This window comes from Mauremys mutica, chromosome 7 (genome assembly GCF_020497125.1).
Source record: "Mauremys mutica isolate MM-2020 ecotype Southern chromosome 7, ASM2049712v1, whole genome shotgun sequence".
Lineage (NCBI taxonomy): Eukaryota > Metazoa > Chordata > Testudines > Geoemydidae > Mauremys > Mauremys mutica.
This window is the reverse complement of record NC_059078.1, coordinates 81494345-81638523: the sequence shown is the minus strand read 5'-3', so window position 1 is coordinate 81638523 and position 144179 is coordinate 81494345. Positions and strand designations below refer to the sequence as shown.

Sequence of the window (144179 nt, the reverse complement as noted above, 5' to 3'; positions counted from 1 at the left end):
AAAGCATAATGTCTGTGTTATAACCTGTAAAGTCTGAAAAAAGGGAATTATAGTAGTTCTTTGAATGGTTGCATATAGTTGTTACACTGGGCGTGTGTGTGACTTGTGCACTGGTGCCAGAGAGTCACAGTTCTCGTAGGGGTGGCCACAGCTGTGCCCTGACATGCCTGGTGCTCAGAGCTGAGGATATAAATGTGCAAAGTCTCCCTGCCCATCTTTCAGTTCCTTCTTATGAAGGTGGTCATAGTATGCTGTCAGCATGTTCCTTCTGTGAACAGGCCACTATAGTTAGTAGTTAATAATAGTTAGTGGTACTAACTATTGTTTTTGGGTCCCTTGGACCTCTCTCCTTTCTTTTCTGTCTTTCTTCTACTATTTGTTCTGCTGTTAATAACACAGTTGCCAACTTTCATGTGGTAAATAAGCACCACAATTTTCATAATAAGCCAAAAATCAAGCTAATTCCATTTCAAAACAAGGCCAATCCCTAAGAACACTCTATGTGACTAGATCCCCCCGGCGTGCAGTCTGGGACTGTGGTGGGCCCGCTGTGCACCCCCAACTCTCTCCCTCTTTGCTCCCCTTGCCCCTGCTTGCCCCCCCTTACCCCAGTTTGCCAAGATCCAATCAAAAAAAGAAGCAACAAGCTACAACAAGCAACAAGCCAAAAACTAGCCAACAAGCAACTCACAAGCCAATTAAGCCATTGCTGCTCCAGTATCACAAGCTGTTGCCTGTGAGCAGCCCTCATTCTCACTGTCTCAAGGGCTTGGGTGAGGGTCACATCAGGGACAGGCAGTCCGATTTGCTGGGGCTCCAAGATGAGAATTAAGACACAAATTGAGCAGCAGCTCAGGTACATCTTCATGCAGGCCACCCATTGCTGCTTTCCTTTGTAAGTGGAAGTGTTTCTATGTCTGGATGGCTAGCCACAGTGTGTCTCCTACACAATCCATGATTCAAAAGATTTTGGACTATTTGGACTACTGAGTCTGTTTTTTTGGCAGTCAGCTCCATTAAAGTGCACCTGGCTACAATCTGAGCATTTTACCCCCATATTACAGGTGGGGCTGTATTCTCTAATCCTATCACTACTAGGTTCCTAAAAGGCTTATGTGGGAACAATCTTTCTATCAGAAACCCTACTCCACAGTAGGATTTAAATTTAGGGCTTGTCTATACTTAAAATGCTGCAGTGGCACCCCTGTAGTTCTTCAGTGTAGAAGCTACCTATGCCAATGGGAGGGCTTCTCCCTTCAGTATAGGTACTCCACCTCCCTGAGAGGACATGCTATGTCAATGGGAGAAGCCCCGCCATCAACATGGGGCTGTCTACACTAGGAATCAGGCAGGCATAACTGTGTTGCTCAGGAGTGTGGATTTTCCACACCCTTCAATAACATAGCTATACTAACATAAGTTGTTAGTGTAGAACAAGCCTCAGTGTTATCAGTCCTTATGTGTCCCCCTTTCAAAGTGAAAGCCTCTGTTCATTATTATACATCTCAGCAAAGGTGCCCTTTCTAACAACCATCACCTCAGTGAGGAAAATAGGAGAGTTATGTGCCCTGTAAACCAGTGTTTTTCAAACTGGGGTCGCCGCTTGTGTAGGGAAAGCCCCTGGCGGGCCGGGCCAGTTTGTTTACCTGCCCCATCCGCAAGTCCGGCCGATCGCGGCTCCCACTGGCCGCGGTTCGCTGTTCCGGGCCAATGGGAGCTGCTGGAAGCGGCGTGGGCTGAGAGACATACTGGCCACCGCTTCCAGCAGCTCCCATTTGGCCTGCAGCGGTGAACCGCGGCCAGTGGGAGCCGCGATCGGCCAGACCTGTGGATGGGGCAGGTAAACGAACCGGCCCGGCCCGGCCCACCAGGGGCTTTCCCTACACAAGCGGCGACCCCAGTTTGAGAAACACTGCTGTAAACAGATCCTCCATACATTGTGTTTTTTACAAGGCAAGGTACAGGAAAGCCCACACCCAAGTTTCTCTCTAAAGTAGTGTCTGATTTCCACCTCAACAAATCAATATATTTATCAGCCTTCTTCCAAAGCCACATGCTCCTGAAGATGAACAAAAGCTCCACACTTTGGATAGTCACCAAGAACTGGCCTTTTATCTGGATAAAACAGACGCCTTTCTGGTCTCGTCACAGCTGTTCATCTCTTGTGCAGAAAGAATGAGAGGGCATCCTATAACAGAGCAACAACCGCCCAAGTGAATCACCAGCTGTATTGTCATGTGCTACAAGATCAAAGGCATCATGCCTCCTGAAAAGCTGTCCTCACATTCAGTCAGAGCACGCTCAGTCTCCAGGGCAATTATGGAAAATGTCCCTATCGTGGACATCTGCAGAGCAGCAACGTGGTCTTTAGCTGAAACCTTTGCTAGACATTATGCAATTTCTACCACAGCAAGGGAATGATATGAGTATGGGGAAGTCAGTCCTGTAGCCCAGTGCTTCTCAAACTATCTGATGTGGCAGACCGGCAGTTTTTTTCCCTCAATGTGCCAGGGACCAGTACCATATTTGCCAGGGACTGGTACCATATTTGTGCCATATTATTATCATTTTCACATAGGCACGTAGCACATCAGATCAGAAAAACTAACATTCTTCACTCTATTAATTGGAATGAGAGTGTGGCGTACATGCGGAGATGTTCCCATTATATTATTCAAAATATTATTTGAACATTCGTAGTAATATTAATTTATATCGGAAACAATATAATGAATAAAATAAAAGTTGACAGACATTTTTTATTTTGTGTTTATTTTGTAAACAAATAATACAATATTACAATAAAAATAACAAATATTAAAAAAACAAACCAGCAAAGTCTCCTAACAAAGATATTATAAAAAAATTAGTAAGACACTAATAGGCATGTTAAGACCTTACCCTTTCCTAATGTGAAAGGTGAGCCTGCTGCTTCTTTATCAGCTTATCCAGTTGTGGTTCAATTGAGGACAGTGCCACATGCAATGGAGAATGACTATCGATACTGTTCCTGTACTTTGTCTTAATGACACTCATGGTTGAGAAGCCAGTCTCACAGAGGTATGTTGAAGGAAATGGGAGATGAGTTTTCAGAGCAATTTCAGTAAGCTCAGGATAGTCTGCTTTCACTTTTATCCAAAAGGAAGCAAGTGATGTTGTAGTTTTGAAACTCATCTTCAATCTTTCGTCAGCAGCCAGCTCCAACAACTTATCCTCCATAGTGACAGTTAAGTCATCTTTCAATGGAATAAATGGATTTCGGATCCATCCAGTCCCTTTCCGTGGATCTTCTTCTGCTGGAAAGTAAAACTCAAAACGTTCTGCCAAATTTGTCAAGTGTTCACTGATGATGTTTCGTAGAGATGTAACATCAGGGTCTTTGCCTGCATTGGCGATGATTGTCGCTAAGTTGTGAAACATGTCATAGCAATCTCTTGACACTCGACTCCGTAGTAAGAGGAGGCCCTGAGATATAAACCTTGGTATCAAGGCCCTGTATGAGGCCTAAGGCCTGAACTAAAGTAATGGTCAAGACTTTGCTAACATAAAGCAAAGTTAAGCTGTGAGCCAGAGGCAGGCCCTGCTCACAGAAGCTGGCATGGAAAGGGCTGATGCTTCAAGAAGATACATACCTAAAAGGCACTGAACACTAGATATCAGAACATTCACATACTTGTACATTCCACACAAATAACAAGGAACAGGCTGACCCATCCCAATGACAGGGCCAAAAGGGTAATATGATGGAGTTGTTTTGTTCGAACCAACATGTACAAGGTGAGAGGCGGCACCTTACTACGTAGAGGGGTTGTACCTTGCTACGTGGAAGGGTTGCACCTCAATACGTCAGGATTGATGTGTAACTTGTTTGTACTTGTGTATAAGAATGCATCCCTGGGGCGGTGTCTTTGTCCGGCCGAGGGGGCAGTGGAAAGTCCCGCCACTAACTGAGCCGAGTCCATTGACCGTGGGCACATATTAGTAGTATGCCCGGTAGACTAAGTAATCTACGGGGAACTATCGTTGTGTCCAATATGGCAATAAACCTGGCCAACGTGCCTTCGTACCTTACTAGACTCTGTGGTCATTGGGGGTTCTCATCGGGTCTGCTGTGTCAGCTATCTGCGCAGAGCTGGGACAGCACACAGAGGGAACACACGCACGCAGCTGAGTGATATCAACATTGGAGAAAGCAGAGCACCATACCGGTAGCACTCTGACAACAGACTCTTCCATGCTTTTAGCTTTCGTTTCTGTCCGTCGATCTTGTCTGCCATTGTAAGACGTGAAGCCATCCTTCCCTGCATGGAGGTATTGAGATAATTAAAGATGGCAAAGATATCAGCCAAATAAGCCAGTGTGGCTATCCAATCCACATCTTGGAACAATTGTGACCAGTTTGGTTTTTTGTCCTGAAGAAACTTGGCAAGCTCGTTTCGGAGCTCAAATACTCTTGACAGGACTTTTCCCCTTGATAACCAACGTACATCGGCATGCAATAGGAGCTGTTTATGATCAGCTCCCATATCATCACATAATGCAACGAATAGTCTCGAATTTAAAGCATTCACCTTTACATGGTTCACAATTTTTATGACCTCGCTGAGCACACTGTTTAGTTCTGTTGACATTTTTTTGTTGCAAGACTTTCTCAGTGAAGGAAGCAGTGCGGCAACTTGCATTCGGGTGCAAGCACCTTAATCTGGGTAACCACTCCAGAATGCTGTCCTGTCATTGTAGCAGCGCCATCAGAACATACACCTACACAAAACTTGAAATCCAACCCACATTTGTTAATGATGTAGTCGCTCACAGTCTTGAATAGTTCACAACTAGTTGTTTTTGTTGGTAGTGAAGCAGAAAACAAAAACTCTTCCTTCAAATCACCCTCATGTTCAAAGTGCGTATACACCATCAGAATTGCTGTATTAGCAACACCTGTACATTCATCAAGCTGCAAAGAAAAGTACTTTGCTAATTTAATCTGTCCTATGAGCTGATCTTCCATATCTTGAGCCAGATCGTGAATTTGTCGAGCTATAGAGTCATTTGCAAGTGACACCTGAGCCACTTTCTTTGCCACCGGCTCGCCCAGCATTTCCATGGAGATATCTTTAATACAGCCTATCACTAGTGTCTCACCGATTGTGTATGGCTTTTTAGCCCTAGCAACACGAAGCGCTACTTTATAAGAAGCTCACAAAGCACAAGTATTTATGTGTGACACTTCAAAGATCTGTTTCTGATGGCCTTTTAAATCAACATGCTTTCTTTCAAAGAACTCTTTCAGCTTTGAACTAATTTCATTATGTTTTGTATTTAAATGCCTCTTGAGCTTTGACGGCTTCATTGAGTCATTAGCCAACACATCGCCACAAATAACGCACTGCGGTTTTGGCACTCCACCATCATTCGTGGCTACAAAACTGAACTGAATGTATGAGGAGTCATATTTCCAAGTAAAGCTAGTACAAATTCTTTTTGTTGACAATACTTCAGTTTCATTTACATTGCCGTCATCTGATTCAGAATTATTTGCGTGTTCAGCAACTGGATGTCTCTGCTTGATAAATATGTCGATTGGGCCTTGCTTTGCCATCTGTAAATTAGGCATAAAAATAATTAATATAAATTCCATTACCCTGGGTATATACTTAATTTATGATATTAGGATGAAAGCCGAATAAATGCAGTGGGAATACTTTTATTGAGAAATATGTGCGGGAGAACATTGATTAATAGGGTAAGTAATGTTAGGATAAGAAGATAATATAAATTTTAAAATTAAATTGCAAACAGGATAATAATTGGAAAGTTAAGATGGTTCGAACATATGGAAAGAATGAATAATGAACGTCAAAAATAAGATTTACCTGTGTGAAAGATATGGAGTGAGAAAGCGAGGAATTTCAAACTTCCTGGCAGAAACGCGTAGGTTTGATTCTAGAAGAGGGGAAGTCTATAAGTAAGAACAATGAGCGCGTGTATGAAAGGATATATGGATATGGAGGAAGCGAGGATGTTATACTCATACAAAGCACACAGGATCTTTTCAGGGGGAACAGTTACACACACACACACACACACACACACACACACACACACACACACACACACACACACACACACACACACACACACACACACACACACACACACACACACACACACACACACACACACACACAGTCCTGCCAGTTCATGTTTATAGTTACCAGTCTGTTGTAGCTCGAGTCAACCTAATGGCCAGTTAGATTGAGCATGAGTGAGGAGCTGGGCTCTCTCGGTTGCAATCTGATGCTCTGAGGCTTTGCAGGACTGAACCCAGAGTTCCATGGCAAAACACTCCAGCTTTATAGTTGTAAATTCCCATTCATTAATCATTAATCAATGTTCTCCCTTTCACACCTTATCTTTTCCTGATGCATTCATTCCTCATTCACACAAACAGTCTCTCACAGAAACCTTCAATGGTTTATACAGACAGCAGTATTTTATATTAAGCAGAATACATTGTAAATCAAGCCTTGCTAAATCTTATAACTAAAACAATTCACATTGGGGCTTCAGGCCCTCAACATTTCTCTAATCTATTTATCATAGACACAATACAAAATCCTTTCTCTTACTAACTAAACTTTATAACAGGTCCTAGTTGTAATACATATGGGAAACAGGATCCCAGTCTCAGACGGTCATTCCTTTCTGTTATTCAAAAAGGGTGGCTGGCAGAATGAAATCAAAGTTTACATCAATTCTTATAGTACAATTAGTACAATTATAAAATCCTGCTCCTACAAGGACTGTCTGTTTGGCTATAGGTGTGTGGTGCTCAATTGTCTCTATCTACTTCATAAGGGATACGGCGGGATAGGATAGAAAAGAATTATTAAAATTTATAATATTATTAGTACTTACATTCTCAGATCAGTGGGTTCGGATGGGGTGCCAAATGAGAAACACGCAGAGATCCGTATGATGCTATCTATTCGACTTCTCGATGGTAACTGTCGGTGGGGCGGGGTCTTTATATGCGAAGGAGTGAGGTAAGCATGTGTTCGCACATCTCATGCAAAACATGCTGTAGCGCTATGGCATAATTATCAATATTATAATATGTGCTTCTGAAAACATATTATTATTTAGTATTGTTGACTTTTATCGACTGATCATTATTCTTGGTGGAATTCTGGTGCGATTTTTAAATTATACTATTATTTCTCTCTTTCCTGGAAACTCGCCACGGACCAGCAGCCAATGGCTCGCGGACCGGCACCGGTCCACGGACCACCACTTTGAGTAGCACTGCTGTAGCCCCTCTTCCAGTGAGACTCCCCACCTCCATTGGAAACTGCTTGGGAATCACCTAGTGTAGTGGATATATGCAAGCACTCGAAGAAGGAACCTCTTGTAACTGTTGTACTTCATGATATGTTACATATATCCATTATGTGACCCACACTCCTTCCCTAATCCCTCAGGGCAAGACTGCTCCTATTGGTACCACTAGGGAAAACTCTCCAGCACTGGTGGACGAGACACACACCTAGTGTAATGGACATATATAATATATCTTGAAGGACAACAGGGGCAAGAGTGACCATTTCTTTTTCTCCTAATGATATAAAATGTGTATCTATCTTTTTATATATATTTATATCTTTATATATTTGTAGCAATTTATTTCTTAGAGTAAGGCCCTGATTCTGCACCTTCACTTATACATACACTTAGCTTTAATCATGTAAGCAATCTCTTGGGATCTCATGCATAAGTGTCTGTAGAATCAAGGCCTTAATGTTGTAATCCAATTTCTAAGAATATGAATCCACTAGTATTTGTGGATCATGTACAAACTAAACTTGAATCTAAATAGCCTCACGTATCTTCCTGATATGAAATTCTCAAGACTGTCTTAAGGACCCACACATAACTATATGTATAGAGGAGGGAAAATCAGTCTTTTGACTGTTAAAGAAGCTTTTTAGCTGTTTAGTTGGATAAGCTACACGTGTGGGTTATCCACAGTCCCTACGGACTAGACATATTCATTCATTCCTGGCCTGATCCAAGGCCCACTGAAGTCAAAGGCAAGCCTCTCAAAGACTTCACTGGGTTTTGGATCAAGTCTACAAATAGTGTTTACCATGATTTTGAAGGTTTGTCTTCATGTTTCTGTTTTTAAATTACTGCACTCACCTGTAATGTTATACAATATACTGTTGTACTACAGACTTGCTTTTATTTTTAATTTTCAGAAGTTATTTATTAATGGTAACTCCTCAGGGAAAGCATTTCATATGAGTTCAATCATATTGTATTTCTCCTCTTTAAATACTTCCAGGGCTGTTATTTTGATAAGCTGTATGTTATGATTGTTGGAAGCCCAAAAAAGATAGTGAAATATCTATATTTTATATTTCCAATGTAATATGTAGAATTCTATTTACTTTGTGTATCTTAAATTAGAAGGTGATGGGAAAGTTTTCAGCGTAGCTGTGTTTAGGCAAAAGTCTCTCAAATTGTTGGTCAGTTAAGGAAGACTATTTGTAACTTTATCTGAATAATATAGTATATGGCATTAGCAGGCTGAGGAAGAATAAATTTGTTTTCAGTAGAAGGAAATGTTTTGTACATATTGAGAGGAAGAGAACTTTTGGGGGTGGGGGCATTTTAAGGAAATGAATCCATTGGTTTATCTGTATATGTTTTATAAAATATGTAGTATTGCCGGCAGGTTTGCACAAATGCTTGATAAATTTACATAAATAAATTGGTGTCATCTGGGAGATATCTCCCCTGAAAGTGCAGACTCAAAGGGCTAAATTCTGGTTTCATGTACCCACGTGCAGTGCCCACTGAAGTCAATATGAATTGCACTTGTCTATCTGAGGGCAGGATTTGGCCCTAAAACAGTATATAGTCATTTATTTATTTAGCTGTTGTTGGAAGCATTAGAGAGACAAGGTGGGTGAGGTAACATCTTTTATTGGACTAACTTCTGTTGGTGAGAGACAAGCTTTCAAGCTATACAGAGCTCTTCATCAGGTCTGGGAAAGGTACTCTGAGCATCACGTTGTCCCTTCTCTCCCCCTTTTTTTCCTATGTCTGCAGAGATGTTAACAGGCCAATGCACTTTGAATGGCCCCTTAGAATATGTGGTATCTATTCTAAACAATCTGTTCCATCTTGTATGTAGCTGTGACCCTTTGAATACTTTCCCCAGACCTGAAGAAGAGCTCTGTGTAGCTTGAAAGCGTGTCTCTCTCACCAACAGAAGTTGGACTAATAAAAGTTATTACCTCCCCTACCTTGTCTCTCTAATATCCTGGACCAACGTGGCTACAATAACACTACATACAATATTGGAAGCATTGACAGTCTCCTCCAAAACAGACATCATGTCGCTCTCTTTGCCTTGACTAGCCAGGATGGACATAGCTCCAGTTCACAGCTTGTAGCCTGAAGCAGAGAAGATCTTGCATTTATTCCTTTAGGATATTGATCTGAAATTATGAAGCAGAAAGTGTTGTCTGCAAAGTAACATGAAAAATCCTCAAAGTGAGGAAAAGCTTGACTGTAAATGAGTGGAGGTACCACAGATTAGCCAGGCTACATGCCACTCAGAACAGTTCTGCATTGTGTGAAAAGCTATAACAGAGCAAATCCAGAACATAAGCTATTTATTTATTTTAAAAGCTATTTATTGGTCCGACCCAAAGCCCATTGAAGACTATGGCGATGTTCTAAAAACACAATTGTCCATTAGACTCAGAGGACTTCTTTAAAAATTTGGACCTAAAATCTACTTTTGTGAAATTAATTCTTAGCCTCTTTTCTGTCTTTTCAAACAGTGATTTAGGGTATTAGCATGACAGGTTGGCTACCATTTAGAGTTATATTTTGGGACCTAGGCAACAAGTAGCATCAGAGAGGGCTAAGAAACACGTAGTATGCAATGAAATTGTAATGCACTGCTTTTGGGAATATGCAACAGAAATAAACACCTGAAGTTCCTTCTGCCATTGCTGCTTAAAATGAGAACTTAATTCATCAACAAAAGTGCCGTGATAGTCTGGAATTTGTTTGAGGGCCTGTTACATTCGCTTTTTGAAAGTTACTCTTAACACAAGTCGAATATTGATTTACATTTGTTAGTTCTGTACAGCCCTTTCTACCTTTACATTCTAGTTTTACTGAAACAATATAAAGTATATGTTTTTACTAATTATTTTATACATCATTTAAGCCAATGTTAAAACTATGCCTGCTTCATGTAGGTAACATCAAGAAAGATAAAATGACTTTGCCAAACCACCAAATGCATTTAAAGATAATTGTTTGTTTATATCTCCCATCCTGAGGGAAGAACCAGACTGAAAAACATTGAAGCTAAATAGAATGTGGCATTAGCAATGAAATGAGAATGGACATTTTGTTCACAACACCAGGTTCTATTTATAAGAGTCTATTGAATGTTTCATCCAGTAAAATCACTTCTGGAATAAAAAGAACTACTGCTTGTACACAAAACACTAAAATAGTCTACTCCAAACACTTCAGCCAGGATCTCTGGAAATAATCAACATTAGGATGATGCAAGAAGAAACAGCAGCAACCATTTGGTGATGCAGAATAAAGGGACAGGATTTTGCTCAAGTAGACTCAAGGATTTGACTACCATTGTAGTGCATTATTAGGGACAGCAGAAGTGGTAATTTGGTAGACATAGTTGATGTTATTATTGATGCCCATTCCCTTGAATATGAATATTTGAATATTTCCAGTAACTCTTCTGGAAACAAAAGACATGTATTTAGAGTGCCTCAAATAGCCTGAAATTCCCTGTATTGTTGAGATACTGAGGGGTCAAATGCCTTCAAGTGCTTTAAAACAGGCTATTTCTTCAACTGGCAGGCGTACATCAAAATCGTAGCAGTGCTTCTCTGCACTACTATAATTAAGGCTCTGTCAGGATTTCCATTAGAGTCTCCTATTTTCCTGCACTGAAATGTTACAAGGCTGTTAGAACATTTTGTTTTAAGATAAAAGCTGACCCATAAGGTCTAAATGAATGCACGCTGCTTTGAGATTTCAACAGCCATTGAATCATTTTAAAGTGATAGAAGATGTAGAACTTCAAGCGGCAATTTTCAAAAGGATCGAAAAGGAACTAGGCACCCAACTCTTATTCGCTTTCCATTGGATTCAGCTGCCTAACTTGCTTAGGCCCATTTGAAGATACTAGCCTGATAGTACTTGGCTTCAGATATTTGTATTTCTATTTTAATTTTAAAAATAAAAAGCTTTTTAATTTTAAATGAACATTTTTACATTCCAAATTGTAGAATAGCAAAAAAAAACAAAAAAAACACCTAAACAAAAAAAGTTACATTAAATGTACTGCATATATAGATTTTTCCCCCTATTTTTAAAATGTACCTATCATTATTAATATTATCTGTGCCATAAAATAATGGACATGATTGATGCTTTGTAGCGTTGGTGGAGCAATTATGTTCAGCTGAAGATCAGACATTCACTTAAAAACATGCCTACAGAATTGCAAGATATTTCCATGCAGGAGCCATTTTGGCCTACAGAGTAACGAATTAATAATATTCAGACTTGAAGATATCCTTTAGAGGTTTTTCATCTCCTTTTACAATGTCTTAATACCACTTCTTCCCACAGCTTTTGTTTCTACAGAAGTTTTCTTCCTCAAAAAGAAAATAAATCTTTTCAGAAAAAGGCATTTTATTTTCATGTCGTTTGTTTCAAAATTCATTTGTACATCTTTGCAGGATTTGGGCCCAATTAACTTACACTTACGTAAACTGCCACTTAATGTAATGTGGTGGTGTAGCTGTGCTGGTCCCAGGATATGACAGAGACAAGGCAAATGAGGCAAGAGCTTTTATTGGACCAACTTCTGTTGCTGATAGAAGCTTTTGAGCTCCACAGAGGTCTTTGTTGTGTATTTGGTTGTCATGGGTTTTGTTACTATGGCAACTGAGTTAGACTATTAAGGGATAGCTCAGCCGGTTTCAACCGGCTGAGTGAGATCTCTGTTTCTGTAAATAAAATGGAGGTTTTGGTTAGTTGTCTGCTCTCTGGCCTCAAGTGATTGCTTCCTAAACCGGCTGCCCCTAGGACATAACACTGGCGACGAGGGTGGGATCCTGGTGCTGCTCCAGTAACAGAAGGAAGTAGAAGTCAAGGTAAAGACCAAACAAAGAAAAAAAGCTGCTTGTTTGCACTGACTGTGAAAGTGAAACTAAAAATCATGGCTACTCTGACCAGGCCCCTGGAGCCTTTTGATGAGAATACAGAGCAGTGGCATGTGTATACTGAGTGTTTTGAGCTTTTTGGTATTGCAAATGACATTACAGAAGCGAAGAAGGTGCCAATATTCTTAACTGTTGTAGGGGCTAAAACCTACTCTCTGCTACGCAGCTTACTACACCCTGTTAAGCCTGAGACTAAATCTTACAGTGACATTGTGGAAATCCTGGGGTCTCATTTCTCTCCAAAACCACTGGTAATTGTTGAAAGATATAGGTTCCACAAAAGAGACCAAAAGGAAGATGAAACAGTTGTACAATTTGTAGCCATTTTAAAAAAGCTAGCAGAACACTGTGAATTTAAAGAGATGTTAAATGATGCCCTGCGTGACAGGTTAGTGTGTGGCCTCTGCAGTGAAGCTATACGGAAGCGCCTACTGACAGAGGCTCAGCTTACATTACAGAAGGCTGTTGATATTGCTGTCTCCATGGAACTGGCTACAAGGGAGGCACAATACATCGGTGCACCCCCTAGGGTGCAAAAAGTGTCACAAGAACTGACCCACAAAACGGTGCAGAGTCAAGAATGTTACCGCTGTGGTAAGCTGGGTCACCAGGCATCAGAATGCTGGTGTAAGGACCTGGTGTGTCGACACTGTGGCAAAAAGGGACACATTGAGTATGCCTGTAAACAAAAGAAAAAGAGGCCTGTGGTCTGGCCAACAAAAAGAGGAACCTTGCATACCCTAGAGCAGACCCAGGATGATCAAGGTGACACCTCCTCACAAGAGGAAGTGCCACTGCATGTTTTGTCTTTGGCAGCGGGCTCACATGAATACTGGGTAACCCCCTTATTGGAGGGCAAACCTATACGCATGGAACTAGACACCGGTGCAGCTGTCTCGCTGGTTCCTGAGACTGTGTATAAGGAAAAGCTACAGCATCTTCCGCTTAAGGCAACAAAAACTGTTCTGAAGACGTATACAGGTGAAGCTGTGCCCATGTTGGGCACTATTGATGTTAAGGTGGAGCTCAATGGACAGGCGGCTAAATTGCCACTGTTTGTGGTGAGAGGTGACTACCCAGCCTTAATGGGTAGGTCTTGGCTTGGGAAGATTCAGCTGAACTGGGCAGAAGTGCACCGGATGACTAAAGAAGAAACCAGTCTAACCCCTATACTAAGGAAACATGCTGCTGTTTTTGGAGATGATTTGGGAAGTATGAAGGGAATCACTGTGACATTGAACATTAAACCTGGCAGTCCACCAAAATATCTGAAAGCCCGAACTGTGCCATATGCCATCAGGCCAAAAGTTGAAGCAGACCTGGAGCGCCTGGTCACCAATGGAGTCCTAATACCAGTTACCCATAGCTCATGGGCCACTCCTATCGTTCCAATAGTGAAGAAAGATGGCTCTCTCCGGATCTGCGGTGATTTTAAAGTCACTGTCAACCCAGTGTTGTGTGCAGAGCAATACCCGCTTCCCCGCATCGATGACCTCTTCGCAGGCCTGGCTGGGGGACAAAAGTTCAGTAAGATTGATCTGAGTCAAGCATATTTACAGATGCACGTCGATGAAAAGTCCCAAGAGCTGTTGACTATTGTGACTCATAAGGGGCTTTATCGATACTGTCGCCTACCCTTCGGAATCACATTGGCTCCCGCCCTGTTCCAGAGGGCTATGGACCAGATCTTGTTGTCAGGAGTTCAGTGCTATCTGGATGATATCCTGGTCACTGGAAGAAATGAAGAGGATCACTTAAAGAATTTAGAGGCTACCCTACAAAGACTGGAAGAGTATGGCCTACGAGTTCGCAAAGACAAGTGCGAATTCTTCAAGCCCTCTGTTGAATATTTGGGACACATCATCGATTCTGCAGGTCTTCATAAGGCCCCTGCAAAAGTTAAAGCTATTGTGGAGGCTCCCCCACCTCGAAATGTAAGCCAGCTACGCTCATTTCTAGGACTACTGAACTATTATGGAAAGTTCATCTCACAGTTAGCCACACTGCTAAAACCACTTCATGAGCTCCTTGGGCAGAACAAGGCCTGGAAGTGGACTGAAGCCTGTGATGTTGCATTTAACAAAGCTAAGGATGCATTGTTAAATTCTGAAGTTCAAACGCACTTTGATCCATCCTTACCCCTGCAATTGGCCTGCGATGCTTCCCCTTATGGAGTGGGAGCGGTCGTGTCACACATTATGCCTTCGGGAGAAGAAAGACCTATTGCTTTTGCTTAACGCACTCTAAGCAAAGCAGAAACTAACTACGCCCAAATCGAACGTGAGGCATTAGGAATTGTTTTTGGAATTAGGAAGTTTCATCAGTACCTGTTTGGGCGAAAGTTTACTCTTCTTACAGACCATCGACCTCTGACATCAATTTTTGGACCCTACACAGGCATTCCCCCATTAGCTGCTAGTCATATGCAACGTTGGGCATTGATACTTTCTGCGCACACATATGAAATCAAATATCGGAAATCCACTCTGCACGGCAATGCAGATGGCCTCTCAAGGTTGCCTTTACCGATCAAACATCAAGATAGTGCCCAAAAGGAAATCTTCTACTTTGAACAGGTAGAGAATACTCCCATCACTGCTACTAAGATAAAGAAGGCAACCCGCGTTGACCCAGTATTATCCCAAGTTATGGACCTGGTGATGCATGGAAAATCTCGACAAACCTCTCCGGTCTCACCTGACCTTGTTCCCTACATGTCCAGGCGGACGGAGTTATCGGTCCAATCTGGTTGTTTGTTGTGGGGGAGGCGTGTCATTATTCCACCACCCCTGAGATCACAGATGTTAGAACAGCTACATTCCGGTCACTGTGGAATAGTGCGCATGAAGGAAATTGCATGAAGCTATTTTTGGTGGCCTAGATTGGACAGTGCTATTGAAGAGAAGGCAAAAGCTTGTATGTCATGTCAGAGTGTAAGAAATGCACCCCAGTGGGCACCCCTACACCCATGGGACTGGCCTGAAAACCCGTGGCAACGTATTCACGTTGACTTTGCTGGCCCCCTTGAAGGAAGCATGTTCTTGGTGGCAGTAGATGCCCATTCTAAATGGCCAGAAGTCTCTATAATGCAGTCCACTACTGCAGAGAGTACTATCCAAAAACTACGAGGACTCTTTAGTCGTTTTGGTCTGCCAGAACAACTTGTGAGCGACAACGGACCGCAGTTCGTCTCTCAGGAGTTTCAAAATTTTATGAAGGCAAATGGGATACACCACATCACGTCAGCACCATATCATCCGTCCACCAACGGATTAGCTGAAAGATTTGTGCAGACAATGAAAAACGCTTTGAAATCAGCAAAGGGACAACACTCCATTCAAAAGCGTCTGGATACCTTCTTACTTTCCTATAGAAACACACCTCATGCTACGACCCAGGCTTCCCCAGCCTTTCTAATGATGGGACGACAGCTGCGCACTTGCTTTGATCTGCTGAAACCTTCTGAACCCAGACAAACTGTGCAACATCAGCAGCAATATCAAGTAATCAGACGGGCACCCAGAGCAAAAGACCGAACCTTTAGCCCAGGGCAGCCAGTTTTGGCTCGGAATTATACTTCCAGAGCTAAATGGGTCCCGGCCACAGTCATCACTCAAACAGGACCTGTTTCCTATACAGTCCGGACTGCAGAGAATCTTACCTGGCGGTGACATGTAGATCAGCTGTTGCCAGGTCATGCCAGTCTTCAGGACGCATCTGCAGTTGAGGGGTCTGACTTCACCCCTCCTGGTGAGACACCGAATAATGAGTCACCTGTTCCTGACTGTTCTCCTCCATTACTGCCGGCAGCTGAGATACCCCTTTGCCCACCACGAGCTGATACCACCTCCTCACCTATTCGTGCTGCGGACCCTGAGCCCCTAGTACTTTCGGGTGCAACAACACCAGAAGTTCGCCGTAATCCACCTAGAGACAGAAGGCCTCCTCATCGGCTGGATCTTTAGTTAGGGCGAACCCACGGTTATGGGGCAAAATAATCCCCAGGGTTTAGCCGGGAATGGAGGCAGTCTACCCTCCTTCTCTAGTTTAGTGTGTGTTTTATTTAGGGGATGTTCTTATTAGGGGGGGAGGAATATGTTGTGTATTTGGTTGTCATGGGTTTTGTTACTATGGCAACTGAGTTAGACTATTAAGGGATAGCTCAGCCGGTTTCAACCGGCTGAGTGAGCTCTCTGTTTCTGTAAATAAAATGGAGGTTTTGGTTAGCTGTCTGCTCTCTGGCCTCAAGTGATTGCTTCCTACACCGGCTGCCCCTAGGACATAACAGTCTTCTTCAGAGTTCTTCTCAAAAGCTTGTCTTTCTCACGCACAGAGTTGGTCCAGTAAAAGATATTACCTTATCCACCTTGTTTCACTTTATGTAACAAGCAACTAACTAATGAACAGTGCCATCGGGGGGATATTTTTCTTTTGTATTCATGCCCCTGTCTGACATCATTGCACAAACATGCACTGTACTATTACATAGTTCATAAACACAATAACTGAGAAATATAGCTTTATTTTAAAATTTTTATATTCTAAATTCTTTTTCTGTGGGTTACAGTATATCTCAACTTCTTTGCAAATGACTAGTTTGGCATTGATTCAGCAAATGGTGTCTTTAACAGTTTAGGATTTAGGAAGTTAAAGAACATGCAACTTTTTTTTTAAAGGACAACTTATAGTAGAGATTTCAAGTGATGATAAATAATAAAATAAGCCTCTCATGCATGAAATATGAATAGTTGTGCTTAACTTTGGTAACTTATCATCCAAAAAAAGTAGACAAGGTACTGAAAAATAAAAAGACTACTTTTACTCTTGACTAATAAAGAATGGGCTAATGGGTTTTACTGAAGTTCTTTCTAAACATCCTCCTTTACTATCTGCATTAAGAGATCTGCAATTTTTTTCAAAGAAAGCTGATAATGTGGGAAGCAGTAGAAAAGTTTAAAGAATTTTTGGCTGCATGGATTGCAAAAGATGGTTCTCATCAGATACTACCTGACAAAAAACAGCATGCAATACAATTTACAGATTTTTTTTTTACCAGCACATGACATCTAACATGACATAACGTTAAATTTGCAATGAGATATCTAAACATATATTAAAATGTCAACAATTTAAATACCTGATTTTTTTTTACCCTGTGACTTTCAGTTGAAACAGTGTTGTGAAAGTTTAAACACACACGTGATAGTCCCATATACATTATCTTAAATAAAAGTGAGAACTCAATCATTTCATTCTTCACTAATACATTCTGGGAAATGAAAAATGTGTGACATTTGTTGTTTCCTGCATTTTAGCATATTAGTTATCGTCTATATCAAATATATTGCAAATCTAGAGTTTATTGCAGCAATAGTCATGGTGATATGTTTTCTTCTGTTTCTTGTCACTCAGTTATGCTTACAGTCATAATTATAAAAAACAAGTCACATTTTCTGCACATCTTTATATTTATACTTTAAAATCCAGCTTCCACAAAGACAATTTACTTCTGTTAAGAGCATTTAAAAAATAAATTAAACAGAGACTTGACTCGGCTATTTATTCTCTTCTCAAGAAAACAATTCTTGCCAGTAATCTCAACAGGATGCTAATATTTATAAACTTGGCATAAGGATTAATTCTACTAAAAATATACACACAAAATTAATTCTGAAGAACATTATGATCAAGTAGAATCCTTTTAATTGGCACAAACCAGTGGCAGCAGAGACATTCCAGTTAAGGTTCCAATCCTGCGATCATTTCTAACATCCGTACTCATATGTGTTTATTTGAAATCCATGGGAGTATTAGTGTGTGAAAGGAGTATTCATACAGATAAAAATTAGCAGGTTTGGGTCCTAAATTATCATCCCAATTAAGAGAGGATCATGTAATACACTGTGCTGGTAAATATTCATTAATTGCCTAAAAACACATATTACAGTGGAACATGCTGGCACATAGCGTAACTCATCTTTCCCTCTAGCTGCTGAGCCACGGAGGGAAAGAAACTACTACTGCTAGTTGGTAATGGAGTTATTCCGTTAGCTCAAAGAGTATGTCTACTCTGCAGTTAGAACACCTGAGGCTGGCCTGTGCCAGCTGACTTGGGCTCAAGCTAAGGAGCTATTTAATTGTGGTGTAGACGTTTAGACTTGGGCTGAAGTCTGAGCTCTAAGACCCTACGAAGTGCGAGGGTCCCAGAGCTCGGGTTGTAGTCTGAGTCCAAACATTTACACTGCAATTGAACAGCCCCTCAGCCTGAGCCCTGGCGTTAGCCCGCATCAGCTGACATGGACCAGCTGCAGATGTCTAACTGCAGTGCAGACATGGACAAAGTAGTTTCTGATTCTAGGCCCCAGTTCAATTCCATCTGATCAACAATGGCAGGAGTTGTAACGGTACTGAAAATACAAAGCATACAGCATTTTCAAAGCAAACACTGAAGTTAATTGAGCTGTGTCAATTTACACCAGCTTGGAATTTGGCCCTAGGTAAAATCAATTTGTTTAGCAGCTATAGTAAAGCATGAAAGGAGCATGAAATGAACATGCAGGGCTGCACAGAGAAAATTCAGGATGGCAAATACCAATCTGCTGCTATGAACAACTTTGAAGACAGCACTGTAGGATTGCACTAAAATGCACTTCTCACAACTAAGTGTGCTGGTATATGTAGTGATTTGTCACTGAACATATTTCCTGGCAATCACACCAATTAAGTGCAAAGACTGAGTATCAGGATGCCAATTAAATGGATTCTTCTGAACTAATGCAATGACATAGATGGAAATTAGATTAGTAAACCACATACTGCCACTAAAATCTCTGGTTATAAAACATATAGCCACAAGAGTATACAGCAAGATACTGGGATCATTTTCAATACGCTCTAGCATTAAATAAATAGAAAAATCAAATGCAAACTGTCATAAATAAATGTTATTTCACTTATAGACCTCCCCAATGGAAACAAAATTACTAAATAATATAAATATTCTTTCAAACTGTATATATTATATATATTTATATTTAATATTTTATGGCATGAACAAATGAATAGGAAAAAGTACAATGCTTAGATAGCAGACATGATTCAATATCTGTTTTGTTGAAGCCTTGTGCCAGTAGCTCCTGCATGTTGTTTATATAATATAATCTGTTACTGTAGCTATTTGCTTTTTTTACCCTGCTTGGATTTTGAATTCACCTTTCGGGCAGCACTCACTGGTTCACCCTTTTTCTGTGGCCTCCATAGCTCTCTTGAGCAGTCGACAGGCTCATAGAAGAATATAACTGGCTGGATGCTGTTCTTCTCATCCTTGGTTTTCTTTAGGAACATTCTACCTTTCTGAAGGGAATGAGGTTTTGCATCAGGTATATTATATGAACCATGCTGATTTCCTCGGCTTCTGAAATAAAAAAAAATTCAGTCAGATTTTGCAAAGGTGGCAAATGGTCTGATTTTTAAAGGTTCTGAGCACTTGCAGCTACCAGAGGTACTGCATGGTAAAAATAGCATTTTTAGAATGACTACTGTAAATTGTTCTTTTGCTTTGGAGAGTGTTGGGTAAGAGTTGAGACTAGCATGTAGTAGTTTCCCTTTACTCCAAGGAAATATAGACATTCACATTTCTTACTTGAACATGCTATGTGCATCATCGGATGCACTTTCAGTGCATGTTCATTTAGAGCAGGGGTTGGCAACCTCTGGCACACGGCTCGCCAGGGTAAGCACCCTGGTGGGCCGAGCCACTTTGTTTACCTGCTGCGTTGGCAGGTTCAGCTGATTGCAGCTCCCACTGGCCGCGATTCGCCATTCCAGGCCAATGCGGGAGGCAGGAAGCCGCGGCCAGCACATCCCTCGGCCCGCGGTGCTTCCCGCCGCCCCCATTGGCCTGGGATGGCGAACCACAGCCAGTGGGAGCCGTGGTCCACCGAACCTGCCAACGCGGCAGGTAAACAAACTGGCCCAGCCCACCAGGGTGCTTATCCTGGCGAGCCACGTGCCAGAGGTTGCCGACCCCTGCACTACACCGAAACTCCTCTGGGTTGCTATTAAGCATTAGCAAATGTCTTTGTACCTTTAATAGACCATTAAAGCAGTGAGCCAATCCCCACTGTGAGAGTAGGTACTGAAGAAACCTGGTTTGGAAAGCAGGGCACTGGGCTTGGATCAAAGGTGGTATGTCTGGGATACAAACATTCAGATGGAGAGCTTGATAAGAGAGAAATTTCTCTTCACAGTGGAGAGTATCTAATCAGCAAGGAAAGCTGACAAAAATAGTTAAAGGGAGGAGATTGCTTTCAAGTTGTAAACTATTTATTTTTCTGCTTTCTCTGTAACTATACTGAAAATGCCTTAGCTAGTTTAAAGAGACCACGTGGGTGAGGTAATATCTTTTATTGGAGCAACTTCTGTTGGTGAGAGAGATAAGCTTTAGAGTCACACAGAGCTCTTCTTCAGGACTGGGAAAGATACTCCCAGCTTCACAGCAAAATATAAGGTGGAAGAGGGCATAAGTAGTTAGTACATATCCTAAGGCAGTGTTTCCCAAACTTGGGACGCCGCTTGTGTAGGGAAAGCCTCTGGCAGGCTGGGCCGGTTTGTTTACCTGCCGCGTCCGCAGGTCTGGCCAATCGTAGCTTCCACTGGCTGCAGTTTGCCACTCCAGGCCAAAGGGAGCTGCTGTAAGCGGCACGGGCCGAAGGACGTACTGGCTGCTGCTTCCAGCAGCTCCCATTGGCCTGGAGCAGCGAACCGCGGCCACTGGGAGCCGCGATTGGCCGGACCTGCGGACGGGGCAGGTAAACAAACAGGCCCGGCCCACCAAGGGCTTTCCCTACACAAGCGGCATCCCAAGTTTGGGAAACACTGTCCTAAGGGATCATGGAGGACCCCAGTATGTGCTAACTACTTATGCTAAACAATCTGTTCCACCTTGCATTTTGCTGTGACACTAGGAATACATTTTCCAGACCTGAAGAAGAGCTCTGTATGGCTCAAAAGCTTATCTCTCTCACCAGCATAAGTTGGTTCAATAAAAGATATTACTTCATCCACCTTGTCTCTCTAATATTCTGGGACCGACATGGCTACAACAACACTGCATTAGCTAGTTTAAGTTATAAGAAGTGCAAATTTAGATAAGTTAGCAAACAATTTTTATTTTAATTCCATTTTCTCTCCTTTAATATACATTTGTTTTTGTTAAGATTACTACTTTAGAGGTAATTTCATGAAGATAACCTCACAGAGAAAAGAACCCCATAATCTCAAAGGAGAGGTAGTGAAAGGTAAAGAGTTTCTGGAATGTAGATTCCCCCACCAACCCTAATCTCAAGCAGCATGGACATGAGAGGTTGCTGCCCCCAGCAAGTTGAGTTGCTATCAGATTTTGGCAGGCAAACAGTGGAGAAATTGAGGAGACCAATGAGGAGAGCAGGGACAGATCCTCAGCTGTGTAAATTAGTATAGTTCCACTAATGTCAATGGAGTTATGACAACAGACACCAGCTGAGGCTCTGCTCCTGGAGTTAGTGGTGGTGCTGGTCACAGGGCATTTGGGTACTTAATTCTCTTGGGCTACTTTGAAAATTGCAGCCAACATTAATATGACACTGTGATGGGGTGGATTAGGCCCAGAGGCCCCCTGCTGGAGGCCTCAGGGTCCTGCCATACTCATCCCAGGAAAGGAGCAATGGAGCTAAATCCTCCAAGCAGCCAATCGGGGGGGAGGCTGTAAGGAGCAACCAATCAGGGCCCAGGAGGGCCATATAAAAAAAAGCTGCAGTGCACACCACAGTCAGTTCCTTGTAGGAACTAGAGAAGTGCACATGGTGCTGCTGGCTGTCCAAAAGAAACTGTAGTATGATAGACTGCTCAGTGTGGGCAGGGACTGGGGGAGTGAGAAAGAGCACTTGGCTGGCTGCTGGGCCTGAATGCAGAAAAACCCTGAGCTAAGGGTGAAACATTGGTGAAAGCTGAGACCGTGGGGAAGTGGTCTGGGGAACTGAAGGCAGTTTCATTAAAAGGACATGTGGCTGCTATTTTAGGGTCCCTGGGCTGGGATCAGATATAGTGGGTGGGCCTGGGTCCCCCCACTGGGGAAGTGGCCTACAATTGGACAGCGATAAACCCCCAGAAGGGTATCTGAACTGTTAAGAGGCCCATCTGGAAAGCTTGGGGCCAGAAGAGACCAGAGATGGTAAAACCAGGGAGGAAGCCCTGGGGGCATGCCTCAATACCAGGGCCAGGACTGGCTAATGACTGAAGACACATTGGACCAGAAGGGACTCTCATGAGAGGTGGGTGCTACACTGTTACAGACACAAATGATTTATAGCCCTTATGGCTATAGACTTCAGTGCATGTGGAAGGCAAATTAACTTAAAAAAACCTCAGTGTATTTAAAAATACTTTTTATCTTATTAAAACAGATCATAATGGTAAAAGATCACACCAACCAGTTATGAACTAGTCTATGTTGCTAGATGCTGAGATAGTGTACAGTGAGAGTTACTGAGTTATTACAGAAAAGATGCATTTGACATCTTTTGACAGTTTACTCTGACAACTGTCCTGTCCTCTGTTTCACCTCTAATTATTAGTACATTCTGACATAAGGCGGTAGGACACTGATGTAAAATGTTATAGGCCCAGTGGGGCTATAACTACTTACACCAAATGAGGATTCTCCTTCCAGAGTGTTGGTGGGACTCAAACCTGGTTCTCTTGCTTGAACAACCAGTGACCCACGATACAACTTTTTAAAAATAAAAATATTGTAGGAAAAATCTCTTGTAGTTGAAGCTTCATCAGATTGCCAATATATTTGTTTTACGGAGAATAAAGTATAGAAGTACAATATGTCAAATCAGCTGATGCATATAATGCTTAACTCTTTTACCTTTAACTTAATTTGTAATGTGATCTCAAAAACAGCTGGCTTGACAGTTATGGAAACTGAAGTTATTGCTTCATCCACAGAACAGGCATAGCAGCAATAAAAGCTTCCCCAAACTGCCTCAGCTCTGTTTGTGGTAACCATCTCTATAAAAAGCAGGTAACTTCAGTCCATCTGCTGATTCAGTCCTTGGTGTATCTGCTGAGATTGCTGGGGTGCTAATCAGTGTGCATTCTAATGGTGTTTTTCATAAGGACAACTGTTTATCAGTGGCTGGATGGAGAACTTCATGTTATTTCATATAGGCCACTGAAATCCCAGCAGATGGTGGCAACTACTGGATTCTGCTAAACTGTGCTGCTTTAAACCAGTGGCTTATATATGCTGTTACCAATCCCCTCAATTATCCATGTCATATCACTTACCCACATCTGATTTCAATACATAAGTTTGATTGAACTTGGCCTGATGTGTCTTATTTCTACAATGCTGACATAAGTGGGTGCAACTCCATCGACTCCAGTGGAGTTATACCCACTTAGGTGAATGTGTCACGTCATGTTTCATTTCACACATTCTCCCACTTCTTCCAATGATATAAACAGTGACGGGGTCTGAAATTTAGAGACACTGTCAGCTCAAGTATAGGCCAAAGTTTAGGTTTTTGGAAAAAAGTTTGTTTTTACTAATCTAAAACCAGTAGAGAAATGTTTCATGATTTAAAAAAAACAAAACTTCAAATGGAATAAATTGTTAAAGCCAAACACAAAAATCACCAGCTCCTGCACTGTTAATTAATAATCCCCATGCTATCAGCAAAAGCGAAACTGATTCCAATAATTTTCATTGTTTATTTTTTAATTTTTTAGTGTGGACAAAGTGAAAAGTAAGTTGCATTTTTTAATTTGATTTAAAAAATTGAAGCTCTTTTAGTCACATACTGTAGGTCAGGACATTTGTTTGTTCATAATATGGTATTTTTGAGTTGTGCCCCCTTTAAAAAAAATCTGACATAAATGGCAAGTATAAATCTCCCGCATATGGTACTCAAGAATGGCCCTGACAGAATGTTAAAGACATTTTCATCTGAAACTTAGTATGTGTTCATTTAGTAGATTCAAACTTTGCAAAAACCTCATAGGTCAAAGAGGAAGCAGTAATTTATTGACACAAAAGGATTCTATTTTTCTCTTGAATAAAATATTTTATTTTTAATTTAGCAAAACACCTGGTTTTCCTTTATTATGCAAAATGCATATATATCATCAAATATAGGACCTGCTCCAAAGCCCATGGAAGTCAGTGTAATGGACTTAGGATCAGGGTTATACAGCATATGCAGAAATGTAAGCATGTTAAAATGCAAGCATGTTTAAATGATAGAAGAATGAAATGACATACATACAGGCATCTGGATTTCTTATTTGATGAGAGGTCTGTAAACTGGAAAAAACAGAAAAATGTTCATATGAGCAAATATCACAGTGGCATGAGTGGCGCGTATAAGAGGCTTGGGGAGGCTAAGCCTCCCTAAAATAAAAAAGACTGGCCGTGTAGGGGGCAAATGATGGAGGTGAGTCACCTCCCTTTGGAGGCGCGCCTGCCTGCCGCCTTTGTGCCTTGGGAGCAGGAGCACTGGAAGCTCCCTAGAAGCGGTGGTGGCGGGCGGGGGGGGGGGAGGGGCACCACCATTCCGTGCCACTCCTCCCCTTCCCACCCCAGCTCCCCCTCTTCTCCTGAGGCCCTGCCTGCTGCTCGCTCCTTTCCACCCCCTCCAGTCCGTCGTTCGCCTTTAAGGCAGGGAAAAATGGAGAGGGAATATAGATAAATGAAGATAATAGCAAAATGAAATGACATACAAAAGCCTTCCCACTTTTTTTGTGCCTTAAGGGCAATTGATGGGTGGTGGTGGGGAGCTTAGAGGAGCGAGCAGCAGGGGTGGGGCCTCAGGGAGAGGGCCAGAGCGGGGAAGCAGGGGGCACTGTCTGGGCGCCTGTGGCCCCCCCACTTCTAGGGAGCTTCTGGCACTGCTGGGTGTAGCCTCCCCAAACGAAAAACTCGCATGCCACCTATGCACAGTGGTCTTTGGTCATTTAAATCACTTTATATTTGCAAAAAAAATGTATCTAAGGCCCTGATCCTGCAAAGATCTACACGTGTTTAACTTTAACCTCAGTCAGGGGCACCCCTAGATCTACATAGATTTCAGGACATCCTGCTCTAGGGGTTGAGGGGAAAGAAGAGAGATTTATTTTGTCCTCCTCAAAGTTAGGAAATTCAACAGGTGGAAACTTGTAGTGCTTCCTAACCCCTGTGCACTAAATTCTACATATTGTTAGCATATAGCCCAGTATTTGTAGTGGAAGAAAAGTAGTAGTCATTGGACGTTTGTCATAGCTTAGCAACAGTTTGTTTGGAAACAAATAAAGGGATTCCTTTTTAAATGCAAAGCCCATATTTTGGGTCATCTGGTCACTTTTAGCTATGTGTTCACTGCAACTATAGGTTTAATTTGCAAACCTGAAGCAGAGCTCTGTGTGGCTTGAAAGCTTCTCTCTCACCAACAGAAGTTGGTTCGATAAAAGATCTTACCTCACCCTTATCTCTTTAGTTAAGCCACTGTTATTCTTTCATTTTGGGGCCATGCAATCAAAAGCTATGAAATTATCTTCCAGCTCTTTATTTTAGTCCAGTTGCTCATATTTTTAATTCAATTAAAATTTAAAGCCAAATTTAAAATGACTGAAGTGCAATAGTGGAATTTTTTAAACTATTCTAGTTACAGAAACAATTCTGTATATTCAGTATGCAGAATCCTATTTTCAGCTTTCCCTTCTTTCACTACTAGGAACATTTAAACAAAAAATTCTTTGTTTCTTTTCCTACTAACAACTCTTCCAACTTAATACATAATCTTAAATCTTGTAATTATGCATGCGTTGTTAGTTCATTTACCAGCAGGTATTTACAATTTTTTTTATTGTAACTATAATCAAAGTAAATTGCTAAAGATGAATAGCAAGGGCTGACTGTAGGTACTTCACATTTGATTATACAGTCTAGATACAATGAGAAGTAATTATTGTGCTCAAGATAATTAATAAGCCATTGTTCCCCATTAAACTGGATTAAATAAATTTTCCCTCACAACCTTTAATTTTGCCAAAATATATTTATTCTACAAGAACAACTAAAAATCTCTAAGCTACATTCTCAGCTATGCCAAGAGCAGCATTCACTGGAGGGGCACAGCAGTGGCTTTATACCCCTTTTCCTCTCCCCACCCCCAATCCCAGGACCAACTAATGCCTGTCAACTTCTGGCACAGTAAGAGCTGCCTCCAGCGTGCTCCAAACTGCTGGGCTGGAACTCCCCAAGGAGTCCATCTATAGCAGGGTCTATCTAGAGCACAGTGACACTCCAGACACTAAGGGCCAGGACAGGTGGTGTGGAACTGGGGTGGACAGAGCTAGATCCACCCGGAATTTACCTACATCAGGAAAAACTCCAGGTAGATGGTTAAGTCCACTTTAAGGCTGTATTTTGCCACCAGAGTGGCACCAGTAACTTTAGTGGGGCAAGGATCTGGCCCTGTGCAGGGGTAATGACTTTCAGTGAAATCTAACAGTGAACCACATTTGTCCATTAATGGGGGTTTCCGGTCTCAGAATTGTTATGTTTTTCTGCATGGGATTATCATACATAGTCTGAGCCATTCTTACAGTCCTTACTCAGACAAGACTGTCAAAGGGAGTTTTGCTTGAATAAGGACTGCATCATCGGCCCATATGGTAAGATGAAAGGATTGACACATTTGACTCAAGCAATAAGTCTTCCTGACCAGTGTCTTCAAATACTGACTTACTTTATCTCCCCAAATAGCAGGCCAAAGAGCCATGCCAAAATCCCAACTTTTGCATTGCAAGAGTTTTGTGGCAAAACCCGAGTTAACTAATATTAGCAAAGAATAACAAAGATCCACAATTTTTGCTTTTCTCTCCCTTACCTTCAAACCTACCTGCAGCACAATGCTCTGAAGTTTGAGCACTGTATAGGAATGGGGCCTAAAGAAAACTGGAGGAGAAAACATTCTCTGCTGGGGAATGGTTTTATGCATCTGGGTAGCATTGCACCAGCTTCCTGGATCACATTTTGTCCATTTTGCAATTCCTCAATTCACAGGAGGTCTACTGTGATCTCTCATGCCCTTCCAATCAATGATCTATCTATGACTGAATTCAAGTACAATACACTGTTACAACTCCCAATATCTACCAACATTGCCTGCCTGCAGCCCCAAATTAAACACTTTCCTTTCCAAATATTAATGTGTATTTTAGTGCTTCTGAAAGGTGCCAAATTGACAGCTCTGGAGATCTTTAACAATAGACAGCAATGACAGGCCATGTCTCCCTGCTACTATCCAACCAATGTTCTTAAATCTCATTTATGTCCTGCAGAGTTCCATTTCCATGTTCATTCATTCTTTGATCTTGCTACTGAAATTGCTAATGTGGAGCCAATTAGTACCAAAGGTTGGGGTGGTATTTGTGTTGCTCACTAATCACTAAAAACAATGAGGAGTCCTTGTGGCACCTTAGAGGCTAACAAATTTATTTGGGCATAAGCTTTCGTGGGATATAACCCACTTCATGACATGCATGGAGTGGAAAATACAGTAAGCAGGTATCCATATACAGCACATGAAAGATGGGAATTGCTTTACCAAGTGTGTTTGTGTGTGTGGGTGGGCGGGCGGGGTGTCAGTGCTAACTAGGCCATTTCATTTAGGATGGATGTGGCCCATTCCCAGCAGTTGACAAGAAGGTGTGAGTATCAACAGTGGGAAAATTATTTTTGTAGTGACCCAGTCCACTCTAGGCAGAGACCAGTCCACACAAGAGATCCATTTCCTGGACACTACAGTACAAATAAGCAATGGTCACATAAACACCACTCTGTACCGAAAACCTACTGACCGCTATACCTACCTACATGCCTCCAGCTTCCATCCAGAACAGATCACATGATCCATTGTCTACAGCCAAGCCCTCAGATACAAGCACATTTGCTCCAATCCCTCAGACAGAGACAAATACGTACAGGATCTCTATCTTAAAACTACACAACCCACCTGGAGAAGTGAAGAAACAGATTGACAGAGCCAGAAGGGTACCCAGAAGTCACCTACTACAGGCCCAACAAAGAAAGTAACAGCAAGCCACTAGCCGTCACCTACAGCCCCCAACTAAAACCTCTCCAGAGCATCGTCAAGGATCTACAACCTATCCTGAAAGATGATTCTTCACTTTCACAGACCTTGGGAGACAGGCTAGTCCTCGCTTACCGACAGTCCCCCAACCTGAAGCAAATACTCACCAGCAACTACACACCAGGCAACAGAAACACCAAACCAGGAACCAACCCCTGCAACTAACCCCATTGCCAACTCTATCTGCATATCTATTCAACAGACACCATCATAGGACCCAACCACATCAGTAACACCATCAGGGGCTCGTTTACCTGCACATCTACCAATGTGATATATGCCGCCATGTGCCAGCAATGCCCCTCTGCCATGTACATTGGCCAACCTGGACAGTCTCTACGCAAAAGAATAAATGGACACAAATCAGACATCAAGAATTGTAACATTCAAAAACCAGTAGGAGAGCACTTCAATGGACACTCAATAACAGACTTAAAAGTCACCATTCTTCAACAAGAAACTGCAGAACTGGAATTAATTTGCAAACTTGACACCATCAAATTAGGCCTGAATAAAGACTGGGAGTGGCTGGGTTACAAAAAACAATTTTCCCACTGTTGATATTCACCCTTTCTTGTCAACTGTTGAGAAGGGCCACATACACCCTAATTGAATTGGCCTCGTTAGCACTGAACCCCCCACTTGGTAAGGCAACTTCTATCTTTTCATGTGCTGTATATTTATACCTGCCTACTGTATTTTCCAATCCCTGCATCTGATGAAGTGGGTTACATCCCATGAAAACTTATGCCCAAATAAATTTGTTAGTCTCTAATGTGCCACAAGGACTCCTCATTGTTTTTACTGATACAGACTAACACAGCTACCACTCTGAAACCTGTCACTAATCACTGTTGTTCACTGAGAAGGTACAGTTTGTCCTCTGTATCCATTTAAGTGTTGAAAGGCCTTTGGAATTCTTGTAGATGAAGCTTGCCACACAAATCTAATATATATACTGACTCAAAGTAATAGTAGTGGTTATTAATTGAAAAAATTATATCGGCTATTTGTCCCAAAGGCAAGACCTTTCAGCAAAAGGGCAGATGGACATTTAGTTATTCCTCACTTTCTCCTTCCCATTTTTGGCTACTGCTGTCCTTTTCCTCTCTTCTCTAAGATTGCCATCATTTACTGAAAAGAAAATGCAGTTTGGCTGAGTGGTAGGGAAAGAATGGGGTTGGGATGAACTGAGCTTCTGTATGTGTTGCTCCCCCAGCCACACCACTGGAGGGTATTGAAATCTTAAAAAAAAAAAAAAAAAGTGGAATTCTTAATTCTCTGCATAAATATGTACAGTGCAGCTACATTTATGGATACATCAGCCAAAGTCATAGGTGAGTTTTTCACTGCTAGGTAGAGATAAGTGACATTTTTCAGCAAATAGTAAATTTGCCCAAAAATGCATTGACCCATAGTGTCATCCAAAAAATTTGAAATTATTTTTTTAAAAGTCATAAGGTTTAATTTGGACCATTTTGAAATAAGACATTGTTTCAAAATGTTTCATTTAAAATTTGAACTGCATTTTAAACAAAAGGGGTGACATGCCCAAAAACACAACATTTTTTCCAGTTATGTTTCATAATAATTTTGGATCAAATACTTTTTTTTTTTCATTTTGGGAAGAAAAACTGAAAAAAATCAGGCTTTTTGGTTTTAAATTAACTGAAATTTTTTGGGAGGGGGAGATTTTTTTTGGTTCAGTTCCTGAACCAATAAATCAGCTACTCATTCAACTCTATTGCTAGGTTAAACTTTTGTACACAACCCATGTTGGTAGGGGTTACCATCTATTGACCGTTCAGTAACCTGTACTACATTTCTTTGCTAATGCCCAAGGACTGTGGCCCAGATCCTCAAAGGGCGTTGCCTAATTCCCATTAATTTAAATGTGGCTGGTATCCACATCACTAATGATACCTTTGTAATCAGTCCCGGCGAGAGATCGAGGAATGATGGACCTTGAGCATTGCTTGTCCATTACTAGTAATGTTTAGAGTGGTGTGTAATGCTTTTGTTTCCAGCAGTAGCTATTTAGCTGTCATTTGTGGCAGTTGTGAATTTACAAAACAAAACACACTCTTCCTTCTGCCTCTCTTAATTATCACATCTAAATCATTACTTTAGGTTTGTGTTTAAATTTGTTATCATTACAATTAAAATGGAATTTTAAAGCTTCAAATAAAATTCAGATGCGACTCAGAACCTCTCAGGTTTCTAGAACATTCACAAGTGCTTGACCTGCACCTATTATTAGTTACCACGCAGCATATGCAGTTTGTTGCCCATGTAGAGCAACAGCTTAACAACATAAATAAAACAAAAGTTCACAGACATACAGACATTTTACAAGTACAGATCTGATTGGTTTCTAAATGATTCAGTCTTGTTGAGTCTATTCACATTGAAATTCAGGTACTTTCCCTGAAGCAGTGAACTACAGTATAATTCATTAGATTAGTGGTTTTCAAACTTCATTGCACCATGACCCCCTTCTGACACCAAAAATTACTACACGACCCCAGGAGGCAGGACTGAAGCCTCAGCCCATCTGAGCACTGTCACCTGGGTGTGTAGCGGGGGAGGGGTGCAAAGCTCACGCCTCACTAACCCATGCGGGGCAGGGGGGGCGCAAAGCCCAAGCCCAGGGCTTCAGCCCCAAGCGATGGGGCTTGAGCTTTTGCCCCGGGCTCCACAAGTCTAACACCAGCCCTGGTGACCCCATTAAACAGGGTCATGACCTACTTTGGGGTCCCGACCCTGACCCACGGTTTGAGAACACCCACATTAGATGACAGTTTTGTGTGCTTACCATGTGTTCATTGAGATCATTGTAATTGCACATTATCTGCTGATTTTGATAATATTCTAGTTGTCGTTCTGCCAGATCAACCCGCTGCAACAAATTCTCAATGAAGTGTTGGAGCTTGGCTTTCCCACGGACCTCTTTCTCAGCTGCCTCTTCCAGGAAGTGGTTAAAAGTAACAACCTCTCTGTAAGACAAAAGTGATTGAAATATAGCAACATCAAAGTATTGGAAAGAGTCCTGGCTTTGTAGTTGTTGTAATTGTTGCTAAGAAACAGCAGTGGAAAGGGGATTCTCACCTGTATTGTCGAAATCTCGTACCAATGCCTTTGTGTTTATTGCCATATTTCTCTTTTTTTCTGGTTATGTAAATGACAGGAAATAAGAAAAATAGACAGACTTGGAAAATCTGTAGGATTAGGAAAGCCTCTCCAAGAAATTCCTTGTTTTCCTGCTAGCAGTCCTGGAGGTGCAGGCCACCCCACAAAGGGTAGGAAGGTTGCCCTGCTATGCCACATACCCCTGTGCACTGCTTAAGGGGTGCCACAGCTGCTGTGCTTCCCAAGAACTTACTAAAACACAGTGGCCTCCTGGAGCTTCTTCTGGGCCAGGATGGTGCACAGAATATCCCCTGCTCAGAGCTGTGCCTTAAAATAAAAACATGCAAATATGGGATAGATTTAGTAAAATGTGATTCAGACAACTTCCTTCCTTAAATGGAAATTCCACCTCAGAAGCTCTTGACAAATTCATCTCGTAAGCTCCTTGGCAGCAGCACTAAAATCACTCATATGTCTGTTGCATCCAGGGAAGAAACTTGCACTCATACTGAGCAATATGAAAGGCCAACACATGGTAGATGAGGATCTCCCATATAACCTCAGAAATAACCTTCATCGCCAGCTGTGGTGGCTGGAGATATTTTGTAAAAGCAACATTTAATACATTCCAAAATTGACACTTCCTTAATGTTTAATTGCAAGCATGGTGCCCTTTTCCCTGTTTACATACACACTAGTTTGACACTTAACCCTGAAATATGACTAGAAATGAAAAGAAACCTATAACTTCTCATCCTATCCTGTAAATTAAATTAAAGAAACAATTTTATGATTCCCAAATACCTTTATTTTAAAACATCAGCTCTTCACTAATCAACAGAGCCGCTGTTGGCAGGCGCCTTAAATTGTATTTTGGCTTGATCATTACAAAAGGCACAATAGGGCAGAATAAGACTGTTGTGCTCCAGACAAAGTGTGAGCAAGGCTAAGTAAAACAGCCCAAGGCATTATCCCTCTACGCTGCCATGCTAAGGAAAGGGGCAGGGTGAAGAGTGAGCTGGTTAAGTGCAATTCTGAGCATGTCAGATTTGCCCCTAATCATGAAGTGCTAGATAAACTGAGGTTACTGGTATGCAAATACAACCATGTTTTAGTTTCATTCAAAACACAGAATATGGGAGGGGGAAATCAGTGCTTAGTAAATTAAAAAAGGACAAAACTGGCCAGGGAAAAATGTAGTCTGAGATGAGAACGCTATAAACAGTGGCTAAAAAGAAAAACATTATAGTGGTGATGACCTTCTAAAGCCCTGTTCTTCATCAGCACTCAGAAGTTTCTCTTCACATTTCATCTAAATTTATCTAAACTGTTTTAATACCACATAGTTGTATGTAGATAATAATAGTGTCCTTACAGTTTTTCTGCCCAACAAACCATGAACTGAATCTGTCTCATGAGTAGTTTCAGGCACAAGCAAACGACTATGGAATCTTTACATGCAGAATTTGATTTTCCTCTGGATTTTGCTGTAAACAATACCAGAATGCACTAAAAAACTCTCTAATCTAGCAGGAGTGGAAGGTGCTCCAAGAATGGTTATTTAAAGGCACACACAAAGGCTTTGTCTTTCATCCCAGCTCCTTTTAGGGTATTTACTTACACATAGTCCAGATTTTGCTAGAGACAAGCAAGAATGAGATAATGGAAACCTTATTTCTTAAACTGTCTACTGGGTAATACCAGCTTTATGGCTATATATGGTTTCTGTCACTATCAGCTTGCTCCAGAATAACATGAGGTTTTCTACAAACAGGTAAAAGGCACAGATCAGAGTTTAGGAGAATGCTGACACTAAAACCAAGATGAATTTTAGCGCTTGACTCTCCTCTCACTAACTCACTTACATCATTGTAACTCCTTTGACTTCCATGAAATTACTCTGGATTTATACTGATGCAAGAGCAAATAGAGGCCCTTGGAATCTTACACTTATACAGGGACTTTTGATTTGCTGTCCAGGTGTGTCAGAGGAAATGTTTTACTTTTTTTACAAACAAACAAAAAAATCTGTCTTACAATGTTACTCTTCCCAGAAATGATCTAATGAATGTCTGCCCACATGTTATTGCATAGATTACAGGATGCAATGTTTTGCAACAAACTTTACGAAAATAATAATGAATTTGCATTAACAAACAAAGTGCCTTGTCATTTCCTACATGCCCTACTATTTAATAGGGGACAGGAAACTCAGACGGAAACTTGCAGTTTGTTATACCGTAGGCCTGAGATTTAACTCACCCCATACTAAACCAACCTTGGGTGAAACTCTGGGATTTCACCATTAAAATTAAGGGGGGGAAATGCTCCACTGCTGCTAAGGTGCCCCCACCTCAAGAATGCCCCTAACAAGAGTTATAACACCAAGGGTTGTAAAGTAGAGATACCCAGGTGCTGGGAAGTTTAGGGAGGAAACAGAAAGAATTGGTAAAATAGATATGATAAGCTCTGACCAGTGAATTTATGCTGACCATCTGCACAGACAAAGAAGGTCATAAGTTACAATTTGGCATGAGAGAGAAAATATAAAAAGAGTTGATCAGGGAGGAGAAAACATAGATGCCAGTGTGTGATTGGTTAAATTTGGTTACCTAGGGGTACTGACTAATGTGATAGGTTTAGTAAAGTTAAAGGAGGTAGCTAGTTTTACCTATATGATGTAACCAAAACAACAAAAAAGCTCTTTGGGAACCATCTCTGGATTGGTATTTAACATCAAGCTGCTAGAACTCTGACCCCTCTGCATGACCATGATGTGCAGAGGCATCGCCGGAACCCCGGATGAGAGGATCCTGACTAGCCATCAGGTGAATTTTGTCTGTATATTGGGAGTAGTGAGCATAAGAGATTTGCTTGGTATGTGTATTCTATGTGTGTTGCTAATGAATAGATGTTTAGAGCACAGCTGTGTAAGGCTCTCTCACTGGGAAAAGGGCCTGTAAAGCCCCAAGCCCCGAGGAAAAGGGCAGGTACTTAAATTGACCAGGTTTCTTCCTGAGCCCCAGGGGTAAGGATAGGTGCCTTACACCCTGAGCTCTTGAAAGGGAAAGGGTGTGGGGGGCCTAAAGTGATCGGGTCACACCTTGAGCGTATATAGGGTATCGGTGGGCTGCCTTGGATTTCTTTGTGGGTAACAATTCATTACTCTTTGCTGAGGAGAGAAGCAGATAGTTGGTTTCCCTTCCCCCAGAAACAGCAGGAGGATCAGCTACTGAACCAGCCAATTTAGAACAATAAGAAGCTACTACTTTCTGAAGTACATAGTCATCCTGGTGGGATTCAATGCGACACCATGTCAAGGGTTGAATAATTGGCAGTTTGGGCTGGATAATGTAATGAATACTAATGATATTTGTACCTATTCCAGGAAAGATCATTAAAAGGAAACAATCTCCTTTTCTAGGGTGTGAATGGATCACCTGCAGAGGGCAGAAAGTGATTTCCCCTTCCTTCACATCCATAGTTGGCTAGATATATTATGTAAGGGATTGATTTTCTTTGGAAGATTGAGATCACTGTCAAAGACAGGACACCAGGCTAGATGGTCTGATTGAGGATGGTAAATCCTGTTCTTTTTAGTGTAGATTCATCCAAGCAGTTTATTAATGTGCCTTTAATGACTGTACTATCAACTAATTTTCTCCCTACAGAAGTGAGCCTCCCCCCTCTATAGCTCCCAGGGTAGGTTTTACTCTTTTTAAAGATAGGCACCACAGTAGCAATTCTCTGATCCTCAGGCACTGCTCCTGTTCTGTTCAGGTACATTACATACTTGTTAGTAGCTCTGCTATCTTATAATTATTATATTTTGTACTTCCTTTAAAAACAACATCAAGCCCTGAGGATCTGCTGCTATTAAGTTTCTTTAGTTGTTCCAACCCTCTTCCTTAGAGACATCTTTCTTTCTGCCATTGCTATGCCTTGATTACTGAGTTGTTCACTGGGGAATTTTTTCCCTCATCATCCATACTAGAGAAGACTGATTCAACAAACTATTTAACTTCACCACAGCTACATTGTCTTTTTAATTGTCTCCTTCACTCCAGGCAGTTTGCATGGTCTTACTCACAGGCATATATATATATGACCTTCTTGCTTCCGATCTATTTTTTTATAATATATAGGCATATATACAGGCATATATATATAGCTATGTGCTCTTTATTTTTTCTCTCTTTAGTTCCCATTCACACCTTGCCTATGCTAGCTAATTTGGATTTTGTTAATATTACCTACACTGAATGTCCCCATTTTGCTATTTTTCACTTCTTTGCTTCACAGAAAAACCGACGCTCACTATGGTATGGTCAGATGCTGCTCCTAATGAAGTCAGTGGCATCCTCCCCATTTTGGGGCCCTCTGTTTAGAGGGACAGAATGGAGAATACACACAATATACCAAGGCAAGACAGTTGGGACCAATGTCCTCACAAACTAGCCTCTTCAGCAGACTCACGGTGAAGTGGGAAACATTTGATAAGGGCTGCCTCAAAACTGGGGCACTGTACCTTCAAAAGAGAACTCCTTTAGGTCATGCTAGCTATGCTACACCCTGTGTACTCTCCTAATATTTCTAAACAGACTCTCTAGGGTTATTAAACCCAACTGAACCCCATCATTTTCAACATTAACCCCTTCCTCACCTCCTCCAAATGTAATCTGTTGGCTCTCCTTTCCATAGTCATTCAGCCTAAGGATTTCTACCTTTTGTTTCTTCAAAAATACCTCATTTATCTGCTATCATTTAAAATAATGCCTTAAAATATATAGAGCATAAGATCCTGAGCCCTGTTTGGACACCTTCCAAGCAGTGATGGCTTTATTCAGTGGAGCTCAGAATCTCTATGGACTTATTCACAGAGGCTGGTCCCTCCAAACCAGCATAAGGCCTGGTAAGCAAGGAGTCACAAAACATAGCCGGGAATAGGTGAGATTCACTCTTTTGACCTTTGTTTAGCCTATGGATTTCACGCTGGTCCTGCAAGATCATTTGAACCAACACTTTGGTTTCTTGTTTCCTTGAGCCCTCTTGGTGTTAAGATTGTGGACGTTTGTAGATATCTTGAGTATCTAAAATATTTTCAATTTGTAACTAATTATATGCTTTTATAGAGACAGAGGTAGGGTTTGGGTGTAACTCTAAGGGTGAAGATATCTCTCATTACTTAAACTATGCACAGGAAGGGATAATAGATTCTGTCAGCCATCTGGATTCAACCTTCCAACAGATTCTGAGAATATGGTGTATTATTTACAGGCAATTGCAACAGTATCCTCTCCTCCAGTAAACTTTTTAAATGGAGAAAAATACTAAGATAGTTACTAAGATTTGGAGTCAAAACCCTAAATAATTACAGTTTTGAACAATTTTGTCCAAACCTCCCCCGTCAAGCTGTTTTAAGACATGGAATGTTGCTAATTTATGATACAGCAAGCTTTATTTTTTAGTTCTTTGGTTGGTAAAGTACCACATAAATATTGAGGCCTGGTTAGAAATTAAAGTTGCTATCTTGATGGTATTTCATCAGCCCAGTAAGTATTATCACCTTAAGGCTGGTTGGCCCTACTAATTACTATACTTACAGGCAATCCAAAGACTGTTTGTCTTTGATGAAAATAATCAGAAGCACATTCCACTGTGTACTTTAAAAAAGCATGAGTTGCGCTGGTCTCTGTCTGATTGTGAACCTCATATTCCCATTGAGTAGTTATTTGCATCAGTAGTTCCATTGACTCACCAGCGTGAGTCAGGAGGGTCTCAATTTGGCCCTAAGGTGTCACCCATTGACAAAAAAACCTCTTCTGTGACCCTAAATGATTGATTGGCGATCCCTCGATTCAAGGATGATCTCCACCATGGATTTACATATGGGTCCTGAGATGACTCAGGGGTCCGACCCTGGAACCGCAAATCTGCTCGCAGTAGATAGACATTTTGTGGCAGGTCAGCAGCCTGCTGGGAGAAAGTTATTTCTTTTTCCTTCCGCCTCTCTCTTTTTTCAGCTTTGAGGGCAAAGCACTTCTCCTTGAAGTGGGCCACTGCCTCCTGGAGATATGATGCCATTGGGGTCGGTTGGTAGCTTGCTCTTCCCAGCCTGCGTGAGCTGACAGTAGAGGACTTGTTTTGGGGGCTAAGAGTCTGGCATCTGCACGTAATGTCCAGCCCAGCGTAGTTGGTGCATGAGGATCATTGCTTCAATGCTGGTGACATTTGCTTAAACAAGGATGCTGGCGCTATTGCAGTGATCTTGCCACTTGACATGAAGGATCTTCCAGAGGCATTGTTTGTGGTGCCTCTCCAGACTCTTGAGGTGCTGTCGATAGGTCACCCAGGTTTCGCATCCATAGAGGAGTGTAGGAACAACAATTGTCTTATAGACCTGGATCTTGGTATCCTGCCATAGGTCACGGTCCGTGAAAATGCGTCCGAGCAATTTTCCAAAGGAAGCACTTACACACTGGATCCTGTGCTGGATCTCACTGTCGATTTTTGCGTTTTGAGAAAGTTTGCTACTGAGCTAGCAAAAGTGCTCAACTGTCTCCAAAGTCTGACCCTCAACGGCAAGATTTGTGGTGGGTCATGTGCAAGGCCTGAAGCAGGTTGATAGAGCACTTTAGTCTTCTCAATATTGAGTGAGAGTCCTTGGCTTTGGTAAGCGTGTGCATGAAAATCCAGTATGGGCTGAAGGTCATTCTCAGTGTGTGCAAGGATGACACAATCATCAGCATACTGAATATCAGTAACGGACCCACTGAAGACTTCAGACGTCGAGCGGAGATGTCAAAGATTAAAGAGCTGCCCATCCATTCTATATTGAATGTCAACTCCACTGGGGAGTTGGTGAGCTTTAACAAGGGCCAAAATGACTGCTAAGTAGTCGGAAAACAGGGCTGGGGCAACAACGCGTCTTTGCCTAACCCCAGTTTTGATAACAAAAGGTTCCATCTCAGGGCCATTACAGAGAACTGTGGCAGTCATCTGATTATGGAGAAGCCTTAGGACCTTAATAAATTTTGGAGGGCAGCCAGATCTGGCCAGCACCTTCCACAGGGCTTTGCAATTGACAGAGTCAAAGGCCTTTGTCAAATCGATGAAAGTCATGTACAGGTCCTGATTTTGCTCCCAAGATTTTTCCTGGATTTGGCAGGCAACAAAGATCATGTCAGTTGTCCCATGGGATGGTCTAAAACTGCACTGAGATTTGGCCAATATTTCCTCAACAAAAGGAAGTAATCAGTTTAAGAGGATACGGGCCAAAATTTTCCCTCCTGTAGATAGCAAGGCAATGCCTCGATAGTTTCCACATCCTAAGTGGCCCTAAATGTACACCAATGATAAGCATTAACTAACTGAAGGAAATTTTTCAAAGGTACCAAGGAGGTAGGCACTCAATTCCCATTGACTTTCAATGTGGTGCCCAACTCCCCCTTCAAGTTTCTGTGAAATTTTGACACAAATGGCTTGAGTCGAAGACCTCCCGTATTCTGAATCCCCTTTCTGTTCTCTGTGCAAGTGGATGTGACCATGGCTCTGCTCCTTCCCTTTGCCCTCCGGGCATCCCAAGAGGTGCACAGAAGGAATAGGATATGTACTCCAGAGAGCCACTCACCACAGCTGTGTCAGTTTGCTACTTAGGGGCATAAGGGAACAGCTTTGTGAACTGCTGTGGAAAAACAAGTCACAATCTGGCCCCAAGGCCTACTCTTCATGGGAAAGTGGAATAAGCTGTTCCACAATAGCTCCCTATGTGGACACACTCTTCCAGAGTTAAAGTGACTTTTATTCCAGAATAAGGACTCTGCATTGAGAGTAAGAAACTAACAATATGGAAGGTAGGTGATAGAGGGAAGCCAATGGAAGTTTTGTCTAAGTACTGGAAGTTTGGCCTTTAATAAGTGTCCTTATATCTTGCTCTTATACTAAAGCCAGAGAACATAGAAAGACCAAATAGACAAAACAAAAAGAAAATGCCAGTAGAAATTCCAGATTTTGGATTAAAATCAGCACTTTTTTCTCTGTAAAGGGAGAGTTCCTCCCAATTACTTATTGTCCTTAGTCATAACAATGATCAAGGCAGAGAGAACTGCTTAGGCCCAGGTCTCTAATCTCTTAAATATTTCTCACATACTAAAATTTAGGGGTGCACAAATGTCCCCTGGCCTTGCATGCTTACTCTGTTTAGGTTTATTAAAATCAAACCCCTTTTGCTTGATTTTTTTTTCTCACCATACCAATAAATCCCCTTATTTTCCAGAAACAAGCCTTTAGATGCCCTCTTGAACTCATAATTGCTCTTAGCTGCAGTGATCTAACTGGTAGTTTAAAATGTATTCCCTTTGTGCAGGTTTCCGTGGTATTCTGAAGCTCACAGTATTCACACGGACTCTCGCTCTCCTTCATCAAACATTGAGTATTTCCTTTCTGCCCACATTTTCCAATTAACTCTGAAATCTGCTCAAGGGCTCCACTCACAGCTTAATCCCACAACCTTTACTCATCTGCGTGGTCTCAGTCATGGGTCAGATTGAGGTGGCTCAGTAACCTGAGTTATCTTTGACTGTATCTAGTGTTCTAGAGTATTAAACTTTCTTTTGCAAAATAGAAACAGAAATTTCTGGCCTTTCTTCTTTGAGTGATGTCCCTGGGGGTGTTGCTCTTCAGGTGTCTGCCTGAGGGCTCATATACACACACCAGTTGTGCCACTTTAAGTATATTGGTATAGGTAAGCAGTCCAGCCCCCCTAATCTAGACACAGTTATAGTAGTACAAGGATGCTTTATACTGATATGGTTATTCCAGTAAGGCAGTGGCACCAATTTAAATATATTTGGGTGTGGGTGAGCAAATTCCAGTCCTTGACCCTTAGGGTTGCTAGCCTTCCAGGATTCTCCTGGAGTCTCCAGGAATTAAAGATTAATCTTTAAAGATTGTCATGCAATGAAACCTCCAGGAATACATCTAACCAAAATTGGCATCACTACTGTCCCTCCCTAGCAAGGACCACGTTCTGGTTCCTGCTTTCCCCTCACCCGCTGCAGGGCCCCTAGGTTTCCTAGGCTGAGGAGCCTCCCCTCGCTCTTATTCACATGAGCATGAGCAGGTGCTGTCAGGAGTCAAGTTCTTGGTGGACTCCCATTCACTGTGCCATACAGGAACAGATGCCCAGTGTGACAGGTCACAATACCATTTGTCTGGCTGCTCCTCTCTCTGGACAGAGAGGGGCCAGGCTAAAGTTCAGTGCTGTTGCAATCCCATGTGCCAGGTTGCAATCCCACTCACTGAGACTTGTCTGAGTCAAATTTCAGTGCGAACACACATTTGAGTTATGCTCCGGCAGCAGCTGCTACTGAGTTAATACAGGACCGCTGTTAAAAATTGGTCAGGCCATGTGCCCTATGCAGGGGCGGGTCTAGGATTTGCGCCGCCCCAAGCAGGGCGGCACGCTGCGGGGGGGGGCGCTCTGGCGGTCGCCGGTCCTGCGGCTCCGGTGGACCTCCTGCAGACGTGCCTGCGGAGGGTCCACTGGTCCCACGGCTCCGGTGGACCTCCCGCAGGCACGCCTGCGGATGCTCCACCTGAGCCGTGGGACCAGCGGACCCTCCGCAGGCACGCCTGAGGGAGGTCCACCGGAGCCATGGGACCAGCGGACCCTCAGCAGGTATGCCTGCGGGAGGTCCACCGGAGCCGCCTGCCGCCCTCCCGCGGCACGCCGCCCCAAGCGCGTGCTTGGCGCTCTGGGGTCTGGAGGCGGCCCTGGCCCTACGGCTCTGCAGCCTATGGCTCTTTAAGCAAATGCAAAACCTTGATGTGTGTGGGTGGGTGGGGGGGGGCATTCACTATCAAACCTCTAAACTAAATAGTTATACCAGCACAACATCTGTGTGTAGACCAGGCCTGAATCTGCCAGCAGCCTAAAAGAATATTTCTGAGAGGTGTAAACTGCTCCCATGGAGCACAGTGGGATGTTAACTCTGAGGCTTAACCATGTCGGCATTTAAAGTATCAGAGGGGTAGCCGTGTTAGTCTGAATCTGTGAAAACCCGACAGAGTCCTGGGGCACCTTCTAGACTAACAGACGTATTGGAGCATAAGCTTTCGTGGGTGAATACCCACTTCGTCAGAATGTCAACATGCATTTGACGAAGTGGGTATTCACCCACAAATGCTTATGCTCCAATACGTCTGTTAGTCTAGAAGGTGCCACAGGACTCTTTGTCGCTTGTCATTTAAAGTGTCTGTTGATCGAAGCATTCACACAAAAGGGAAAAGTGTGATCTTATTACAAAGATTTGCACAATCTACTTAATGCATCTCACTTTGACCACACAGCTGGGCACAGCTTTGGAGAGTACCACTACTTATGTTTTTTTCCCTGTCTGACCACTGCTCTGATTGCCATTAGAAAGACTTCTCAGGTAATTGAAAGAATGCAAAATGCTGGCCCCACTGAAGTCCCTGGCAATACCCGCTTTGACTTCAGTGGGAGCTGGATCTGGCCCACATGAAAAAGCGCTGCAGGATTAGATCTATTATTTTGGAAACTTACGTCTGTTTAAAATCACTGTCATATCTACTAGTGTTCCTCATAGTTCTTTTTGGTAACTAATGAACCAGTTTAGAAGCATCACATTTTAAAGAACATGCATTTTACTAAAAATAAGTTGTTGCAAACTGTCTGAAAAGGTTTCTGAGTGCTAAATACTGTAAGCAGTTCATCCATAAATAACGTAACAAACATTGCTACATTTTTAATGGGTGCATCATGAACATTTTTAGATGGACTAGGCTTGCCAAATGAGTCTGGAATCTGCTTGTGGAACCCCAAGCAGATTCCAGACTCATTTGGCAAGCCTAGTCCATCTAAAAACCCCTTCCCAGGTTTTTCTGGAAGTGTGCTCTTGAGCACATGCTTGCAGCCATGCCTTGCTGCTCCATAGGGGAGAAGAAACTCCTTTTACCACTTCCTCATGCTGCATCCATACAACACAGGGCAGGAGTTGGCCCTCTGCTAGAGCCAGATCGTGATACCCTTACTCACTGAGACTATCTTCTTCCACGAGTAGCAACACTCTGATAGGACTGCTCAGGGTAAGCTACTAGTCTGAGTGACAAGGGCACCACAATCTGGCCCTTATTAAACCTCACTTTTAAAAAATGATATGCAGCATGCATGTCAATTCATTTATTAAGTTGAAGTTTAGTCTCAGTGACACCTGTGCCACTCCATTGAAGTCAGGGGAATTACACTCGCATAACGGAGAGTAAAATTTGGTGTAGTGCTGCCTAAGCTGCAATTGCATTGGGTAGTGGTGACCTAGGGGTTCTTGTGACATGAAACCCATAGTAAGATTTTGGTGGCAACTGCAAATAGATAATGCCAGTGTGGTGGGGGTTACTACTCTGGAAATAAAATATAGAAGCTAAAGAACACCAGACACACCGCCTATATGCCCTCATGTTCAGTTAACAATAGTACCCATGATAGAGTAGATTTATCTATATAAACTAATATTGCACATGTTCTCCAAGCACATGCAAAGCCATCAACACCGTGCTTCTATTGCCCTCCACTTACTCTTCTTTCCTGTGAAGTTCTTCCTCAGACTCTGTAAGACGTTGCTTCAGTACAGCAATCATCTCAACTGCAACATCCACCTGTCTGTTCAGGTCCCTCTCTCGCCTCTGAACTTCCTGTTTCTTCTGAGACAGCTGCGCAAAAGCCGCCCGAACTTCCAACAGCTCAGCAGTTTTTTGGGCCAAGTCTTTGGTAAGCTTGTCAATTCTCTTCTCTATTGTTTTATCTACAGCTTCTACCATCCTATTAAACTTTTCTCGTACGTGTGCCTCAAAAGAGGCTTTGGAGTCTGTTGTTGGAACCCCAGGTTTAGAAATCTGATTATCTGTGAAGTCAGCTGACCCGTAATTTGCCACAAAAGAGACAGGCCTTTCAGCTTCCACCTCCAGTGATTTTCTGTTCTTTGGGTTCTCATGTGATGTGTCATCAAAATTTATGTATAATGGTTTTTGTTTTATTGCATTGCTGGTGTTCCCCAGTTTTCCTTGAGTCATGGTCTCTGAGGAAGAGAGCAAGTCTGCATCTTTGAGGGAAGAAAATAGGTTGCATTTTGTCAGAAGGCTTCTTTCTTCATACCTATGATTATACTCCAGATGTGCCCTCAGAGAAGAAAGGCTTCTGAATCTAGTGTGGTCACCACATCGTGGGCAACGAAATGGCATGCAGATACTGACATTTTCAAATGATTCCTGCCAGGGGTGTCTGCTTTCTTCAAAAGTGTTCTGTTGCATTACTCTCTGAATCCTGGAAGGAAAGAAAAGACCAACTAATTTTCAGGTTTGTTCAGAAAGATGCTCTTATCGCATACTGAGGAAAGTGGTGCATATTTTGCTAATACAAACCAAGAAGTAAGAACAAACTTTCAGGCTGATTTTTTTCAAACCGGTTCTTGGGAAAGTAAATTCAACCATCTCATTCGAATGGCAGCACATCACACCGCAGAATAAAGTCAACAAATTAATTTGTAACTTTTTTTAGCAGCCTCAAAGCCCTCATTAGGCTTTCATTTAAGCTGAAACATCATGATATTGAGAGCAACTGACCCTGAAGCACTTGTTTAACAGTCAGACTACATATATGTGAAAAGCGAGCCTGTTGTACGATGTTAGTCTGTAGTGTAGCATGCTCAGAAACTAAATAGCTTACTATGCTTTTTCATACATTCATTATTATTCCTCACTCACAGATAAAGGCCAATAACAAGGTTTTTGTATTCATTATTTTGACTAGTAAGCAATAAGACCTGATAACTGTTTCCATCGATATGACAAATCTAAAATTGTACCTGTGCGCATATATGCATATAGGTGTGCATGCAGCTAGGTGACAGTACTGGCGGTGACATGAACTCAGCAGATGGGGACAAATGGGGGCTGGGTAGCTTACACACAGAAAAGCTGAAGGTGGGGTGGCAGAGGGATGCAGGAGGAGGACTTCAAGCAGAAAGGGGCAAGGAAAGGCTACTTACATGGAAAAGAGGGGGGCTGTGCAGTGTGCATGCAGAGGGCACAAAGATGTTTAAGGTACAGTAGATTAAATAAGACAAGGTCACTATTTCTGCATGGGCTGGGGAAGATTAGGCAGAGCTCCAACCTCCCTCTACTGCGTGTGTGTGTGTGTGTGTGTGTGTGTGTGTGTGTGTGTGTGTGTGTGTGTGTGTGTGTGTGTGTGTGTGTGTGTGTGTGTGAGGTGACCCATCTCCTCCAGTGTGTACGGTGCCTGGTGCTGTCTTCCTGGATTCCCTAGACCCAGTTCTCCGAGGGCTCTGAGCTCAGTCCAGTTCCCTCAGGCACACCCCTAAAGCCCATTCCTCCCTGCACTGACAAACACATGCACTGATTGCAGCAAGCACATCTTTTCTCTTTCTCCCCCCCGCCTCCAGGCTCTATGGTGCAGAGAGCAGCACTTACCTGACTTGTTGCTGCTGCTGCTGCTGGTGGTGCTGAAGCTGCAGGGAAAGCAGTTTTCAGCAGAGCCGTAAATCACGCTGAGCCCAGCACAGTCACACTTATTCACACCCCCCTCTCTCATTCATTCACACCAACACATATAGCTGAGCAGTGAGCGGGGAGGAGCATCTGGAGGAAGGAGGGGGCTGGGCTAAAGCTGAGAGCTCAGGCAGAGCACAAAGCAAAATCCACTTCAGGCCAGCATAGGAGCAGAAAAACAGCCTGCGTAAAGGCAACTGGAAACAGAGAAGATGAGAGAGGGAAAAGAGGGAAAGCAAGAGAAATCAGCCTCTAAATCTATACACATCATCTGATCATTTAATATAGAAGCAAACAAGTGCAAACCAGACACAAACAATTTAATGACAAGTAATGATAGGGAGGAGGGAACGAAGCATTTTGCAAGGCAAGAACAATACTGAGCCATTAGGACATATTGGATAAAATCCTGGTCCTGCTGCAGTTGATGGGACTTTTGCCATTGTAGACCCATCTTACTGTCACTGACGTGTTGATTATATGGCAGCGTAAGCTGATGTAAATGTAGTAGGGTTTGCAAGTTTGTATTTTGAATTATAGTAAGGGTATGTCTGTGCTACAAGCACTCCAGCAGCACAGCTGCAGCGCTGCAGTAAGTGTAATGTAGCCACTTGCTACAGAAGGGGTTTTCCCCCTGCTACAGTAACTCCACCTTCTCAAGAGGTGGTAGCTAGCTTGAGGGAAGAATTCTCCCATTGACCTAGCTACATCTACAGTGGGAGGGAGGGTAGGCTGACCTCACTATATTGCACAGGGATGTGACAGAGGTAGGGGCTTTTATAGTGACTAACGCCCCAATCCATGCAGGTAGACACCTGTTTGGCTGCCATTTGCAGGAATGGGGTATGGCTACACTAGAGAGTTTAGTGCATCACTGTAAGCTCTCTAATGTAGCTGCTGTAAGCTGATAGGAGAGCTTTCTCCTATCAGCTTTCTTCCAGCCCCCGTAAGTGGCGGTAACTACTTCACCCCCTGAGCAACATAATTTATGCCAACATAAACTATAGTGCAGACATAGCCTAACAGATTCCACTGAAGGATGTGATTGTATTGTTTGTACCTTATAGATCTCCTTTAGCTCCTCCAGTCCTTTCTTTTCTTTTTCTAATTTGTGGATCATGATCTTTAAGTCCTTTATTTGCTGATTCAAACTCCAATTCCCAATATTAAGCCTTGTAACAACATTGCTTTTTGCTTGTGCTTTTTGCATTTCTTACCCAGCATTATCTGTTGGAGTTCCTTTTCCAGTCTGTCCCACTCTCCCCCAAATACATCTGTGAGGAGTCCATGGTTTTACAAAACATGATTTTACGAAAGGTAGATCGTGCCAAACCAACCTGATCTCCTTCTTTGAGAAAGTAACAGATTTTTTTAGACAAGGGAAATGCAGTGGATCTAATATATCTTGATTTCAATAAGGCGTTTGATACGGTACCGCATGAAGAATTACTGGTTAAATTGGAAAAGATGGGGATCGAAATGAAAATCCAGAGGTGGATAAGGAACTGGTTAAAGGGGAGACTGCAGTGGGTCGTATTGAAAGGTGATCTGTCGAGTTGGAGGGAGGTTACCAGTGCAGTTCCTCAAGGTTCGGTTTTGGGTCCGATCTTATTCAATCTATTTATCACTGACCTTGGAACCAAAAGTAGGAGTGGGCTGATAAAGTTTGCGGATGACACGAAGTTGGGAGGTATTGCCAATTCGGAGAAGGATCGGGATATTCTCCAGGGAGATTTGGATGACCTTGTAAACTGGAGTATTAGTAATAGGATGAAATTCAATAGTGAGAAGTGTAAGGTTATGCATTTAGGGATGACTAACAGGAATTTTAGTTATAAGCTGGGGACGCACCAGTTGGAAGTAACGGAAGAGGAGAAGGACCTCGGAGTCCTGGTTGATTGCAGGATGACTATGAGTCGGCAATGTGATGTGGCCGTTAAAAAAGCTAATGTGGTCTTGGGATGCATTAGGCAAGGTATTTCTAGGAGAGATAAGGAAGTGCTAGTCCCGTTATACAAGGCGTTGGTGAGACCTCATTTGGAGTACTGTGTGCAGTTTTGGTCTCCCATGTTTAAGAAGGATGAATTCAAACTGGAACGGGTACAAAGAAGGGCCACTAGAATGATCCGAGGAATGGAAAGCCTGTCGTATGAAAGGAGACTTGAGGAGCTCGGTTTGTTTTCCTTAACCAAAAGAAGGTTGAGAGGAGATATGATTGCTCTCTTTAAGTATATCAGAGGGATAAATACCAGGGAGGGAGAGGAATTATTTCAGCTCAGTACTAATGTGGACACGAGAACAAATGGATATAAATTGGCAGTCGGGAAGTTTAGGCTTGAAATTAGATGAAGGTTTCTAACCATCAGGGGAGTGAAATTCTGGAGCAGCCTACCGAGGGAAACAGTGGGGGCGAAGGACCTCTCTGGCTTTAAGATTAAGCTTGATAAGTTTATGGAGGGAATGGTTTGATAGGATAACGTGATTTAGTCAATAGGTCAATAACGTGCGACCACTGGTAATTAGTACCGAGGGTCAATGTTGGGATATTGAAAGTCTTTTTCCTGAGTGTCTGGCTGGAGAGTCTTGCCCGCATGCTCGGGGTACAGCTGATCGCCATATTTGGGGTCGGGAAGGAATTTTCCTCCAGGGTAGATTGGCAGTGGCCCTGGAGGTTTTTCGCCTTCCTCCGCAGCATGGGGCAGGGGTCGCTTGCTGGAGGATTATCTGCTACTTGAAGTCTTTAAATCAGGATTTGGGGACTTCAACAGCTGAGTCAAGGGAGAGAATTATTTCAGGAGTGGGTGGGTCAGCTTTTGTGGCCTGCATCTTGCGGGAGGTCAGACTAGATGATCATAATGGTCCCTTCTGATCTTAAGTTCTATGATTCTATGATTCTATGAACACATCCCTCCAGTGCCCTGTAAACATCTTAAAATTTGAACACTTCTAATGACATTGCTAAGCTGCTGGGTTGTGAACCTTGACAGAAAAGCTACACATATAATAAACTACACGTTACCTGTTCCAGATGAATGGATCCTGATCGATTCACAGCACCACTAATGGTGGGATCACCTCTGAGACCGCTTTCCACTCAGCTTCCCAGTAACTCAGTTCCAGCTTTCATCACTTGGGTATCTTTATTCATTATACAGCAGTGTTCTGCTGATTAGATTCAAATGCGGGTAGAATGCAGGGTACATTACATCTCCAAAGTTACACAGTAACCCTCTCCCTTTAAATACATTACATATCTCATTGCATTCACTATACATTGCATACTTTTTGGATTGGATTGGTTACTTCACAGGAACCAATCCCTGTGCAGCATGTGCTGTCCATGCACTGCCCATACTTCAACTTCCTCTTTACCTGATGTCTACATTCCTAACTTATTATGTCCCTCGTTATCTAGCTCATAGTAAATAGTTCCCTGGGTGTTCTCCCTCTTCTCTTAACTGGCTCAGACATTCTGTCTTTTTAGCCTACTGACATATTTACTTATCGTATTTAGCACAAACATTCTGTTTTCAACCTGATGATTCACTTATATCCCTAATTCTATCTTCCAAAAAATGAGGCCTCCCTCCATGTCTTAATTACTCATGTCGGGCCAGACCTCAGCTACAATAATAGATTAGACATTGATCCCTTGACTAGAAAATGAGATTTGTAATCATTTTATAATCTTGACCATTGAAAATATTTTTACAAATTTTGGGAGACTATATTAAGGCTGAATATGAAGTGTAAGTCTCTTGGAATGATAGTGAAGTATTTTTGTTCTAAAATGTAGTGTTTGAGACAGGGGCGGCCCTAGACTAGCTGCCAGCAACTGGCACCCTAGGTGCACCATGCAATCGGTGCCCCCAAACCCCAAGGGCAGATCTAGGCTAGGTTTTTAGTAAACGGGAACATTTTGCCCCTTTTTTCCTTTTAATGTTTTTTAAGCTTTTTTTTTTCTTTTTTTTTTTTAACAGGGGCTTAATTATTCGGTTTGTCCATGCATCTGTCCAACCAATGTTTCTGAGATCAGATAAAATAGAGACACGAAATTTTCAGAATAGATTTGTACACAACAGCTAGATGATATTTCAGTCCAATTTCAAATAAAAATGCATTAAAATGTTAATTATAATTTTTATTACAAATCCAAAATTATCCATTACGCTATCCTGCTTTAAGTGCCATTACCACCACATCCAATATAGAAAGAAATAAGAAAACTCTTCATCGAACTTTAACCTGTATTTACAAAACACTCCGAATAAAAAACACGCTGTGCTCTTAAAACATGACTTTTCTTGCTTTAAGTTTTGAAAATTCAGTCACTAGTTCTTTTAGATCCAGTTTTCCAGCTATTTCATGCTCCATTGACATTGTGGAAGTCCAATAAGTCTCTCTTGCACCATTGTTGAACGCAAATATGTTTTTATCAATTTTAACTTTGAGAAGCTACGTTCCCCATTAGCTACGGAAACTGGCAAAGTTAAAAGAATGTGTAGAGCTATAAAAATGTTTGGAAAATTGTCTAAGTTTATTTTCACAAACAAACTTCAGTACTTCTTCAGGAGTGGAATGTTTCTTAAGTTGTCTTGAAAAAGCCTAAAGCTCACTACACAAATCTGTAGCATCAATGTCTTTTGAATTTTCATGAGTCAATGCCGACTCCAGTTTTATACAAAATTCTCTTATCTGTTTTGCTGTTTTCTTTAGCAAGCTGTGGATATCATATAGAAAGCCAAATACTGACTCTAGTTGCTGCATCTGTTGAAATCTTTCGTCAACTGAGTGAATAGCAGTATCAAGGACTATGAAGTAATAATTCACTTTGAACCTTGGTTTTGGGTTCTGAATGGGTGTGTCTTGTCCTTCATACGAAAACTGCTGTTTCTTTTGCCGAATGCAAACTGGCTCTGGTTCAAATTCTGTTGGAAAATCTATTTCTTCAGGAAGCTCGAGAGAATGTACCAGTGTTCTTTTGAACTCTCCATCACTTCTGAATTCCTCCAGAATATTTTTAGTTTGCTGAAGTTTTTGAATAGCAGAATGTATGTTCAAGTTCTTTTCCTGAAGCTGCTTACTAGTGAGGTTAATCACGAAAAGGATAGTATACCACAAAATAATGAAGTCACAAATTTGAACTTGGAAAGGCCATTTGCAAGAGCTTCTGCATCTGAATGTGCTGTATTGCCAGATGATCCAGTAAAGGTAGTATCAGAAATTTCAATTAGGGCATCATAAATGTTTCCAAGTTCATAGCAAAGAGGCTTTAAAGCATCAATGCGACTCTCCGATCTTGTCTAAGTGGTTTCACAGTTAGAGAATTCACATGGCGAGTCAGAATCTCCCAACGGCGTGTTGAGCCTGAGAAAAACACACAAACATGTTGCATCAGGTCAAAGAAACTGCTTGCCTCCAAATAGCATTTAGCAGCATCATTGACAACCAAATTCAGAGAATGCGCCCTGCAAGGAACAAAAAAAGCCCTAGGATTGATTTCCATCATTCTCCTTTGCACACCATTGTCTTTATCCTTCATATTATTCCCATTATCATAGCCTTGGCCACATAAGTTTTCAACAGATAATGACATTGTTTCAAGCTCTTGAAGAATAACTTCAGTCATAAATGCTCAAGTCATCTCCTTCAGGGGTATGAAACCCAAAAAATGTTCCTTTATGAGCACTTCAACATTATCTTCATCTGCAGATTTTTCCATATCCACAAAACAAGTGATCGTCATCATTTGTTCAACATGACTCACATCTGGCGTAGAGTCCAGTATTATTGAAAAGTATTTTGCAGAATGGGCAGCTTCTACAATTTTCTTTTCAATGGCATTTGCTAGGATTTGAATCAGTTCATTCTGCATATTTTTTCCTAAGTAATGAACCTGTGTTTCATGATCAGTTATTTTACGTAGATGCTCCTTCATGATTGGATCAAACAAAAGCTAGGTATTCAACAAATTTTAAAAAGTTTCTATAACCTGGCGTGTATAATTTTTCATTTCTACCACAGCCGTGGAATGCTAAATTTTGCCCACTGAGAACTCTCACTAAAGCAATCAGATGCTCTAATATTTGTTGCCAATATTTTTCTTTTTCCTTGATTACATATAAACTTTCTTCATCGTTTAGTTTTTTCTTTTTTTCAATCGTAATTCAAGTTTTCCAATTTTGAAAACATTCCAAATGTTCTGTACTTCTTTCATGTGAAGAGAGAATTGAAGATATGTTTTTTCAGTTCTTCGAACCATTTTCAGTAAGTAATGTACCAGCTGCTTGATTTCTAAACAACTTGCAGCAAAAGCGAAACACAGAGTCCTTTGACACTGAATATTGTAACCAGTTTCGATTAATTTCTTCCCCATTAATGAGTTTCCTATTGTAATGCTGAGCAGAGAATTTTCTTTTATTTCCATCCTTAGGGAAGGGAAATTCATGAACTTGTTCAGGTCCATGTTCCACGATAATTTGCCGCACATTGTCATCACATCTGGGCCATGAAGCTGGGTCCCCAAACTGTAACTTGTTTGTAACTTCCTCATCCTTTCTTCCTTCTACTTCATTTACTTAAATTTCTGCATGTGTCTGTGAAGGTGAATAAATTTTCTCCACTTCCATATCAGTCTGATGCTGTGAGTTGCCTTCATCTAGAAGTAAGTTTCCATCATCTTGAGTTTCCAAACTACTTTTTTGTGGATGTGAGCTACCCTCATCTCAAAGTAATATACCTTCATCTTGATGTTCCAAACTGCTTCCATATGGATGTGAGCTAACCTCCTCTCCAAGTATAATTCCTTCATCTGGATGCTGTGAACTGTTTCTTTATTTGGATTAAAGGGAAGATATTTCAGGAAGGATCCCTGCTGTTTTGCTTGGTCCTTCTTCTCAGCCTGTCGTTTACGATACTCAGCTCCTGAGGGTTTTCTTTTTCCTCTTTCTGCCCTGGGGCATTTGAATATTGCTATGTACTGTGCTCCCGACTGCAAGCATTACAGCGTTAAGGATGGCTGACACATCACATGGTTGGCAATTTAAACCACATTGAAGCCATCCCAACATGTCTTTTCACTGTTTAAAGGTTCAGTGATTAGTAACATACATTCACTTACCTATTAAAACAGTTAGTTACAGCATTTACACGGAAACAAAATGACCTTTTTTGAGGTTACAACCCAACACTGGTTGTTTGGAAAGTAATCCCCTTCCTCATGGTTACCTGCTTGGAGTGTGATGTCATCACTTTTGTAGTCTATTAAGTGTTAATGCTGTTACTTTTCTTTTATGGACATTTATTTATTACATGTGAACCAGTTATAATAAAGAAAAGTTCATAATTATACAGCCCGATAATAACGCTAAGGTTTAATAACGCTTAAAGATATTCACATTTTGGATTTATAATGCTGAAAGATGTTATTCTTTATTCTTTGGCACTAAGAAACACAATTTTCCACAGTATTCACTCGGTTCTTAACCATCTATCTGCGACATGTGTTAAAATGACCATTTAACATGTATCAATTCGCGATATCTCTGCTCTACATGAATTTCCGGCTATGCGACCTTGATGTATATTTGAGTTAGGTGTCACTAGCATTGCAGCTCTTGCTGCTGGCAGATGTGTTTCATTGTGGCTGAGTTATTGCTTATCAAAATTGCAGAGTGAGTCATCTTGACCCTACATTGCAAATTGAAAAAAAAATTGCTAAAATTTATTTTTGTAATAAATAAAAGATTTGACATTAATAAATTCTCAGAAATGTAGAGAAATTAATTATAATTCATATTCCCTACATATGTGCACGGGAATTGAAATAATGACATCTTTGTTATTTTACTTGTATTTTTTTGATGTTTTCATTTTTTTCCTCTAATTTGGCGCCCCATTTAACTTGGCACCCTAGGCGACTGCCAAGTTTGCCTATATGGACAGGCCACCTTGGTTTGAGACCATTATTGTCAAATGTTATTGGTTGGTGAGAATATCTTTTATTGGACCAACTTCTGTTAGTGAAAGAGACAAGATTTTGAGCTTACACAGAGCTCTTTGTCACAGCTAAATACAAGATGTAACAGATTGGTTAGCATAAGAAGTTAACACATATTCCAAGGACTGATCTACACTGGGGGGATCGACCTAAGGTACGTCGACTTCAGCTACACTATTCTCGTAGCTGAAGTTGCGTATCTTAGGTCGACTTGCCTTGTGTCCTCACGGCGCAGGGTTGACTGTCGCCGCTCCCCCGTCGACTCCACTTCTGCCTCTCACCGTGGTGGAATACAGGAGTCGATGGCAGAGCAATCGGGGATCGATTTATCACATCTACACTAGATCTGGCAGGTAGTGTAGACGTACCCTTAGAGACTGGTCAAGGTGAAGTGGCCTGTTAGCAGCTTTGCAGTCAGAGGACAAAAAATGGGGGTTAGTGGATTACAGATTGTTGTAGTAAATCATAAATCCACATGTTGTGATAGGCATGTGTAGGACCCATGGATCTTGAATGGTGTATTGTGGGGGTACTGATCCTGGTAGCAGTGGAGCTGTGTCTGCTGGTTTTACATCTGTTGTTGTTGCAGAGTCTGGTGCTGCTTTGAGTTGGTGGATCCTGGTCTGTGGGGAGCTTGCTTCTGATGATGAGCTTGGTGAGGTTGGGGGGTTGTTTGAAGGCCAGAAGAGGGCATTCGGGAAAGATTTCTTTCAGGATGAGTATGCGTTTTAGTTGTTACCCCGTGTCACGTGTTATGGGTTGTTGTTTTTAATGTGGGAGAGAGAAATGTTTAGCATTGGTATAGTGCATTTATTTAATAAGTGAAGTATATTGACATAGCTCTAGACATTGGAAAATAGGGGTACACTAAATAATGCCTTTGATCTGATTAAGGCTAAATGATTCACCAGAACAGTACCTCAGAGTAAGTTATTCCTGTTGAAACTCACAGCATCATCTTCTAATCCCTAAAGTGTGTGTACTAGCCAGGATGAAATTTTTTGTAGGAGCTATTTGTCCTCCATTATGTTGTTAAAAAAGTGGCAATCTGACCTTCTGCTCTGACCAAGCATTACCAACAAAAGGAAGGGGACAAGAGAATGCTGAACCATGAAAAGCTCCAAAGCCATGGATGACAACCTTAACCTTTTTGGTTTTTGTGGGAGGCTAACTTTGGAAGTATTAGTGACCTGATACTGTCCTTACTCTCTCTCGTGTTCCCTTTTACTGCTCTGTTACTTGTTCCCCCTCCCCGCCCACACACACATACTGCTCCACATTGGGAGGCAGGAGCATTCAATGGTGCCACTCAGAGGCTGGACTGAGTGTCACAGGTGTACCAGGCTTTAACTTGGGCTGTCAGGGTGCTACATGAGCCTCCATCTGTGTACCTGCAACATCAAGGTTAGATCTAGGCTCCTGTAGCTCTCCAACTCCTCTTACTCCTTTTCTCTTCCCTGACTTCACAGGGGCCACTGGCATGCTTAGAGTGAAGTATGTGTAGAAGTGTTTGCATCTGTTTACTTTTCTATTCCTAAAGTTAACAGTCTTGGCGAGTAGACTCCCCTTCATATGCCAATAGGAGTTGTGTGCATTTTTGCAGAGAATATACTTCATTCTCTTCATCTGAGTTTAATCTACTATAATTTAAATCTGAAATTGGCAGAATCTAGCACTATCACCAAACCCCAAATTCACACAGCTACAGCATATGACTCATGTTTGAAATCTTGCCAAGAGATGGGAGGGTATTTTTCAGGTTGTTTGTATGCACAGCTTTTAGTCAAGATCTTTCCAAGCACTTTAAGATTTCCAAAAAGGTGGAAGTCACACAATGGTGTAGCATGCCAACACATGGGGAGATGCATGTGAGGGGAAGAAATAGAAGTTAAGGGTGCTCAGCATTTACTGCAGATTATCAAAACAGGTAAATTAGACTTGTAAAATTATTTATCTCTGTTTATGCTGTTTGTTTCCTTTTTAAATTGCTTTCAGTCTGGACAGGTCAGTTTCACTTTTGTTTATAGTCAGTTCTGCTGTCAGGTTCCAAGTGCTGCAGTGTTTGAGCTGTAAGGTGAAATTTTGCTGTTTTTTTTTTGTTTTTTTTTAAATGTCTAGTGGTAGATTCAGCTTCATTATGCTCTCTTTGGCTTGCGTTCACTGACATCGCCCTTCCTGTTTTGTTTTGTTGTTGTTAAAGGGGTCAGAAGATGGGGCTGAGTGACAGAATTTTCAGATTTTTACCAAGGTCTTCACTGTGCTGCTCAGGGCCCCAGTTATTTTCTAGGTACAGTCAGGTAAACTTGAGTTTGCTGTGATTTTTAAAATATTATGCTACAGTATTGATTTTTTTTTTAAACTGAGCAATAGATTTTCACTGTAAGCTCAAATACTGGTCAATGGACCTGTCATAGGTTTATTCCCCACTTTGAACTTTAGCGTTCACAAGATGGGGACCTGCATAGGCTCCTCTAAACTAAAATCCTAGTTTAGATCTGGTACGCTGCCACCAACTAGAAATTCCAGTGTCTAGTACACTCCCTGTTCCCCCAAACTTTCCCTGGGGAACACAGATCCCAACTTCCTTGGATCTTAACACAAAGGGAAATAATCCATTCCCCCCACCTTCTTCTCCCTCTCCTTGTCCTTGGGAGAGATACCTTGGATTCAAACTCCTTGAATCAAACAAAGAGGGATTCACTTTTCCCCCTCCCCTTCCCCTGAAAATCCAAACAAGGGAATAAATCAATCAAGTTCTAAAAAGAAAAGATTTTATTAAAGAAAGAAAAAAGTACACTATCTCTGTATTACCAGGATGAAAAAATACAGGGTCTAACTTACAAGCCTGGAGAGGCTTTTCCTCCCCTCCTCCTTCCTCAGAATAATCAAAGTAACAGCAAACAGAAATAAAGATATTTCTTCAGCAAACACACAATTGCAAATGTAGAAATCAATTATAAGACTAAACCGCCTTCTAATACTCACTATACTGAACAGAAGAAAATACTTCAGGAAACCTTGGAGAACTTGAAGAATATGTCTGGCCTCTCTTAAATCCAAAGAGAACGGCAATCCAAACAAAGGACACAGACAAAGCCTTCCCTCCACAGAGATTTGAAATTATCTTGTCCCTTGATTGGTCCTCTGGTCAGGTGTTCATCAGGTTACTGAGCTTGTTAACCCTTTACAGGTAAAAGAGACTTTAACCCTTAACTATCTGTTTATGACAGGACCCAACACTGATTTCATGCCAGTTTTATACTAGTGTAGCTACACTGAATCCAGTAGTTATTCCTGATTAATACCAGAATAAGTGAACTACGAATCTGGCCCAGTATTTACTGCATATCATTTATATATAGGTGTATGGCAGGTATTGGTCAGCAATGGTGTATTTTTTTCAACTGTAGTATGAACAGGAAAGTGCAGTATTTTTCTTTGTAGTATTAATGAGAAGTAATCACTGTCACAAATACACATGATAATTTGTAATACTGATCCCTATCTGTCACTGATACTGGGCCAAATCCTGAGTTCATGACTGAGTACATGCTTAGTGTGTGGAATGGGCATTTGCCAGAGTACTGATGAACTAAAATCCAAGTAAAGTCTTAAGGGTTTTGCCCATGGAATTTTTAGCAATTATTAATTACTTGTATTACAGTAGCACCTAGGATCAGTTCCCCATGCTAGCTTTGTGTGCATATACACTGTATTACGCATAAATAAAATGAACTGTTATGCATTTTGTTACATGAAATATACCGACTTGAAAGGATAAAGAATTTTTCCAGTGTCTTTCTGCCACAATAGTTGAGGAAAAGGTTGCCTTGTATCTGGAGAATTGAAGATGAGAAAATATTATTGTACGTACTGGCTCCATGTTGCTGTTTAGCCAAGTGCACGCTGTTTTTTAGGGGAGGTATAAGTTGTGCATTTAAGTTAATTATTAAAAAGCTGAGTTTTGGTCATTTAAAGCCAATTTACTAAAAATAAAAGAAATCTCTTTCTATTTCAAATGAGATTTGTTGTCAAGACAACAAAGGGGCTGCAGATAGCAAGAATACTATGAATCCTGTAGCATTTTGTCAGGCCAAGTACGTCAGCAGCGTCCAACCCTTCTGTGGATTCTGAGAAGTGATTACTACTCTCACAGGTAGTCTCTTTGTGGAGCTGACTGTGACTAGCTTTCCTCTTCTGAGCAATTATTGTTTCATGCTTTTCTGAATAAGAAAAGGAATGAGCCATTTTCTTACTAGATGTTATGAGCAGTGTGTCCCATAGTGGATGATTTTCAAGAAGCCTCAATGTTAGTGGCTCTAATGTGGAGAGAAGGCTGTGGAATTACTTACAAGAATAAAATAGGAACAAAAAGGAGAAAAGAGGTGTCAGTAATGACTGGGATTTGCATTTTGAGGTTCTTGATTTTTCTCAAATGAACTAGTGCTGCAGCAAAATAGTCAAATATGGCAGGGGGGAAAAATCCCTCCCATGGAACACCTTTCATCCAGGTCACAGAAAATCCCTGGGAGAGAACCTTCTCACGAAGAGCCAGAGAGATACTTCCCTTTATCTTGCTCAGGAATTAAAAGTAAAAGTAGGGAGGGTGCAATTTTGTTATTTTACACTGTGCTCAGTCTAAGGGGAAAAGTGAGTGCAAGTGCCTTAAGCATGGTGCAAACACCTGTAGCCTAGTGGACTGAGTACAGTATTAGGAGACCAGGATTCCATTCCAGACTATCTGACTGATTCCCTCCCTGACCTTGAGCAAGTTACTTAAATTCTTTGTGCCTCAGTTTCCCCTGTAAAATGGGGACGATAATACCTAGCTCTTTTCATCATTAGAGCTTAAAGTGCTTTACAAAGGTGATTAGTAGCATTCTTCCCATTTTACAGATGGGGAAACTGAGTCATGGGGAAGAAAATGACTTGCCCAAGCTCACCTAGCAGGCTAGGGGAAGACCCAGGACGTGAACCCAGGTTCTCTAACATCTTGTCTAGTGACTTATCTACTACGCTACAGCAGCTATACATAAACTACTATTTGAAATGCTTTAGGGCAGGGGTTCTCAACATTTTTCTCTCTGAGCCTCTCCCCTCCCCCAACATGCTATAAAAACTCCATGGCCCAGCTGTGCCACAACTGATTTTGTGCATATCAAAGCCAGGGCCAGCATTAGGGGGCACAAGCAGGGCAATTGCCTAGGACCCCATGCCACAAGGGGAACTATGAAGCTAGGTTGCTCAGGCTTTGGCTTCAGCACTGGGTGGCAGGGCTCAGGGCTCCAGGCTTCAGCCCCATGCGGTGGGGCTTTGGCTTTCTGCCCCAGGCCCCAGTGAGTCTAACACTGGCCCTGCCAAGAGGACCCCCTGAAACCTGCTTGTGGCCCTCCAGGTGGCCCCAGACCCCTGGCTCAGAACCATTGCTTTAGCATACTCCCTGAAGTGCTTCTCATCCACATACAAAAATATGTAGAACTAAACCAGTTACAGAACTGTTTGGAATAGATAGTGCATTTAACAGGCCTGGGACTGGTTCAGTCTAAACCATTTCAGTGCCAGTGTGGACATGAAAAAGCCAAAACAGTTCACCTTGTTCTCCCACTGCTGTCCTCCAGTGTGCTGATGGCCTTTTGAAATCTCCCAGAACACACTGCGTTTGGGAACTGTAGGACATTCTGACAGAATACACTCCTGTATTCACACCCTACACACTATTGTAGTAATCTTTGTACAAGGAATGCCTTGTAAGGTATCATTTTAAAATGCATAATTTGCTGGTCAGTATTGTCCTGATAAAATATATGTGGCAACATTGCTTGTGAAGTTATACGATTTTCCTGTATGATATTAACACGTTTGAAACCCCAAACCCCTGCCCAGGCAGAAGTCAGGTCTGTCCTAAACACAGGAAGGAATGTGTGCTTGCCTTAATTTGCATTTAAGCAGTAAACAGAGTCATCAAGCAGGAAGGTAAAACAAAGAACGCTCAAACCAGGTGAAAAAAGCCAGCAGGGAACATCCTTCCACATAGACTCTTTGTCTCCTAGTTCCCAGCTGGAAATACTTTTCAAAGAGGAAGAGGAGACTATAAAAAGGAGCAAACACCCCAAGACACCCCACCTCTCTCCCTGCCCATTGCATTCTCTGCGCCTGAGAAAATAAAAGGAAAAAGCTATTGGAGTTTGGGGGAGGAGTTCAGACCTGAATAATTAGGTCAGTAACCTTGCTGGAAGCATATGGTGAGGAATTTTGCTTGAATCTAATAAGTTTAAGTTAGGCACTTGTAAGCATTGTGTCTTTATTTTTCTTGTAACCATTTCTAACTTTTATGCCTCATTACTTGTACTCACTTAACATTTCTCTTTGTAGTTAATAAACTTGTTTTATTGTTTTATCTAATCCAATGTGTTCAAGTTGAAGTGTCTGGGTAACTCTATTTAAGATAATAAGATGGTATATTATTCCTTTAAAGGAATAATGGACTTAAAATATTTCTACAGTCCAGGAGAGAGCAGTACAGAACATACATTTCTGGGGTTAAATCTGGGAGTGGAGGTTTGTTGGGGTCACCCTGCAGTATAACCAAGTATAACCAAGGCTGGTGAGGGCCAGGGTGTAACTGGCAGGCTGCAGTTACACACAAACACTCAGAGTGTGACTTGCATGCTGGAAGGCTGTTTGTTAGCGGCCAAGGTGGGAGCTACTTAAGCAAGGCATTGTAAGGCACCCAAGGTTGCAGGGCAGAGGTGACACAGCCCCCCACTGGTCTGAATTGTACCCTGGTATGTAACAGACACATACCTACAGGGCATTGTAACTTGAAAAGGTTTAGAATAGCTGTAGTATGGATGCAGGACAAACCTGTAATTGTTCTTAAACTACAGCAGTATGGCTAGAGTGGATGCAATGAATAGTTTTTGCTTAAATCAGTCCTGCAAGTTGAATTACAAACAGTTCAGTTACCTATTGTACAATTAGCTAAAGATATGTGCCCCAAAAGATGAAAGAGCAAAGCAGAGGAATATAATTCACCATAAAGAATGGCCATTGCTGCCAGAGTTCTTTCAAAATGAGATGAGATCTGCTTAACAGAATAGGATCTTGTTTTTGAAGAAAGGAGAAAAAAAGCTGCCCCACACAGAAAAGGAAAAAAAGAGAATGAAAGAAAGCAATAAGGCATAATGTCACAATATCTTTAAAGAAAGATTTCTCCCTACAGCAAAGCGTTTTCCTCATTGGGACTTATTAAAATATAGACACTTTCTGCAAAAGAAAAAGAAATGAACAAAGCACACCATCAAAGCAGAATCTTGAGCAGTTTCATTCAGATAGTGCTCCTCTCTAATTGAGATTGCATGGTGAGGAACATATCCCCTTAAAGGTTTCATACCAAATGTCTTCTGCATATGCAGGAACTAAATGTTAAATAAATCACACTGATTTCCCTAGTGAAAGAAATCTGGCTTTCTTATTTTGAAGAAGGCTGTGTAAAAAGGAACTGAGAGTTACCATCTGCAACTAATTAGTTTGTGTTAGTATCTAAATCACAGAAGCCAAGTTTCTAAAATTAGAAATGCAATAGAATAATTTAAAAAGAGCAAGTCTACCCCCCCTTACCCCAAACCTGTGGTGACTGTCCACCTCCATATCAGGGAATGTGGTGTGCCACCTCCACCAAGCATAATGTAAACTGTATGAGTCTGTTTTCCCCATTCCCCTCCCCCCCACCCATCACATCTCCCTGAGATCTGATTTGTATGCAGAGGAGACCCTCCTCTTTGTGTTAATCTCTTCTTAGAGGGAAGGGGGAGCCAGATGCCTCCACAGCATCATTGCTCCCTTCTCTGGATGTTGTACATGTCTGTCTGTAGGTCTAGACAGGAAGGAAGAGGGAGTAAGCAATGGGTAGGATCTAGGGAGAACATAGGGTGACTAGATGTCCCGATTTTATAGGGCCATTCCCGATATTTGGGGCTTTGTCTTATATAGGCTCCTATTACCCTCCACCCTGTCCCAATTTTTCACAGTTGCTCTCTGGTCACCCTAGATGAACACACTTTGTACCCCCCACCAACAGAAATTCATGGCTTTTGGAGAAGTTGCTGCAGAAGATGGGAGTATTTGACAGGATATAAGGGAACATGGAGAGGCCTCTTCTTGACAACAAAAAGGGCCAGAGTCTCAACCAGGTTTATATGGCACTCAGCAGCCACTGTTGGAAGGGAATTCCCTACCGGCACATCTGCACCAAAGCCAGGCCCTGCCCCTCTTCCTCAACATGCCCCTGAAACCAGGAAGATAAGGAAGAGAGAGGGCATGTCAGGGATAGGGTACAAGAGAGCACTGCTGTACTGACATAAGGTCCATTAAGGACCCTGCATGAGTGATGCACATCAGAGCTGGCTGGAAGTAGCTCTGAGTAGGAATGGCCCTTGGACTAAGGGAGCTATATGGCACTGCCCCCTGCCCACTACCTGTGCCAACCAGAGGTCTGGCACTGGAGACAATCAATCCCTGTGTCTTCAAACCCATCTAAAATAATAGTGGTTTTACAGGATGCTTGGGGAAAATGAGCAATAAGATGTTTCCAAACCTCCCCTCCTTCAGAGCCTCTCTCCCCACCTTTCCTTCCTTGCTTCCTTCTCTTCTGTGTTGCTGGTATTTATAGTTTCTATTTTGCATCTGGTGTGAAGGACTGTAGGCCCAATCATTGCTCCACCGGAAAAAAGGCTTTCAGGATCAAAGCCCCTGCACCTGAAAGGTGCACTAAACAAATGGCATTAATGAACCTTTTAAACTACAAGTTAACTAGAGGAAGGCCATTTCTTTACAATAACATCTTCAAAAAGGCTCAGTCAAACCAATGAGCTTCCTAAAGGATGAAGAAAAGGAAGGCAATAAAAGGGTGGATTTAAAAGGAAAGTATAGAGTGCTTATTAGCTCCTAAACATCCATGAGATGAAAGTGCTTGGTGCTCTCAGGTATTAGAGCCTGGACTGACATTAGTGTTCAATATTCATGCTGTAGCCAAGTAACAAGTCAAGCCAAGAAGGAAAAAAGCACAGCAGTACAGCCAGTTAGAAGTTATTTTCCTCTTCCATAAAAGGTTGCTTATATTAATGATGGAGACATCATGATGCGAAGAATAAGAACAATTTGATAGGCACTTAGGGTGAAATTCACCCTGGTGCAGAGGGCCAGCACGAGGACTGTACATCATTTAAGCCCTATTTTGATCTTAGTACTGCATAGGGCTTGTGTTGACCTTCTGCACTTGAGTAAATTTCAGCCTGTTATCTATTTAAAACATTGCCGTTTCTAGCGCTTGTCCCTGTAACCTTTTCCCATGCAAACAATTCTTAGGGAAACATCCCCAATCCTGCAGTGAGACCTATCTGAGTGACATGGTATGCCTGCACAGAATTTATTGCAGGACTGGGCCTTGGGTTACCCTTTGGCTTTTGCCTCAAAATAATTCCCCATAGTACAACGTTACACACAAGAGTGATGAGGTTAACATTGCAATTTAAATGTATTGGTTTTAATTAATTTTACCCATTCGAATTCTTAGATCTGTTTTGGTCAAAACAAGCTGGTGGTATTATCTTATTTCATACTTACTATTTATAAGACTCGTACCAGAAAAATGTCAGCAATTTAAGTCACTGACATGAGCAAGTGATTTTATGCACAAAGAAGTTTCAGGAATTGGAGATGTTCTCATGTAGTTGGACTAAAATGAAATACTGAAGACTTCAAATAACAGATAACATCCAAGACCTTTTCAAACAACTGTATGCTAAGCACTATTGCAGACAGTTATAAAAGACATCAATCAATGGACATTACTAAACAAACCCTCAACGAAAGCTGAAGGTGTTCATGGGCTTGATTTTTTCAAAATGATGTTCAGCAAGATTCTTCACAAGCAAAATAAACATTTTCAGGTCAAATTCCTTCTTCCATGCAATATGCTGGATATAGTCTTGAAGGCATGTGTGATTAACCACATCTGACTACGTTTCGGATTGAAAATTGGAAGAATGTGGCTTACCCAAAGGAAAATGCTGATGCCTTTCTTTCATATTTTGTTGCAGGAAGATGCCTGTTAGCTCAATATAATTTAGACCTACAGAACAAGAAAAAATTGTCCACATCAAAATAAGCTTTGCTCCCATATCCATCCCCAAATTAAGTGACTAATTGTTTTGTTGAACATATATTACCTGTTTTGGAAAAAAAGTAATTAGGAGTGTGAAATATTCCCCCACTTTTTAAATTTTAAAAAAACATTATACAGTTATTTAAGAGAGGATGAAAAAGAACCTAAAACATTTCTTAATTTGTTAAATGACTTTTTTTTTCCAGGTTGAAATAGTGGCTGGGAAGAATAGAGACAGTGCTCTAGAATTCTAGTTTGTTTTTAAAATAACTTTATTTACATAATTATGATGACTATACTCAAATTCTAGAAAATCTGTGCAACCAAATATGGATAGACTTGTGTGTGTGTGTGTGTGTGTGTGTGTGTGTGTGTGTCTGTCTCTCTCTCTCTCTCTCTCTCTCACACACACACACACACACACACACACACACACAAACGCACATACCTGGTTCTTTTTTATTCTTCAGGATGAAATGGGCTATAAAAATGTAAGGTACTATTTATTATTGCTATTATTTATAACTGAAAACAATAAAAATGAAATAGGATGTTGTCTCTGCTCATATAGCAGATCATGAAACAGTTAGAAGGACCATAGAAATATCTGACAATCCAACCACAGTTAAAATGTGCTCACTATTAAATCTGAGCTTTATAATAACTGTGAATAAAACAGTTCTTCCTCAGAGGCAAAAATAATATAATTAGCACCTTGCACTAAGCAGAGCATATGCACATCTTGGATAGAGTGGAAACTTATCCTCTTCCTGGGGTTTGACCTTAATGTTAAATTAAATAACAGCAAAAAATAGCTTGGTTGTGCCTAGCGTGAAATCCTGGCTCTATTGACTTATTATTATTATTATTTATTATTTATTATTTTATTTGTATTACAGTAGTACTTAGGAGCCCTAGTCATGGAGCAGGACCCCTCTGTGCTAGGTGCTGTACAAACACAGAACAAAAAAAGATGGGTCCTGCCCTGAAGAGCTTACAATCTCTGTGTAAAACAAGGTGACTACAGACATACGGGAGACTACAAGGAAACAATGAGACAATTTTGGTCAGCATGATAGGCAGAGGTCGCAGCACAGCAACAGTCTAACTGTTGTTGAGCCAGGATTTCATCATAGAATTTTCTTGGCTTCTCTCTTCCTCTATATCCATCTGCCTGAGAAAGACAGTCTAACCCCTCTTCTACCAGAGCAGACAAAATTGATCTAACCTCAGACTGACTCAGCAAAAATACTACTTCATCTCTAGAGCATGCTCAAGCATTTGATAGCAATATGACTAGGCTTGGCAGAATGCAATTTTTTTATTTATATTTTCAACAGATATCTGTTTATTTTTAAGCATTTATTTTTATCTATTTAAATTTTCAAAGTTGGGAGAAATGGGAGGGTGGGGCAGACAATTATTTAATGACAGTAGACGTTGAGATTCGAAAAATTAAAACTATTGCCATTAGCTGCAAGTTAACAACATCATATGTCAAAATATACAAAGTCAATAGTCTTAAATCAAACCCTAATAAATTCTCTAGCATTGCTTATTATTGCTTATTCTCAAAGGAATTTGTTTTGTCTGTTAGTGCATGTGCAGTGAAATCAACAGTTACTGACATTTGTCCATAAAAATCTAATACTTCCAAGCCTAAGGATGACTCACCAGATGGTTCTTATTTCAGATTAGAAATATTTCACAGGGACAAAGTCTTTCACATGTATCTTTCACTCTAAATCAATACTGTATATATTCGTTCATAAGCTGAATTTTTTTAGTAAAAAAGGGAAGCACCAGAGAAGGGGGTTGGCTTATGAAGGGGTATAAAGCGGGAGAGGTGGGTCACAGCCCATCCCCCCAACAGAGGGAGCAAGGAGAGGCAGCAGAGCCAGAAGGGAAGAGGCGGAGCCAGAGTCTCTCCACTTCTGGCCATGCTACTCTCTCCCCAGCCTCCAAAGCAGCTGCAGCACTGGGGCTGGCAAGCTGCAGCCATGCCACTCAGACCCGCCCCCCCCCCCCCCCCCGAGCAGGCTATGGCTGTGGCTGTGACGCCCAGCCCGCTGGAACATGCTGCTGCCGCACCACCCGGTCTGGCCCATCAGAGCAGGCTGCGGCCGTGCTGCCCAGCCTGCCGAGCAACTTAGCCAGGCTAGAGAAATCCTCCTCAGATAAGGGATGGTGAGAGTGTGGGGGTCCTGGGCTAGGGGTAGGGTCATGTGGGGGGTGGTCACGGGTTATTCCCTTGACTCCCAGCTTTTCTCCCCCCAGAAATTTCCCCACCGGTTGCTGTCCCAGCCCGTCAGGGTAAGCAGCTGGCACACCGGGACTCCTAAGTATAACTAAGATAGCCAATGAAGCAAACTAATTGCTTACTGAGTAGAAACAACATTTCTGCAGGCAGAGTGATGCTTTTGCACATGATTAAATATTCCTACACCAGTGCCCCTCTAATATCCTGCCACTCATTCACAAACGATATCACAACAATCTAGAAGACTTTAAATGATGAGGTGAACAAATAGTATTTGCTCCTGTTCATTTTTTCACTACACATACCAAACAGATGCTGTTTCTTCCATCTGTTATCTGAATTAATAATGGAACTCTTAACTCAGAAAGTGCTTTCTCAGGTGCAGTGAGTGGTGCTGTGATCCTACATGGGCCAAGTTGCAACACCTAGAGCAGAAAGCCGGTCCCAGCCCTGTGGGACAGGAGCTGCTGCTGTGAGGGAGTCATGAGTGTGGGTCAGGCTCTGTCTCCAACCCCCTCCCTAGTGCTTCCCTCCACAGTGGGCCATGATTAGGATTGCAGTGCCAGGGTAGATATTTAATTGTGGGTAGAAAAAAAGAGAAAATGAAGTTGGTGGGTCACTTTAGTGAAAAGTTTGGCAACCACAGCTCTAACAGACCTGAACAGGCTTCATCCCTGAGCGCTCCTGTGAGTGTGAGCTGTGGTTTAACTCCGAGCTCCTGGGCTCATTCACCAAAGAAGGCATCGTCTATTGAGACTGGTATAGCAGCTAAGTCCTCCTCCAGCTGTCATATGAAAAGGGGGAGAAAGGAAAACTGATTTGTCACCCTCTCCAGGACCTAGTAAAAATAAAAGGCATACATCACTTCAGGCTGCTTGAAGGGTTCACTGCCAAAATTGGGTTCCTCTGACACCCTGAACAAGCCCAGTCTCCAAACAATACCATCTTGAGTGGACCTCCGTACTTCACCTGGTACCAATTGCTCGGAACCTACATCAGCACACCTAGTGCTGACAGCTCCGGCACCTACAACCAAGGTGCTAGCCATCACAAAACAGTTGCTTTCACCACTGAGAGTACCAAAGTATTTCTCAGATCACTCTGTACCAAAAGGGACTGCATAGCCTGAGTCACCATTATTGTCTGTGACTCTGAGAGTGCCTTACACAGTACTGACTAATGACACCATGATGGTGCTAAACACTTCTTCAGTGCCAACAAAAGGCAGATAGCTAGATTCTTAAAGGGCCTCATTCATGTGTTCTCCCTAGGCTGGGAGCTCCCTCCTACGTGGGATCTTAATATAGTTTGATCTGGGTTAATGGGTCCTCCCTTTGAGGCCCTGGAAGTATTCTGTAAATAGACTCTGAACATCCACTGTCTATGAGGTCACTGCTTCTGAATCACTAGATGTGGAATAGCAGCAAAGAATCCTGTGGCACCTTATAGACTAACAGACGTTTTGCAGCATGAGCTTTCGTGGGTGAATATCCACTTCTTCGGATGCAAGAATGACACAAAAGCTCATGCTGCAAAACGTCTGTTAGTCTATAAGGTGCCACAGGATTCTTTGCTGCTTTTACAGATCCAGACTAACACGGCTATCCCTCTGATAGATGTGGAATATATATTGACAGTCACTTGAAAAAGAGTAAAATGTTATGTACCCCACGGTAACTGGTTCTTTGAGAGGTGTTAGACACATTAATTTCATGACCCTCTTCCGACTACTACGGCGCCATATACATCTAGATTCTGTATTGGCAAAGAACTGAGGGACAGTTGGATCTGCTTTGCCCTTTATATCCTCAGATGGGGGCGGGGAGGCAGGGCATGAGAGCATCCAGTAGACACTGCTGGCCAAAAGAATTTGATCTCATGTGCATGGGGCGCGTGTGCAACAGAAGTGGAATTTGTGTACAACACTTCTCAAAAAAAACCCAACACAGTGACAATGGGGTAAGAAACTTTGCATGAGCAATTTTAATATCTAAAGCGATGTCAAATTGAAGTTCAAGATTAGAGATGTAGTTGCCTTAATTATTAATGTAATTGTTTGACCAACTCAAAACTGCTTTCCAAATTTACATGGGAAGATTTTTTGTAACTGTATATTTCTATTACAAAATATATTCTGACTGCATTTATCCAAAATAAAGCCATTTGCAAGAGGCTGAGCTATCTAGTCCTAGTCTAGCAAAGCATGTAAGCATTATTCTTAATATTAAGCATGCTGAGTAGTCCCAATTTCTGGATTCTATATGATAGGAGAAAAGCACATGCTAATAATTATTAGCCTTATACTGTTTGGTCTTTTAAGATTTCTGCTAGAAATATTACAAACTACAGATACTACCGACATATTTTATTGATCTGGTAAATCTCTGATGTTGCTGTGAATACTGTAGAAAAGCACTTTCTTAATTTAATTTAATTTCCATTGCCATCTGGAATTGCAGAAGCAACTAGCAGAGCACTCCAAAATTGTAAAACTCTTGAATAAACGATGGGCAAACTATTACCCATCAAACCCTCAATGTCCTTTCTTCATCCATTATTTCCATCTTGTTTGAATTAGGTTTTAGCCAGCTGTCTCTCATCCAAAGGATGACGTTCACCCTCATAAAGGATATCCATCCAGGTCAAGACTGAGGCACACACATGGAAGGAAGCTTTCTGTATTCAGCACGTTTTATGGACAAAAAGCTTGATCCACCGAACATTTAGGTCAATGGAAGGACTCTCATTGACTTCAACTGTTCTTGGATCAGGCTCAGATAAAAGATGTTTGTTGCTAGGGCTAACATCTGCCTCTTTAAATTAGCACTAACTTTAATAAGAAGCAGAAGAAGATCAAAGTTGAACTAAATTCCTTTGGTGATAAACCTGTGCCATTAGCTGTATCTAAAATGGTGGTATGTGATGGTAATCCATAGTAATGCTTCCTTTTTCAGTTTAAAATTAAACTCTGAGAAATCAAATGCTATAAAGCCTTGCAAATACTTGCCTATACAAAGATTTATATCTGACGTATTTTCACTTAGGAGAATATCTAAATAGAGTACAGTATGCGTTGAACACATTTCTGCCAGAAATCTTTGATATTCAAAGAGTAGGTGTAACAAGCTGTGGGAACCAAGAAAAATATTGCAATGCTGTCAAGAGTAAGTGTAGACATTTTATACATGCTAAACTAAAAAGAAAGGCCTTACATTTAGAATAATGTGCTGATGCAACCCTCAAGCAGAGCAGTAATTTAGATAGATAGTGATGTTTCCTCTACTACCCAACTTCTCTTCTGCTAAAAGAAAGCTAAACCTTTTAATCATTTAACTGCTGTGATGTACAACAGGTGATAAATAAAAGGATGGTTTGAGGTGCTGATTTTTGTGAAAAAATCTTCTGCCTGTGCACCGCCAAAGCCAGGATATGGATCCTGGGCCTAATTCTGGCCTCCTTCTGCTGTTTTATGCTGCTCCATCTCCAGCAGAATAAAGGAGCCAGAGGCTGGTTTTACTGACTATCTAGGAACTCCACTTGTGGCGTAGGGCCAGCACAGCAGCATTATGCAACTCGACTGAAAAGGTGGCATAAAGCCCCCCTCATCCCCAGTTCAGAACATCTGCCAGTATCTCCACAGCAGGTCAACCTAGTCAGAGAGTTAATCAAGCCTGGCCTGCAAAAACAAAAACAACTCATTCCTTGTAAAAATGCAACGTAAAAATATCAATCCCACATTTATTTAAGAGAAAAGGAATAACACTTTTGTTGGGAACCCTCTTTTGACATGTTTTATTTTTTAACATAAACATCTTTCAGCTCAAATGAATAATAAACCCTGATTTTATAGCAAAACTAGGGGCTTAGTAAATAAACACAAATTACAACCAAAACAAATAGAGATGGAACTGAATGAAAGACTACATTTTGAATTAAAATGTTTCTAGTATAAAATAAAATGATGCTTGAACCAGGTAGGAAAAAAATTGACTCAAGGAGAGTAATAAATATTCACATTCATTGGGACCCAGTCACACTGTGATTATACACACACAAATTTCATTGATTTCTTCCTGGTTCCAATTCAAGTCAATGTCTGTTAAATATATAAGGACTGCAGGCATGACCCCCTTTATGCTATTAATAGAATCACACTGTGGGGTCCATTAAGACAGATTTGACAAAGTGTGCCTCACAAGCATTCTAATTAGCAATGTAAAATTCTAGCAAGGCTCTCACAGAATCCCATTGGTTGTCTTCACTACAGGGGGAAAAAAACCCTCTTTCAGAGATGTTAAAAGAGTAGTTAATGGAGACTGGCCTCACTTGTCCTTGCAATGATTTATCACAGCCACACAACCACATTGTTTTTGGCAGAACCATTTTGGTGCGCTTTTGAGACATGTATCCTGTTAAACTCTGTAGTATTTCTGGAAGCGAGTGCTCCTGGGAAACTTGAATATAGGTTGATTTGTTCTGGGGTGATCAATTGGAAGAACTGGCTAAGTTGTGAAACACGTGGAGCAACTATTGAGTTGCAGATGCATGGTGTTGTATCTGCATTGCAAGTACCTAGTGTAACCCCGACAGACCCTGATCGAACCTGGGGCCTCTGGAGCTTAAAGCATGAGCCAAAAGCCAACTGGTTGTTAGCTAAGGCTGTAGAATAGACTCAATCTCTCTCTCTAATTGGTCTTGGTGCCACTAGATGGGACAGAACATCACACCCAGGAGTGTGTGGGTTACATACTTCCTCTAGCTAGGACTGCCCAGAGGATTCAGGGGTCCTGGGGTAAAGTGGGGGAGCTGCGGCGCTTGTACTCACCCAGCGGCCGTCCGGGTCTTCGACGGCATTTCAGTGGCGGGGGGCCCTTCAGTCGCTCCGTGTCTTCAGCAGCACTGAAGGGCCCCCCGCTGCTGAAATGCCGGCCGAAGAGCCAGACTGCCGCCAGGCCAGGGCTCGCGGGGCCCCTGCGGGGCCCGGGGCAAATTGCCCCACTTGCCCCCCCCCCCGGGTGGCCTTGCCTCTAACTAAGGAAGCTCATCCTGAGCTTTAGAGACTTCTCAATTGAAATCCCGGACGAGCCCCCACTTGCAACGCTGACAGACCCCGGTCATCGGCAGGCAGGATCAAGCTTGAGGCCTCTGGAGCTTAAAGCATGAGCCTCTACCGCATGAGCTAAAAGCCAACTGGCTCTTAGTTATGGCTGTAGAGCAGATTCAATCTCTCTAGTTGGTCTTGGTGCCACTAGATGGGAGAGAACACCACGCCCAGGAGGTGTGTGGGTAACACTAGCACAATGGGGTCATGGCCTTTAGGTGCTAGCAAAAGACAAGTAAGTAATAATTAGCATGTTCTATTCATTGGAATCATGTTTCGGGTTATGCAATATCATAACATGCTCTGTCTGTTTAACAGTTTGGGACAGGGCTAAGAACTGCTAACTTTGTGAATCAATTTTCAAAGCAATTCTTAGAAATCATTCATACTTATGGAAATGTCCCCCAAAATATTCTGGCAAGTCTGTGGCTTAGTATTAAAATATGTAGGGGATGCAAGTTTAGTACATGGATCTTTTTTGCCTAGGCCAGTAGAGCCCTGACACATTGCAGTAAAGATGATTTTAAATTTTGGGAAGTGGGGGCCTCTCACAGTGGATGAAATTCAATCCAGCATAAGGCCCTCTGCACTACATAAACTCTGCAGTTGGGCTGTATAAATGGGCTAGGCTGTGGCCTAACAGACAGCCTTCTGCATCTGAGTGGTTTTCTCCAATTAATTCAAATATGCCAGCAGTGAGGCTAGTTCCAAATGGTTCAGCACAAATGGGATTGTTGGGGCTCAAGCCATGCCACCTGTGGCTATATAATCTAGGGTTGTCAATCCACCCAGTCCATACACTGGGATATCAGCAATGGAGGAACTATGTTGTAGCCTGGAGCCCACTGCATGTTGGGGACCAAACACCATACTTTCTGCTCCCACTTAGTTCCCCAAACAGTTACACAGACTTCTTGTGGGGAGGTGTGACTTCCATCTCATATAGGCTCTTCATGCCAGTCGATTCAGAGTTGTGTTACCTGCTGTGCAGAAAGCAAGCACTGTACCCTTCTGCTTAGACTGTAAATGCCATGGGACAAATTTTACTCTCAAACACGTATGTGTAACCCTGAAGAAGCAATGGGGTTTTAGAGTCTCTAAATCACATTTTTGTACTTTATATTAACATATTGTCCCATCCATTAGAGTTCTGTCTTCTCCATAAAGCCAAGCCTTTTGCTATCCCAATCCAGCCAACAGCATTCAATTGTGTCACAAATGCTAACCTGTATTTTCTGAAGAAATGTGGTTTCATAAGAGTAAATGGGAATTATTATCTAAGGAAAGGCTTAAAGGGAAAAGCCAAGGTCTAACAAATGAGAGGAAGAGGTAGTACTTAGAAGCCCAACCAAACACACTTTTGAGCAAGGTTAACTCTTTGGTAAAGGAAACCCACCTTTGCAAAACCGCAGAAGACAGAGATGGTTTCCATTCTTATGATGTTAAATGTGATGAATAATTACATGTATAATTTTTCACAACACACATAACTAGCAGAACTAACACAATTACTGAAGTACATCACATTAATATTGCAGAATTAAAAAGGAAAATTGACATCCCAAATATACAGTTAAAAATTGATGTATTACTTCAGTTTGAACTCTGACTACATATGGCGCTCCTACTGTTAAAAGTTCAGGAACAGTTGTCTGTTTTCAGTCTGTTTAAAGAATATTAATCTGAAAGAACTGGCATTGACCTATTTTAGAAAAAATAAGATAATGAATAGTAAAGAAAATGAATGTCAATAAAATTAATCTCTTGAAACAGGTCATTATTCAGCTTTGATTGATTTTCCCGGTTAGACATTATGAAATTAATAAATGTTTCAATAATGTTATCCAAGTATTCAAAATAATGTATTTTAATGATGCATGATTTTATTCTTGATGAATATCCTTGTTAATACTATGAAAATGCAGAACTTTATTACAAACACCACAAATATTAACTGTAGCAAAGTATACATTTTATCATTTATAAATTGTTGTAATTGATAAATGATGCAAAATATTGACATCCTTTCAATTTCTATACCTCCACCCCTTCACATAACTTTATTAGCATTTCATTTAAGACTCAGTGGCCAAGGATTTGTAATTCACCTACAAAAATTCATTCTGAAGTGAAGCTTCAGATTCACTGTTACTGTTCAGAAGAGACTGAACCCTCAACAACCACTGGATTCTGCACTCTACATTTTTCAAGAGGTGCCTAGAACAGATAACTGTAAAAAAAAAAAAAAGAAGAAGAATTTGTATTATTTTAGTTTTCCTGACAGTGTTTTAGCAGAGTCCAGGCACACATTCATAAAGGACCTTAGGACATGTAGACCAGCATTGAGAAACAAAAAGATCTTTAACTTTTTCTTGTAGCCCCTAATCATGTTTACACTGTTCCATCACCGCGTTTTTTTAAATCCTTGTTGTTTATGAGCCATAACCATAACCAAAGGAATAAAAGCCAAAGTCCTTGCTTTGATGAGTTTATGTACCACGGACCCAATCCTGCTCGCACTGAAATCACTGTCAAAACTCCCATTATCTTCAGCGGGAGCAAGAGCCAGCCTAATTTTGCAAACTGCCACCGTCACAAATTGCAGTTACCGACAACGGTGGGTGGGCGGTTTTGCCGCCTCTGCCTTTGACCATCCTCTAGTGCAGCAGGGGCAGCACGTTGTGACAGGGGGTGGGGGACACTTCCAAGTCTCGTTCAGCAGCGCCACACCTCAGCCCAGAAGGGAAGCGCCGCTGTGTCTAGGCACTGGGAGGCGCCACGCCTCTAAGAACACCGCCCTGGGAAGCGGGAGCTGAGCGGCACCGTCTTGCCAGGGGGCGGGGGGGAGCCCTATTGCCCCTCGCCCCCCCAATTCTGCAGCTCACCCTGCCCGGGTCACTGTCACCCGAGTCCCTAGCCCTCGCCCGGGCAGAGGCGTCACTGGATATTACTGAGCATGCTCAGTTCCAGCCAAGCCGCAAGTTCTGAGGGGCGTGACAGCAAGAGATACGGGCCTGCGGCGGGTCCCACTGAGCGCTGCTCGCCGGCCGGGCTAGGCTGGGAAGTCGCCGTGGGGGCGGGGCCCGCTGAAGAGCTCTGCGTGGGGGCGGGGGCGTGCTCTCCCTTTAGGGGCGGGGCCGCTGAAGAGCTCTGCGTGGGGGCGGGGCCGCGGCTGCCGTTGGGCCGGACCGGAGGCTGGGAGCGGGAGTTTTGAACGTTGGTGCGGGCGGCTCGAGATGCAGCGCTGCCGGGGACCCTGGGCCACCTGCCCGGAGCAGGAGGAGCCGGTGAGCAGCTCCCCGCGCGTTGTTCCGTGAGGCTGCCCCGTGCTTGGAGCCTGCCGAGCCGGGTCCCGGCCCGCTTCCCTCCGGCAAGTGCGTGAGGAGCGAGCCGGCACCCCCAGGCCAGCGCCCGGCGGGGGAGTGAGGCAGGGCCGCAGCTGGTACCGAGCGTGCGCTTACGAACTGAGCATGCTCAGTAACGTCAGCTGAAGCCGCCGCCTGGCCGTGCCCTCCCTGGGGATTGCAGCTGCTCCCTGCTGCTCAGAGGGGAACAGTCTGTGCGGGGCAGCAGGCTGCGGGGGGGGGCACAGTCAGGGCCGGCCCGGGGGTAGGGGCGCTGCCAGATGGAGTCCGAGGGGAGCCCCGCCGGGCAAGGGAGGGTCCCGGGGGAGTTACCCGGCCGGGCTGAGCCTTCTGCAGAGGCTGCAAAAAATAGTGTGTGGGGGGCACGGCCCCCCCCCCTCCCCAGGGCAGGACGGTACCGCTCAGCTCCCGCTTCCCAGGGGTGTGTTCTTAGAGGCGTGGTGCCTCCCAGTGCCTAGACACAGCAGCGCTTCCCTTCTGGTATGATGCATTGAGCTGCTAAAACAGACTTGATTCAGTGGAATATTTCACATGCACCCCCCGCCCTTCCAAAATTATAATTATCTTACTTAATTCCTTATCCACTTATATGTCTGCATAAAGCCTTATAGCCGTTTATATACAAATCTGTCTCAGCTGCTCTTTTTGCTGCCTGAATTGGACTGCCTTTTTCTTGTAATCCACTGTAAATCTAGTTTTGCTGCTTTAAATTATTTACTTTAAAAATGCTGTCTTGCTTACTCTTAGCGCTTAGAATGATAGCAAAATTCTGACAAGCGTACACCCAACCATCACAATTTATAACCCCTCAGCCAGATTAAAGCATAAAATAACCAAACTACAGTTTGAGGCCTCTAAAAAAGAAAAAACTGACTCCATTTCAAATTTTACCAAAATCGGATGATAAATAAAGGAGACGGGGGAAAAAAGAAGTCTCTCTAAAGATAGACATTTTTGTTCAAATATGATAATAATATACAGATCTGGCTACACAAATACTCTTATATGCATCTGATGAAGTGGGTATTTGCCCACGAAAGCTCATGCTCCAATACGTTTGTTAGTCTATAAGGTGCCACAGAATTCTTTTCCGCTTTTCCCCTACTCTTACCCTTCACTAATTATTCATTATTGATAGCTGAGAGGCCAGGGCTGAGAAAACATAATTGCACTTGTAAAAATAGTATTCCTACAATTAAGTCTATCAGTCTTCTAAGGCAGCTGCTACTGGTAAAATTCTGACTGTGCTTTCATAACTTTATTTAAATAAATAATCTCACTGCCGATAGAATAGGGGGGAAAATGTGAGGTCGGAGACAGCAGCGTCATGAAGCAATCCTGCCAAACTCATACTTGTATGGGACTTGTCCTAGGAGTGGGTTCTAGGCCATGAAAGCTTATGCCCAAATAAATTTGTTAGTCTCTAAGGTGCCACGAAGGACTGCTCGTTGTTTTTGCTGACTAACACGGCTACCACTCAGAAACCTGTCATGTATAATGTCCCCCTTGGCTGGTAATAGCCGGAAGGAGGCTATTTTGTTTACGGTCCAGCATGCTCAGTCGAATAGTGCCTTTGCTCCTGTTTTTCTTCGTTTTCTTAAGTATTAGTGTGTTCTTTTTTCTTTTAATCTGTACATACGTACCATTGTGTATTTTAGTACGCATGCCGCTTTCTGCTTCATGCGCTATCCATGCTTCTCGTGATTGAGTTTACTAGCCTATAAATCATATATGCACATAGTTTGAAATAACTTGCTCACCATGTGCATATATGATTTATAGGCTAGTAAAGCCTATAATATTCATTATATTTTCTTGAATATAGGCTAGTTTTGAAATAACTTGCTCACCAAGTTCTCAGAATATTTTGATATATATGTATATCTTCCTTCACTTCTCTCAAAACCCTCAAAACTTTCTCGATGCCATTTCTAGAGATTACCAGTCTTTTTTTTCTGATAAATTCTTTTTCTCTTTCGTGCATATAGCTTGTTGTCACTCTGTGTGTCCGAGGTATTTACTCAAGATTAATTAAGTGGTCCTGGGGGAGACTGAGGATAGAAAAGCGAATGTGAAGAGAGAGATCTGCTTAGAAAATGCTGCGAGAAAATCTATCTGCCCTAAGCATTCTGTGCATTGAAACTTCGTAGGTTATCATCGATGACTTTGCTCTCCAAAAATCATAAAAGAAAATGTTTTAAATTTCAGTGTTTAAAATTAATGTGATGTGCAGACGGACATACTGCAGGTTGTACTAGTTCTATTAAGAAAGCTCGTCTGTGTAACTAACTGCTTTTGTGTTGCTGTAGATATAAAGTTTTCATATCTACTAATTAAGAAATCATAGACAAAAATGTGTGTGTTTGAAACAATTTTATAATGCAAACAGGCACATTGCAAGATGTTTTAGATTTTTATTCTATTTTTACAACTTTGCTGTTGTATATATGCAAATATAAAGCTTTCATGTTTATATATTCAATTTCCTTTCTGTGAAAATAATTAATTTTTTTTTAATGGTATGAGGCCTCTTACACTTGACATAGCTTAGGCCTCAGAATGTCATAATCCAGCCCTGCCTGGACCAGAGGACAGGAAAGGTGAGAGGTAGCACATTATGACAGGGCTGCAAAAAAGAACACAATCAATGTCAGTAACTGGTGCTGGTAGCAAATTGTGATGGTAGCAGTTTGTAACAACTCCTGGGCTGCCTGCTGAACAGGGTTGGTCTGATCATAGGCTCCTACCCTGGTCCTATCCCCTTTCTGCCCATGTAACTTGCTTGTTTGGTGGGAGGCCGCAGTCCTGGAGTTGTCTTGCACTCAGTCTGCTGCCTGGGAGGTGGCTGGGGTCATTCAGTCCTCGGCAGAATGGATGGGGGTGTGGTTTCTGGCTTTTTCCCCTTTTCAGCCCAAGCAAGCCACTCTGCAGTGCTGGGCTGTTAATACCCTCACTGTGGTCACAGTCTGGGTATGACCACCTACTCAAGCAGGTGTCTTCTCAGTACCCAGCTGGGCACCTTGGCCTTCCTAGCTCTACAAAGGTGGCCACTTTAAAATACTGCAACTGCCAGAAATTCCAAACTAGGAGTAATTCTCCCAAGATCTTCAGGACAGAGATTGTCTGCTGGTCTGTACAGCACCTACCACAATGGGGCCCTGACCTTGGGTTGACCCTACGTAATACTGAAATAAACACAGAGGTGAAAGTAAGCCAGTATGGTCTGTTACGGCATACTGGCAAGAGCTGGTACACCGTGCCGAACTTGACTGGCTTCCCCGGCGGTGATTTAAAGGGCCCAGGGCTCTGGCAGCTCCAGCGGTGATTTAAAGGCTCGGGTGGGGATTTAAAGGGCCCGGAGCTCCAGCTGCTGCGGGAAGCCTCGGGCCCTTTAAAGCGCTGCTGCCGGAGCTCTGGCAGCTGGGCTTGGGTGGTGCTTTAAAGTGCCCAGGGCTCCCCACAGCGGCTGGAGCCTCTGGCCCTTTAAATCGCCACAGGAGCCCAGCTGCCAGGTTTGGGCGGGAATGTAAAAGGCCTGGTGCTCCTGCCGCTGCGGGGAGCCCCAGGCCCTTTAAATCACCGCCAGTGCTCCAGCAGCAGGGCTCAGGCGGCGCTTTAAAGCTTCCAGTCACAGATGGAGCCCCAGGCCCTTTAAATCTTTAAAGGCCCCACCTCTTCTGGTTGAGGCCATGCCTCTTCCAGTTGAGGCCACGCCGCCACTCAGGACTCCAGCATACCGGTAAGTCCTTTCAGTTACTTTCGCCCCTGAATAAATATGATTAATAATATGAGAAAGAACTGTCACTGGCTTAACTCTTTCCATCTGAGAACTATGGCCCTGTCTCATTAAAAATAAAATGTGTGGGTCTTGTAACATAGACCTTATCCCCAACGATCTACAACATACTGTTAACCAAACATGAGTGAATGTTAGCCAGCTTACTGTCTCCTGAACCATCTAGCCCAGGGGTCAGCAACCATTCAGAAGCGGTGTGCCGAGTCTTCATTTATTCACTCTAATTTAAGGTTTTGTGTGCCGGTAATACACTTTAATGTTTTTAGAAGGTCTCTTTCTATAAGTCTATAATATATAATTAAACTATTGTTGTATGTAAAGTAAATAAGGTTTTTAAAATGTTTAAGAAGCTTCATTTAAAATTAAATTAAAATGCAGAGCCCCCTGGACCGGTGGCCAGGACCTGGGCAGTGTGAGTGCCACTGAAAATCAGCTCGCGTGCCGCCTTCGGCACCTGTGCCATAGGTTGCCTACCCCTGATCTAACCCCATACCAAGCTATAATAGTTGCCCTTGTTGACAGTCTCCATAGTGAGACTAATGTTTGCGCATTGAGACAGGACAACATTTAGGCCACTTGTGTGCTAAGACCACAGCCTATCATGCTGACCAATGTTGTCTCGTTGTTCCTTGTGGCCCCTCTTAGTCTATCTGTATCCATCTGTTGTCTATTGTATAATACTTAGCTTGTAGTTTGCAGTTTTGTAGATGTATTGGTCCCAGGATTACCCACTTCATTTGAAATGGTTTCTTGCAACATGTGTTAATCCCTTATGCTTAACAATTTGTCCTGCTTTGTATTTAGCTATGGTGCTCTGGTTACCTTTCCCAGCCCTCAAGAAGAGATCTGTGAAGCTCAAAAGCTTGTCTCTTCCTCCAACAGAAGAAGCTTAGATTGTAAGCTCTTTGGGACAGAGGATTCCTTGTCTGATGTTCAGCAGTTAGTGCACTGGGGTCCTGGTCCATGACTAGAGCTCCTAAATAATAATAGTAGTAACAAACACCTTCATTCTCAGATGTTTTCATTCCATGACAAGGATGAAACATACTGATGGAATGATGCAGGGCCCTTTTCTCATGTAGGGACTTTTGTGCTTTACCTGTGTTGATGGATGCGTATGTGACTTTGGTTTCCCATGCTGTAAGTCTGCCATGCTAAAATTTAAGTCCACTTAAAATCAAGATAACTTCAAATTTAGCAATGTTTTATAAGGAATTAATTGATACTTATGACAAAAAAAACTTATTCATGACAATTTACTTAATCTATTCAGCCATAGTTGAATTGCCTGAAGTCAAATTCAGTTGCTTAATATTTACTTGGGTAGGAAGGTGCAGGTGTTCCTATTTGTTGTCCTATGCATTAATTCATAATCTTAAAATCGTTCTCATCAGGATTCAGAATTTAACACTTAAACACATGGTCAATGTCATTGAAATCAGCGGGGGCAACTGTGGGGACACTAGTGGATATAAGGCTCAGCAACTGATGACATTTTTAAGTACTGTCCCAATGAAATCAATGGGATTACTCATGCTATTAATATTAGTGTAAGTATAAGTGTTTGCAGAATTGGGACCTTGGATTACACACTAGTTGGGTCTGGGACCACCTTTTTATTAAACACACACACATAGTACCCAGCAGAATCAAGTCCTGAGGGGGTACTACAGCAATATTACTACAATAACAAAAATTCTATTGCATTGGCTAGAGCAGTATCAGTTTTATAACTCTGTAAATGGATATACTTTGCCTTTCAGAGCACACTGCAAGATGCACGCTATTTGTGTGAGTTGCCACTGCGGGTGGATTTTGATAAGGGTTGAGCATGTGGAGATGGAGAGCAGTTTAATTTGATTTTTGTAAATTATGGCAGGGGGTGTGTATAGAGTGTTGGATAGGTGTCCCTTATTTTTTAACATAAATCTAAATACAGTAAAGATCAATTGCTGTTGGAGCTAAACACCAGTACTTTTATGAGTTGCAAACAGGAAGGAATCTCATTTTTCCAATACTATGTACTTTAAGAATTCTCCCAGATAGGGAGGCAGTCTGATCTAATGGTTAGGTCACAGGACTTGGCATCAAGAGGCTTGGGTTTTATTGTCAGTTGTGCCCTTGATTTGATTTGCACTTACTCACTCTCATTTTCCCCTTCTGTAAAATGGGGCCCATACTTGTACTCACTTCTAAAGTGCTTTGTGAGATACAGATGAAAAACACTATGTAGGTGCAAGGTACTATTATTGGACCACTAAGATTCTGTTCATGGAGGAAGCAAAAGGGTAATCAGAACACGGTAATGCATTTTGTAATGATAAAAACATTTAGCACATCAGTACAAAAGTTTAACAGCAAGAAACTAGTTGTCGGAAAGAAATTATTGCAGTGCTATCATCTAGATTAAACATGTTTTATTATTTATTGCAAAATTCTGTATAAGAGATACTCAGCTGTATGAAAAGCCATTGCAATGAACTGCATGCATTTTTGAAAATTATTTGCTTCTAAATTGTGGAACATATGAATTGTTAATAAATGATTTACTGATGTAAACAGCACTGGTACTCTGGCTTAGACCAAAAGTTGAAATACCGAGAACCCATCTATTTACAGTATACGATATATAGTAGCTATTGTGGCATAGATGCTTTTTTGTCCACTAAAAGCTTAGTAAATTAACTTTTCCATTCCAACTGATTTCTATGGCTTTTTTTTCCAGGAATGATTCTAAATGTAACATTTAAAAGTCTTTCTCACAATGGAGGGGAAAAAAGCCCATTGCTTTAGCCCTGAAATGCTCCAAGAATGTCGTGATAGCAGTTCTGTAGCTAAGAGTGACTTGGGCATTCTTTATAAATATAGTCAATATCTATGTTATAATCCATAGCTGCTTTTGTTTTGGTGAGATTCCATGGCCCTGTCAACACTGGGAAACTTTCTAGAATTTTGCACCAAAAGTAGGAATGCTAAGAAACCACTAACGGGGATAAGGCCCTGGGAACTTGTGGCATCTTAAGTGTAACCTGCAAAGGGAAACCTGTTTTGAGAAGAGTTAGGTCTTGTCTACAGGTAGATGCTATTGTGACGTAAGCGAGGGTGTGAATTTAAAGTGCAGTAGTTATGCTGTAATAGCTTCCCACATGGATATTTCTGCACTAAATGCCTGTGTACACTTTAGTTTAATTCACTTGTAAAGTGGATTAAGCTAAACCTCACACAAGCACTCTTAGTGTGAAATAAGTGTCCACAGGGAAGCTATTGCAGACTACCCATTGTGGGTTATTTCCCCCTATAGACAATCCTTTAGAATAGAGTGCTCAAAATGGCTGTGCCTGTCTGGATCCGTGCCCATGCTATTGCTACCAGTGATAGAATTGAATTGGTGAAATTAACAATTGGAGAAACTTGTTGGCATAAAAAGACTAATGTACTGGTAAACTCAGCCTTTGATTAAATGATGGTCTGCCAGTCCTCTCAATGGCATGCTATTACTTTCAGAGGGAAGCTCGGTAAGATTTTAAAAAAGATCAAGCAATCCTTTGCAGATACAAGGAACCCAAGTGATTCCCAAATTAGGCCACTAAATCACTCTAATCAATTAGTTGCCTCTCTTTAGTCATCCTGTCATCTAAGGTTACTCTGAAAAAACTGGTGAGTGCTTGCACTTTGCCAGTTCTACAGTTGCACTGAAGCTGGCAGTGATAGGAAACATACATATATATTTCCTCACAGAAAAATGGCTGACCAAGTATTATTTTATCAACGACAATTGGTTAATAACCATAGTAAAAACATTCTGACTGGATAATAATTAAATCAGTTTCAATATCATGTGCTGCAAAGAGCTGCAGGAGACACATTAATGAGCTGCTTGCAGCTCGCAAGCCTCAATCTGAGTATCACTGCTCTAACCTGATGCACGATACAACCTCCTTAGCTACGGTAGCAAATTCATAGCCTATACAACCAGTAACCGAAAGAAAAAGTAATTGTGATGGTCTGTAGCAGTTGGAGTGAAGAAAGAGACCTGATTCTGATCAGTGCTGTCTTTTACAAACAGCCATCTTCTGACTAGTGTTAGTGCTAAGCCATTTAATGAGAGGACTGGCTGAGGGGGCCAACTGCCAATGGCAATCTGCTGTGTGTTATACACCCTTCTGTTTCCTTGCTCCCCAACATGGTGCTAGCTGTGAGACCTGGCTTCCTTTAACATTAATTCTCCTCTATATTAATATGAATAATTGACAGATTTTAATTTGCAAACCAAGAAGGTATAGTGCAAGTAACCCTTGCAGATTTTCAATTTTTTGGAAGGTAATATGGAAAGTTAACTAAAATTCATATTTCCCATAAGATCTTAAGTATAATGCACAGAAAATATTTCCCCGCCTCCCAAAATAGCAAGGTAATCTATTTCATGCTGTATTTCAGTGGTAGGTGAGATAATATATATGTTGCTTCCTTCTGGAGGAAAAGTGCTCTATAAATATTAATTCATGTCAGAGAGAATGCACTTTTTGTAACGAAACACTCGTTTAAAGATAGGTTAATCTTTAAACTATTACAAGCTAATTGAAGTCTGATTTTTAGTTCACTTTAATATCATTAAATTCATATCCTATTTAAACAAAGGACAGTAGCATCCTGCAGTCTACCTTTTTACATATTCAGGTGTATTTTGAACTCTTTAGCTACATTTACCAAAAAGTGGATGTCACTATTGATTATATCCCCTTCAAGATGACCAAAGAAGGAAAAAAAAATATTTTAGTTAATTTCAAATCTTTCCCATCTCTTTTAATTGTACTGTGTTCCCCTTAATACACAGGTGCTCCACTGAAAAACATTTTTTAAGTGGAATGTTTAAAAGTTTTATACTCTGTAAGCATTGTTTAATTAGGCCTCACAACACCTATATCAAGGGTGGGCAAACTTTTTTGGCCCTAGGGCCACATCGGGGTGCAACACTGTATGGAGGGCTGAGTAGAGAAGGCTGTGCCTCCACAAACAGCCTGGCCCCTGCCCCCATCTGCCTCCTCCTGCCCCCTGACTGCCCCCTTCAGGCCCCCCCACCCATCCAACCCCCACCCGCTCCTTGTCCCTTTACTGCCCTCTCCCGGGACCCGCGCCCCTAACCGCCCACCCGCTATCTAACCCCCCAGTTCCCTGTCCCCTTCCCCCACCCTCAGAAACTATGCCCTATCCAACCACCCCCTGTTCCTATCCCCTGACCGCCGCCCACAGAATGTCTGTTCCATCCAACCGCCTCCTGCTCCCTGTCCCTGACTGCTCCCCGGGGCCACCTGTCCCTTATCCAACCCCCTGGTCCCGTGGCTGCAGGGGAGGGAGAACAGCGGGGGAGGGGCCCAGGGCTAGCCTTCCGGGCCAGGAGCTCAGGGGCTGGGCAGGACCGTCCCGTGGGCAGTAGTTTGCCCACCTCTGATCTATATGATGTAGAGTAACATCATTATTTTACAAATGGGGTGACTAAAGCATATATGTTAAATAACTTTCAGCTCATAGAGTGAGTCAATGTCAGTACCTGAATTAGAGCTCACCCTAATCTTCTGGTTGAATGCATAATCCAGTATGCACCAGTTCATTCCAGTATTCTTTTTTTATATATTAAAAAGTGTACTCATTTCAAATACTGAACTAGCCTTACTGACTGTGTAGTGATTAAAGACCTAGGGTACCACACACTTTCGATGATATAGTAAATACTTAGTTCTTCTAAAAAATACTTAATACAATTTCTGTACTAACAATGAGGAGTACTTGTGGCACCTTAGAGACTAACAAATTTATTTGGGCATAAGCTTTTATGGGTTTTTTTTTTTTTTGGCTGATACAGACTAACATGGCTACCGCTCTGAATTTCTGTACTGTTATTAATTGGATTTTATTGTAGTTCTACAATGTTTGGTCTCTTGACAATCTTGTTATGTATCTTGATATCTAGGAATGCAGCATTCAAGAAAAGATTGACTTTGAAATCCGCATGCGAGAGGGAATTTGTAAACTGCTTGCAGTGAGCACCCAAAAAGACCAAGTGCTGCATGCAGTTAAAAACCTGATGGTTTGCAATGCTCGCGTACTTGCCTACAAGACACAACTACAGAAACAAAAAGAGGAACCAGTCACGTACAGAACAGGAGGAGGGTGAGTAACAATCTTGAGTGTTTCGTTACAAATTGAGAATTCAATAGCAAGCTCTAGGTTGTGATTTAAATAAATAAAATAAAACGGTTTAGGTAATTGTTAGTGTTGTATCAGGAGGCTTAGCCAGAAAATTGGATCTAGTACTGGCTTGTCCTCTTCTCCCCTCCCCCCCCCCCAAACAAAACCCAAACCAAAAACCTACAGCAACTTGATCTTTGCACTGTACTGGAGCATTAAATCTGCATTTCATAACCTCATTTCAAGATACTGGATTTGGTATTTTAGAAAATGTAAATTGAGGTAATTTGTTCTCTACTAAAACATATTATGGGCATTATCCATTAGTGTTCAAGACGTAAGTGTGGGATACCCTGATGAGCATGTTTTGTACAAGAGACGTTTACACTGAATGTGTGCAGCGATATCGGGTTAGGTGTGTGAAGGAACAAAGCATGGAAGACCTTATGGGTAAGCCCCTACTTGAATTGCAGGATGATTGTCAAAAAATTGCAGCTGAGTTGTGGACAAACCATGGAAAATTGTAGAAAAGTAATAATGGACCTTATTACTTTTCCGCTGTCGGCCACCTGGGGCTGAGAGTGAGGGCCCGGGGCTGACGGCAGGGGCTCCTGCTCTCCGTCCCGGGGTGGCTGGGGTCCCACTGTTAGCTCCACACAGAGAGAGAGACTAATATTGTGGAATCCTCAATATTGCAAGCTAAGTAGAGCTTTACTTATGGGAATATCTCCAAACCAGCATACCTTTATTTTTAGTTTTCAATCTTTTACTCTGTCTAAATCAGCAGTTCTCAAACTTTTGTACTGGTGACCCCTTTCACACAGCAAGCCTCTGAGTGTGACCCCCCCCCTTATAAATTATTTAATACCATTATAAATGCTAGAGGCAAAGCATGGTTTGGGGTGGAGGCTGACGGCTCATGTTATAACTTCGCAACCCCCTGAGGGGTCCTCAACCCCAGTGTGAGAACACCTGTTCTAAATGTACTTTAATGGTTAATTGGTACCCTCTGCTGGCCATTTTAGTTAACTACATCATAGTAATCAAAATACACAATTCTTCACAAACATGAAGACACATGCTTGGTTGAAAATATGCCTGAATTATAACTGCTGGGTGAGTTAAAGCATAACTAGCTAACCTGTATAATGTTGCTTTGCAAAAGAGAATAGAACTTGTATGTAATATTGAGAATAGTGATACAGAGCTACAATTTCTTTGATTATCATTTTAATGAAGTATTCTGTAGCAATTCAGTGCAGAATCTCTTCAAGCAACTATGGACTTAGTCTCAATGAACTGTATCCATAGCAACAAACTTCTAACATTTTGCATCTAGAAATGTTGTTTTTTGGGGAGAAAGCTAGAGAATTTTGTTTTGTGGCCAGATTAACCCTGATGATTAAAGCTAATTTTTAAAATTATTGCATATGCACATAACCACAGTATATTTTATGGCATCATCAAACTTTTACCAGTTATATTGCTTTTTTATAAGAAGTTAAAGACTTATATGACATTCTTTCTCCATCACCAAAAGCAGAAAGACCAAATATTTATGCTGACTCTTAGATCTGTAGGCTTTTGATACCATTGACCACAAGGTAGTGGTTAGGGTGGCTAAATACTTATGATTTTAACAAAATTAAATAAAAAACTGGACTTTTGTATTTAAATCAGATATTTTTGATATTTAAATAGTTTTTTTAAAGAAACCTGTTTAAAATGAAATTGAATTTAATACAAAATATTGTAAGGTCTAAACTTATTACAATCTCTTAAAATATGCTATCTCCATGAGCCTCTATCCAAAACTTTGAGTTAAAGGCTGCTTTTCTATATAAAGAAAGAGATTTCCCCCCCTAATTCTAGATTTTGAGGTCAAGCTTTATAAATATGGCACGGTAGGTCAGTCTAACTTAAGAGACTTAGGCAAGTAGGAACTTAAGCTTCGATCACTTTCTTTTAGGAATATTTAAAAATTTTCCCCAACTGACCTGAAATAATCAGTTAAATTAGCTGACTATAGTTAATCCTACGGTTTAATAAACCATTTAGTTGTAAATGTGAAACCTGGTTTTGGATCCAAAACATTTAAGATTGTGTTGATTAATAAAAATACATTTTATATGCTGTTTTGTATGTTTAATTAAATTCAAGTTACTATCCTAATGCAGCTTGACACAAATCTTGAGCAAAACATTTAATTGTTTAGTAAATAATCAATATATTGTTCACCATTTTCTGACATACTGGAATGTACAAGTAATGAGAATATGAAAATATTAAACTATATAATTGCTTAAATAAATGTGTATAGTTATAGTGTATCCTCCTAGGTAGCAAAAAGATGTACCAAATCTAGTGTAAAGGCTTTATTTACTTGTAAATCAACATCTCATAATGGCTATATCAACCAATGAGAATGCACCATTCTTTAGACAATAACTGACATACAAGTGGAAAAGCTGATTAAAATACATTATTTTACTTGATTCTTTCCATTAGGTGATTTAAGCCAATCCACCTTGGTAGTGGTGATACATTTGCAGATTAAAGCATAGATTCTTGGAGATACATTTGTGTCTATGCTGTTTTTTTTTTTCCTCCATGGTTTAGAGAACAGTACTGGATGGTTGCTTGTCTACACAAGAAGCTCTCTGTGACAGGGACTGTACAGAGTTCTGTCTCATCCCCGTTCAGCGGGCACCTGAAACCATTAGCTTTGTGTTGCAGTGTCATCAGTATTCTGACAACATTTGGGGCAGGTCTACACTTAAAAAGCTGCAATGGCGCAGCTGCACTAATGCAGCTGTTGTGCATTAGTGAAGACATTACTGTGCCGACAGGAGAGCATTTGCCATCAGTATAGTTAATCCACCTTCGCAAGAGTCAGTAGAAGCTCTCCCATTGACATAACACTGTCTACACAGGGGGTTAGGTCAGCATAACTACGTTGCTCAGGCGAATGGATTTTTCACACCTGAGTGATATAAGTATACCAATATAGTATAGACCAGGCATTGGATTTTGTTTCTGCTTTGTTGAATGGTCATAATGCAGTGGATCATCTGTTCCAGTGTCTGGCATTTGGTTGAGATTCAATCCAGATAAAACTGGTGATGTCTGAGGGTTATGGGAGGCAATTGGTTGTAATTGTGGAAGTGACTTCTGCCCTCTCAAATGAGTGGTGTGCTCACCTCTTCTTACTTAGATTTAAAGTCTGGTGTCCTAGCTGCTTCTGGATGCCCAGATATCAGTAGTGACTAGGAACTGTTAACTTAACTTGGCCAGGAGATAGGAAAGGTTGCAAATGGTTGTGGAGCTCACTACTGTTCATTCCTTCAAGGGGGCAGGGATAGTTCAGTGGTTTGAGCATTGGCCTGCTAAACCCAGGGTTGTGAGCTCAATCCTTCAGGGGGCCACTTAGGGATTTGGGGCAAGATCAGTACTTGGTCCTGCTAGTGAAGGCGGCAGGGGGCTGGACTCAATGACCCTTCGGGGTCCCTTCCAGTTCTATGAGATAGGTATATCTCTGTGTTACCTCCAGATTGGTCCATTCCAATATGATTTACATGGGACTACCTTTGAAGACATCTTGGAAACTTTAGTTAGTACAGAATATAGCTGTCCACATACTTAGTGGTGGTTGTCTCAGGGTACAGCCCACACCCAGTGCTTCAGAGATTGTACTGGCTCCTGATTTGTTTCTAGGTTTATTTCAAGGTGTATTGATTAGAGTTTTTCCCTTATTAAAACCTCAAGTAATCTGCATATTAATTATCACCCTGAAAACGCAACACTTGGCAATAACTTCTGTTAGCTGAGGAGGAAATGTTTCTCTCTCTATCTTTTAATACAACAGGTGGAGAAAATAAATTATAGTCTCAACGTGTGTGTGTGGAGGAAAGGGAGAAGCAATAGGCATAACTAGATTCTCTTGGAGTTGAAAAATGCAGGGAAGATCTGCTCACTTACCCTTTAGTGTCTAGTTTACACTGTTTAAGGATCCAATCCTCTGTGAAATTAGGGAAGTTTACAATATCTTCCTTCAAGAATATGCAGAGCCCAACAACTTAAGCGTGGACGCCTCTACATCCAAAGGTAGCCAAATTCTTCTTTAAAGAAAAGCATCTGGACTGAGCAGGTGTGAAACTTTAATCTTAAACCTATTCAACTGTGGAAGTTTTAAAAACTGCTAATATTGTTCAAAAGCTTGCTTTTAGAGGTAAAAGTACATTATTCCAAGCCTTCTGTTTCTTTTGGCAGGTGTTCAGATGTTCGGACTAAAGAGCGTGCAGCATGTAGAGGAAAGGTTGCCATATCAGGTACACAACTGGGTGACCGTTTCATTTTGTTGTAAATGTAGAAAAATCTAATAAATTATATATATTAGCAGTTTTCATGCATTACAAAGTATATATGATTGGACAGTTTTTTTCATTTGGCCAAATATACAAACAAGGTGGGATTTAAAAAAAAGCTTAGATGATTTAGGAGCATAAGCCATTGCCTTTCAGTGGAACCTGTGCTCTTTAGTAATTTGGGGGCTTTTGAAAACCCCACCCAAGATCTTCCTACTACTTTGAAGGACTTTCATATTATGGAATGCTTTTGTATCTGCCTATATGCTTAAACATGTTTGAAAGATAAATATATTAATTTACTTAAAAATAAATGTTAAAGTCTTGGGATAAAAATTTGAAAAGTGCCCAAATCCTTTTGAAAGTGAATAGGATTTGTGTTAGGTGCTTTTAAAAATATTTTCCGTGATCCCTTATAGCCCAACTTCTACATGATTCTATCATGAAATCTGTAGGATCTTATAATATAATACAGTAGATATTTGTTTGCAGCAACACCTTGTAAGAGTAACCGCTGCTTATGAGCAACATTTCCTTTGGGAACACTTTCCCTGTTGTGAATTGTCAACACATTCCCCATAACAGCAACAGCCACTTAGGAGCAACATAGCAAAAGGGCACCAATATGTTGCTACTAATGAGCGTTTACTGTAATAATACTTAACTTTTATTCAGCACTTCATCAGTACATCTCAAAGTGCTTCACAATCCTTTATTTATTCTCAGAACACCTCTGTGGGGTAGGGAAGTATTATTATCTTCAATTTACAGATGTGCCATTGATTTTTGACATGATTTGACACAAGATAAGTAAGGAAACTACAGGGAAACTGAAATGTTAGATTCCAAATGTATCTTTCAAAATTTTATGATAGGAATTGAGGTTCTTCCAACTTGATGAATCAAGTGTTCACTTCCTGAATACATTTTTTTAAAAGGTTATACTGTAGGTTCTGCATCTAAACAAGCATGTGTACATGTTGGGCCAGCTTTAGCCTTAGGCTAGGTCTACACTGGGGGGGGCTCGACCAAGATACACAACTTCAGCTATGCGAATAGTATATCTTAGGTCGATTTACCTGGCTGTGAGGACGGTGACGAGTCGACCGCTGCTGCTCCCCCGTCGACTCCGCTTCCGCCTCTCGCCACGGTGGAGTTCCGGAGTTGATGGCAGAGTGGTCGGGGATCGATTTTATCGCTTCTACACTAGACACAATAAATCGATCCCCGATAGATCGATCACTATTCGGCGGGTAGTGTAGACGTACCCTTTGTGTAAACATGTGCTACTCTGTTGACCTTATACCATGACTAAGGCTATGATTTTGGCACTGGTATTTTTATTAAGTCACGGACAGGACATGGGCAATGAACAATAAATTACGGATTTATTGAAGCCACTGCCATGGGGCTGAAGCTGGAGCCCTGAAGCCGGAGCCCAAGTGTCGCAGGGCTGAATCACTGAAATTTTCAGGAAGTCAGAGAGGTCTCATAAAATCACGGAATCCGTGACTGACTTGTAGCCTTAACCATGGCTGAGGTTGGTTCATAGTGTAGTTGCTGATGGTGCCCGCAAAAATCTGGTAGACATTGGCAATGCTTTTTTTTAATTCACTGCTTAAATGAGCAATAAACACCAAAAAACAAGTTAAAATGACTCTATTTTTTATTACAGTAGAGAAAGTTTAAAAGTAAGTTAAATTTGTCTTTTCCTTTTTGGGGTGTGTGAAATATGCTGTTCTGTCACCAAGGCTTAATGGAATCTTGTAATCATTTTGTTGGATGCTAGGGCACATAGAATAGACTCGGAAGGGTGGCAGCTTTATCTCAGCATGGAGTGGGGAATACATTCATTATCCATAATTTTTCTTGCTCTTATATTGTTTTCACGCATTTAAATCCCCCTTGCATGAATAAACTATGTAATTTATCTGTTTTACCAATTACTTTGTCAGCAGACAATAAATTAAATGTTGATCAAAAGCATAACTGTAATTTAAAGGTCTGTTTTTATAATGATCTATAAATAAAATGTCAAAAGGAATCATTGGATTTAAAACTGATTAATTGTACTACATGAATGTATCTAATTTAAATCCATATGGATTTACAGCTAATTGTAACTGAAATTAAAATGTGTGAAAATTGATCTGAATTTTTGATAAATGGTTTATAAGTATCATGTTAAACTTGTTCAAGTAATTGAGTGTCTATATCCTGATGACTTTTTCTGATTAAGGCGTAAATTTTTCATTTTTCATGATGTAGAAGGAGGCATACAAAAGTACTTTTGTTAGCCAACGTAGTTTTTTAGAGCATTAAAGCAGTCATTCATGACTTTCGATGGTTAAAGTTTCAAAAACTTTTCTATTGTAACTCCGTTTCCATATTTTATAACTTTCAGACCTTTGTCTTTTAAGGCTGAAATTTTCCATGCTCAGTTTTTTCAAATTTAAAAAAAAAAGATTCCTGTAACTTTTTGAGCCACATGAGCCACATTTCCACTTGTGTAGCTGTCAGTGACTTTTTAAGTGGGTCTGTTGCAGTTAGGAAGCTTTTCCAAGATTTCAGGCATCTAGCTGCTGTGACCATGAAGCAGATGTCTGGTATCTTCAACCTGTTGCAATCATTCTTTTTGCTTGTAATTGCTTTCCTAATAGCCACAGAAGCAGTTCCAGCAAGCACAAAAAGGCCGCTCACTGTTTGTTTTAGGCATCATATGATGTAGCAGTAGCTGTTAATTCAGCACATGGTCCAGGTTCTTTGTGTGAGCTGATCTTTCCCACAGTGGACGTGCATATTCAGCTGTCGAATAGCAAAGTGCAAGTGCAGTGGCTGTTAGTGTTGCTGGGTTGGTTCCCCATTTTGAATTTGCAAGCTTCCTGAGTATGTTGTTCCAGGTGCTAACTTTGCCTTTTGTCGTCTTCATGTGTGCCTTGAAGGAGAGAGTGCCGTATAGTGTCACTCCATTTCAGTGTTGAGTAACTGATACCCCATTCCAGATGATGATGTGCTGTATATTGGCCTCAGATGCTGAGGATGGAAGAGACTCACTTGTGTTTTGGCTGTGTTGGCATGCAGCTGGTTCTTAGTGTAATAGACTGAGAGCCCAGACGGTGCCGATATTAATGTAACTTACATCAGAATGAGATCCTTGGCTGGGGCAGCAACACATAGATCGTTGGCATAGATAAAACTTCTTAGATGTTGAAAAGTACTGGCAAGAGTATGCTCGCTTGTGGTAGGCCATTTTCTTTTGCCACCATAAGCTCTGCTTCCTGTGTAGTTTAATGTAAGAACACCAGTGCTCTAATAGAGATTGTATCCGTTATACAAAGTGTTGTATTTTTTAGAGGAGCCTTCAGTAATTTATTATGTCATATCCTGCTGATAGGACAACAAATACAGTGCCTGTTACCATATCCTTTTCAAGGCCATCTTTGTAGTATTGACTGATGTTTAGTATTTTTCCGGTGCATGGTTTTCCTGGGTAGAATCCACCTTACTCTGGGATTAGTTGCTTTTGAACATATGGTGATAGATGACTTGAGATGTGATGCTTGTACAGTTTGCAGAAGTGATAATAGTGATATAAGCCTGAATTTCTTCAGCTCCACTGCATCCTTCTGTGGCTTCAGGAGTGCCGCAACTCATTGCTTTGTGTGTAGCTGAGCACGTTAAACAACTTAAGTAATCGGTTCTTTGTTGCTGGTCCAAAGTGTTTGATTTGGTCAGACCAAATGTCAGCTAGTCTGGTGGCTAGATTCTCTAAAGCTATACATCCTGCTGAACGCCTATGACTGCAATATAACTAAAGAATTTCTATGCCTGCAGACCAACTCAGTCGTCAGCATAACCGACTGACTGTACCTGAACATCAAAGCAGTCGTCAATGTCATTCAGAATGGTCCTCATCAAGACAACACTGACAATAATATCAGCAAATATCAAAGGGCTCTGGTGTGCCAAACACAACCCGGTAGCCAAAATGTGCACAGACTACAATTGTGAAGAACTGGTCTCTGCACTAATGGAGGAAAAATGGAAGTCATGGCAGAATCTTCTTGCAAGTACGGATATGACCCATAGCAGTAAGAAAGCATGGATTACCATCTGGAAGCTTAACAACGACCCAAGAAAGGCAGAGCAACACTACAACGTTCTTGCAGACCAGGTCGTACACCAACTCCTGGAAAATAACAGGGCACCAAACAGACAACCCAAATTGCGGCTTGAGTAGCAAGAAGAGCAGGAAATTTATAATTTTGAGGCACAGTGGAAAATGACCGAATTAACCTCCACAATAGCTCCCTCAAGAATGGCAAAGCTACTGGTCTAGGTAACATTGGTACTGAACAAATCAAACACTTTGGACCAGCAGTAAGGTTGTTACAATTAAAACAACAAAGAACCTTGACTTTGTTTTATGGAGTTCACTTCATGTGACATGTATTTGAGGAATAAATCTATAAATATCAATAGGCACTGCTGTTTGCCAGTGTCAGATATAATTGAACTTAACAGGATAGATGAACTAATACGTTTGTTTAAAGAAATACCAACTCCATCATTAGTTACTGACAGCAAGTGACTTAGAAGAATTAAGCTGCTCTGCCTTTAGCCCTTTAATATGGTTATAAAGTAAAAAGTAACCTTTTCTTTTAACTAAAAAGTAGGGCTGTCAAGTGATTAAAAAAAATTAATTGCAATTAATCACACCATTTATTTAAATATTTTGGATGTTTTCTACATTTTCAAATATACTGATTTCAATTACAACACAATACAAAGTGTACAGTGCTCACTTAATATTTATTTTTGATTACAAGTATTTGCACTGTAAAAAAACAAAAGAAATAGTATTTACCAATTTGCCTAATACAAGGACTGTAGTGCAATCTCTTTATCATGAAAGTTGAACTTACAAATGTAGAATTATGTACAAAATACTTACGTTCAAAAATAAAACAATGTAAAATTTTATAGCCTGCAAGTCCACTCAGTCCTACTTCTTGTTCAGCCAATTGCTCAGACAAACAAGTTTGTTTAAATTAGCAGGAGATAATGCTACCCACTTATTGTTTACAATGTCACCTGAAAGTGAGAACAGGTGTTCTCAGGGCACTGTTGTAAATGGCGTCACAAGATATTTGTGCCAAATGTGCTAAAGATTCACACGTCCCTTCATGCTTCAGCCACCATTCCAGAAGACATGGGTCCATGCTGATGACGGGTTCTGCTCGATAACAATCCAAAGCAGTGCAGACCGACGCATGTTCATTTTCATTTTCTGAGTCAGATGCCACCAGCAGAAGGTGGATTTTATTTTTTGGTAGTTTGGGTTCTGTAGTTTTCACATCGGAGTGTTGCTCTTTTAAGACTTCTGAAAGCATGCTCCATATCTCGTCCCTCTCAGATTTTGGAAGGCATTTCAGATTCTTAAACCTTGGGTCAAATGCGGTAGCTATCTTTAGAAATCTCACATTGGTACCTTCTTTGCGTTTTGTGTAATCTGTGGTGAAAGTGTTCTTAAAATGAACATGTGCTGGGTCATCATCCAAGATTGCTATAACAGGAAATATATGGCAGAATGCGGGTAAAACAGAGCAGGGGACATACAATTCTCCCCCAAAGCGTTCAGTTGGAAATTTAATTAACACATTATTTTTTTTAATGAGCGCTATCAGCATGGAAGCATGTCCTCTGGAATGGTGGCCGAAGCATGAAGGGGCATACAAATGTTTAGCATATCTGTCACATAAATACCTTGCAATGCCAGCTACAAAAGTGCCATGCAAATGCCTGTTCTCACTTTCTGGTGACATTGTAAATAAGAAGAGGGCAGCAATATCTCCCTTAAATGTAAACAAACTTGTTTGTCTAAGCGATTGGCTGAACAAGAAGTAGGACTGAGTGGACTTGTAGGCTCTGAAGTTTTACATTGTTTTGTTTTTGAGTCCAGTTATGTAACAAAAGCAATCTACATTTTTAAGTTTTCCCTTTCACGGCAAAGAGATTGCAAGAAAGTGCTTGTATGGGGTGAATTGAAAAAGCCTATTTCTTTTGTTTATCATTTTTACAGTGCAAATATTTGTAAGCAAAAATATCCACTTTGATTTCAGTTACAACACAGAATACAATATACATGAAAATGTAGAGAAACATCCAAAATATTTAATAGAATACCAATTGAAATTTATTATTTAACAGTGCAATTAAAACTGCGATTTAATCATGATTAATTTTTAAAATTATGATTAATTTGTTTTGAGTTAATCGCGTGAGTTAATGGTGATTAATCAACAGTTCTTCTAAAAAGCTTTTTTAAAATTTTTGTGTCAGGCAAGGTGATCCAAATTCAGTATGTAATTGCAAGTGGTATTTGCTCAATGACTGGCAAGGCAAGAAAAAACACTTGCTGCACAAACTTCTCCAAGTTAGCCTTAAATATAGAGGGGTTGTCTTTCTTGTAGCAAAATGAGTGGTTCCCAGCACAAACATAGCAAGAGTATTTCACTTAACATGTCTTCACTGTAAAATTGACTTAAATATCACTCAGAGCCACGTTCCAGGAGCCACCTGGAGATGTTATTTCAGATTCCTAAATAAGATTATAAACTATACTGGGATAAAGAACATTTCTAAAGGAGAATGACACTTCATATTGAACAAGTTAAATTATGAAGTTTCTTTTGGCACTAAGTGGTAGCGATTGAATTAATTATGCTATTTGTTGGATAGAAAGAGTAGGCCCTACTATGGCCAGAAATAGAACGGTAGAAAAACAGACCAGAAATATTCTGTGTTTTATTTGGCCTGCAGGTCTACACTGTTGTTTATAACTTAATTTTTCCTTTTCTTCTTTAGATATTCGCATACCATTAATGTGGAAAGGCTCTGATCACTTCAACAGCAAAGAAAGTAAGTTAGATTTTATTGAACTGTTAAAAACAGGTAATGTTAATCAAAGTTTAAACTGTACATGGAGTTGAGACCCTCCTTTTCACCTATTTTTTTGAGAGAATTTTGCAAAACTAAATACTATCTGCACTACTGCACAGGAGCCCTTACCCTGAAGGTAGTGATGGTAGCCGTTTAAAATAGGTTAGAATTATGCAGTTTCTATTCATTTAAATTGCTACTACTGAAAAAGTGGTGCTGTGGAGAAGCTTGGGCGTATCTGAGCTGAATGAAACTCTAATACTGTAGGTTAGGTGGGTGTTGGAGATGCTTTTGAGAGAGAGAGAGAGAGAGAGATTGAAACTTCAGAGGAAGAAATAGAAAAGTGGCACCACTAAGTTGACTAATAGCTGAAAAAATTCTGAATAAATTTCTTGTATCTTTTTGCCTTAATTTGAAAGAGTATTTGGTAGGAGATGCCTTTGCCAGAGAAGAATTTAAATGAAAGTTCTGTCTGTTGGCATTGAGTGGATTATTTCGTAGTCTTCACAAATGCACGTACTTTGCTATGTAATGGAGATTAACCCTAAATCTGTTCCAGCTGTCACCAGGCATTGATTTCACTTTGATTTTTTCAATAGGGTCAGCAGGGTTTAGAATGGCAAAATACTCTAATCCATGAGTGCATTCATAATACAGAATGCACTCTGGTGTTCAGCTGTTTTGTTTTTAAATCAATCCTATTGAGCACAAATACTTTAATAAAAAGTTTCTGAATTTATTAGCAAATATTATTATAAATGCCTGTAGAAAGGAATGCTTGAGTAGAGGTTGAAATTAATTTTTCTTTCTAGAAATGTTGCTCTACAGATGCAGCAGCTTTGATGGTTCAACTACAAAATGCACAACACTCTAGGATGTATAATTTATGATTACAAGAATTCTTTGATAACACATCATAGATTCAAGTTAAATTTCATTTGAAACTCATTTCAGTGTCTTCATTTACAGGAAAACTTTAACGTTGTGTTACATAACATCTCTGCTAAAATGTTTCTTTGGTTCTTCCACAGGATCACAGCGCTATGCAATTTTTTGCTTATTCAAAATGGGAGCTGAGGTTTTTGATACAGACATGGTTATTGTGGATAAAGCAATAACTGATATCTGTTTTGAAAATGTAACCATATTGTGAGTATCAGTTTTTGTTGAACCAAGTAAATATGTTCACTTTTGTGATTCTTATGAAAAAAGACATGAGGTGGTATGTACATAGGTCTTGATCCAACAGCTACTGAAATAAATGGAAGGTCTTCTGGTGACTTGGATGGGTGTTGAATCCTTCTCTTTACCCAAGGAATTTGGGCGCCTATATAGGGATGCTATGTTTAGCTGAATCACTAAATGCCTTTTCCATTGGGTCATATTCAGAAATGTCTTATTGTGATTTAAATGAATGGGGCGTGTGTGTGAAATTTAAATTAATGCATTGAAACTGAAAGTATACAGAGCTTCATGTAAACAAGAAACATTAATACTTAAAATGTTGGATGCAATCACCACATAAGGCTGCTATCATATCTTTTTTTAAGGATCCCATAGTTCACCTCCTTATTGACACTATGTATTGAAAAACAAACTCACTCCCTGCTTGATCGTCCACTGCACCTTCATGAGCCTGTGCCACAGCCACCATCCTTCTCGTTGTGAAAACTGAACAGGAAGTTGTTCATTCTCCATTAAAGGTGGAGGAGGAATTGGGCTTGTATTCCTTTTGTGTGTGTTTTAATGTATAAAGAAAGGTTGTGAGGCACTTAAGTTTTTTTTCCTCGTTGTTTTTAATTAGAAATTTGAGTCATATCTACCCTGGAAGCTCTCTGGTAACTCAAGAACTAGTTAAAACAAAAGTTGATAAACTGAAAACTGAGAAGTTGAGAAGGAAAGGGATTTTTAAACAAACTTTAAGAATGTTTTTTTAATACCTGTTCAAATGAATATTTAAGGCAAAGATTTAACTCCGCCCCTTAAAGGGTAGGAGAGCTAACAATAGACCCATAGTAAGTCTTGGAGCAAACCACAGAAGACTACTTTGATATTCCTGATGTTTCTAAGGTTAAAGAATTTTTATAAAATCTTTATCTTTATAAAGCATAAAAAAGTAGAAAGGGAAACAAACTATTTAAAAAATATTTGTAGATCCTCTTAAGTCAACCCCTTAATTGCCCAGGTTTCTGTTTAACAACTTGAGAGAACATTTCAATCCACTCAGCTGTTGTTGATGCATATAGCAAAGGCACATTAGAGAATGCAGGGCCCTTGGAGAAACTAATCCAAAGGCATAGTTTAAACCAAACAATTTCAGTGTGTTAAGAATATTTATTTAGTTTTATTATACACTTTTTTTACTATTCATGCAGTTCATTTTCTACAAATCTAGACTTTTGGGAACCATCACTTAGAAATGCTGTATTTTGAAATTTCAAATTGAAATTTGATAATGAATAGAAATGTCACTTTTTAGCATTCAGAATAGTTATCCATTTAATGCCTTGTGAATCTAATCTAAAGCTTCAGCATTGGGAGTTTAAAACTAAATTGTATGAAAAGCCCAAGCATTTTGTAAACCCTCACAAAAAACTTAATTGCTCAAGTGCCATTGCTATTAATACAATGACTAAAAATCAGGGAAGTCGCTAGGTCAAGCAATATTAATAGCCACAGCAACTTACATGCCTTTGCAGCCAAATATGGTAATATCCAAACTCATTTATGCACTGCAACAAGCTCTTTATTAATTTCACACAGAACTTTCTGTGATGCATATATTTAATTCCTTACAGTCATACTCTCAAACAAACTTGAACCTCAGCTTCAAGTAGATTGAGATATATTAATTACTGAGGTATATGTACTGGTACAGTATATCATGTTGGTTGTTCATTTGGATGCCTTAACTGCATTTCCATAATACATTTGGCTTTCTCACATTTTAGTCTACACTTTGAATTTCCTGTGTTTTTATAATGTTTGTTTATGGGATAATTATAACATCCCTATAATGATTTCTATTCTTAAATTGCTGACACGTACTCTTGTCCTTTAATTTCATTTTATCACACAATTTGTTCTGGCAATCTAATGGAATTCTTTACCTTAATGAACAGTATACATTATTGTACCTTCATTTTGTACTCTGTTAATTCACAAGTTATCCACAAAAATTGTTTTCAGTGATGAAGCGGGGCCAGACTTCCAAGTAAAGTTTGAAGTGTATAGTTGCTGTACAGACCAATCTTCAACGATAACAAACACTCCTAAGAAGCTAGCCAAGAAGCTTAAGACATCCATTGGTAAAGCTACTGGAAAGAAAATCAACTCTTTGCAAGAAGACGACCTTGAATCCTTTTCATTCACTGACCCAATCATACCGTAAGCTATTTTTTCTTAATTGTGTTTCTTGTAGGCTAAAATATCTTGTAGAACTTTAGGAAATTGCTAAGATACGAGTATTTCAGGGTATGCCCATGTGGAACACAATTTTCATTTCAAGTGAAAATCAGAATGCAGGAGTGAATTCACATCATGTACATCAGCCTTGAGTCTTGACCTTAAATACATGAACAGGTATTACCTCATCACCACACTGCTGCAAAAATCTACTATTGTTTACAAGCTACATAATCAATTTCTTTTTTAAACAGACATGAGAAAATATACATGGTGGTAATCAGCAGGTGGAACACCACAACTGCACACTGTGCAGTGTGGAATAGTTGGCAAATATTTTGACAGATGTTTTCAAATTGGGGTGCTTAAAGTTAGGTCCCGTAATATATATAAATAGAAGTGGCCTAATTTTCAAAGGTACACAGTACCTTCTGTTCTCTTTGATTTTAGTGGGATTTGTGGGTGCCAAGCACACTTGATATACTTTAATACTGCTGTTTAAAATCTTAATTCTTTAATATTAAATGGAAAAAACTATTAATGTAATGATTAGACTTTTTAAGGTGGGGAAAAATCTAGTAGGCCCTCTAGTCCTCCTGTTGTGCAGTACTGCAGTACTGTCCCTACTGAATATCTGAGTGCCTTATCTAACATATTGTGACTAGGGCTGTCTATTAATCACAGTTAACTCATGCGACTAACTAAAAAAAAAAATTTAATCATGATCAATCGCCGTTTTAATCATACTGTTAAACAATAGAATACCAATTGAAATGTATTAAATATTTTTGGATGTTTTTCTACATTTTCAAATGTATTTATTTTGATTACAACACAGAATACAAAGTGTATTTATATTATTTTTGATTACCAATATCATTTTTGATTACCAATATTTGCACTGTAAAAATGATAAACAGAAGAAATAGTATTTTTCAATTCACCTCATACAAGTACTGTAGTGCAATCTCTTTATCGTGAAAGTGCAACTTACAAACATAGTTTTTTTTGTTACATAACTGTATTAAAAAACAAAACAATGTAAAACTTTAGAGCCTATAAGTCCACTCAGTCCTACTTCTTGTTCAGCCAGTTGCTAAGACAAATAAGTTTGTTTACATTTGCGAGAGATAATGCTGTCTGCTTCTTATTTACAATGTTATGTGAAAGTGAGAACAGGCATTCACATGGCACTTTTGTAGCTGGCATTGCAAGGTATTTATGTGACATATATGCTAAACATTCGTATGCCAATTCATTCTTCAGTCACCACTGTAGAGGACGTGGTGACGACGCTCGTTTAAAAAAAATAATGCATTAATTAAATTTATGACTGATCTCCTTGGGGGGAGAATTGTATGTCTCCGGCTCTGTTTTACCCGCATTCTGCCATATATTTCATGTTATACAGTCTCAGATGATGACCCAACACATGTTCATTTTAAGAACACTTTCACTGCAGATTTGACAAAATGCAAAAAGGTACCAATGTGAAATTTCTAAAGAGAGCTAGAGCACTCGACCCAAAGTTTAAGAATCTGAAGTGCCTTACAAAATCTGAGAGGGACGCTTGCTTTCAGAAGTCTTTAAAGCGCAACACTCTCATGCGGAAACTACAGAACCCGAACCACTAAAAAGGAAAATCCACCTTCTGCTGGTGGCATCTGATTCAGATGATGAACATGTGTTGTTCTGCACTGCTTTGGATCGTTATCTAACAGAGCCTGTCGTCAGCATGGATGCGTTTCCTCCGGAGTGGTGGTTGAAGCATGAAGGAACATATGAATCTTTAGCATATCTGGAATATAAATATCTTGTGACAGCAGCTATAATAGTGCCCATTCTCACTTTCAGATGTCATTGTAAACAAGAAGTAGGCAGCATTATCTCCTGCAAATGTGTAAAAATTTGTTTGTCTGAGCAATTGGCTGTACAAGAAGTAGACTGCATGGACTTTCTAGGCGCTAAAGTTTTACATTGTTTTATTTTTGAATGCAGTTATTTTTTGTACATAATTCTACATTTGTACGTTCAACTTTCATGATAAAGAGATTGCACTACAGTCCTTGTATTAGTATTGTAATACTATTTCTTTTGTTTTATTTACAGTGCAAATATTTGTAATAAAAATAAATATAAAATGAACAGTGTACATTTCATATTCTGTGTTGTAACTGAATCAAAATATTTGAAAATGTAGAAAACATCCAAAAGTATTTAAGTAGTTTTCTATTAATTTTTTTTTGATCACTTGAAAGACCCAATTGTGAATAGTGTGTTTAGTGATGGAGCTTCTGCATCTTACCTTGGTTCCTGTTCCATTTTTAAACTATTCTTACAAATAGAAATACCTTTATACTTTTTAAAACACCTTTTTTTCTGGTACTCGTAATTTATTCTTCTCTGTATCACGGTACTTGTTCTTTCAGATGTGTAAACTCTAATTACCTACACTCCTTTTCCCCCAAGCCATACACCTGCAGCTCTGTTTTTTTTTCTTATACACAACTCCTCAAGCTTTCTATCATCTGGATAGCTGTACTCTAAATATTTCATATCTTCAGTATTTTATACTGAGACATCTAGAACTTTACACAGTTTACTATCATATATGTTTATGCTACAGTGACTTAGAAAAAGGGTATATTACCTCCCTATTCTCCCAACATTCTGTTCTACTCTGTTGTATGTTGGAAGAAACAAAGTAAAATGTGCTAGATTTTTCTATTAGAAAGATTGCTGTTTTATCCTGTTAAACAGCTGTTTTGCTGTTAAATTTAGCATAGTGATTTCCCTCCACTTTGCATTCATGCACCAGTTTCCACAATCTCTCATTTGTTTTTGTTTCCATAGTATATGCTTATTGTAGCTTTTCTGCCCACTTGCTGTAAAACACAAGTGTGTGCGATGTCTAAGGCATTAAATTCTTACTAGCCACTTGGCAGGAGCTTACTTAATTGAATTTGGCACAGAACAGTATTTTCTTCGAGCGATGGTCCCTATTGTATTCCACTGAGGGTTATGCGCATGTGCCTGGAGCCAGAACTTTTGAAAGAAGTGTTGTTCGGCATGTGCCCTTCTATTGCCTTGTGGTTTTGCCCGAGGTGATAAAGGGCGGGGCGGACCACCAGCGTCTCCAGTTCCGTCTCACTGCTGCCTGGTCCAAGTCAAAGCTTTTGTTACTCTCTTGTCCTTTCAACAAATTTTAGAAAAATTGATTTTAGCCTCATTCATAGTTATGGTTTTATTGTGTGTGTTTTTTTTTTTTTTTAAGTAATTTGTAGTTTCATAGTAGCTGATAGGAGTAAGGACTTGGAATGCAGCTTCAGCGGTTTTCCTGCCAAACAATCCCTCCTCCCCACCCATCCATGCCTGGGTACTGGATTAGGCCAAAGATGCCAGGATTCAAAACATGGTTTCTGCCCTTGCTTGTTTTCCATCAGCGATGAGCACCAGTGCTGTTTGGGGGAATCCCACATTGTGGCCAGATGTAGTATCTGCCTTTCCTTCCTTGCCCATATGTGGGAAAGCCAAGTTCTTCGACTCAAAAAGCACCTCCTGGAGGCTGCCCTGGGGCTGAAATTGGATCCTAGCCAGCGAGCCCCCCCCTGTACATCAGCCTGAGCAATGTAAAAGCCCTCCCTGTACTGCGGAACCTCCATTCGGCTCTGCTGGTATCAGTGCTGTGGACCCTGTGCTGAGGCCTAGTCATGAGTCCCACCTTCCCATGAACCGTCGTTTCTTAGACAGATGCCCTTACCGGTTCTGGTCCCATCAACATACCAGATACCACTGATGCCTGCGAGACTTGGAAGTGTTCCTGGCCCCCATGAGCTATTCCCCTTGGAGGGACTGAGGTCTCCCCGTGCACTGATGCGCTCACCTTCTGAGAGGGCCCTTTCCTCCCCCAGTACTTTTGCCACATGCTACCCATGCTACTCTGACACACCCCGTTCCAATGGCTCTGTTGGCAACGCCATTTGTGGAGGCCTCCAATTCTGAGGATACGAAAATTCGACACAGCCCGCCGCTCCCACTCTTGAAGCACAACTACTGAAGGGTTCTGACGGCACCGTGGCAGTTCCCCACTTTGCCTTATCCACGGAGCTGGTACCCTGCTCCTTGTGCACAGGCTCAACAGCAGCAAGATCAACCAGGTTGGCCATATTGGAGCTCATGGCCTCAGTATTCTCCTTCAGAGCAGTCCTGTTTACCTCAAGAGGACTTCCCCATCTCGTCCTCACAACCTTCGTCTGGCAGACATTCAGAAATGGAGTTAGATGATGCACTGATTTGCCCGGTTCAGACAGTACTGGTGAATATGGAGAGACTCTTTGTTGCTTCCAGATGCTGCCATGTCATCGACAACTTCCTCCCCACCAGAGGACTGCCGACAGTTTCAAGAGCTACTACAGAGGATAGCCAATGCTTTTGAGATCTGACTAGGAGAGCTGTAGAACAGTCAACATCAGTTACTAGACATTCTGTATGCATTGGTACCAGCAAAGGTGGCTTTACCAATCAACGAGGCCATTCTTCAATCGCACACCGGGTGGCATACCCTGGCCACGTGCGCACCACCAAGGCGGCTGAGAAAAGATACTACATCCCCACTAAGGTGTCAGAATTTCTATTTTCACATCCTCCACCGAACTCCTTGGTGATACAGGCTGTGTGGGAGCAAACCAAACAACAACACCCATGCTCCATCCCGGCAGACAGGGAAGGCAAGACCTTATGGGTCGAAAGGTCTTCTCCTCGGTTGGACTACAGCTATGGCTGCAAAGGGTCTACTCTTCTATACACCAATCCATGGACACTATACTCAGTATCCCACTGGAAGTCATCTCCTTATCACTGGGATGCCCTTCTTCGCCAAGCTGACGCAACACAATGGCAGACTCAAGCCCTCAAATCCACGGATGCTACACCTGAAAGCTTGGTTTTTGGATGGACACCTACATTAGCATAAGACTGCTCATTAGCAGTGCAAGAAGTCCTCTCCACTGGCCAAAAGGTCTCCACGAGATGCTCCCATCAGGCCAAATGGGTATTTCACTTCCTGGGCACAACGGCAAGGCTGTGGGCATCCCAAAGCTCTTAGACTATTTTCTCTATCTGAAAACATCAGGTCTCACTCTCAGCACCACCAGAGTTCATGAAGCTGCCATTAACGCCTTCCACCCTCCAGTGGATGGACATTTGATTTTTACCCACCCCTTGACCAGGGCCGTCCGGGGGGGCAAGTGGGGCAATTTGCCCTGGGCTCCGCAGGGGCCCCACAAGCCCTGGCCCGGCGGCGGTCTGGGTCTTTGACGGCATTTCGGTGGCGGGGGGGCCTTCAGTGCTGCCGAAGATGCAGAGCGATTGAAGGGCCCTCTGCCACCAAAATGCTGCCAAAAACCCAGACCGCCACCGGGTGAGTACAAGCGCTGCAGCTCCCCTGCTTTGTCCCAGTCTCCTGAATCCTCTGAGCGGCCCTGCCCTTGACTTCCCAATACTGGAAGGGCCTTTTATATAAATACATGCCCATTCAACCTATCGCTCCCCAATGGGACCTCAACCTAGTCCTTACCTCATTAATGAGCCCCCACTTGAACCATTGGCCTTCTGCCCTCTTTTTCTCTTCTCCATGAAAGTCCCTTGTTGCCATTATCTCAATGAGAGGTCTTGTTGGGAGCCTTGATAGCAGACCCCCATTTCGCTACATTCCATAAAGACAAGGTCTAACTCTGATTGCATCCCAAGTTCCTACCAAAGATGGTTTCCCGATTCCACCTCAACCAACACATACATCTACCTGTTGTCTTCCCCAAACCACATGCCTCTAATGAGGAATGATGACTCGATGTGTGTAGAGGCCTGGTCTTTTGCCTCCAAAGGACAAAGCCATTCCAGAAGTCTCCAAGGCTGTTTGTCACCATAGCAGAGAGAGTTAAAGGGCAGGTCATTTCCACCCAGAGAATCTCTAAATGAGTCTCTGGATGTATTACGCACTGCTATCAATTGTTGGGATGCTTCCCACCAGGTGGGATACAGGCTCATTCAATGAGAGCACAAGTATCAACCGCAGCTACACTCCACGGCATGCCCCTTACAGATGTATGTAAAGTAGCCACATGGAGTTTGGTACACACCTTTTCCTCCCACTATGCTCTAGTATGTGATTCCACGACAGATGCCTCATTCGGTACAGTGAGCCTCCATTATATAGTTCCGTCATCTTCCTCACATCCTCCTCCTATCTAGACACTGCTTGTCAATCACCCTCAGTGGAATACCATTGGGACCATCACTTGAAGAAGAAGGGGAGTTTACTTGCCTGTATCTGGAGGTTATTTGAGGTGTATGGTCCCTATCTGTATTCCAGTCCCACCCGCCTTCCCCTCTACTGTGAATCTGATAAATATGTGGTGGAGAAGGAACTGGAGATCGTGGCAGTCCTTCCTGCCCTTTATTGTCTTGGGCGAAACCACATGTGCGGACCGCTGAACAATACTACTTTCAAAAGCTCCAGGTGCATGGCACTTGCACATAATCCTCAGTGGAATGCAGATAGGGACCACATATCTCGAAGAACCTCCCGTTACAGGTAAGTAACCTCCCCTTTTTGATTCCATGTTTTTCCACATTCACATAATCTGTAAGTGCTGTTCCCATAATAAATAGTCATTTTAAAAATAATCTTTAAATTTTTGTAGTTTGTCCAGTAACATTTTCCACACTTTTAGTTTGCCTGTGATTTGAACAAAGTGCCTCAATGGTAATTATTAGGAATTTTAAAAAAACTATTCAATGTATGTTGTTTCTGTGGATAAAAAGGTAAGACAGAATAGTGGTACTCTTTAGTATCATATTCTAGGTCAGACATTGAGTGAAGCCAGAGTCATGATTCATAAATCTGCTCTACTGCTTTTTAAAGGGAAACATTAAAAAAAAATCCTGTTTTCTTTGTCAAACTAGCAAGACTATTTATTGGCTTTAGCTCAAAAACAGGCCCTTTCCAAGAAATCTTACCCAGTAGGACAAAACAAAATATTGGAAAGCTCATTCCAGCATGCTCCAACTCAGTACAATGTATATGATTTGGTCCATATATCAATAAGCAATAGTCCTAAAAGTATCTGAATTTTAAAGAGTAATACTGGGCACCAGTGAGGCCTCACCTAGTCTCCTATATTTTTCATAAGAATTGGCTAGTCTCTTAAAGTGTTGTTAGAAGTCTGAAGAGGCAACATCGATAGCAAATACAAAAATCTGGTTGGTAACCATGTTAATCACATTAGTTCTAGCCTTTCTTCTGTTCCAGGTCCTGAACTATTGTTCTTGGAAATGGGACACAAGTTTATTTAAATTATTATTTGAGTATCTGAAACCCCTAAACACCAACCAAACATTTATCCAAAACGTGTTTTAAAAAGAACACTAGTGGCTAAGACAGTGAGAGGATTTTAGGCATGTTCGTTTAGTTGCTTCAACTTTATTGTCATCAGTGGTTTTGAGTAGGCCTGGGTTGGAGTAATGGGTTAATTTAGAAAGAAATATGTTGCAGAGGGTCTGGTGATTAGCTCAGCTAGATGCATTGCCATGTATCCAATTTAAGCAGAGACATCCCTTCACTAGCTTTTTGTTTTTAGGTGTAGCAAATAAATTAGTTGCTAGCCATATTTACCTGCATATGGTTTACAGCTTTCAAAGAGAAAAGTAACAGCAAACCATCTAAAAGTAGTCCTCTTCTCTCTTGAGTTCTCTGTCTTGACTCCTGGTGACTAAGAGCCTCCTGAGATAGATTCTCCTATCTTTCTTTTGGGAGGAGAGATGCCCTTCAACATGTTAATGGAAGGGGATGGGGAGGGATAGGAGAGGAGTAAATGGAACGTTAACGTTAACAATGTAAATATTCAAATAATGAAATGAAAAAGTTTCTTCTTAAGTAACACTGACATCATAAACATATACTATGGAGTACTGTTTCCACTATTAACTTTTTTCTTATGTTATAAATGAGATGTGACCAAATAAGTGTCACAGTAGCTCGGTCAGTACTAGAAAAACTGAATATTTGAAGTGTTGCGTGCTATTAACAGTAACATTTGGGGACTTACAAATCACAGCCACTCATCCCAAAAAGAGTTTTAATTTCAGTTGCACACACTGTCACTTAAATATTTTAGTCAAAAGCTTCTTTACCTAATGGTAATTTATCAAATTTTGCTCCCCATCTTTCCTTGAGAGATGCCACTTCTAACCTATATCATTTACCTGTGATGTTCTGGGGAACAACTGTGTTATAGAATCTTTGCTTGATATTTATTTATTTAGAGTTTGATATTTTAGCATTTTGTGCTTGTTTGTTTCCGTTTAGGTGCTTTGAAAAGACTGTAAAATAATCCAGAAGCTAACTCAAAATTAAACCACAACCCTCCCCTATCCAAAAGGGAAAACTTTCCTCATCAGAAACTCCTGTACACCTGTCCCTCCTCAAAAGCCTACATAAGGTGGTTTCTTGATGCAAGGCATATTTATTCTAGACTTCTAATTTCTTTATTTAGTCAGTATGTTCTCAGCCTTGTAACTCCTTTAAGATGCCTAATGACTAAATGTTTTAATATGACTTGATAAAGTACTTTGAGGTTGTTAGATGGAAGGTTGCTATAGAACTGCAGAATACTATTCCATAAGTGACATTTGACCAAGAATGATTAGATGTGACCACAAAAAAACTGAAATATAAGACAATCAGCTAATTCTCTCAAATGTATACACAAAACACTGTCAGCAATGCTGATTAGCTCATTATCAGTACTTTTTTTTTTTTAATTAAAACTTTTGGAAATGATATTGAAGTTGGCTGAAAGGAATGACTGTTAAATTTTAGAAAAAATTACTGTAAAACATATTTTAAAAATGAAGTAGTTTTCTTTGGGAAAGTTACTGCTATAATTAGTCATGCTTGAAGTAACTTGAAAATCAGTACAAAAATTTGAGAAGAAACTAAGCTGTGTACAGTTTAAATAGCACAGTCACAGATTGATTTATACGTTATATTTGGTATCTAGTTATGGAGAATCTTTTGCTTGGAGACAGTTTTTAGCACGGTGCATACACATATGCTGACACTTTTGTGTGTTCAGGTATTTAAGGATTCTCCCCCTCCTACCCCACTCCTTAATAGGTTATACAACAATGATATTTGACATGCACAATGCCAGTATCACACTTCTCTCAACCCTGCCATGCGGTAGTTGAGTATTAGAATGGAGGCACTACCTCCTTGCCAGCTATGTTTCCTTTTTTGGCTTCCTCTCCTATAGGTAGGGATAGGGCAGGGCAGCTCGTGCTTCCTCTTTAGAGACTGTTTCCACAATGCCATTAGGAAAACATTATTAAAAACATATTAATATACTTTAGTAAGAGTAGAAGGTGATGGGAGAGCAAAACTTTAAGTATCTCTTAATCTCATTTTGCTTTCTGTCCTTTTTCCCCTATTACCCAATAGTCTTCTTTTGTACTGAAGATATTTTAAGGGTATGATGCTAAAGCTATTAGTGTGAATAGTGAGTGGTATTGAGCAGTTTTCTTGTGAACTTCACTTAGTTTAAACTCATTAGCCAAGGGAAATAAGTATTACATTGCTGGGCTATAAATCTGTTAATCTGTCTGAAGTGTATTTGAAAAAAGATTAAACATGAACAAAGTTTGTACTAGGTCATTTCAAGAGCAGCATTCCACATGCACTATGCTGAATTCTAATTATGATTTCTTTCCCCACTAGATAAAAGCCAGAACAAAAACTTAATGTTCTGAGGTTTGTAAGCGCAATTTGTCAAATGATCCATCTACACTATAAACCTTACTGTCATTGCTTTCATTACCACGTAGCCTGGTCTTTCTGTATAGAAAGAATCAAACTGTTATACCAATATTACAAAACCATATTACAGTCCTGCTAGAATGTGTGGTTTGGTCCCTGCTATAAAGGCAAACCAAAGCATAGAACACAGAGCTCTATAAAACTTTAAAAAAAAAAAAAGAAATATGCCCTTAGAATAACATAAGAAAACCGACCAGGCTAAGCACTAAATATGTTATGAAGCATATAATGGCATATGGGTCACAAAAGTCAACAAAATAGTTTTTCAAACAAGATGTTTGTTCCAAGGAATAAATGTGAAATAAAAATAAGAGAATATCCAAGTTAGTTTTAGTGTAAATGGAGAACAGAACATGTCAGTCACAAAACCCCTGTCTCTCCCACAAAATAATCCTTTAATGGCAACTTGTGATACAATTAAAATCCTTCAATCTGTAATTCAGAGTGGCTATTCCCAACCAATGTGAATACATGATAAACTGAAATATTCTCAAAAAGGTACACAAACCATTTTGTGGGGACAATACCACAAAGAGTTAAAACAGGCATATGCAGACTCTTGGTGATTAACTGAACTTTGTGCCTCGCAGTTAACACATTTAGATATGGTGGAATGGTTATTTCTAGGACTGTCTAGACTCCTTTTAATAACTGCCTGAGAAAAGTCATGTAGAAATATTTAAACCTTGCCTTGTTTTTCACAATCAGTGGTGCAAAATACAGTTTGCTGGCACATACCACTTTGGGGTTGGACAGTGCTGAGGACAATTTCAGGACCCACAACCTTACCGTTACAGGAAATGGTAAGTACATAGGGTCCCGATTTAAGGAAGTTTAAAAAAAAAAAAAACTAGCAAAATTATGTATCTCCATTTTTTAGTAAACTAGAAGGCTTCTAAGACTTAGATTATTTTTATTGGTACTTAATACACCTCTACCCCGATATAATACGAATTCGGATATAACGTGGTAAAGCAGTGCTCTGGGGGGGCGGGGCTGCACACTCCAGTGGATCAAAGCAGGTTCGATATAATGCGGTTTCACCTATAACGCGGTAAGATTTTTTGGCTCCCGAGGACAGCGTTATATTGGGGCAACTGTAAATAAAATGTTTTCAGTTTGTTTATTTTTAAACATCTATGTGTAACTTATTAAATTGAATAAAGACCTGTAAAACTTCTCTTTTAAAGTTCAGACCCAAATTTAATGCATCACATGTATGGATAACATTTTTACCCACGTTAATATCTTCTGATCACTTATAAGGGAAGATTCAATACTGGTGGGGATTTTGTGGTCTGAATACTATACTCTCTATTCTGTAGGTGTGGAAATGCTTTTAGTGTCATAAATAGTAGGTAGGAACATGTATTGCTGTGAATAAAGCAGTTGTGGAAAGGATGCAAGGGAGAAATGCTCTGTGTATACAGGCAGACTGTAGCAAGAGTGTTTCCCCTAAATAGATACAAGTAATTCCCATCTTAGGGGTATGAGGAAGCCTGGATATATTGGATGAAATGTGTATTCCAAAATAAGTGATGTGCTTCAGAAGTATATTTGAGCTCAAAAGAGAAGTAATTCCTATTGCGGATGGTTAAACAGTATCCAGAGAAGGGAGATGAACTGCACCAGAGACGGGCATCCCCTACTTCTGCACCCTGGTCTTCAGTGTGTATACATACATGCTACTCATGTCTACTTCATTACAATATTTTAACATTTAACTCTTTAAAAATTAACTTGTTATAATTCTTATTTTTTCCTATTTCCTACCCTTCATTTCACTTTTTATCTTTATATTTTTTTTGTTTATTTCCACGCTTTGTTTTGAGCTCTTCTTATTCCTTCCTTTTCAAACCCACTTTGTGCTTTCAGTTTTCTTTCTTCTTCCCTTCAATCTCACTTTAGTTTGATTTTTTTTAGCTTTAGTTTGATTTTTCCCTTGCTGTCCCAGGTCTCCAGAGCCTCGTCAGTATCTCTATATCTCTCCACCCCAAAATCCACTTAACTGTCCAGTCACTCGGCCCCAAGTGCATTTGTTCCGTCCACAATACTACCTCACTATAATGACTCCTGCATCATCTCCCCCAGTATACAGTCTTGCAGTGGCTGGGAATAGAGGATCCAGGAGCTGCATCTCCCTCTCCCCTCACAAAGGTCTCCCAGAGCCGCTAAGTGTTTTCTCTGCCATTTTCATTCCAATTCCTATAGCTCTGTAGAAATTCTCTCCTTTCCTAACAAGAAAGAAACAGTGTCATAGGAAAGAGAGCTGTTCCTTCCTCTGTAGGCAGAAAGAGAGGAGGCAAACAGAGTAGAGGCTCAGACTCTGTTAGGTCTTTTAGACACCAATTCAACACCTCAGTTAAGCACATGCGTGCATGCTTTATTGTACTGGGGGTCCAGAGTGCTAACCTAGGGCTGCTGAAAACATGGCAGCAGGTAATATATAAAACCCTAGATTTGTTACTTTATTTTGTGGTCGCTCATGGTATCTTTATCTGATATAAGTGTACAGCTTTCCCCCAAAGAAACTTCATTCTTTTAGCTTTTTTATTGAAAAGAAGTAAGATGATATCTTGTATTTCCAGGCTTATTACATTTAATAATTCAACATTTTCTCTAGATCTCTATCATGTCCTCTGAGAGTCTTTTCACACTTGCACCCTACAATTGCATCCCAACAAAGATCGATATTTTAGACTCTTCTTTCCTTAGATTCCATTTTATGTTGGCCATAACTTAATATCACAACCTACCTTGGTCCGTGAGTCAAGAACTGTAACTATTGAACACTAGAATACCTGGGTCTAAACTAAAAAAGAAAGGACCAATTATGTTGCAGAAATGAGGAGACTACTACTATACCTGAAACATTCCTTAGAATATCAGATGAAATTTCTGACTATAGAAGACTATACAATAGGAATACAAATCACAAACTGTAAGACTACAAATGTTAGCTATGATTATACTTCTGCCCTTGTGATCAGGAATAGGATGTTAAGTGCACAGCACTGAGGAAGAGGCAACTAAATCCAGTACAATAGTAATGAGAGGCTAGCTAGCCATACATAAATTGGTCATATGACATGATGAGAAAGGCATAGAGAAGCAATTTCTTGGTACCTTAAGTGGTTTCTTCTTGGAACATGTTGCAGAAAGCACAAGATGAGAAATTACTATAAACTTAGTCCAAAATAACATAGGTATAATTATTTCTTAAACCAACTTCTGAGCCCCTTAAAATTGTGGTCATTCTTTATGAAGCTCGACATTCTTCTAAGAGGGGCTGTACCAATAGCTAGCCCTATTGTAGCATATTTTAGGAATTTGCATTTTTTTTAAAAAGTTAGTTAAAAGTGAGGAAATGAAGTAGGTCTGAATGATGAATCTAAGAATTCTAAACATACCATAATAGTCATAAAAGGCATGTGTACTTAACAAAAAATGAACCAGAAAGGTAAGAAAAACTACTATAATTAAATTGTAATGGTCAAAAGATTAATCAAGTCATATGCATCTTCTTCAAAAAATGGAACTCCAACCCAAGTGAAGCGTATAGAAAGGAGCATCCACATGTCAGATAAAAGGTGAGGTGAATATTAGAAAGATTAAGAGAATTTGATGATGAAATAGCCAAAATATATTTTCAGTATATCAGGAGGGAGTCTGTGTCTGGCTGCATGTGGCTACCAAGGAGTGAACAGGGAGATGATTTTTGTATCACTCTTCATCCCAGAGGCTACTGGGGAGATACTTCTCTTAGATAGTAAAGGTGAGGCACTGTCAGCCATTAAGGTGTTAGGAAGAGGTGCCGGAACAAATCATTAAACAGCAACTAGTCACCAGGACCAGACAGCATTCATCCAAGAGTTCTGATAGTACTTAAGGATGAAGTGGCTGAATTGCTAGAAAAAATATGCAATGTCTTGTTAAAATCAGCTGCTATATTGAATGAGTGGAGGCTAGCAAATATATTTATTTTCAAAGAAGGTGATAGTGGTGATCCTGAGAATTAGAGCAGTGAGCCTAACTTAAATATACCCATAAAATACTTCCGAACATAAGAACAAACCAGCATGACTACTGTCAAGAATGGTGCCTCTCCGATCTACTGCTTTTTGTAGACCTGTCAGTCATAGAAAAGAGAGATGAAATGTTAAGAAATAGGACAACTCCTATTTTCAGTCTTTTTGCTTATATGAACAAATTTACTTCTTTAATATGTTCTTAAGTTAAAATGTATGCAGATCTCTAATCTGTGAGTTTATGGTCAATGGTCACAACTTTATAACTTTTCTTTTAGAGGAGTCGTCGTTCTGGCTTCCCTTATATGGAAGCATGTGTTGTCGTTTAGTTGCTCAGCCATTCTGCATGGCCAAGGATGTGATGTCAGGATTTCTTAATCAGCAGGTAAAAAGAGCTTACTTGATTTAAATCCTCTAATTTCCAAAGCTCCCACTTCACTGAGCAGTACATTTTTTTTCGTTGGAGAAGTTTACACTTTGGTTTACACTGAACTAATGAATCACTGTATTGCTACAACTATATACGTGCCACGTTTTAAGTTGCTCTTTCTTTTGGCTGACTCCAAATGTAGCTACCTCCCTCTGTCCCCTTGGGTCCTGCTCCCCTGTCTGACAGCATACCCAGCCACACATACCCTGATGCCTATTTATTTGGCTGGCGCTGGCCCAACTCACCTGTGCTATTAGCAGCTCCAGCAGGATCAGGAAGAACCAGTCCTTGCCCATCTTGGAAATCAGGAATTTTTGGCATCTCATGATGCAGATTATAGGGAGAGAACAGGAACCTGAGTGCCTGTGGGGGATACTGAGGGTTGCAGAAACTGCTGGGGCGGGGGTGGGAAGGGTGAGCTCACAGGTGGAAATGCTGAGTCCTTCCTGTTCAGCCCCATGGAGTCAGAGGGCTCCTGGAGGCAGCATCAATCCCACCACCAGGGCTGGAGAGGTTGCACCCCCTTATTTCCTGGAGTTTCTTGGCAGGGGAAGGTGGGAGTGGAATGCCTTGGGAATATTTGTGATGGGGAGATTAGGGCAGAGTCAATTTGGTAAGTTGAGATGAGAGGGTTCCTTGAGGTTGGGGAAGGTGAGGGGATACCCAGAGGGGATGTGACCAGAGGAGTCAGAGAGAAAATTCCTGGGGAACTGGTCCTTCCTGGAGTATTGTGATGGGAGTAGGTTCCAGGAGGCAGAGTTCTCAGGGAGAATAAAAGGGGATACTCTTTCCCGGCCCCCCCACCCAGTGCTCCCAGAGGAGCGGGGTTCTCTGGGACCTGGAGGGAGGTGACCAATTCTATGGGCTTGGAGGGAGGGGAGGTAGGAGGTACTCACCACCCACCTGCAGAGCGGAGGAAGGAGCCAGTGACACGCTGCAGCCACCGCAAGGGGGAGCAAAATCTCAGCCTTTTACCTTGCCACAGCCCAGCAGTCACCTGGTCTATAGCTGGCCCACCTGCCATCACTTTTGCTGTGGGCAGCTGAGTGGCTCAGTTTGTGTACATGTATTGTATATTCAAAATAGCTGTGCAGCCATGCATGCGTGCAATTTACAGGGAATGTTGCTCATATTAACAATTGACTTTCAGTGGTATTAAAAAGTGAGTAGTTTCCTCCTGTGGTATCTTGAGGACTGGTATCTCTTACTCTAAGTATGCAGGAAGCTGTTATCTTGTGCTGTCTGCTGTTAAACACTGACCTTTTAATGGCAACCAATGTGTGGCTAAGAGTAAGATAATCAAAAGTTTCCTCAGTGGGATTATTAGTAAAACAGCCTAGATTGCTGCATAAAGACCAATTAATTGTAAGTGTCTAGATGGTATGAAAATTGGTATGTATAGCTGCATGTCTAATTTTTAAAGTCATAATTTTTAAAATGAGAGGACATTCCTTTTCTCCCTTCCTGTAACCAGCTAAGTTAGTGTAGCCATTAAAGTTTTCTTTTAATGGTAGATTCCATTAGAAATAAAATTACTCTTTTTTCCTTATCTGCCAACCAGCACATTCCATGTTCCAAGAGCACCATGAGACACTATTATTGGAAAACTGTAAAACACTGGAGGAGGTTCAGCTAAACAAACATCTGGCGTGGCTGAATGTTACTAATAATTAAGTCCTTGAGTCACATGGTAAAATATTCTGCAGGAGCCATTTTTTTATGACAATATGTTGTGCACAGCTCTGATCTTACAGTCTGATGTCTGAATAGTTCGCAGGATGGACTCAATTAGATGTAACACATGGACATTCATTAAAATTTTGAGTAATCCATAAATTAGGTTGTAGTTAAGATAATGTATGAATAGCAACTTACTGAATATTTCTCCCTTTTAGCAAATGGTAGGAAGCCTGACTAACTGGAGGAGGCTGTACTGTGTACTAAGAGGTGGTAAACTCTTTTGTTATTATACACCCGAAGAAATTGAAGCTAAAGTGGAGCCAGCTTTGACAGTTTCCATCAACAAGGTAAGTTTTCACATAGTTATAATTTGGGTCCCAAGCTCCAAGCTGACAAGCTGCAAAGTACTCTCAAGAAGCATGTGTGAGGGGTATGCCTTGTTTCACTATTAAGAGCACTACAAAATTAAGTCAACCAAAGTTATGTCCATTTACAACTGTTATAGTAATTGAATAACTTTTGCATGTCCACACTACACTCCTTGGTTCGGCAGTGTGCATCCTCTCTAGCAGTGCTTGCATCAATGCAGAGAACAGCGCACTGTGGGTAGCTAGTGCACTGTGGGTAGCTATCCCACTGTGCAACTTGCCACCATATAGCGAGGGTGTTTTGGGAAGGGTTTCAATGCCGTATGAGGACAAACAAGTTGTGCAGGGGTGACTGGGAACATGGTTTCAAGGCCCCGTGATGGAGTTTTCTCCATCCCATAATTCTATCTGCATCCCGTAATGCTTCACATCTCTTTTCAAAAGCCCCCCAAACCTGCGTGTCCGAAATCTATGTGAGATGCATGGATCCTGCACAGATCTGCACTATTATGACGAGCGTTACGAGCACAACATGCCTGATTCTGCAGTATTTGCAGAGCCTTCGGAGGAGCCGTGGGAAACGTGACAGTTCCTTAGAGGCTAGCTTGCTGTGGGACATAGAAACAATTCAAGGTTATTGTTGGCATTCACAGAGTAGTTGCAGGCCATGGAGCACTGGTTCTGGGCCCGAGAAACAAGCACTGACTGGTGGGATCGCATCGTTATGCAGGTATGGGATGATGAGTAGTGGTTGCAGAACTTGCGGATGTGCAAGGCCACATCCTTTGAATTGTGTGCAGAGCTCATCCCAGCTCTCCGGCACAGCGACACCAAAATGAGAGCTGCATTGATAGTGGAGAAGTGAGTGGCAATTGCTGTGTGGAAGTTAGCAATGCCAGATTGCTACTGGTTAGTCGGGAATCAATTTGGAGTTGGGAAATCCACTGTAGAGGTTGCTGTGATGCAAGTGTGCAGGGCTATTAATCACATCTTGTTACAAAGTACTGTGACTCTGGGCAATGTGCAGGACATATTGGATGGCTTTGCAGCAAAGGGGTGTACATATTGCAGCGAGCTACAATAGATGGCACGCATATCCCTATTTTGGCACCAGACCACCTTGCCACCAAGTACATCAACAAAAAGGGTTACTTTTCTATAGTATTGCAATCACTGGTGGATTACTAGGAACATTTTACCAACATCAACACGGGATGGTCAGGGAAGGTGCATTACACACGCATCTTTAAGAACAAAAACCTGTTCAGAATGCTGCAAGCAGGGACTTTCTTTCCAGACAAAAGGTTTACCATTGGGGATGTTGAAATGCCAATAGTGATTCTGGGACACCTAGCCTACCCCTTACTCCCATGGCTTATGAAGCTGTACACCAGACACCTCGAGAGCAGCAAGAAGCACTTCAACTACAGGCTCAGCATGTGCAGAACGACAGTTGAATGTGTCTCTTTGCCATTTGAAAGGCCATTGGCACTGTCTAATGACCAGATTAGACCTCAGTGGAAAAAAAGTTCTAATGGTTATAGCTGCCTGCTGTGTGCTTCACAATATCTGTGAAGCAAAGGGGGAAACATTTCTGCTGGGGTGGAGGTGGAATGGCTGTCTGCTGATTTTGAGCAGCCAAATTCCAGGGCTATAAGAAGAGCTCAATGGGGAGCTATATGGCTTAGGGAGGCTTTGAAAGACATTTTTAATAGTGAGCCATAGTAATGTGTCTTGCTGTAGTGTGCTCTGCCTGGCATTGTTTTTCTGCACCCTGATATGAACCTTGTAATGAGTGCTGTGTGTGTAGTACTAGAACATTGCAAATGCACCTATTGCTATTATCTGTGAATGATGTCAGCCCCACCCAGCATATGTTGTGAACAAATAGAGAGAGTCAGTTTCCATAGATACTTTTTATATTCTAAACTCATGCAAATTGACATATCTATAACTGAATGGAATTTTATAAATACAGGGAAAAGAACCTTTGAAGTGTGGAAAGCAGTCATTTTCATTTCACAGACAAATACACCAACCGTGTCTCTTACAGGTCAGTACATGTTCAGCTGTGATTGTCTGCACTCTCCAGTGCAGCAGCCCCTCCCTCCATGTGGAATGTGGAGGGAGAGGGTGTAGGTAGGTCCCGGAATGCAGTTCTCTATGGGCTGCAAAGGGAAGCGAGCTTGGTTCTGTTGAGCCTGAAGGTTAACAAGAGTCTCCAGCATGTCTGTTTGCCCCTTGAGAAGCGCTAGCATCTCCTGCTGTACTTCTCTCCCTTTTTCTGTGCTTTTCTCCTCTCTGCACTATCCCTGTCCATTCTGTGGATGAGCACTGGGTTTGGAGGATCTCTTGGAACATGTCATCATGTGTCTTCTTCCTTAACCTTATCTGACTGAGCCACTCCACTAGTGTGGATGGAGAGACCCTCAAGGTCACATTTCTAGCTGCAGAAGACACAATGCACAGAAGTACTATTGTGAGTGTATTCACAAGATAAACGGAAACTTGGTATACTGAACTCACTCCCCTTGATCCATGCAAGTTACAAGCACTACATTCTCATTTCTCCTTGGGATTCATAGAGCACAGAAATAGTCCCAGCCATGGTGAGTATGGCTTGTGAGGGAGGGGGTGAGTTGGGACAATAAGAGGGGGGGGAGGGGTAGCTCACAGGCATGAATATATGCAGAGAGGGCAATTGAACTGAATACAGGCACAGTTTTCCACAGGTGGAGATGATTTTAGCTGATATCTCACTCCTGAGGGTAACAGAAACTGAAAGGGAACAGTTCTTGCAGACCAGGTTCGTATTCTTCTAGCCTGTGTGCTGCAATGGTGCCTGGTGAAGTAATTACTGAGTGGTGTGGGAAAGTGTCTTACTGCGGTGGAAGAAATAAGGCAGCTCTCCCCAGAAACCTTCAGAAGATGATTGCAAACTGTCCCCCAGAAAGTTTCCTTTAGAGCTCTAGGAAGGATTCATGGGACATCCCAGTGCACATAAACTTCTTCAAGGCCCCTTCTCATTCCCCTGTGCAGTTAGGCAGAAGCAGAAAGCAAATCTACGTCTATTGGTTATTTCACTACCTCTTCTAGCATGATTAAAAAAGAGTAAATGAACAGATGTGTCCCTGCAATATCAAAGCAAACTGCATACTTCCCCTCTATCCGGCTCATCCATGCTGCACTGTAGGGACTGGCTTTACTGCTTTGGAGTCAAAAACACGTCCTGCCTTATGCCACTAGATCCCCCAGTCGCCTGTCCCCCATACTCTGCCTCCTCCTCCCTCATGCAACACCACCTCCCCACTGTTCATTCTGGGGCCTGTTACTACAGCTCCCCCAAAGTATCGTAGTGGTGGGGTTTCCACTGAGGTTGGCATGCAGCTCTTTGTGAAAGTGACGTGTTCAGCTCCACACCAGAGCGACTTTAGCTTCCCTTGCCTTCTGGTACACCTGTCGCAGCACCTTGGCTTTCATGTGGCAGAGCTGCGGATCCCTCTTATAGCCCTTCTCCCCCGCACCTCGAGCGATCTGCTCGTACATATTGACGTTTCTACTGCTGGATCAGAGCTGTGCCTGCAAAGCCTCTTCTCCCCACAGAATCAGGAGATCCAACATCTCCTGTGTACTCCATGCAGAAGCGCCTCTGCAACATGGAGCCAGCATGGTCAGCTGGGCAGTTGCTAGGTGGGCGCTCCATCCCGAGCAAACAGGAAATGGAATTTCAAAAATTTGTGGGGCTTTAAAGGGAGAGGGGCATGTACCTGGCTGCTGGGCAGCAGAGTTCAACATGGTGACCAGAGTGGTCATGGTGGGGCATTGTGGGATAGCTCCTGGATACCACTAAAGATTTAAGTAAATCAGGGTCTACACTGACACTCCAGTGACCTAAGTGCTACGCCTCTCGCATAGGTGGACTTAAGTCAGCGTAGTCAATGAGTTGCATTGGTGGGAGCAAAATTTTAGTGTAGACACTTACAGAGTTAAGTTGATGTATGCTGCCTTGCGTCAGCCTAGCTTGGTACTGTAGATCAGGCCTAAACAACCCCTTGTAGCTGATCCAGGAGTGGCATGTAAGTTCTTAGCAATGGACATAGGCTCCTTCTGCTGTACTAGAGACAGGTCAAAGGGAAACTGTTTTCCTTCAGAAAAACTGATACACTATGACAGTTTTTAAGTTACACATGAGGTGTCATGCAAATCTGCAGGGTATGTAGGCAATGTTCTCTTAGACTTTTGTCACCAAATCTGTGGAATTTCTGCAATTTTATTTTAATTGTTCATTATGTTACTTGGCCTTGCTCTTAATCATAATGAGGGTTATTCAGAAATATTTTAGCTTTTTTAAATAAACTCCTTTTGCTAATAATGATCCAAAATTTTATATAAAACCTATCTTAGCTTGCAAACTATGCAAAATGACTTCAGTACTTTAAAGATGGCATAATTTCTGCCATCATTTAAAGATGTATTTAAAATTAACAAGCATCTCTGTCTGAATAATCAAAGGCATAGGGTATGGCTACACTGGCGAGTTGCAGCGCTGGTAGTTTGCAGCGCTGGTCGTTCAGCTGTGCAGGGCCAGCGATGCAGTGTGGCCACACTGACAGCTACCAGCGCTGCAGTGTGGCCACATTTGCAGCATTTGCAGCGCTGTACTGAGAGGTGCATTGTGGGCAGCTATCCCACAGAGCACCTCGTCCCGTTTTGGCACCGTTTTGGCGCTGAGTATTGTGGGAAGGGGAAGGAAGTGTGTGGGTCATTCCGCTTCCTGTTCCAACGCCCCGTGGTGCATCACTTCACTTCCCAGCAGTCACAGTTTCGCCGTCCACGTTTCTTGCCATTGTGAGTGCAGCACGCTTTCTGTGTGAAATGGAGCCTGAGCTGCTGAGGACTTTGCTGATGACTGTCGCCAGCACATCACGTTTGGCAGTTGAGCTATTCCTTCAGCTCCAAAGTGACAGTGAGGAGTCCGACGATGATATGGATTTGCCTAATGCGGGTGACATGAGATTGCTTGTGGCGGTAACGGAAATGCTCAGCACCGTGGAACGCCACTTTTGGGCTCGTGAAACAAGCAGTGAGTGGTGGGATCACATTGTCATGGAAGTCTGGGATGACGAGCAGTGGCTGCAGAACTTTCGTATGAGAAAAGCCACTTTCATGGGACTGTGTGCAGAGCTCGCCCCCACCCTGCAGCGCAAGGACACAAGATTGAGAGCTGCCCTGACGGTGGAAAAGCGGGTGGCTATTGCAATCTGGAAGCTGGCAACTCCAGACAGCTACCGGTCGGTCCGGAACCAGTTTGGAGTGGGAAAGTCGACCATTGGAATCGTGTTGATGCAAGTTTGCAGGGCCATTAATCGCATCCTGCTAAGGAGAACCGTGACTGTGGGGAACGTGCAGGACATTGTGGATGGCTTTGCAGAAATGGGTTTCCCTAACTGTGGAGGGGCAATAGATGGGACGCATATTCCTATTCTGGCACCACCCCACCTAGCCTACGAGTACATTAATCGCAAGGGGTATTTCTCTATGGTTCTCCAGGCACTTGTGGATCACCGTGGGTGTTTCATTGACATTTACACAGGCTGGCCTGGAAAAGTGCATGATGCACGCATCTTTCGGAACAGTGGCCTGTTCAGGAAGATGCAGGAAGGGACATTTTTCCAAGACCGAAAGATCACAGTAGGGGACGTTGAAATGCCCATTGTGATCCTTGGGGACCCCGCTTACCCATTAATGCCTTGGCTCATGAAACCCTATACAGGGAAGCTGGACAGGAGCCAGGACCGTTTCAACTACAGGCTGAGCCGATGCCGAATGACTGACTGTGGAGTGTGCTTTCGGCCATTTAAAGGGGCGCTGGTGGGCGCTTTATGGGAAGCTAGACTTGGGGGGAAAGCAGCATCCCTGCGGTTAGATCCGCGTGCTGTACCCTCCATAATATTTGTGAAGGGAAGGGTGAAACATTCAGCCAGGCATGGACCAACGAGGTGCAAGTCCTGGAGGCTGAATTTGCACAGCCAGACAGCAGGGCTACTAGAGACGCCCACCAGAGGGCAACAAGGATTAGGGATGCCTTGAGGGAGGAATTTGAGGCTGAAAGCCAACAGTAATGTTTTTTGCCTTGACTAGGAGTGAAGTGCACTGGTTACAGTGCTTTTAAGTGCCTGTGTCTTCCTTGCTGTTTGTTACCTGTGTTTTCCTTGGGGTTTGTTATCTTTCACTTTATGCAATAATAAAAACTGTTTCATAATCAAAGAAATCATTTATTTAAAAAAAAAGGAAGTAAACGGGCAGGGGGGTTGGTTGTTGAACTGTACATTCATAGGTTTGCATATGTACTGCCAGGAGTGCTGTGCACCTCAGGATTGTACTGTTGCATGGTGATGGGGGTTGAGTGCAGAGGGTAAGGGTCGTAGTTCTCTGGGCTCATAGGTGACCGTACAGGTGTCGGGGGCAGCTGGTGATGGTGTAGGTAAGAACCTGGATGCTGGGGAACGGGACTTGGAGTTGACATTGGTGCATAGGGGAAAGAGGTTTGGGAGGGTGGGGGTTTGGCACGGTAGTGCTCTGCCTGCATTGCTACCAGTGACTGCATACAGTCTGTTTGGCGCGCCATGAGGTTTATAAGCTGCCTCGTGGTTTTCTTTTCCTGACTGCATGCCTCCTGGGACTCCGGGGTGTCTTCCCCCACCACAGTAGCCTCACTGTCTGCCTCCCCCTCCCCCTCCCTCTCCCCCTCCTCTACCGGCTCTGAACTGTCCATCGTGGTCCTTGGATTTACAGAGGGGTCACCCCCATAAATCGCATCCAGCTCCTTGTAAAACCGGCATGTCGTGGGGGCAGCGCCGGATCGGTGGTTTCCCTCGCGTGCTTTGCAATAGGCACTCCGCAGCTCCTTTACTTTAACCCTGCACTGCAGCGCGTCCCGCTCATGGCCCCTTTCCAGCATGGCTCTTGATACCTGGGCAAAGGTATCATAATTCTTACGGCTAGAGCGCAGCTGTGCCTGCACAGATTCCTCCCCCCAAACACTGATGAGGTCCATCAGCTCGCCATTGCTCCATGCTGGGGCTCGTTTGCCACGTGGAGGCATGGTCACCTGTAAAGATTCACTGATTGCACTCCACACCTGGCTGAGCAAACAGGAAGGGGATTTTTAAAATTCCCGGGGCATTTAAAGGGCGGGTCACCTGAGGCCAGGGCAGTAGAGTCTGACCTGATGAGCAGAGTGGCTGAACAGGCATTCTGGGATACATCCTTATACCCTGGAGGCCAATCACAGCGCAGGTGTGTGGCCACACTTGATGACCAGCGCTGCAGCACCAGCGCTGGAATCCTTATTCCCCATGCTGAGTGAGGTGTACGGCCAGCGCTGCAGCCAGGGAGTTGCAGCGCTGGAAGTGCCCTGCAGGTGTGGCCACTTACTAATTGCAGCACTGGTGGAGGCTTTCCAGCGCTGCAAATCGCCAGTGTAGCCATACCCATAGTATATTTGCAGTTATTTCCACAGAAGGCCTTTCCAGTGAATGCTACAGTGAATCTGTGCTTTCACAGGATGTTTGTGGTACAATACTCATAAGTGCTGAAAGACTGCAGTTAACACCTCATAGAGATGAAGAGTGACTTAACATTTTTTGGTGCTGACCCGGTGGCAGATTCTGAGCACATCTACGGAAGCAAATTGAATGTGTTGGGAGATGGTGTTACAACGCAAGTTGGTCTTGACTCTGAAACCTTGTCCAGCTAGCATAAAACATGTTTTAAAAATGTTAACTTTAACCAGCACCAGCACATTACAACTTGCCCTGGCTACCTTGAGGGGGCCACTTAAGGATCTGGGGCAAAATCAGTACTTGGCCCTGCTAGTGAAGGCAGAGGGCTGGACTTGATGACCTTTCAGGGTCCTTTCCAGTTCTATGAGATAGGTCTCTCTCTCTCTATCTATCTTAACAAAGCTGTTTCAAGCATTTGAGGTAAATGTTTTTTTTTAAAAAAACATGATACAGATTTAAACAATCTGACTAAAAGTCACTTACTCTTTCAATCAGGTTTAATTACATGGCTTTTCTAATTCTAGTTCTACCACCCTCCAGTTGTTCATAATGCTATTCAGGGGAAAATATATTAATAGAATTTTTAACATTAAAAAAGCAGCAAAAATATTTTAGACTCTTTCAGGCCACCCTTATAGCTTTTCTTTGTAGATCACCATTTTAGTCTATAGCCTAGTTTTGTATTTCTTGCAAGTCAGATTTTTTTTGTCTTTTAAAACTACAGAATTCTATTAAGGTGATTGTTCTCCCTGAAGTTATAAATACGCTTACAACCTAAAATCCATTTTCATGAAGTTTTGCCAGGAATTGGTCCACATGTTTGATGCAGATTCTCCTCAAAGATAATATGTATGCGATACATGAATCCGTGGCCATTTTTTATGAAAATGTCAGACACTTATGATTGCTGTATATAAGCTGCTAGAGAGAATGAAGAAAAGGAATCTATCTTCAGTTAAATTAAAACCAAATAAATTCACAGTTCAAAACACATATGAGTGCCTTTCTACTTAAAATGTCTCCTGAAAATATTTTTTTAATTCTAATAGATGTATAGTGAGTTTTTGTCCAGAAATGATCAATCTAACAATACTCATTTTTACCTCCCCTCCCTGTTGTATGGAAATAGCAATTAAAAAAATAAGATTTAGAGAAAACTTTAAAGTTGACATTGAAGCTAAAATCTCCTCTAGTTGCTGGATGTGATCTCCTACCCTTATCCTGTCAAAGACAGTTTATCTTTAAAATGAATGAACTTGACATAGCCTTACAAGAAACTAGCCATAGAAATATTCACATCAACAGATCTATTCCCTTCCCCCCTCTGAATCCAAACTTGAAGTAGCCCTTAACTTGAAAGTCATCACTTCAACTTCAAATGACTTCAGTGCAAACATTGTTGAGCAGGAATGTCTCAACACTTGCAAAACAGGCGTCATAGAACCTATTATGTTGCCAAATAAATGCCACTGAAGTACTTTATATTGCATAAGCAACTAGAGTGAGAAGCAATCTTTCCTTGTAACCAAGGAAGTTTGCAGGAGTCAAATCTGAGTAAGGACTTTTGGATTTACCCTTTAAAAATATTACTTGAAAATATGGCAGTGTTTCCTTTTGACTTGACATAATTAACATATCCTTGGGGCCAGGCTTTTCAATTGTGCTAACTTGGACATGCTCAAAGGTGCCCACATTTTCATACTGTGTCCAGTACCAAGTCTGCTGGGGAGTTCTACCCAGGACTGTTGTCACAAAGGAAAATCTCTGGAAAATTAATTTTGTTGGAGCCTAATTCCTGGGAGCTATAGGCATAGGAGCACCTTCCAGTGCCATAGGTCTGCAGCTTCACAGCAGCATCTCTGTCCTTCCAACCAGTTGGCAGGCCCTTTCTCTACTAGGTCTTACTAGGAGTCTGATCCATTCTTTCTTCTCTGTGGCTTTCCCCCCTCCCCCTCCCTTTCAGTTCAACATGCACATGAGGGGACCCTGCCATTGGCCTGATGAAAGCAGATTTGCCCAGTTCACTCCCTCACCTCATGCACACCAGCTCTGCTCCTTCTTTCCGCACTACTGATGGTTCAGACTCTGCTTGTTGGATGGCCAGGCAGGCCCAGCTCAACTGAGACTTCTAAAATGTAAAAGCCGGACCGATGGCATCAACTAACCCTGTTTCTCCTGCTGGACCCTCTTCCCCAGTGCATCCTATGACTGCTCTCCTGCTGGTTCTCCACACCTGTCCTCACATTTTTCGTGATGTGCCTCCAGCCTATCGTCACAGCCTTGAACACATTCCTATTCTCCTCTTACCTAAAGGTATTTTCTATGACCTGGGGTTGTCATGTATCTCAGTGATGCTTTTATCCCAGGCCATCTCTTTGTACCACCTAAGTCTGTCCCCTGTGCAGGGCTAGCTCTAACTTTTTTGCTGCCGCAAGCGCACAAAAAAAAAAGGCGCTGCCCTGCTGTAACAACCCCCCACGCCGAGCGCCGCCCCGCCACGCTGTAACAATCCCCCCTCCCCCGAGTGCCACCCTGCTGTAACAACCCCCCCGAGCGCCGCCCCGCCGTGCTGTAACAACCCCTCCCGAGCACTGCCCCGCCGCGCCATAACAACTCCCCCGAGCGCCGCCCTGCTGAAACAAAAAAAAAAAAAACCGAGCGCCACCCCCACTGAACCAAAAAAAACCCCAAAAACCCCGAGTGCTGCCACACCACCTGAAGATTGGCCGCCCCTTACAAGGTGCCGCCCCAAGCATATGCTTGGTCGGCTGGTGCCTGGAGCCAGCCCTGCCCCTGCGTCATGGCTAGTCCTTCTTTTTTGTCTACCTTTTATTCCTCCTGTCTGTTCCCCCTTCATTTATTCTGAACTAGTCCTCACCGAGAAAGTGAGGGGGAAGGCTTGTGGAAGAAGAATGCAAAACCATCCTGGCAAAGTTCATTCTCTTCAGTTATCAGAGAAAGGGTTATATTGATGGCAGGGTAGATTATTCAAGCCAGACTCCCTATCCAAATTGATGATGTGAGGGGTACCAATATGTTGTCACAAAAATAATGTGTGTTGAAAAGGACATAACCTCTTAATTTTTCTTGACCCCTAAAGTGGACTAATATCTCTTACCTGATCAATAAAATCCCTGTGGCACATGTCACCACAGTTTGGGATCTTGGGAGTAACAAGCTTAAATCACCTTTGTGGGACTGATTCCTCTTCCACAGTCCTGATTGTGGCCATCTACCCTGTGGTTAGATCTACAGTCTTGCTACCTGGCTAACGGCCTTGGGTAAGCGGCAAAAAAACACATGAAAATACAGTGGGAATGCCAACATTAGTAAAATCCTTCCAAATCTCTGTTCTTTATGATAATCCAAGTGGTATCAATCAATTCAGTTTTATGGTTGTTTGGAAGAATTTGTGGATTTGACCATGGGAAGCAGATCTCATATCCAGATCCCACATGATGGATCTTGCAACATAAATGTTCAAATTGTGTGGTTTCGTAACTATGCTTCAGGGCCAATTGGTACTCCACTGAGGGCTGGCTTGTCATGTGGTGCTTATTCCTTCTCCTTGTTTCTCGCTGCTACGTTGCTAAAAATACATCATGTGCTTTCCTAAAGTTCCTATTCTGCATAGGCATTTGCTGTAGTTGTCGCATGGATATTATGTAATTACAAATGGGAGGGAGGGGAGAGATCCATGAGCTGATGTGTAAAATGAGAGAGCATTGTTCTAAGTTTAATCATAATTCTCTGCCAACCTGAAACAAAACTAGGGGAAATTGTAGATTATTTTTGACATGACAGATAAAAACAATGCACAAACAGACTTTCTTTTGATTTTAAAGCTATTTTTAGCTGTTTCTGGATTAAAACTTGAATAAAAATGAACTGTGTGTCATATATGATAAATTGTGTTTAATCTTAGTGTATACAAAGTTTCTAGACTATTTAGCATTTGTCTTAACTTCAGAAAATTATTTCTTATGTTTTGAAATGGACCTTCTGAGCTAACCTTCATTGTCCTTCAGTTTTTTCACAATTGACTTTGGAGAGGAGTGGCACTGTTCCTTTAATGGAAGGTCCTCCCCTTTATAACAACCCTTCACATATGGAAATTTCCTGGGAGAGGGGTACTGCTGGGCAAAGGAAACTTGGTTTTGGGGCAGTAAGAAAGGGAAGTTCTAAGCTTTATCAGACAATGTCATGGAATTTCAGTTTCTCTTCCTTACATTTCTCCATCCTTTCAAGAATGCATCATGCATACTTAGAGCACAACCCTGTCCCCAACAGGAGCAATACCAACTCCTCAGGACTGCCTACATGAGAAACACTGAACTCAACCAGCATGATGGTCCTGGCCTTTACAAGGGCTGTAGCATAATTTGTTCAATAATTTTAACATTGTGAAAGGTAGGAACGCTATTGTATTATAACATGGTGCCTTATAGTACATTTTTGTATTTGTTTTTGGTGAAGATGTGCATGTAGTGTAATGTATCACTGGTAGGTAAACTGATCAGCTCATTACTCTAATGGCATCTTGTATCATTACTTAAATACTCAAGTGTGAGGTATAGATTGTTGCTTGAGAATTTATCTCCGTAGAATAACAATATATTTGTGGAATAAACCTTGCAGCAAACATCATTTAATAAACTTGTATAGGGAATGCTTGAAATTCTTACCTGTCAAATGTTAATCTGTTTTATTTAATTTTTTGCAAGTATCTATGGTTACCTGAGTTAATGGGATGTTCAGCACTTATGGATGAATTACTTCATCTCCTATTTTTAGACAGAAGAATTTAAATGAGCAAATCCATCAGATATGCTGCAAATAGCTGTGTTAGTATTTCAAATGGTTACCTCAGTAATGCATTTAAAAATCTGGGGAATGTTCTACAGAACAATCTTTATTTTTCAGACTATCAGCATTAGGATTATTTCCATAGGACAAAATATATAAATTAATTTCTATAGTTCTACATTTGAAATCTGTAACTGGTGTTTAACATTCATTTGAAATGGGTTGCAGGGAGGGGAGTTCAATCAGTTTGAAGTGAAAAGTTTAATGGAGAAAGCAATGTCTCATTCCAGTGTAATCTGTTTTTTTTTCTTGTAAATGAAGTATGGTTAATGGCTATATTTTATTTCATTGAATGAGTGTGTGTACTGCAAAGCAGCATTGTTGTCAAAGTGTGTGTTAGAATATTTTACTCTGCACCTTACAAGATTTTTAGTCTCTTAAAATATTCTGGTGTTTTACATTAGAAAAAATACTTATGATGACCCAACCTCCATTTTTAATCAGATTTGCACTGTACTAAGATCATATCCGGGAACCCACATATGATTAAAATACCATTTGGTCCAGTCTAGATTTTGAAACTGTTTTAACCGTGCCCTGGAACAGTGCCAAACCTTGGGCTGAGTAGTGCTGCAGCATAGTTCAAGAACACTATTAAAACAGCAAAGTCCTTTCCATACTATTGGCTAGAACTTTGTTTTAGTTTATGCTATGGGGCAATAGTATTTTAATAGGATCTTGCCAGAACTCACTAAATATGGCTGTTACATACTCAAATATTTCTTTTAAAGGAGCAAATGGATTTTTGGCATGAGGGCAAAATGTAAGACTTATAATACTCAGAAGTTTGAATTTTTGAATATTGGAAATTTGTTCCGTTAAATCTGTGTGGGTAACTTTCTATAAATGTCCATTTCAACTTGGACTGGATCGTTTCCTTTTCCAAACTCCTGTAGCTATGGTATTTGACAAATGCCTTGATTTTCTGAAACTAAACTAAAATAGTGCCAGTTGAGAATGTACAACTGCAGCCAAAAGAAACGTCTTTCATTATTGTTGTCCAAAAACTAAATACCATCTATAGAAATATGACCAGAATAAGAATTGAGAAACACAATAACTTACTGTCTCTATTAAGTTATCAACTGAACTGTACTGAGGAAAGGTGAGCGGCAGCAGGATGAACTGTTTAAGGAACAAATAACTTATATGTATCCTTGGTATATCTCTTAACATATACTGCATCAACTCAGCTTTATTATCTTATCTTTTATATCTGTTACCTTTTTTTAATAATTATGTAAGAAATTAATTTGTATTGTCAGTTATTCTGTTTTACCTTTTCATAAGTCCTCCCCCCTCCCCTGCCCAAAAAAACCCCCAAAACCCAACAACCACCAAACAAACTAAACCTACGCTGGATAAATACCCTAATTTGAATCGGCCTGTGATATTAATGTTGAACTGAAGATTAATGATTGGGTGGAGCAATAACTGATTACCAGAGTCTCAATCTATTTTATTGTGACTCGTAGGAAACCAGAATCCGTGCTGTGGATAGGGGCACCGAGAAAAGAATTAATAACTTTACTGTTACCAACCCTGTGGATGGAGAGGCTGTGACTCAACTTTTTGCAGCTGACAGCAGGGAAGAACTTCATAAGTGGATGGAAGCTTTCTGGCAGCATTTCTACGATCTTAGTAAGTATGCAGTTTTGGCAGCATGTCCTTTTAGTGGTGTAGCTATGTAACCTCAAAAGAAACGTTTAACAATCTGAACTGAAATTACATAATAATCTGTCATCTGTAATGAAGAGAACAAAAATGTTCTCCATGAACACAGTAGGTAGTGTGTTCTCTGCCACTGAAAAATAGAGGTATTTTACTGAACCATAGTCAACTCCTCAGGGTGCTATGATTTTTAAATCATCCTATAAATGCCAATAAGCCCAGAAACATCTAGTCTGAATTTTCTCAGGAAATCAAAATAGACGTAGACTTCTTGTGTTTTCTGTGTGTATGTTTCGGAAGAGATTGGTCTGTTTAGCAGTTTAACTAGGTTATCTTTCATAGGCCTGCTGGAGTCTCACCATTCTTCCCTCATCTGTAGTAGTAAAATATAGTTACTTATTTTATAGAATCCTGACATCATTTGAGAAAAATAGAAACCTTTGGGTATGAAGCATTAGAGGGAACCTGAGGATGCTGAGCTGATGGTTGGCCTTTGAAATTTATTGAAAACTTGTTTTGGATCAAAATTTGATTAACTATTGCAGATAGAAAAGGTACATAATGACTTAGGCCAGGGGTCGGCAACCTTTCAGAAGTGGTGTGCCGAGTCTTCATTTATTCACTCTAATTTAAGGTTTTGCGTGCCAGTAATACCTTCTAAAAATGTTAAAATGTCTCTTTCTACAAGTCTATAATATATAACTAAACTATTGTTGTATGTAAAGTAAATAAGGTTTTTAAAATGTTTAATTTTAAATGAAACTTCTTAAATTAAAATACAGATCCCCCCGGACCAGTGGCCAGGACCCTGGCAGTGTGAGTGCCACTGAAAATCGGGTCGTGTGCTGCCTTTGGCACACGTGCTATAGGTTGCCTACCCCTGACTTAGACCCAACTATGTAGGATTATGGCACCCATGATTCAGCTTTTGCTCAGATAGCACTCTGGGTGAAGGAGTTGTCAGTCTTCTAGAACTAAGCAGTCAGGGATGATTTGACTCCAGTGGTACCTCCTCTGTTTTGGTACCCCTTCTGACCATAAGGTTTTATACCTGGCATTTCCCGCCCACACCTCGCACATGACTGTTTGCTATGGGCTAATAAACAAAAAAGTAGGTGGGGCTTTACTGCTCAAGAGACAAATTAGATAATTGGTGCCTTGTTCCCTAGTCTTGTTTTTCCAGTGGTGAAATGCTTCAGTGTGCTCACTTTTAGATTTCTAGAGGAAGCTCACTCACTGACATTGGCTAAACTGTGTAACTTCACTGTTTTTACTCCAGATAAAATATATGCTCTCACTTGCCTTGTTAGTCTCTTTTAAGTAGTATATTGTGTTGCTTGTTTAAATTTAACTCCAAATATTAACAAGATGAAGTGTGCAGAGGGATTGGTTAATCTTAGGGCAGGTCTACACAAAAGTCAAGACACCTCCCCTGAGCAACGCAAGTTACAGCGACCTAAGCACTCCACACAGGTGCTATGTTAGTGGGAGACGATCTCCTGCTGATGTAACTTCCGCCTCTCGTGGAGGTGAAGCAATTATGCCGATGGAAGAGCGTTCTCCCATCAGCATAGAGTGTCTTCACCAGACGTGCTACAGTGGCACAGTTGCACCGATGCTGTAGTGCTTCTAGTGTAAAACTGCCCATAGTCTTCCCACTACGACACCTTTAAATGTAGCAAGTTAAATGCATAAGTAGATAAAAAATAGATACCATTTGATGGACTAAGCTTAAAAAAAAAATTAGTTGGAGTCTGAAAATCATATTCTTCATCAGATCATGGGGAAACTAAGCCAGGTAGATACAAAGTATCGGTATTGAATTGGGAACCACACCAATAAAATCGAAGAACTGGGGTTTTGGAAATTGGGTATTGTTCTGTAGTTTGTATTTCTTCTTTTATAGCTCTGGCTTGATTACAATAAGATATTCTATCAATTAGAAAAACCACAATGTGTAAACTAGAATATCCTCCTTATGTTAGATGGGGAGGGGTGAAAGGACTACTTTTTTCCCCCATTATAGATAACATTAGACTACCAGTGGATTTTCAGAGACAATTTCTTGTAGTATGGGAAAAACTAGGTCACTTGGCATTCAAATGCCTGTTGTTCCTTGGTGGTTCTAAAATTCTCTTAAAACTAACGTGATCAGAAAAGAAATGGGAGTGAGAGATTAGTTTGTAAAAAGCAATTTTACTGGCAGGGCCTATTTTCCTTAAGGTCAAAATCTATTAATAGAAACAGAGGTTTCCTTGGCTTTGGTTAACTGCTAAGATGCTTTTCGTGGTCCGATAGCCAAAAAAAATATTAAAGTCAAAACTATCAAGTAAAACTATGGTATAACAGTAGGTTTGCTATATACTGGATTCTTATATTTCCAGATGAATAATTTTCATGAAGCTTCCTTGCTTTAAACACTTACCTTTTTATCTGATATTTGAGGAGTTTTGTGTAAATTATGGGGTTTTAGCCTTTCTGTCTGATAGTACTGCTGGGTTGATTAAATTGGAGCTCTTCGGTTAATATCTGTTTATAATCTTTGTGTTAAGGGTTAGGATGAAATTTCAGTTGAAAATACAGTATCTAGTGAGGACTGTTGCAACATTAAATATAGATACTGTCCAGATTTGCCTGTTATAGTAGTTCACAAATGCAACTTAATGATTTCAAACTCTTTAAAAGGTGGAGTGTTTAAGTTCTAATCGTTGTTCTCTATTCCCTCTCAGGCCAGTGGAAACATTGTTGTGAAGAATTTATGAAAATTGAGATTATGTCACCACGGAAACCACCTTTGTTCTTGACAAAAGAGGCAACCTCAGTCTACCATGATATGAGTAAGTGGGATTTGTCTTTTCAAGCTGCAGGGTAACAGAAACAATGTTGTCTCTATTCAAATAGCTTCTGCTGTTGGTGTTAAAATGCTGAATTTTTCAAAGGCAATTCAGATAATATAATGGAGCACCATAATTGCACACCAAGGAGCTCATATTAAATATTTTTCTTAATAAGTGGACAAAAATATTGAACACATTTTCATACCTTGAACAAAAAAAAATTCAATGTGAACTTTAATTAAGGAGCCCTGAAAACATTTAGACACAAAAGCTGTCACTAGAAATAAATACTCGCCATAGAAATAGTTCAAAATCCAGAGGATTAAAATGTAATGGTTTTAAATAGTCCAGACTACAGACCAATAATGCCTTTAACTAGTTGCATTCAATTATCTGTTTTTTCCAAGTTATGTAAGATCTACTTAGAACTTATTGTTTGGCTGCTGGCAACAACCTTGAAAAATAGACTTGTAAAAAATCTCTCTAAAATGTATTTGAGCTGTACCAATGTTCAGACATCAATTTTTGCATAGTGAAATACAATGCAGAGGGATTATTTTAATAAAATATGTTATATAAATAGTTTTTTATAGACTAGAAGTAGGCCACTCTATGAATCTGATGTGGTATTGGCTGAAAAACATTTTATAGGGATAAGTTTAAATGTCTGATTGCCTGCTGCTTGATCTCCTGTCTGAATTGCAAAAATGCTCAAATTGACATGTGCGTCATTGAGTAATAATGCATCAGTGCATTAATTTAACAGTCTAAAAAGTCATATTTGAACTATGAATGCAGAGCAGAAAAACACTAAATCACATGAGACATATGAGGGTATATATTAAGTTTTGGAGCATGGTGCTGCAGATATTTAGAGACATCACTGAGGAATTTTAAGTGTTTCCTGACCAATTATAGCATTCATAAATAAATACAAATCCATCATCTAGATGCTAAATGCTAAGAATTTGTTAGTTATTTATGTAGGATCTGTGTGTGATGGATTGTCACCCTGGGGTGCAGTCTGGGAGCCGTGAGAAACCTTTGTGCCCCTCTGACCGCTCAATTGTACTGGCCCTGCCCACACTGCTTCCTGGGTTGGGACACAGCCAGCTTCACCTAGGCCCTGTTATCACCCAACACAACAGCAGGTGGTGCTACACACCCAAACTGAGCTACCTGAGAGTGCTTTACCTAAGCCACCCAAGTACAAACAGCAGACCCCAGCCAGTTTCCCACCTCCCCAAGCACACACTGCTCACCTCCCTGACCCCGGGAGTATAAACCCAAAATTGTATCGTCTTGCACTGCACAGAGATCTGTACAATGTAAACTCACTAATATGTCTGCCCCTCCCTCAATGTGGAGAGGAATATGCACACTTGTGGTAACAAGGCTGAGATTTTTCCCCAGACACTTCACACAAAAGGCGCACTAGTTTAGATTAAAATAGAAATGCATTTATTAACTACAAAAAGATAGATCTTATTTGATTATAAGTGATGGCAAACAGATCAAAGTAGATTACCTAGTAAATAAACAAAACTGCCAACTAAGCCTAAAATACTAGAAAGATAGGATATGAATTAGCAAATTCTCACCCTGGCTGATGATACAAGCGGGCTTGCAGATTCTTAAGGAACAAGTTGCATTTGCTTTGCAGCTTGGGATCCCTGACCCCATTCCAAGTCCTTTTCTTTCGGAGCTTCTCTCAGACGTTGAGTTGTGGAGGAGTGAAGAACAACAGCTGTCGCTCCCTGACTTACATAGCTTTAGCATATGGCTGGAACCCTTTTTGGCTCAAAAAGAGTTCCCAACCCAGTTTGTGGGAAAAATTCAGGCCCCCAAAATGGAGTCGAGTGTCTTGTGAGCTGGTCACATGCCCTTGCAGAGTCATAGCAGCCATTACTTACTTATTGGCCGAAACATTCACAGGAAGGCTCACCGGGTGAGAGATAAGTTTCTCCTAAGGCCTATTGTTCTTCCTGATTGCCCATTACCCTGAATGGGCTCTTCACAACCAGGTGAAGAGGGGAGGGATAGCTCAGTGGTTTGAGCATTGGCCTGCTAAACCCAGGGTTGTGAGTTCAATCCTTGAGGAGGCCACTTAGGGATCTGGGGCAAAAATTGGTCCTGCTGGTGAAGGCAGGGGGCTGGACTCAATGACCTTTCAAGGTCCTTTCAGTTCTAGGAGATTGGTATATCTCCAATTATTACCTTAGGTATTTAGATGGAAGCATCTTGCCTAGTGAGTGTCACCCAGGCATGACTACATGTGACATACAGATACATAATCAATATTCATAACTTCAGATACAAAAATGATACATGTATACAAATAGGATAATAATATTCAGCAAATCTTAACTTTTCCAATGACACTTTACATGCCCCATCTTGTACAAAATGCATCATAATTATGCCATAATCATATCACTATGAATAATATGGGGTGCAGTGTCACATTGTGATATGTTTATGCTCTTATTGATGTTTTAGAGACAGAGGTAGCATAAGTGATACTGATCTACAAACAGGGAAATCAATAGACTATGCATATATTCTGGCTGATGCACTGTAAATTACATTACTGGGGGAGGAGGAATTGGACTGAGTTATCTTCAAGAATATCCTGAAGAAAAAACCTTGAGTGTAAAAGTGTCCTTTGGGGGGCGAGTGGGGGGGGGTAGCACAAGAATATTTAATAGTTTTGACTTTTGCACACTTACATATGTGAGATTTAGGGTTTTTTGCATTGATCTTTGCGCTTAGATTCTGTACACCTTTGCTGAAATGAAATGTTTCAAGTAGTGTACAAGAACTTTATTATAGCTAGATCTATTTCTAGTAATGCATTGCATTTTTTATTTTTGTGGAAAAATAAATAAAAACTAAACTATGACCACTGCCTACTAAGTACATGAGTCCCAGAAACCATGAAAAGCTTCTAGACCTCTTTCTGTAAACATGATAATCTTTTCCATTTCTAGACTGTTGTAGGTCTTAATGCTAGTCTAAGATTTGGGGAACATACTTTGCACAGTTTTGTATTCAATCAATTAATAACCACACTCAGGGTGAGTAAAATATTTAGGAACCATTTTAATCAGAGTTCATCTAATTTCTTCTAAAATTGTAGGTATTGATTCTCCAGTGAAACATGAAGGTTTAACAGATATCATACAAAGGAAAATTGAGGACACTGATGGAGAGTTCCTGATTGGCCAGCAGAAGGAGTCTGTACCTTCTGTATGGGCCCCATTATTTGATGGTTCTCACCAGATGCTTGTCCAGAAAAATATTGTGTTTCCAGATGCAAATAGTGAGATAGTAAGTCCTAATGATGGCAAAGGAAAGAAAAGAAGAGCTCCACTTCCACCGTCTGATAAGCTACCATACAGCTCAAAAACTCAGATGATCACAGATCAGTTGGACAAGGAAAACTTGTGGAAGAAGCCTACCATTGCACGTAGGACCTCTTCTTCTTTTGATGCCAAGTTATCTTCCATGATGTATCAGTTGCAGAGGCCCAATGCTGCTCCTCGCAAACTGGTTCCTTGCAGGAAAAGCAGCTCAATTGACAGTGAAAATCCTCTCTCTTCAGTTACTGAGACACAGTCTGAAACCAAACCAGTGCCAGCTCCTAGACAGAAATCCATCAAAGAAATACTAGATCCTAGATCATGGTTGCAGTCACAGGTGTAACATTTAGTTTATAAAAGTGACCAACATATAAAGTTTACTAGTATTTGACATTTATCAGTGACCTGAGTCTTTGATAAGAACTGAGCCATTACAACTATTTTTAATGTATATAATTCTAAGCCCATATTTTGTATTGCAATCTCAGCTCTGCTTGTCACTGTCAAGATCTAAAGAATTTCTCTAACAAAGTATAAAGGGTATTGCAATCTCAGCTCTGCTTGTCACTGTCAAGATCTAAAGAATTTCTCTAACAAAGTATAAAGGGTACTGTGTGTGCATGCACGTGTTGTAGAAGGGAACATCTCCAAGATGTTTAAACCTAACAAAGTATAAAGGGTAATGTGTGTGTGTGCATGCACGTGTTGTAGAAGGGAACATCTCCAAGATGTTTAAACCTTTGTACTTCTCCACACTACATGCAGTATCGGAAATTTCGTGCTACCCTTAAAGCATGGTCACGCTCTAAAAGGTAATTCCAAGGTTTGTTTCAGTGTCTCCATATCAGATGTGCTCAATTTATAAATTAAGACTTTTTGAACAACTTTGCCGGCTCAGTCTGAGATCTATGAGATTTTTTTCTGGCCCATACTGTCAGAATTGACCAAGTCTAATGCAGGTTATCTATTCATTCTGATAGCATTTGAGACAGAATAGAATGATCTCCTTCTAACTGTTGGTTTTGCAAGGCTAATGGAACTTTTTAAAAAATCTTAATATCTAAAAATTGATATATATGACTGATTACACACAGAAAGCACATAAGATGTCAATTTTACAGTCACTTTTCTGACCATTATAAGGAACGAATTACTCCATATCAAAAGTCTGTAATACTGGCATCCCACCAGTTGGTGGTAGACAAACTTGAATGCAGAGCCTTATTACTAGTATAATTTTTTTTCTTTTTCCCCTCACTTTTTTCTTTGACTTTGAGACCTAACATGTAGGTGAAATCATTTAGGTCAAACAACCCCGTTGGGTTTGTTCACCACTTTCACGGGAGCTACAGATTACAGTGAGCAGACGACTTTCTTGGGCTACTGCACGTGATCCTCAATGTATGGAGAGGCCTCATGCTACCATCTCTGGATTTCAGAGTACAGGTCACTACATTTCCTCCATGGAAACAACTGCATCACATAAGATGCAGACTTTCCTTTACACCAGAGCCTTATCCACAAGCAAAGGACTGCTTGCTAGTCAGCCATCAAGAACACTGGAATTCAGAACTGTGTTCTGAAAATCTTATCAGTAATTTTACATACAATTCACTAAAATTTTTTATATAGCAGCAAAGCCTTCAAAATAAACCATTTGCTTTGAAGTTCAAAGGCAAAGGATAGAAGTATTGTAGTAACATCAATCTAATATTCTACTGTCCCTGATGTATTCTGAATTGCTAGTGTGTGTTTAAAAATAAATAGTTTTAATCCTGGAAAGAATTTTGGAATAATAGTAAACTTAATTATTTAGAGATTTTTTATTTCCAGACACTTCCTTTACTGTTTCAGATGTTGCCTTCTTAGTTCATACAAAGGTCAAAGTATTTTTAACTAATAAATGTTCAGTGCTAGATGCCTCATGGAGTTATAAAATAGCCTGGTTTATAACTGTTGCGAAATGTCTGTTGGTTGCCTTCGTCAGGTTTTTTTTAATCAGGTTTTTTAAATCTTGGTTTAGTTCTAAAGTGTAGCTCGCAGATCAGAAGTTTTAAAATTTCTCAGGCATGAGTTCTGTTTTTGTCCTCATGCATGAAGTGGAAGCTCTATGGTTGTAATCTTGTAAAAGGATTTACAAGCAGAACTCTTACTAACCTATTAGTTCATTAGAGTCCATGTATTCTGCATGAGAGTAAGGTTCCCACTTGCAAATCTTTTTGCAGGATTGGGACATTAGGTTTTTCAGAGTGCCCCTGCTCAGTCTTTGTTTCATCATGATCCTCTTTTCTGACATTGATATCTGTAATCGTTCTTGCAGCGCCAAATCGTCATGTTACAATGGTGGGAAAATAAGTAGCAGAAGCAGACAAACTAAAGAATAAATATATGATTATGTAAAATTGGAGACCCTCAACTAATTGAACTGCAGAACAGAAATACAGAGAATAAAACAAACAGAACTATTTTTAATGGAATGTTTTCCATGATGTATTTGCTGCTCTTTCAGCTTCAATCTTACAATGCTGTTGGAAGGAAGGATACATTGTTTTTTCCTTTTCTTGACCAAACTACCAAAACTAAATAAATAGTTATAGTTCATAGCTTTTTAAGGCCAGAAGGGCCATAATGATTTATTCTGATCTCTTGCATAACAGGCCATTGAATTTCGTCCAGAAGCTCTTCCATTGAGTTCAGTTCCTGTATTTTGAACTACAGCATATCTTTTAGGAAAGCATCCAGTGTTTATTTAAAGACTTCAAGTGATGGCAAGCTATTCCAGTGGTTAATTATTACTGTTAAAATGTGTGCTTTATTTCCCGTTTGAATTTTTTTAGTTTCAACTTTCAGCCATTGGATCTTATGCCTTTAGTCTGCTAGTTTAGAACCCTCTACTATCAAATCATCTCCTTGTGTGTAGCTAGTTATAGACCACTATCAAGTGAATTCCTTAAGTCTTATTGCAAGGAATGTTTCCTGATTTCTGATCATTCTTCTCTGAGCATCTCAAATATTTCAACATTCTTTTTGAAGTGTAGACTCAGTATTTCAGTAGTGATTCTACAAATACCATGTACAGAGTCATATTACCTCCCTACTTCTACTTGATATTCCCAAAGGATCACATTATCTTTTTGCCACAGCATTTCACTGAGAGCTGACGATGACCAAAGTTGTCTTCAGAGTCACTGCTTTCAAGAATACAGTCCATCATCCTTCAGTTATGACCTACATTATTTGTTCCTAGACCTTGCATTTGGCTACATTAAAACACTCTTAAGTCCAATTGAAAAAAAATCTAGATTATTCTGTAAAAGTGACCCGTACTACTTCACCAATCTTTGTGTTCTCTGCAAACTTTATCACTAGAGATTTTACATTTTCTTCCAAATCATTAAGTAAAAATATTGAATAGTATTGGGCCAAGAACTGATCCGTTTAAGATCTCACTAAAAGCACCCACTCTCATTGATTCCCTATTAATATTACATTTTGAGATCTTTCCACTTGTTTTTAATCCATTTTATAGGCCATATTGATTTTATATAGCACTAGAATTTTAATCAGAATTTTGTGCAACTAATTCACCCACCTTACAAAATTTGTAAGTATATTATATCAGTCCATTAACCTTTATCAACTAAACTTTTTCATATCAAAGGTATAAAGCTCATTTGACAATACCTATTTTCCATGTAACCACGTTGACTAGCATTAATTACATTTCCATCTTTAAATGAATCCCATATCAGCTGTTCCATTATTTTCCTTGGGATTCGCACAGCATTGTTTTTTTTCAAGACCTCTGGAACTTCCCTACTGTTACGAGATGTATTAAACATTAACTTCATTGGTCCAGAGAGCTCCTCAGACACTTCTTGTAAAATTCATGGGTACAAGTTATCTGGATTACCTGTTTCAAAAGTATTCAACTTCTGCAGATGATTAACGTTGTCTTTAGCTACCGTTGGAATAAAAAGGGTTTCAACATTCATTATGAACTGATATCACATAATATCCTTTCCAAACACTGTACAAAAATAGTTAATGTTTTTTGCATCATTGGTAATTTTATCATCTCTATTAATGGATTTTTGTCATTTTTAGAATTTTTTTGTGATTTCTTTTTAAAAATTGTTTTCATTGCCCTTAAGTCTATTGCCATAGATTTTTTTTTTTTATTCACACTTTTAGCTTGTCTTGTCAATTGCCTACAATTTAACTTATATTTATAGCCATCAACTTCTATTTCCTTTCTATTATATATTGACTTTTTTATTGCTGGTTTCACATCCCCCCCTTTTAATCACATTTTTTTTAATTAAGTAAACTGTGTGTGTGAGAGAGAGAGAGACTGAGGAATTTGTAGCAATTTGGACATCTAGTAAAGTGTTCGTAAACTATTTACTATTTTTTTCACATTACTTTTGACATTCTTCTCAATCAATTTTGTTCACTTGCACTTAGGCAAACACTGCTTTTTATTTCAGTGATCAATTCAACTTTATCTGTCAGAATAAGGTCCAATATTTTTTAAAGAAATTAGCATCTAATTGGTAAACTCCAAGGTCACTTTAGTACTGGCAGGATCAGTCCTCCAGCATTTATTCCCCCAGGTTGTAATCCCCCATGGTAAGGTCATTTTTTTTCTCTTTAGGTTGTAAATGCTTACGTCCTGTTTTCTAGTCTGATTTGGCCTATAGCTTCCCTCATGAGTATTTAATCTTGTGCTTTATGAGTGAAAACATTGATGCATAAACATTCAAGAGCCTTTGCTTCCATGTTGTCAATTCTAAAACAGGAAATGTTGTCTTTGGTGTAGAGCACCAACCCTCATCATCTTTCCAATATAGATTTAGCCAGTAACTAAGGTTATGTCTACACTTACCGTGGATTGACGCTGCAACAACTAATCCACCGGGGGTCGATTTAGCAGGTCTAGTGTAGACAGCACAATAAGTCGACCTAAGCTACGTCGACTCCAGCGATGTTTATTCATGTAGCTGCAGTTGCGTAACTTAAGTCAACTTCACCCTGTAGTGTAGGCCTGCCCAAACATTCCAATCTGTGAATCCTCCCATCAGATTTCAGTAATAACTATGCAATCTCATTACTCCTATTCAGACTATTTTTACCAAACAGAGATTTTTCTTCATTCTTAGAGAGGCCGACTCTCCTTGTTATCAAGGACTCAATGGTGGGTCAGAATGACCTGCTTATCACAGAAGTGGTGTGGAAAAAGGAAGACAGATGGAGAGATTCTTAAAAAAATGCATAGGTATTTATTTCACCAGCAGTTGGCTTTAGTCACATTTTCCTAATAAGTTTTCAGGTCTTTGACTGTGCCCCAAGCATGCCCAAAGTTGTTTCTCCCTCTTTCCCCCTGTGAGGAATTTATAGTCTCTTTAAGGAGTCAAGTCCTGCCATGTGTGCCCAATGTCCCAAATCCAGTATCTTCATTCCAGGTGCTTTTTTTTTTTTTTTTTTTTTTCATTTTGATGGCTTTATTTCTAAGGTCAAAGTGTGCCATTTCCAGGGAATAAAGTTGTAAACAAAACTTTTGGTGCAGGAGAACAGAGGGGAGGGGAGGGAAAATAAACAATGTTTTGGGGAGCTTACTTATTAAATTTTGTCCATAAAAGAGAACAAACATTTCAGTAATACACCTGAAACAAAGTTTTTGCAACATTACTATAGTTAAAAATTTAGATATGGAGAGGAAATGTTTATTTGTTCTTCTACATTATGGATGGTTACATACTTGGTTACCAATACTGAAAAAGTTGCTTTCTCTTTATCATACATACACTTGCTAGAAATCTGACCTTCCTCTTTATTCCCCCTTGCTTTTTCTGAGTTTCACTTAAATGTCTTGATTGGTTAGAATTGTAATGTGAATGTTTGTTTACTTTTATTGCTTTTTGGTTTTAATATGTTGTTCAACACCTCAAATGCTCCAATGGTCCTTTTAAAAATGCAATTATTTTGTATTTTTAATTTCATCGTTTTACTGAAGTTTGGTAAGGTACTGTTTAAGATTTTTTGTCAGTTTATTTCTCAAGATGTGAATATATTGTACAAAATACATGCTGAAGCTTTTATAACAGTAGTATTCTGGGTTGGAAAAATTGTAATCTGCTTTCTTCTTTACCTCTATCTTTCAAGTTGTTTGTTGAGGAGTAAAGCATGTAGCAGAGGGATAGTATTACTTAAGTTGTCTGATACCTGAATGAATATAGTGGAATTCTCTTAATTGGCACTTCCTGGTACTCAGAAGACTATGCCAGTTCATTTATCTTATCAGTTATGAGACTCATAATACATTGTAATGATATTTGCTTTTATTTCATGACTTGAACTAAAGGTAAGCAGTGCAGAAAGCATTAAAAAAAACCCTAAGTCATATTTGATTAGCATCCATAACTGAACAGTGAAGCAACATGAAATAAATAAAGGTCCACAAAAGGGGACATTTTTTAGCTAATACAAATTCACACATTTACTTCTGTGACTAGGTTTACTACACAGCACCAGGCATGAAGTTTATCCACAGTCATTGAAATTCATTATCCTGTATTTATTTTTGGGCAGTCAAGCAGGGGTGCCATCTATCAGGGTGCCTATTAAGTGGATTCTACTATCTAGAAAACAATAAAACTCATTTGAAAACACATGAACCTTTGTGTTTTAATGCATTGCCAAAACATTTTGAATGTAGCACAATGAAAAGAGAAATGGGTGAGTTTAATGCATCTCATTTGTCACTTAATCATATTTGTATTGTCTCAGCACTAAGTATTTTTTTCAGGAACTTTAGCTTCGTGCTTAGGCTATGTCTACGCTATGAGTGCTACAGTGACACAGCTGCAGCACGATAGCGTAGACACTTCCTACATCAACGGAAGGGGTTTTCCAACATTGTAGGTAATCCACCTCTCCGAGAGGCAGTACCCTAGGTCAACAGAAGAATTCATCTGTCCACCTAGCCATGTCTACACCAGGGGGTTACGTCAACCTAATTACGGTGCTCAGGGCTTGAGATTTTTCATAGCCCTGAGTGACATAGCAAGGTGTAGACCAGGCCTTAAAAATTAATCAGTACATCCCAATCTAGAGTTAAAAAACAACCTGGTACAATTTTATGTTAATGCAATTTTTAAAAATTGTATGGTTGAGACCTTGAGGACGGGTGCTGGAAATGGTCCACGAGCCCTATATACTGTGAACTACAATTTAGATGTCAGTGATGGCACAACCTTTCATTTTGTAGAAATTTAGTAAAAGTATTTCTTTACTGTGATGCTTGAACCACTGGCTATGAGAAGATTAATACGGTAGTAATCTCTTGTACTGTACAGAATGTCCTAACTATTTTATGTGGTTTTTGTATGTAGGTGGAGCTAATTTTTGCAATTGTATCTTAGATGTTAGCTTAACATGTTTACATTTTTACTCGTATTGTGATTTAATTTCATCTATGCTAATTGTTTTAATACTGAATAGGTATTTTATTTTGATTGAACATATTTGGAATTACTGCTTTAGTGTTCAGTTGATTTATAATCTAATGTAAGCTGCTTTAATAGAAAAATACAAATTTGAAAATTAATGTATTGTGAAATGTTAGAGAAGGATCTTAATTGTTTGCTGCTAAAATGTGGATTGTTTGCAACTAGAACTGTACATCCAAGATAAAACCACGTCTGCAATAAAAGGATTCCGTATTCAATTTTCTTTAAACTGGACTATAATATGTAGTTCTAGGATTATAAAGAATGTGGCTCATGGCTTCTGTAAAATCAAAGAACTAATTTATGTTTAACTACCTCTTAGCAGACAGAACAGAATGTATAGTTTGAGTGCAACCACCTAGGCTAGCATTAACAATAGTAAACATCTTGACCTCAATCTAGTAATCAGAAGAGATGATAAAAATATCCACTAGCTAATGTTAATTGCAGTACTAATACCCGAGTATATCCATTATGTAGATATTTATAAACTAATTTGGACATTATAACCTGACATTCATCTTGTTTGTACAGGCATGTGCTAGTGCTATATTTCCCATGATGTCCTACCGTTTTCTTTATTCTGAGCATATCCTATAAATAACACTGAGCAAACAGATTTAAAATAAGTATGCTCCTCAACCTGGCCTTCGAGACTTGTTTGGTGACTTTATTAGTAAACCACTGTCTTTATTAAAACTGTTACATTGTTTTCTTGGATGGAAAGTAAAAAATTACAGTTCTGTTCACTAAATGAAACCCTTCATGTAGCTCTGCTAATTTAAAGTAAAGTGCACTATGCAAATAGTGTACTTTTTGTCCAATTATAAAAGAAATGTAAAACTGTTACAAGCAGTTGTGTTTTAAAATTAAAATGTCTGAGTGATGGGCTTTTTTCTCCATTAACTCTCATCATTCTCTCTCTCTCTCTCTCTCTCTCTCTCATATGAAGAACCAGTGTTTTCCAGAAATTGCCATATTTTCTTCCGAAATGACTTCATTTCCGGAATCGCTGATCAGAGGGGGGGTGGGACATGCAGAGTCACACCTCCAAGATTTCCTGCTGGAGACACCTGACTAATCCCCATAGCACAGGGCAAAGGTGATGCATGGGTGGAGCATGCAGGGTTATATGACCCCCCAGATTTCTGCCTGGAGACACTTGACTCCTCCCCAGGGTGCAGGGCAGAGGCTGCGGGCTGGCTGCTGTTGAGACTCGC

General features: G+C 40.9%; 2 protein-coding genes and 1 pseudogene across 3 annotated transcripts; 1 reads left to right on the top strand and 2 right to left on the bottom strand.

Annotated features, from left to right (window-relative positions):
* Positions 1-2907: 2907 nt before the first annotated feature.
* On the bottom strand, positions 2908-6004 carry LOC123374265 (annotated as a pseudogene).
* Positions 6005-19403: 13399 nt separating this feature from the next.
* ZNF365 (zinc finger protein 365) lies at positions 19404-45234 on the bottom strand. The gene is made up of 5 exons (XM_045024041.1): positions 45107-45234; positions 43197-43940; positions 31287-31467; positions 24605-24642; positions 19404-19704 (listed from the first exon to the last, which is right to left on the bottom strand). The coding sequence occupies exons 2-5, from the start codon at positions 43925-43927 to the stop codon at positions 19464-19466; spliced, it is 1191 nt and encodes a 396-aa protein (XP_044879976.1). The 5' UTR covers positions 43928-43940; positions 45107-45234; the 3' UTR covers positions 19404-19463.
* A 28652-nt stretch (positions 45235-73886) lies between these two features.
* On the top strand, positions 73887-143770 carry RTKN2 (rhotekin 2). Of its 2 annotated transcripts, XM_045025583.1 has the most exons (13): positions 73887-73996; positions 83839-84038; positions 88326-88384; positions 95288-95341; positions 96394-96511; positions 98552-98749; positions 109350-109444; positions 112948-113054; positions 114995-115126; positions 117126-117200; positions 129054-129219; positions 131979-132086; positions 135226-143770. In XM_045025583.1, the coding sequence occupies exons 1-13, from the start codon at positions 73946-73948 to the stop codon at positions 135789-135791; spliced, it is 1929 nt and encodes a 642-aa protein (XP_044881518.1). In that variant the 5' UTR covers positions 73887-73945; the 3' UTR covers positions 135792-143770. The 2 variants fall into 2 exon arrangements, with proteins under 2 accessions (XP_044881518.1, XP_044881520.1); XM_045025585.1 differs by lacking the exon at positions 117126-117200.
* The last annotated feature ends 409 nt before the right edge of the window (positions 143771-144179 follow it).

What these genes read in the sequence shown, in the direction of transcription:
- ZNF365 (XM_045024041.1), bottom strand. Translation starts at nt 43,927, where the DNA reads ATGCAACAGAACACTTTTGAAGAAAGCAGACACCCCTGGCAGGAATCA. An exon ending in ATGATCTCAATGAACACATG is followed by an intron (nt 24,643 to 31,286) that starts GTAAGCACACAA and finishes TGTTTTTTCCAG; the next exon opens with TTTACAGACCTCTCATCAAA. An exon ending in AATAAGAAATCCAGATGCCT is followed by an intron (nt 19,705 to 24,604) that starts GTATGTATGTCA and finishes TTTTTATTTCAG; the next exon opens with AAGCCGAGGAAATCAGCATG.
- RTKN2 (XM_045025583.1), top strand. Translation starts at nt 73,946, where the DNA reads ATGCAGCGCTGCCGGGGACCCTGGGCCACCTGCCCGGAGCAGGAGGAG. An exon ending in CCTTACCGTTACAGGAAATG is followed by an intron (nt 109,445 to 112,947) that starts GTAAGTACATAG and finishes CTTTTCTTTTAG; the next exon opens with AGGAGTCGTCGTTCTGGCTT. An exon ending in TGACAGTTTCCATCAACAAG is followed by an intron (nt 115,127 to 117,125) that starts GTAAGTTTTCAC and finishes TTATAAATACAG; the next exon opens with GGAAAAGAACCTTTGAAGTG.